Source organism: Tiliqua scincoides, chromosome 12 (genome assembly GCF_035046505.1).
Source record: "Tiliqua scincoides isolate rTilSci1 chromosome 12, rTilSci1.hap2, whole genome shotgun sequence".
In the NCBI taxonomy this organism is placed as follows: Eukaryota; Metazoa; Chordata; class Lepidosauria; order Squamata; family Scincidae; genus Tiliqua; species Tiliqua scincoides.
Genome location: NC_089832.1, coordinates 2,350,744 through 2,493,028, shown reverse-complemented (window position 1 = coordinate 2,493,028; position 142,285 = coordinate 2,350,744). Strand labels below are relative to the sequence as shown.

Sequence of the window (142,285 nt, the reverse complement as noted above, 5' to 3'; positions counted from 1 at the left end):
CGCACACTTCCCCGGCCCCTGAGGGAAGTTTACTTAATTTAAGGTAAACCTTTGGCAGCAAAGGAGAAATAAAATACACTTCTGTTCTTGGGCCTGGCCCCCCGTGGAAAGATCGGTACTTTCTTGCGTGCGCCTGAAAAACGTTCAGGAGAGATCTAAGCGCAGCCAGGTGGTGCAAAAAGCATCGCTGTGCGGCAATGAGGCAATGCTCACCCGACACATGCAACCACAGCCACTGCGCTGAATGGAACGTGGGACGTTGGCTGCTGGCTGCTGGCTGCAGGGCATTTCACCCTGGGCGCTGCCAACCTTCCAGAACGGGGTGGGGCAGCTACTCCTGCCCCACCACTCTTTGAAGTCCGTGTGTTTTAGGCACTAAGTGTGCCCAAGTGAAAGTTCCCTCTCCCCCCAACAGCAAATGTTGCTCCGCTGTCGCCTGTTTCTTGTCTCTGAGATGATTCCCTGTCACTCAAGGCAGAATCCAAGGACAGCTGATACCAGAGTCTAGAAAGAGTCCTATTACTTATTGTTTAAGAACACAAGAAGCAGTGGCGTAGTCAGAGAGGGGGCAAAGGGAGGGGCCCCTTGCACACCCCAGTGAGGCTCCCTGCAAAACTTGGCGCTTTGCACCCCCTTTAGCTACGCCACTGATAAGAAGAGCCCTCCTGGATGAGACACAGATTCATCTATCCCCTGCCTTCCCATGGTGGCCAACCAGATACCCCCAGGAAACTTGCAGTGTTGTCCAGAAGGCACCAAACCCCTCCCCCGCCATTGTTCCCCAGTGACTGGTATTCAGTGGCATAACTGTCTCTCTACATGGAAGCTCCGCTGATAGACGGTTCATCCTCCATGAACTTGTCTGATCCTGCATTAGACGTGTCTAAGCCAAGAGCCATTGCCGGAGCTTGCAGTAATCCGTTCCATTGATCAGGGGTTGCTTCTCAAACTTATTCGCACCAGGACCCACTTTTTAAAATGACACTCTTTTGGGACCCACCTAGATTGACAAGACTTTTTAAAAAGGTGATTTAGAAAGAAATAAAATTTCTATTTATTACAAGTAATATTTAGTTGTTTGCAAAAAAAAAAAACCATCTTTGCGTCGCCCACACAGTAATCATATTTTTTTTTACGCTAAAAAACGCTAAGACATCACTAAGACAACCATAATGCAGGGGCAGATCATAGAAGCATGCCTCCCCCACCTGAAGCCAGAGGGGAAGGATGCCTACTGGGGGCCAACTTCTATCCAAATTTTCAGTCCTGGTGTCGCTGTGCCAATGGGGTGTGTCATGCAACCTGTGGTGGGAGGGTAATTATGGAGACCTCCACAAGGCTAGGGAACATTTGTTCCCTTGCTTCGGGGCTGCATTGCAGCTGAAAAGTTGGATAGGATTGGGTCCTGGGATGGGAAACAGCCCAAGCACGGCCACCCACCTGAAAGAGTTGGAATGGTAGCCCAGGTCTACCAGGTGGGTAGATCTGGGCTCCTAGTCCAGGCGGGAGCCCAGGTCTACCTACACAGCGAGCCTTGGCCACGGAGGCCAAAAGTTCAACCAGGAGCCCAAGTCTAGCCTGCTGATAGATCCAAGTTCCCAAAGTTCAAGCAGGAGCCCAGGTCTACCCATCCAGTAAACCTCAACCAAAGAGGACCTTAAGTTCAACCCAGAGCCCAAGTCTACCTGCCTGGTTGACCTGTGCTGAGGAGTTGGTAGTGCTCATGGCCCCCCCGCCAACACAATGCTGCATCGGCCCCTCCGGCAACGCACGTGCCTGTCCTCGCAAGGAAGAGAAAGGACTTCACAATTTGCGATTTGGGCAACCGCAAGACACAGCAAAGTTTCACTCTGCACATGTTCTGCACACAGATCTTGGCGGATCAAAAACAACAGAGACGATGATTGTTTTGAGGTGCAGTAAACCGGCAGTGGGAAGCAAGCTGTCCTAGCCAGCAAGAGGATGGCAGCCAGTCCCAAAAACAAAATTTCCATCCTGCAGGAAATTCCATGATTTTGCCATTTGTTTATAACCTGAATTGCAACAAGAAGCCAAGCAACAAGAAGACAAAAGGGTCGGAAAATGTTTCCAGTTTGGACACAAAGCAAAACCTCTTAGCCGAGATCAAGCAACAGATCTCTGGAGTTCACAGTTGGCCCAGGAGGGGCTCAATGCAGAGCCACTCAAGGCCACTAGAGAGTCCTGTGAGCTCAGTCCGTCTTCAGTGCTGGAACATGGAATTAATAGCACATCTAAACGCACACAGAGCGCACTTCATTCTCCACAGGGAGGTGGCTTTGCCTGTTCCAAAGGACAACTCAAAACAGATGCACTTCCAGTTAACATGTGAAGGGGAACCTGTGCAACTCAGGGAAGACAACAGAAGCATGTACTAGAGGAGAGAGGATTCTGGCACATGGAGGCTCAGCCAAGGTTTGGAAATAGCGACCTGCCTGGTTTAACTTATACGGGAGTTTTCCAAACTGCTTTTTAACAAAAAACGTTCACACGGCAAGAAAAATAAAGCTATTCAAGTATAGAACAAAGCAATTTTTTAAAAATTAAAGCTATATCAAAGTTGTGTTTAAAAAAACCTCCAACTAATTCCTAAATATCTGGTGGAACTTCATGCATTCATTTGCTGCCAGAAAAACCCAGGAAAGAACCCTAACCACTCACAGATTTTGTAGGAAGGGTATTCCAAAACTCCGGTGCCACCACAAAACAAGACTCTGCTCCTTGTGGCGAACAAGTGTGCTTCCCCTAGAGCAGGGGTGCCCAAAACCCGGCCCTGGGGCCACATGCGGCCCTCCAGGCCTCTCAATGCGGCCCTCAGGGAGCCCCCAGTCTCCAATGAGCCTCTGGCCCTCCAGAGATTTGTTGCAGCCCGCACTGGCCCGACACAACTGCTCTCAGCATGAAGGCAACTGTGTGACCTTTTTGTGAGAGCTGTGGGACGAGGGCTTCCTCCACTGCTTGCTGTTTCATGTCTGTGATGCAGTAGCGGCAGCAAAGGAAAGGCCAGCCTTGCTTTGTGCAAGGCCTTTTATAGGCCTTGAGCTATTGCAAGACCTTCATTCATTCGTATAAGTTCATCTTTAATATATTCATTTATGTAAACTTATGTAAATTTATTCAAATTTTAAATGTAAATTAATTCTTTCTTTCCCCGGCCCCCGACGCAGTGTCAGAGAGATGATGTGGCCCTCCAGCCAAAAAACTTTGGACACCCCTGCCCTAGAGGACGGATGCTGGAGCAGGACCTCATGATTACGTGAGAAGGTGAGATTCTGGAGGAACAGTGGTCCATTTAAAGATTTAAAAATCAGCCCTCTGCATCTGACTCTGAAATACAGGAAGCCCATGGAGCTCACACGATATGCTCTGAGCTACCAATGCCAGCCTGTCAGCCAGCCATTTGGAGTCAGCATTGTGCACCACCTGAAACTCTTGAACAAGACAAGGGCGGCCCCATAATGTGTGCATGACCCTGTTCAAGGGTGGCCCCACAGGGAGTACATGACAGCAGTCAATTCCAGAGATTTGTATGGTATGAATGACTGTCTTAAGGGCTGGAGCCATCTTTACTGCCTGCCCAGAGCAACAAGAACACCAGCTGAGCCAGGAATATGACTCTGAAGGACATCTGCCCCCAGTTACCCCCCACCACCACCATCTCCACTTTTCAGGGGCACAAGCAAGAGTGACAAGATGGCACTTCAGGGCCAATCGACAGAACAAGGGATCTGTCCTTCTGAGAGTAAATATCAGGTTTGCGGGTGGATTGTTTTAGCAATTGTGAACCGAACGCCATTTTTGTTGAACAGCAGGATACACAAATCATAAAAGAAAATGGAATATTTTTTCCCTTCTTCAAGGCCATCCCTGTTCCAGCATTGGACAGAGACCAGAGAGGCTGCCTAATCTGGAGCAAGACCACAGGTCCATCAAACTCCCTGTTGTGGACAGTGAGTTCCCAGGGCTTCAAAGAGGAATTTTTCCCCTACCCTACCTGGAGCTGCTACACAGTGGTAGAGACCCTACCACTAAATTGCACAGGAATCTGGGGGCAGACAAACCAGCGCACATTTCTTTTTTCCTGTGAACTACTAGCTTTAGCCAACTCATTTGCATTGCTGAGCTATTGGAAAACACAAGGCTGCCCTTACAATATGCAAAAATAACATTGCACAGCATTTCACAGATAAGATTGCGCTTGTTTGCTTTCTTATTCTCCTCTGGATGTTCTTGCACCCCGATGGTGCATCCTGAGAGCTTGGCGCTGACCAAGCTTGAGCAAAATAAGTCTCAAGACAGTCACAGGGCCCAATCCTATCCAGCGCCGGTGCTGCTGTGCCAATGGGATATGCACTGCTTTCTGTGTTGGAGAGGCAGACATAGATGTCTCCTCAAGGTATGGGAACATTTGTTCCCTAACCTCTGGGTTGCATTGTGGCTGCACCAGTGCTGGAAAGTTGAATAGGATTGGGGCCTCAGTCTCCAGTTCAATATTTGCTTTAATTGCACGCATTAGAGTTTGCTATAGGACATCCAAGTATTGTTGAAAAATTTGGGGGTGGCAAGCCAGCTTCCAAAGCAATAATATACTGACCTATTTTTCAAATTTGCATTCTTGAAGATTCAGAGTTGCACCTTCCTGCTTAATTACTTTTTATTTATTTATATATGTTGGCAACCTTCAGTCTCGAAAGACTGTGGTATCGTGCTCTGAAAGGTGGTTCTGGAACAGCGTCTAGTGTGGCTGAAAAGGCCGATTCGGGAGTGACAATCCCTTCCACACATTGTGCTTAATTCTTACCAGGACAAGTCTTGCAAGGCCTTCCTGTATGAAAGGAATCTTTCAGATAAACAAAAGGACCCCAATGCTGGCCCTAACCACTCAAAGTCCCAAGAAAATGAAAAATAAAGGTCAGGAACGGAGCTCTGTTGGAGTCAGGGCTGAGAAATGGCAACCTGCAAGGTAGGACATGCATGCATTTCCATAGGTGTCACTAAATTTTAAAAAAATCTATGCACAAACCCTGCTGTCACGTCCTTTCTTTAGAGACCACTGTAAGTCTGCACGGATGAGCCACTACGCCACAGTGGCCATCATATCTTGTGGCAGCGAATAGACCCCTGCTAACTGGGTAAGAGGCACCTTTTCAAGTTACCCCTTGCTAATTACCCCTACTAATTACCCCTAATATTTTTAGATTGTGAGCCCTTTTGGGACAGGGAGCCATTTAGTTATTTGATTTTTCTCTGTAAACCGCTTTGTGAACTTTTAGTTGAAAAGCGGTATATAAATACTGTTAATAATAATAAGTGGGTGCTCCTCTTTTTAGCAAGGGGAGAGTAACTGGGCCTCCTCACCCCAGCAGTGTCTTTTCTAGTGGTTGTCTGCTGTTCTTTGGCATCTTTTTAGATTGTGAGCCCTTTTGGGACAGGGAGTCATTAGTTGATTTTTCTCTGTAAACCGCTTTGTGAACGTTTTTGTTGAAAAGTGGTATATGTTAATAATAATATTTATTATTATTATTGGCTCGGTCATGATGTGAGAATGGATGATGGCCGGATCCCAAAGGATGTCCTCTATGGAGAACTCGTGCAAGGAAAGCGCCCTACAGGTAGACCACAGCTGCCATACAAGGACATCTGCAAGAGGGATCTGAAGGCCTTAGGAGTAGACCTCAACAGGTGGGAAACCCTGGCCTCTGAGCGGCCCGCTTGGAGGCAGGCTGTGCAGCATGGCCTTTCCCAGTTTGAAGAGACACTTTGCCAACAGTCTGAGGCTAAGAGGCAAAGAAGGAAGGCCCATAGCCAGGGAGACAGACCAGGGACAGACTGCACTTGCTCCCAGTGTGGAAGGGATTGTCACTCCCGAATCAGCCTTTTCAGCCACACTAGACGCTGTTCCAGAACCACCATTCAGAGCGCAATACCAGAGTCTTTCAAGACTGAAGGTTGCCAACAAGCATATTATTAACAACACAAGTTTGCTCATCACTGCATTGAGTATTTAGTTGTCATTGGACGTCACTGGACCCCCCTGTACCAGTCATAATTTCACAAAATGTTCCTCTCTTAGCTTTTTCTCCAAATGAAAAAGCACCGAACGCTTTCCTTAATAAGGGCCCAATCCTATCCAATTTTCCAGTGCTGGTGCAGCCGTGCCAATGGGGCGTGCGCTGACTCCCACGGTGGGGAGGCTGTCAGAGAGGCTTCCATATAGGAACATCTGTTCCCTTATCTCGGGGCTGCACTGCAGCTGCAGTGGTGCTGGGGAGTTGGATAGGATTGGGTCCTAAAACAGGTATTTCCCCCTCGACCATTTTGGCTGGCCTTTCCTGCACAGTGTTTGCTGAAAATGTACGCGCTCCTGGGCCCTTGATTTTGTATTTTTCCCCTAAGGCAGCTGCGTGTGTTTGTGTGCGAGACAAGACTTTTTTTCTACTTTTGTTGGTGAAATGTAAGGGAAGCTCTTCAGCCACAGCCTTGACAAACTACATCTCTTTCACTCTGGGTGAAAACCAAAAGTTGCATTTCTTGCGAAATTGCATTATTACAGGATATGAGCGGCTTTGGGGATGAGAGAGCCTCGTAAAAATAAGGGAACTGAGACAAGGCTCTGGAAAAAGGGCCAGGCCGTGTTGCGAGAAGAGGGGAGGACAAATCCTCTTTTGACCCCCTCGTATTTTTCTTTCGGCTCACTCCATTATCTCTTCCTCCCTGAAATGCAGGCTTCTCCTTATCAGATGAAAACTAAATGCTTGTTTTGCACTGGACTCTTTTGGAGAGGATGCTTATGACATTACTGGGACAAGCAAAAATAATAGGAAAAAGCTTCTCTCTGGAAACGCCCTCGGTGGAAGAGAGCTTGGAAAACAGATCTTGAATCGGACTTCTGGCTACAGTGGAGGAGGCCGCGCTGCTCAAGGGCCCTTCATTAAAAGGACATTCCTCGTTAAAGGGTCATCCCAAACCCTGGGACAGGGGACTGCAAACCTTCAGGCCTCTGGGAAGCCATTTCACCCTGCCAGGTGGGCCATAGATCCCAGGACTTTCAAGGGGTTAGCAGCATCTTTCTGGGTAGAAGTGGGCAGATCAGATTCTGCAGCTAGATCTCTGGGCAATTTGTAGAAGATCAAATGGCATTCAGGAGTGCCACAAGAACAGCAGCAAAAAAAGCTATTTTTTTTTCCTTTTCCCCTCTCCTCTGAACAGAGCTGTTGCAATGGAAAGGCCTCCCAGACTGGACCTGTGTCTGAAAGGACTGGATCGGGGTGAGCAAGGCTGGGCAGCTTCCAGGAGTCAGGAGCCCTCCAAAGGGCCCACTGCTGATCCACAAGACCAGCAGTCTCCAAACTGCAGGATCATTGTGCACCAAAAGCTCATTCAAGCTGTGAGCTGCGATTACAGTTGCACTGCGCTGTATCCTATCTCTCCCTCCAATCTCTACAGAACTTTGTGCCAGACAGCCACGTCGAGGAGCCCACTGGGCAGAGGAGCCCACAGGCAGAGGAGCCCACAGGCAGAGAAATAGGTGGCCCAGTGCACGGTTCTGTAGACATCAGAGGGAGAGATATGGGATGGGTTTTTCATTGCACTGTTACATTCTCTGTGCCTGGAGTCTTCTTGCTGTGCTGCTAGCTTTGGCCCTGCACGATAGGGGCAGGGTGTTCCCGCACCCCCGGTGATGCACTGGGCCCCCCCCCGTCCGCACCCCCGGTGATGCACTGGGCCAGTAGTCCTGAGGAGTAAGCCCAGCCAGGTGGGCCCTTCTGATAGACACCCGGACCTAGCCTGGCTGACCTCCAGCACACACACACACACACCCTCCCCCCGGTGGATAAAGGGGCCCATGAAGGCCAGCTTAGCAAGGACCCTATGAAACCTGGAGCATGCCCTCAACTGCAGGCTCAGTTCTGGTCCTGAAAAACCAATTCATGCGCTGAAAGTGCGCTCAGAGGCACCCTATCCTCTCCAGTCAGAAACAAAGTAGATCCCTGAAGCCTGATGTCTGCCCAGCCCTGCTCTAAGGCACATACTCAGTTCATCTGGGACCACTGGCCAGGTCTTTTTTTTTTTTTTTTAATAATGTTCTATTATTATTTATATTCCACTTTTGAAAAAAAAACAAAAACCTATAATGCAGCTTGCAAAATGGAAGGACACACAAGATCAGGAAAACAAAATCAGTCAGTAAAATTGTATTGTATTGGCAACCTTCAGTCTCGAAAGACTCTGGTATCGCGCTCTGAAAGGTGGTTCTGGCACAGCGTCTAGTGTGGCTGAAAAGGCCAATCCGGGAGTGACAATCCCTTCCACACCGGGAGCAAGTGCAGTCTGTCCCTGGTCTGTCTCCCTGGCTATGGGCCTTCCTTCTTTGCCTCTTTGCCTCAGTCTGTTGGCCGAGTGTCTCTTCAAACTGGGAAAGGCCATGCTGCACAGCCTGCCTCCAAGCGAGCCGCTCAGAGGCCAGGGTTTCCCACCTGTTGAGGTCCACTCCTAAGGCCTTCAGATCCCTCTTGCAGATGTCCTTGCATCGCAGCTGTGGTCTACCTGTAGGGCGCTTTCCTTGCACGAGTTCTCCATAGAGGAGATCCTTTGGGATCCGCCCATCATCCATTCTCACGACATGACTGAGCCAACGCAGGCGACTCTGTTTCAGCAGTGCATACATGCTAGGGATTCCAGCACGTTCCAGGACTGTGTTGTTAGGAACTTTGTCCTGCCAGTCCAAAGTCCAGCTGAAATGTCTGCATGACTTCCTCTTTGCCGACGATGCAGCTGTCACTACCCACTCTGCCAAAGATCTCCAGCAGCTCATGGATCGTTTTAGCAAGTCAGTAAAAAGCAGCCATATAAACCTACAACATGCAACACTTTGGGGTAAAGGGCCTCCCTGAGTCAGAGGACGACAACTGAGCTGCTCGGACCCAGAACAGCCCAATCACTCTCTGACCACTGCACACTGCAGGGGAAGACCAGAAGCTCTGGGCAAAGCTCCCTGGTGTCCTCCAACAGAAGCCCAGCAAACACTTCAGGCAGCCACAAGCAAGCAGGCCACCGCTGTTTCCTCTGCAGCAATGGATACTGACTGCCATGGAACATGGAAGCTCCACTTTGCCATCAGGGCTGATAATCACCACCATCCCCCCAAAAATGTATCCCATCCCTTTTTGAAGCCATCTTTGCTGGGGGGCAGGGGGGCATGCATCACTACCAGGACAGCAGCAAGATCCATAATAAGCTCTGGTTTTGTTTGTCCTGAAACTACTGTCCATGGATTTCATTGGATGAACCCCCCCCCCACCGGAATTATGAGAGAGAAAAGACACCTTCTGTTTCTCCTGCATCATTTGATATGCCGTCGTTGCCCCCCTTCAGTGCCTGTTTGCTAAACTCAAGACATTCACCTTTCCTTGCAAGGAAGATGCTGCAACTCCATCATGAATAAAGTCTAAGGAGAAATCTGAGGACCAAGAAAGGCGGTATAGAAATACCTGTATTATTATTACCCTTTTGTCTGTCATTCCCAGATCTTCTCCCCGACTGGCTCCCAAGGAACCCCACCAGCTCTGGAATGCCATTTCAAAACCACCGTTCTCCGCCAGTGTGATCCTAGCAGCCATTAACAGGAGGAATCTGTTATTTCCACACCATGCAGGACAGAACAGATGTCCCTCATTTCCGCTGCCAGGACTCAGAAAGCTCCTGGTTTTTCAAAATTCTGAGCTTGCAAATCCAAGGACAGAGAGACACTTGGCCATCAAAGAGCAAAGGGCCTTTGTTCCTACCATGGTGCACATAGTCTGTACATCAGCTACAGACTGCAAAAGAAGAGATGGGGTGAGAGGGTAAGACCTGGGTACCACAGAGAAACAGGCTGGTTCCGGGAAACTTCTCTGGTATACTAACACAATTCATTCTTATGCAACAGCCTTGTGCAGCTGCCAGGCCCAAATCTTGGTTTATCCAATGCTGAAGTGGAGACTGCACACGCCTGACCTTGTGAATAAGGTTATATTCCCTTTTTTCTTTCAAACGCTGGCCCGACACAATGTTTGACCTCTCGCGTGAGCTATGGGACAAGGGCCCCCTCCACTGCTTGCTGTTTCACATCTGTGATGCAGCAGTGGCAGCAAATGAAAGGTCAGCCTTGCTTTGTGGAAGGCCTTTCATAGTTCTTGAGTTATTGCAAGACCTTCATTCATTCATATAAGTTTCCATCTCTAATACATTCATTTATATAAATTTATTCAAATTTGAAATGCAAATTAATTCTTTTTTCCCCCCGGGCCCCCAACACAATGTCAGAGAGATGATGTGGCCCTCCTGCCAAAAACTTTGGACACACCTGCTCAAATCCATAGGTTTCCTTGGCAAGGATACTGGATGGGTTGCCATTTCCTTCTCCAGTGGATCACGTTTAGTCAGAGCTCTCCGCTATCCTGGGTGTCCCTACACAGCCTAGCTCACAGAGTTACTCAAGCCCCTTCAAGCCCACACAACAAGGCAGTGATAGAACTGTATAAAGAAATCACAATATGCTTATATACAGTACAGTATACTGTACAAAATGTGCTTTCTCTGGGTCTTCACTTGTAAAACTGGTCCTCTTTGAAACAGCTGTTGGTGTCGCTACGAAGCAGGGCTTGCTGCTTCTGAATTTTGCTATTTTGGTTAGCTGTCTGCTTTGTTTAGCGAGCGTGTTGCATTTTTAACCTGATTACAAAAAAAAATTAATCTGATTTCATCTGCCTAAAATTCTCAGTTGATCTGTAGCCTCCTTTGAGAGGCTGTTGCTGGGCTAATCAAAACACCGAAGCGCGCAGTGTTCAATTGTTTCCAAATAAAGCAAAATAATAACGGTACAGTAATAATTATTTGGCTGGGAGAAGAACCAAGTTAGTTATTGCCATTTGAGCTGGGAGCTGATTTACGGCTCCCTACAGCAATAGAGCCATCAACAGTTAATACGGTATCAACTAGGCCACTGTCCAGAACAAAGTCACTGACCCACAAGCGACTACATAAGCATATAAAATGCAATGCAATGCTCCCTGTTCGGTTACTGTCCCATGTAAAGATAAATGACAGTATCATATAACAGGATATTCCAAAGCAGCTAGCAGCCAAAGGTGTAGCGTTGCCAAAGCTGCTACTACTGCATCGTGCAGCACTGTGGCAGCCACTGGAAGTGATCTTGGGGGAAGGGGACTTTCTCCCCTTTCCTCAGAGAAAGCCCCAAGCCCCACAATGGGGTTTCTCCACTCTGCACTGGCTATTTTGCCTTCTAGCCCAACACTGAAATAGCAGAGCAATGAAAGTTAAGCGGGTGAAAGTCAAGGGATTGCTGTATAAACCAAGAACTTCCTGCTTCTTGTAACTCAATTTATTTTCAACCAGTGTGCCATAGCACACTGATGTGCCGCAAATAGTCCACTGGTGTACCATGGGAGTTTGGGGGAAGGTCATTTACTAGTAGGACCGTTGGGGGATGTGAACCCCCTACAGTGTGGTGTACCTTGTTGATTATTTAAAAAGATGGTGATCCTCTGCAATTTTAGCACCTTGTCTGCTGTGTTAAGAAAAAGGTTGAAAATTGCTGGTTTACGGCCCAATCCTATGCCTGCCTACTGAGAAGTAAGTCCCATTAGAGTCAATGAGGCTTACTCCCAGGTAAGCAGGGATAGGATTAGGCTGTCAGACACCATACAACACTAATTCTCATGTAATAGTTCCATCAAAGCAACAATTATGACTGGGAAGGGGAAAAGATACAGAAACAGACAGCTGATAGCTAGTTGGCATCCTTCAGTCTCGGAAGACTCTGGTATCGCGCTCTGAATGGCGGTTCTGGAACAGAGTGTCCTCTCCAGTGCGCGAAGCCTGGGTAAGGTAGATACGGATAGACTGTTTCCCATGCAGCAAATCTCTCCTCTCCACGTCGCTGAAATGGTCCAATGGAAAGGCAGAAGCCAATACTGTTGGTTCCAGCGGCGTCGCAGGAGTTGCCAGAACGTGACTGTGTTCAGCCATGAACTGCCTCAGGGACTCCGGCTCCGGATTTTGCCTCGAGGTTGACTCCTGAAGCCTTTTCTGTAACTGGATGTAGCCACAAGGCAGTGGAGGTTTGGGATCAGTTTTCTCTGACCTTCCCCCAAACTCCCATGGTACACCAGTGGACTATTTGCGGCACATCAGTGCGCTATGGCACACTGGTTGAAAATAAATTGAGTTACAAGAAGCAGGAAGTTCTTGGTTTATACAGCAATCCCTTGACTTTCACCCGCTTAACTTTCATTGCTCTGCTATTTCAGTGTTGGGCTAGAAGGCAAAATAGCCAGTGCAGAGTGGAGAAACCCCATTGTGGGGCTTGGGGCTTTCTCTGAGGAAAGAGGAGAAAGTCCCCTTCCCCCAAGATCACTTCCAGTGGCTGCCACAGTGCTGCACGATGCAGTAGTAGTGCATGAGCCCCACGATGAGCTGCCTTCCCAGGCTAACGAGTCCCATCCACCTGGTATCAGACAGCTGATACTGGCATGCAAATTGTCCCCCAAATTGTCTCTTTCTCTCTACACACTGCAGGTCGGAGGAAGCAAGTGGATCACAGAAGATGCATGAGAAGAGTCAAGAACGCGTGGCACACATCTTCCAGTACACCGAAGGTTTATCTGTTCTGCCCTCTTCTTTTCCACAGTGACCTCCCAGATGCCTCTGAGAAATCCCATGTTTTGTCTAACCTGAGCCTCCTGCCAAATGTACGAGTATCCTACTGGAAGAGTCCACTCTGAATATTATAAGCAAGGGACAGAAATGGTCTTCATCCATTTCTCCCCAGCCATGCACAAATGTGGCAGCAGAAAAAAAGATGCAGCTCTCTCCCTGGTTTGGAAGCCTCTCATGCTTCCCATTTAGCACAAAACTGTCAAAAGGAAAGTGTGGGAAAAACTATGGCCTGGCTGTCCTTTAAGCATGAAATGGGTGGGAAGCCACTCTGTCCGTGGGGAGGTGGGGAATGGACACTTAGGAAAATGATGGGGCAAGTGGAGACTCACTGACGCAAACTGCAGGCACACAAGGATGCTTAGGATGGGGTACATGAAGATGACTCACAGAGGTCACCAATTTCCAGAGAATATTCTCTCTTTCTCTCTCTCATGCATGCACACCCACTTCTCTTTTAAAATTTCTTTTCTTTGCACAGCAAGCTCTCCCGCCATATGAGTTTTGTTCCCTTTTTAATCAGACCCGACATACAGATGTCAGCTGCCTCTCAGTTAAGTCAACAGGACTGCCACGTCTCTCATACCCTTTGGCTGGATTCCACAGACTGCTGCTTGATCTTTTCCGGAGAACATAATCCTCTACCTTAAGGGCCAGGGAACACACACACTCCCTCCCCGAGAAGGCTTCTCCAGGGCCCGGCCTCTTCTCCTCCCATGGCTGAAGTGCCCGGCAGGCTTTGATGGCCCAGCGCACAAAGACTGCTTGTCGGGAGTGATAGCCTGAAAATCCAGTTCTGGAGACCCTTTAAATATGCACGCAAACTCAGCTAGGAAGCAACAATGCAGGCTTGCCAGATACCAGCCCATACTGCAGACCAAGGAATTTTCTTATAAGCAAGCACCCACAAGCAATGTTCCCTGCAAGGAAGCCATGCAGGCATATCTCTGAGTGTCTCCTTGCTCCCCTTTCCATACAGGAAACAGCAGCTCTCTTTGCAGAGTCTTAGCAGCCTAGAATTGGAGGGGACCTCAGAATCATAGAATTCCAAGGTTCAACCTCCAGTAAGTGAAGATGCTGCGACCAGCCCATGCAGGCAAGCACTTTACCAGATCACACCATGGCCCACCTGGCCCACTGTTCCTGCCAAGAATCCCAGCAGCCGATACTCCACCAGAAACCGGCCAGCAGCCCCACCTGAGCACCTCAGCCTACCTTCTGCACAACCCTGGTGGAGGAATTACAGAGGGTCCTTGAAATGCAAGAAGAGCCATTCTGGATCAGAGCAAAGGCACCACCAGTCCATTCCCCATGCCCCGCACCACCACAGTACCCAACCAGATGGTTCTGGGAGCCCACAAACAAGGGCTGAAGGCAAATTGCCCTCATCATCTGGTATCCAAAGACAGGATGTTCTTGGACACAAAGGAGCTGTTTAGCTGGTCCAAGAACCACCCTGGTTGCATCACACCAAAATTCTACCTACTCTAGCATTCTACTTCCTGCTAGTTGCCCATCAAGTACCTCCAGAAAGGCCACAAGCAAGGCTTCAGGGCCTGTTGCTCTCTGATACACTGCCTCGGAATTTGGAGGATCCACCTCCGACCCCAGCACCTTGTGTTAACACAGTGAAGGTGGAGGAGGGGGCCATGAGCACTGCTCTCCCAGCACAAACACATATAGAATAAGTGAAAGGAACGCTTTTTGGGAAACATTCTCCGAGAAAGAACAGTCCAGCTTCTTCAAGCAGCAATTTTAGTGAGATTTCTCGAGCACGCTCAATTCAAGAGAGGGAGGACAAGGAGAGCCCTTCTGCTTTTTAAGACCTTTGCATAAAATCTTGGAGAGTAGAAAAAGAAATTATTAATTCTGTCCTTTCTGTGTCTTTGTTGGGCACCATGTGCCGTGTCTGGGCTTCGGCAATTTGAAACGCCGGAGGCCGTGCTGGGAATCTGAAGCTGCCCCTAATTTGCTCTGACCAAAGAAACGGTTTCGGTTTCTCACAAGGCATTTTGGTCTGCCTTATCATCTAAAGGTGAGAAGCCAGGAACTCGTTAATTACAAGCCTCTGTTCTGCAGAGATACATTTACAGGGGGGGAAAAATAAAACTCTCCTTTGGGTGCTTTGGGGTTTTTGCAGCTTTGCCTGTGCTAAAGCTATTCCAGGTCCCAAATTCCACACTGCTACAGTACTTGAGTCAACTGACTATCAGGAATCCTAAGTTCAATTCTTTGCATTTTAGGATGCTACGGAGGTAGTAAATACTGTGGGGGGGTTTTGCCAACAGTCTAGGGGGCAGACACCAAAATAAGAGTGCCTGTTCTCCATGCTTGCACACTGACATCAAACTGCCCCTGTTCAGCAGTTACATTTTGCAGACATATTGCACCTACTTTTCTTTTAGTGGGCTGTGAGGTCACATGGCTAGGAGGAGAGTGCGGCCATGACGTTCTCTCCAGGTTCACAGAAATGGTGAGTTGGGGCTGCCGGAAAGAAGATTCCCATCCTCGTGATACTCAAACGGTGGACTGATCTGAGGCAGCAGTGGCGGATACAAGGCCAGACATGTGCTCTGAATAAAGTGCAAAATGGGAAATGACAGGAAGCTGCCATCCTGTGTCAGACCGTCACTCGCATCATATTGTCCATCCACCCTGAGACTTTCCAGGGATTTGGCTTTCACCAGGAAAAGCCATGAACAGAACCAGGGGGAGCATCAGCAATGAAAGCAGGTGCTTCACTTTGCAATGAGAGTTATAGTCGTGCGCACAGAGAAGCAAAAAGGCACCATGAGCACTGCATGACAATGCTCTTATTGGCCAAGTCACAGCCAAAATCAACAGGTGATTCTGTTTCTCCCACGTGGAGACACAGGAATGGTGGCAGCTTTCATTGCTGCTTCCAGCTGCACAACAGGCAAAGACACAGAAGCCCCAACAAAAAAAACACACAACAAAACAGCCACACTCCCACTCTACAGTGGGTGCATGTAGGACCACTCCCCAGGGACAACCCTGCATGTGGATGTGCTTAAAACCCTTGCATCAATTCCAGCATCCTAGTATGGCCTAATGGCATTTTTGCTAAACCGCATCCATTTATTGATTTTATCGAGAACAAATCTTGGGCTCTCCAACTGCCTAAGAAGTGTACTTTGCTCTGAACTGTCTGCATGCTATTTTTAAAGCTGACTTTTACACTTTTGGGCAACAATGCGCAGTTTCACCAAACTGTGGCACCAAATTCTACATGCAAAAAAACTGTTACCAAAAAAAAAAAAAAAACCCCACCATCGTTTTGAAAATGGAAGTGTCTAGCGCTGGGCCCAACCCATGTGACACAAACAGGCTCCTGAACACAAACGGTTCTATTCCCTGCTTCGCACAATTCCGGCTGTTTGCAAGGAAGGGCGTAGAAAGAGGAAGTTTAAAAAAAAAATCTGGCTGCAAAGAGGGGCCTCCCTTTCCCAAATGGAAGTCAGAGGCTATCTGCAAAAAGTCAGGAACAGATTGCGCAGAGGGTCAGATTTATGCACCCCCTGGATGGAGCAACAGAAGCTCTTGCATGGAAAAACACAGCTACTTGTGACCCAAACAGCCTGGAAACAGGAAGTGAGGAGAAATTACCCAGCATCGGCCTCTCGCGTGAGGAACTAGGGTAGAGAAACCAGCATTTCCTGTCATTATTTGCCTTTGTTCTGCGTCCTCCAGGACCACGGAGCAGAGGCCTTTGCAGCTCGGAGTTTTATTTTTAAGTGTGCAAATTCCAGAGTCTGACTCCAGGACTCCCCAGGACTTGAGCAAATAATTCCAGGGAAGCGAAGGGGGGAGGCCACTTCTGGAAAGATGCATGCCACATTCCTAACTCCTGAACTGCATGACGCTTTTAGCGTCTCCTCTCACCAATGTGCGGCGTGCTGCACAAGAGCACCAGAAGCTGCCGTTTCACGAGTGATGCATTTAATCGGTCCACGCCTCTTACACACACACACACAAACACACACACACACACACACACACAAAACAGGTCAGGCAGCCACCCCTTTTGGAGAAACTTTGCATTACAACCCGTGCATTTTGCAAAAGGGCGGTTTCCATGCGCTGCATAACCTTTTCCGCCTGCGTCCACATGCTCACCACACGTTGAGAAAATAAAGATGTCTGCCTCCTACCTCATCTTTCTAAACTCTGCCACCCTCTGACTCCGCCAAGGAGCTGCTGACGTTCAGAGGTTTTGCCTCTCCAAGTAAGACACCCTCCTCTGAGATCCTGTTGCTGCCATTACCGAAAAGGCTCCCAACTGTCACCAAATATCCCCAGGGCTGCGGGCTGGGGTTTTTTGGGGGGGCAGGGGGGGTTCAGTCAGTTGTTGTTCCACGCCAAGGACAGAACAATAAACAGCAGTCTGCAAAAGGCAGCCGAGGCAGTCAGATGTGCCGCCAAAACCTCCCAATTCTCTCTCTCTCTCTCTCTCCTACAAAAAAAGAGAGAGACCGCCCTCCTTCAGGAAGGCTGCCAACAAGCCCTCGATCATGAGGCTGTTTTCAGAGCTGAACAGAGATCTTATTGAGGCAGCTTACGGCCTCCTGCAAGACATTTGACAACAGATCGGATTACACGCACACTCACATTCGGCCTCGTTTTAGGAGCCGAGGAACCTCTGGACACGGCAGCGGTGGTACGGCCTCCGCAAGCGGCAGCGATGCACAGTCAACGAGGGAGGACCGTTACGCTAAAAACTTTGTGGGCAGTTCCCTCTCCGAATGACTCACCAACACAGGCAGCCAAAAGGGTGTTTGCTACAACAGCACACCACCACCGACGGGCTCTGCTACAGAACAAGACACTAGTCAACATGAGGAGCGCACCTCTCAAAACGACATCCAGGCCAGGCGCAGACTGCCGGCCTTCTCGCTGCTGCTGCAGAAAACTGTGCCCGTCATCCAGGCTGATCTGGCTGGCTCAAAACAGGCCACATGATGAGGAAACTGGACCTCAACCTGTTCTGCCAAGTTGGCATTCAGAAAATTGAGAGGTGGGGTGTTTTAGCATTCGGTAAGCGTGACATGGTGGGCCAACAAGGCGCAAAGACACACCAATGTGCTTTTAAGGCAGAAATGGGCAACATGTCTGACACTGAGATAGACCAGTCACAAGCTGGAGGACCATGGCAAATTTAAGACCATAGGAACATAGGAAAAGCCCAGCTGGATCAGGCCAAAAGCCCATCTAACCCAGCCTCCTGTATATCACAGTGGCCAACCAGATGCCCCAGGGAGCACACAAGACCACGAGAGACCTGAATCCTGGTGCCCTCTCTTGCATCTGGCATTCTGACATAGCCCATTTCTAAAATCAGGAGATTGCACAAATACATCATGGCTTGTAACCTGTGATGGACATTTTCTCCAGAAATTTGTCCAATCCTTTTTAAAGGCATCCAGGCCAGATGCCATCAGCACATCATGTGGCAAGCAGTTCCACAGACTAATTGCACAGTGGGTAAATAAATATTTTGAGCACTGGGACACTCAGTTTTAGTGGCTGTCCCCTGGTTCTGGTATTGTGTGAGAGAGAAAAAAACATTCACCTATCCGATTTATCCATCCCAAATTTGTGTGTGTACACTATAATTCGCACATATATACATGAGGGCGGAACTCATATGCCTCTTGCTTTAATGCCACCAAATAAATTTAAGGTAGAGGGTGCCACACAAGGCATCTGGAGAAACACAACTGTGGTACGCTGTGGTTTTTGAACTGTAAGCGCCATCTCAGAGAGAAATCTGGACTGAGCCTTGTTGCTCCACAGCGCTCCCCCCAATGATGGCAGGAAGGGGTAGTGCAGCCAGGCAACCCAAGAAAACGTCAAGTGACCTGGGGGGCTGACAAGGTCCTGGCTGGGCCTACATAAGAACTCTCCCAGGCTTCACTCTTCAACAGGAGTCTCTCATCTGCAAGAGAAGGGGAGCCCCTTCCCTTACCTAGGACGCAACGACCACGCCACCTCAGACCAAGTCACCTGCCTCCAGCCCTTAGGATCCAGATCTGACTGTTCCAAGACCTCACTACTGGGCAGTGCGACCACTTTTCGCCTCCAGCCTTGCTCGGTCCTGACAACAGCATGCATTCACCACTCTTCCGGTTCTGAAATTGCTTTTCAATGTTATGAAAAATGCCGGTCAGTCCCAAAGCACAGGCCAATAGATTTAGAAAGTCAGGAAAGCTGAAACACCACAAATGCTGGGATCTGAGCTGCCTGCACCGGTGTGGAGATGACAGCTTGTCAGACAGATGTGTACAACAGCACAGCTCCACGGAACCGAAAAGGACACAAATAGAGGATTCTACACCTTTTTCACAGAGCGATCAATCACATTTGCATCCACTTGGATTTGTACCTCCAGGGTGCTCATGGAAGAATCTGTGGGAGCCCTGTCCTATTTCACCTTCACAACCTTGCAAGGTAGGCAAGAGACAGTGATGGCCCAAGGTCACCCAGTGAGCCTCAACACTCTACATACACCCACTCATGTGTGTCTGGCTGAGCACATCATATGCAAAAGAAACCCCATTTCATTTCCATCTCCTTGGAACACACCCAACTTTTGCTGTACAGCATCGCATAACATCAGGGTGTGTGTGTGTGTGGGTGTCACAGGTCCTGGCAACCTCTGCACACCCTGCCAAAGTTCAACACTGAGCATCACAGTCATTCCTCAAAGAAAGAGGGGCAAGCTGGGAGGGATTCCACATCAGAGGCCTTCCTCTCACAAAGCCTACAAAAGGGCGAAGCTCATGTAAATGCATGTATTAATGGCACACAACATTCCCTGCTTAAAGGAACTTAGCATGTCAGCATAGAACCAGGCCTTACATGATAGTTTTCTAAGTGGAGGACACTGTGCTATACAATGACCAACTGTGCAATATTGGGAGCCCTCACCTGCCATCTGAAGTGCCCCCAAACACTGACCATCCACTCAGGGGACATCCCGAGTTGGGCTGTGCTGCTAGCATCAGACAAGAGTCTACTGTGGTTCTCGGTGCTGTTCCAGCAGTCACCAAGGATGCTTTCAGAATAGCATGAGTAGGGTGTCCAAATACGACCTGGAAAACTCCTCTCCTTTCAAAGTTACTGTGCAGAAGAGGAAAGTTCCACAGGGGCTGTTCGTAAGGTGGCAGAGCTTTAGGGTGAGAAACCTTCATGGGGAACGGCGCTGTCAAGGAATCGGAGCCGGGACGGCTAAATAGAACCTCCAGGTACCAAGGAATGTACCTCTGAGTGCCAGATGGCTCAACATGGCATCTTTTCCAGTGGCTTGCTGGTGTCTCTTGTGTAATTTTTTATATTGTGAGACATTTGGGGACAGGAACCGTTGACTGATTTTATTATGGAAACCACTTTGTGAGCTACTCCTGTTGAAAAGCAGTATATAGATATTCTTAATAATAATAACATAGTCATCATTTTCTAGGCAGGCCTCTCCCTCCCCTCCCCTCCCCTCTGCTGTCTTTTTCTGGAGGTTCAGAGCCCTGTCATTTTCCAGGTGTTTACAAAACCCTGCCTGCACCACGTACACTGGAGAAGCTGGTGCAATAAGGATCCCACTGATCTTCCATGCCCTGCTTGTGGAGATCTCCCAGAAGCAACTGACCATCCACTAATGGAAGCAGGACACTGGGCAGCCGGGAGCTCTGCCCTGACCCAGCAGGATGCTTTCCAGGAGTAAAAAACTGGCACCTGCCAACACCCCACCTCCTGGTGACTCAAAGACCAGCTCCCACTGGGACAAAAGGATGCCAACACCCCCCCCCCTCCCTTGCAGTTCCTCCCTATTTTGGCCATAATACGCACTGCTGCTGCAGCGGCTGCAGGTTGCCTGCTGGCATGCTGTCCGCTGCCAGAGCCCTTCCTGAAACCACGGCGCAATGACAGCTCAAGGAGAAGGAGTTTTGTCTGCCTCAGCCCTCTTTGCTCCTGCCCTCAGGAAGCTGCAGGGCTGGCCCTCCAGGCTACTGTCAGGAGAAAATAAAACCTGGTGCACTTTCAAGAGCCATTTGAGTTTTTACAGGTCTTATTGATCAGAACAAGAGCTCGCTTGGCTCCCAGTTAATGGAGTGCGGACTCGGCTTCTACAAAGAAGGGGTGCCAAATTTTATTTACTTCCAGGATGGCCTCCGGATAGGGCCACATGGCCAACCAGTTAGGTTTGGCTGTCAGGACATCACAAGGGAAAGCACAGCTTTCAGGCCTCACTCCGCGGGGTGCAGGTTTCTGCAGGTGCCTCCTCTAGTGATCTCCAAGACCATGGGGAGTGCATTGCAAGGGGAGCCAACACTCTTTTTACTAAGTGTGCTTCCCTGTTTCAACGGAGCCCAATGCCTTCCCTCCACCAAAATGTATTCTTGCCCATTTATTTCAAAGTATTTCATCATTTTACAAGCCATTTTACAAGTCCAGGCATTTCGGCTGAGCAAGTGATTACCCAATTCTGCACAAGCCCACACACATGTGCCTAAAATCTGGGAAGGATGCCTTAACAACATGGATGCCTTAGCACAGGATGATTTCTGCTAACTGACCCACAGTGACTGCTAGCCATGAGTGGGTCGTATCCGGGGTTTTATTTTTCGATGCATCTGGACCCTGGCAAGACATGCCACACAGAGAACCCCCTTGCAGGGCCGTATCTGTTTGGCTCTGAGCCACTCAGAAGACATTCTCCCCCACTGGTCTGTACCTGCAGACCTGTGTGTAAGTGCATGCCCATGTGTGTATCTCTGTGTGTTGAGTGCCCTGTGCACATGTATGATTTGCACTTGTACTCACCAGAGCCTACCCCTGGGGTGTTTTCCAACCAGAGGGCTCCACCTTGCAACCCGTGACTTGAGGCTCGGCAAGCATGCCCCTGAGCGGCTGCAGAGCGCATTTCGCTCGTTACCAAAAGCCCTGGTGCCAGCAGGGACAGGGTTTCCAGCCCCAGGAGTGTGGCTTGCAAACAGGAGGGCATCGCTGCAGGTTCGCCGTCCAGGTGCCCCAGGACTCTGTGGGGCTTTTTCCCACACAGAGTGGGAAAGGGATCCCTTTTCTGGGCCAGAGGACCACCCCCCCCCGCTCTCCTGCCTTCTGGGGGCGGGTTCCTCCTCCTCCTCCTCCTCCATGAGTCAGCAGCCAGGAGGTGCCACCGCAGGGGCCTGGCAGAGCTGTCACCAGGTAGGTGGCCTCTCCTCTCCAAGGACTGCAGCGCAGGGCGCGGGATCTCCCCTTCGGGGGCCAGCTGGGGAGGGGAGGCGTGGCCTGGCTAGCTGGCAGCTCCAGGCTCCCGGCGCACGTGGGGAAGGACGGGGTCGGGCGGCGGCGGCGCGCAGGCGAGCCCCGCCGCCAACCCTGCGCGCTCCTGTCCCTTTGTTTCCAGGCAGACTCGAGTGCGGCGGCGGCGGCAGGAGCGGGCACGAACGCGCATGTGTTCCCCGGCGCCCGGGCGGGCTGGCCAGCCTTCCCCCGGGACCTCTCCCCGATCCTCGCCCCCTCCCTTCCCTGGCAGCCCCAACCCCACCCTTCCCGCCCCGCGGAGACCCGGCAGCCGCCAGGCCAGCCCCCTCCCGTCTCCAAAGCCCGGGGCTTGCGCAGCCAACTTCCAGGCAACCCACGCAGGAGTTGGCCGACACACCCAGGCTGCGGTCCGAGGCACACTTCCCTGGGAGTAAGGCCCGTCGAGCGCTGCGGAGCTGACTTCCCAGTAGGCATGCAGAGGCTGGACCAGGGAACTGGTCCGAAGAGTTTCCCTCCTCCTCCCCCCCTCCAGGATCGTGCCCAGCAGGGGCTCCCAGTGGCGTAGCTAGAGGGGGGCAAAGCACTAACAGCCCCACTCTAGGCGTGTCTACTCGTAAATAAGCCCCATTTGAGTCAAGGGGGCTTACTCCTGGAAAGTGTGGATAGGATGGGCAGACGCCTGGGCGCACCGTGCAAGGATCGTGCCCAGCAGGGGCTCCCAAAGGACCAGTGGCGTAGCTAGAGGGGGGCAAAGCCCTAAGGCGCCTGGACGCCCCGTGCAAGCGGTGCTCCCCCCCGCCCGGAACGGCTCCGAAGGGGAGGCGCCGCTTGCACAGCGAGTCCAGCCAGGCGCCTGCCAAACTAAGTGCCTTGCCCCCTCCTCTAGCTACGCCACTGCAGCTTTGGGAGCCCTGCTGGGCACGATCCTGGGACGGGGCGTCCCGGCGCCTGCCAACTTGATGCTTTGCCCCCCCAGCTATGCCACTGCGAACTCCTCCACCCACCCCCGGCAGTCTCGGGAAGAGCCCGGGCTCCCCGCCAACATCGGGGTGCCACGCCGCCTGCCAGGCCGGGTGACACCGAAACGCCGCCTTCGCCAAGGTGACATCGCGCCCCGGCGCCGGCCCAGCCGGAGAAGGCGCCCCCCACCCCGATCCCCCGCTGTCGAGCCACCGCTCCGAGAAAGGTCGTTCCTTCCTGCCCTGGCGGCGGCGGCAGCAGACGTGGCCCCCTCTCTCCGCCAGTCCCTGGCCCGGCCGGGGCTCCGCTGGCCCCCCTTTCCCACCGCCTCCCGTGGGCTCTACTTCCGAGGAGACGCGGCCGGGCCGGGCTCCCCGCCCTTGGCAGGAGCGGCGCACTCACCTTGGGCTTCGGTCCGCGCTAGCAGGGGCGGGGCCGGGCCGGGCGGCGGCGGCCCATGGAGGCGCCGGGGCAGAAGCGCAGAGGCCGCGGCGCGGCGCGGCGGGGCTCGGGCGGCTGCGGCGGGCTCGCCTCCTGCCTAGCGGGGGTGGCTCCGGCGGGCCGCCATGTTCACGTGCGCCACGGAGGCGGAGCTGCGGCGGCGGCGGGGCACTCGCGGGCTCCGCCAGGCGGGCGAGGCCGGCCAGCAGGGGAGCGGAGGCGCGGCATGGCCTCGCGCGTAATTGCGCACCGCCCGCGCTTGCCAGGCACTCGCCGGCCGCCTCCTCCAGGCCGGGCTGCCCAGCAGAGGGGCACCTGGCCGGGACGCGGCGGCCCCCAGCCCCAGCCCAGGCGGGTCTACTCAGAAGCAGGCTCCGCCGGGCGCAGTGGAGTCCAGGCTGCAGTCCTAGGCTCACTTTCCTGGGAGGAAGCCCCATCGGTGGCGTAGCTGGAGGGGGCACGCGCGGCCTGGCTGGGAGGTGGGCGAGCCAGGCTCCGAAGGGAGGGGCCGCTCCCCCACTCCAGCTACGCCACCAAGCCCCATTGACTAGAATGAACCTACTTCTGAGGCAGAGGACTGGGCTCCCCGCTGGTGCCGTGGCTGGAATAGGTGGCCTCCTGGCGGCCAGATCCCCCCCCCCCACACACACACACCCCACCATGTCTGAATTGACTCATGGTCAGGCCACTGGGCTTGGAGGTGCTCTGGGTACTCATAGAGATCGGGACAGAAATGGAACCAGTAAGCAGTGTGGCATTAAAGTAATATGTGGTGTATGGGGGGGGCAGGTGAGGCAGAGCCTCCCCAGGTGCGCAAGTGGCTTGAGAGTGCATTGGACCAGGGTGGCCTTCCGTATGAGGAAAGACTACGGCGTTTGGGCCTCTTCAGTCTCGAAAAGAGGTGCCTGAGGGGGGACATGACTGAGACATACAAAATTATGCAGGGGATGGACAGAGTGGATAGGGAGATGCTCTTTACACTCTCACATAACACCAGAACCAGGGGACATCCACTCAAATTGAGCGTTGGGAGAGTTAGAACAGACAAAAGAAAATATTTCTTTACTCATGGTTGGCCTGTGGAACTCCTTGCCACAGGATGTGGTGATGGCGTCTGGCCTGGACGCCTTTAAAAGGGGATTGGACAAGTTTCTGGAGGAAAACTCCATTACATTACAAGCCATGATGTGTATGCGCAACCTCCTGATTTTAGAAATGGGCTATGTCAGAATGCCAGATGCAAGGGAGGGCACCAGGATGAGGTCTCTTGTTATCTGGTGTGCTCCCAGGGGCATTTGGTGGGCCGCTGTGAGATACAGGAAGCTGGACTAGATGGGCCTATGGCCTGATCCAGTGGGGCTGTTCTTATGACCAAAAGCCCTGTGGCATCTTGAAGGCAAACATGTCTTGTCGCATGGTTTCCATCCGCTGCAAGAATCAGAGGCGTAACTAGAAGTCCTGGCATGGGCAGGGGGCAGGCAGTGACGTCACATGACATTGTGATGCCACCTCTGGGTTCTCCCTAGAGGAGGAGATGCTGGCGGCTTTGTACCCCCATTCCTTCTCCAGTGGAGGCTCCCCAAGGGCTCCCAAGGGGAGCCTCCACAGGAGAAGGAATGAAGAGTGCAAAGCTGCCAGCACCTTCATCTCCAGGGAGAACCCAGAAGTGTCTGCTTGCATGTTGTGCCCGACTGGCATAGCACCCGGGGCAGGTGCCCCTCAGGCTCTACCCTAGTTACACCTCTAGCAGGAACTATCGTCTTTGGAGGACAAATCCATCCAGAATCACATGCTCCACAATAGGTGGTGAGTCAAGGAGGAAAAACCACAGCTTGTAAACAGTGAGGATTGTAGACCATACCACGCAAAGCATAAATGCAAAGCTCCAAACATGCTATACCTAGGTTCTCAAATGTCTTAGCATCAGGACGCGCTTCGTAGAATAAGAATCTGTTGGGATCCACCAGAAGTGATGTCATTAACCTGGAAGTGATGTCATAGCCGGAAGGGACACCATCAGTTCAGGCTCCGAATCCAAGCTGCAGTCGGCCAAAGGTCCCATTACACAGCACACTCCTGCTGCTATTTTGCATAGCTCAGAATTCAAACATTCCTGCTCAGGAGTGAAAGCAGTATGCAAACTTGGATCCTTCTCCAGCCATGCAGCCCTTCCCCCTGTCCAGCATCCCATCTTTCCACCTCTTCAAGGCAAAGCACTATGTCTCTCTCCCACCAGGAGCTTTCTAAGCCCAACAACTCAGTACCCTGTATTTTCATAAGAGCATAAGAACAGCTCTGCTGGATCAGGCCAAAGGCCCATCTAGTCCAGCTTCCTGTATCCCACAGCGGCCCACCAAATACCTGAGGGAGAAATGCCATTTTGACCAAGTCCATCTGGAGCCCCAAGCAGCAGCGAAACAGTCTGCCAAGAAAGAAAGAGAGAGAGAGAGAGAGAGAGACACGGTGACCACGAAGCCCAGCAAGGTGACTTCCTGGCTGGCACAGTCAAGTGCACTGATTTGCTTGCTGTGTTTGGAATTCTGGACCAAAGCAGCCGGAGGAGGTCAGGCGGGGACAAGCAGGCCAGAGACAGCTGTTGCCTCTTCACACGCCTGACAAATTTGTGGATTCTTGATTCCCTGCTTCATGGCCCTTTGCTGCATTCAGGCAGCCTCAGGTTTCATTACTTTCAATTAATAGGACTGTCAGTGCTCAGCTAGATCTGCCACGTACAGCGTAGTGACCTCCTGACACACACATGCACCCCAAGTTCCAGCTACATGTGGCGAGGCCCCCTGGGCCTTACATAGTGTCAGGGGGAGCCTGTTGGATGACTGTGAGCTAGAGGTATTTGTCACCAGTGAGTAAGATAGGTTTACACCCTAGGTCAGTGTTTCTCAAACTGTGAGTTGGGGAGCCCTAGCCAATTTCAGGTGGATCCACATTCATTTCAATATTTTATTTTCAGTATATTAGACCTGATACTATCGTGGTATGTGGCTGCATTTGGGGAATTGTTACAGACCTGTACTTTGAACAGGCTACTACTCTGTGTATGCTTTAAACAATGACAGCAAATGGGACGTACTCCTGGGTTGAGTGTGGGTAGAATTGCAACCTAGGATTGTTAAACATTGCCCTGCTTGATGATGTCACTTCCGGTCATGACATCACTTCCAGTGGGTCCCAACAGATTCTTATTCTAAAAAGTGGCTCCCGGTGCTAAAAGTGTGAGAACCACTGCCCTAAATCTTATTAAACACAATGGACTTACATCTGAGCAAGGTAAACAACACAGTTTTCAAACACCTCCACTGTGAGCCCACTCCTATGCAGGTCTGCTCAGAAGTAAGTCCTGTTACGGTCAATGGGGCTTACTCCCAGGTCAGAGTGGATAGGATTGCAGCTAGGCAGCCCAATTCTAAGCTGTGTTGGCGTAGCCTGCATTGCATCCAATTCAGCTCAGGAGGTGGCTGGAGGTCTCTTCAGGGTAAGGGAGTAGAGCAGGGGTGTCCAAAGTTTTTGGCAGGAGGGCCACATCGTCTCTCTGACACTGTGTAGGGGGCCGGGGGGGAAGAATTAAAATTTGAATAAATTTACATAAGTTTACATAAATTAATATATTAAAGATGAACTTATATGAAGGTCTTGCAATAGCTCAAGGCCTATAAAAGGCCTTGCACAAAGCGAGGCTGGCCTTTCCTTTGCTGCTGCTACTGCATCACAGACGTGAAACAGCAAGCAGTGGAGGGAGCCCTCATTCTACAGCTCACGTGAGAGGTCAAACAGTCGCCCTCATGCTGAGACCAGTTGCGTCGGGCCAGTGCGGGCTCCAACAAATCTCCAGAGGGCCAGAGGCTCGTTGGAGACTGGGGGCTCCCTGAGGGCCGCATTGAGAGGCCTCGAGGGCCGCAAGTGGCCCCAGGGCCAGGGTTTGGGCACCCCTGGAGTAGAGCACCAGTCATCCCTGTTTAGCTAGTACACATCTGGGAAGGTCTGTGCAGGGCTCCCTGGCCCAGGAAGGGGGTTAGGATACAGCAAAGGAGGCCTCTGCTGATTTTGCCCTTCTCCTAGGTCCAATCCTCTACCAGTTCCACCCTCCTCCTCCCCTGAAATGCTGCTTCCCCACCAACCTCTCTACATACCTGCAGCACCAAGTGCATCCTGTGCTGGCTGGCACTGTTCTTGGTTATATGTAGGGTTGACGCCGCCAGCTCAAGAGTAGCCACAAATGTGCTTTACAGTGCAGGAACAGCTGCATCAGCTTTGGCAAAGTGAGTCTGGCAAACTACAAAATTTTGCCAGAAATTGCACACAGGAGCTACAGGGGAGGATTCAGACAACCAGCAAGTTTGTTAAATGTTGGAAAGGCTGGTTGGAAGCAGCTGGACTTATGCTCAGAGCATCAGTGCATCACACACCTGTCCTTGTTTTGGCAACATTTTGAGACGTGGTATTAGGGACAAAGAATAGTAGTCAGTCCGCAATCCAAAGGACCTGGCTTTAGGGATGAAAATTACATTATTCAATCTGACCCTGACTAGGAATTTGCCAACAACACAAAGGCGCCCCTGATCCTAAGCTTCTCAGAGGCACAGCTTGGTGTTCAAACTGAACTTGGGCCACGAACTCAGTAGCAACCACGAGATCCAGGATTCCTCTGGGCATTTTGTTTACTTCTGACTCAAAAAACCATTGCATATAATTACAAGAGTTCAGCTCCCTCCGGGGAGATCCAGCTGGGAGCACAACCCGTGTTGCAAGGCCCGGCCAAGGTGTAATCAGCAGAACCACTAGAAACAAACGCTGCGTGTTTGCACACCCCTGGTCTCCGCTTCCTCCTGCAAGTGGCGATGGTTTGCCGCGCTCCCACATGACAGAGACGAGCCCTCATGTGATGTGAGCTGTGGGCCTGTCATCCTGGAACAATGGCTTCTGAAGACACTGGTGATGAGATCTTCCTGACTGCAATGTGGCTTGGCCATTGATGGAGGAGGTCACACCCGTGCCGCCATTCCACTTGGTATGAAAATGTCAGCCTTCACTGACTCACTTTCTGCTGTCAGTCTGGATGACATCCTTGCCAGTTTGATGCAGTCCAGTGTTTCCTGTGTTGCCTTTTTTCACACATGATTGACGGTCGTTTCCCCCCCCCCTTAAAATATGATTGCAGCACCAAATTCTTTAGTGTGGATGGGCAAAGGAGACTTCTGATGTCTTTCCTAACAGTCACTGCTTATTTTTTTAAGAAATATTTTAAAAATATCAGTCCTGCCTCTCTCAGAATGACTCCAGGCAACTCACAACCCCCTTAACCAAAAGCAATAGGAACAGGTATATAAAGGGCCCAATCCCATGGGCCTCTGCACTGGTGGTACGCTTGTACCACTGGCACTGGGTTTGTGGCACCCTTTGAGTAAGCATTGCCAGTGGGGAGGCCTGCGCTGCCCTACCAGTGCCGTGGAGGAATACCCGGCCACCAGCAACCAGTTAAGCGCAGTACAGCATGGGGGTGTGAGGAAGGTGGCGGGATGGTGTGAAGGCAGCATTCCTGGGCAGAGGGAGGGTGGAACAGCAGAATTGGCCTGGGAGGGGGTGAGACCGGTGGAGGCCCTCTGCCAGATCCTGTGCCCCGTATTGGGCTTGGAACCCCAACACGAAGGGGAAACCTTTTAAGGACTTCCATCTCAGGCCACCGAAAGGTCATCACAGCACCTCGCATGGCACCTGGGAAGAAACTGACCATGCGGAAGCAACAAATCTGTGTCATGGTGAAAAATCCTGGCACCAGTGAACACTCCTGCAGCTGCAGGGTGGACCAAAGAGTCTCCACATGTATGTTATATGCCACATTAATAAGTATATGATAGAACAGTAACACACATGCACATACAGTATATTTCTCTTTTTAAGCTGTGTGTGCACAGGACGATACAGCCACCCGTACCCCCAAATCTGTGGAAAGAGCAGCAGGCTCCCAAGCCCATTAAACAGATAAAGTAGGTCATAGCAGGGGAGAGAGAAATCAATACAGCCACATGCTGATGCAACATCGATCCAAAAAGACCCACTTAAATCATCAAATCCCATGAGATATGAAAGGAGCTCTACTTTCCAAAGGGGCTATGGGAAGAAAACACTGTCTCTCATCATACCAGAAGTTGGGGTCAACCAAGAAATTGGTTAGCAGCAGGTCCGGGACAGTTGAGAGGAAGCAGTTTCACACGCTGCATAGTTAACCTACGGAACTCACAGCCACAAGGTGTGGTTTGGGCTGCTAACTTAATGGGCTTTTAAAAAGGAGGAATTAACAATGGAGGGGGCTATTGATAGTAGCTAAAGGAAACTAAGGGCGCAATCCTAACCCTTATGTCAGTGCTTTCCAGCACTGACATAAGGGCAATGCAGCTCCGAGGTAAGGGAACAAACATTCCGTTCCTTTCAGGAGGCTTCCGTGAGTGACACCCAACTGCAGGATGAAGCACACATCCCATTGGCACCACTATGCCAGTGCTGGAAAGCACTGACATAAGGGGTTAGGATTGCGCCCGTAGTCTGATTACCAGATTCTGGGGAACAATTATAGAGAGAAGCTGCAACACCTTTGTACTTGGCTGCCTGAAGGCAAATGGCTCACAAGCAGACCACAAGGGCAATAACCCTATCCTGCTGTTGCAACTAGTGTTTCAAGAGAGACTGCCTCTGAACCTGGAGGTTCTGTATCCATTGTGAGCAGCAGAGATCCTTTTGAGAATGCTGAGAATTACGTAATACAGGGAGAGCCTATTTATCCACCTTAGTTCCGTTCCGTGACTCTGCGCGATTAACAAAAAACGCGTTGTGTTGAGTCCATAGAGTCAGAGTCCATAGAGCAAATAGGCTGCAGCCTGACACTTCCGGATGGAAGGAAACTAAGGCAGATGTTCTCAATCCCCTCCACTCCATTCTCAGCCCTCCCGTTGCCAGCTGCCCGGCTTCTTTCACAGGTGGGATGCTGAGCTTTTAAGACTCCAGCCCTATGCGTTTCTACTCGGAAGTAAGCCCCATTCCAGTCAATGGGGCTTACTCCTAGGAAAGTGTGGAAAGGATTGGGCTGCTCATCGAATACTTTGCTTGGTGGGAAGGCTTTGTGATAGCCTGCACCATTTTTTTTTTGGGGGGGGGGGATTCAGCAAACACTCCCCGGGTTCTTTAAAGCAATCTCCTCTTCTCTTTTAAAGCAATCCCCTCTGTTGCTACGGCACCTGCCCCAGGGTGTGTGTGTGTGAGTGAGTGAGTGAGTGAGGCAGACCTCCACCTCCCACCATGTGTTCTGGCTACAGAGGTTCTTCCCCTCCCCCCCTTCCCCGCTTCAGCCTAGGCTGGCTCAGGGGCTCCAGGAATGTTACTGTTCCTTCGAAAGGGGAACCCCTTCCAGGGCTATTCCCTGCCTGGTCAAAGCGCAGCCTTGTTGCAGTGTTTTGGGCTGCCTGGAAACAGATTGAGACGCCAGCGCAGGGCAAAGGAGGCAAAGGTGTGTGTGACATTCAGTAACCCCACCCCATTCCGCAGACAAATCCGCAGATAAAAAAATCCGTGGATAAATAGGCTGCACCTGTACCAAACAGCTTCACCTCATTTTATGAAGGGTTAACAAGACAATAGCATGATCCACACAGGAGACGCATCTGCATGCAGCACATGGATATTTCCCCCCCACCAGTTTTCAGATTTCAACATTTATGCACTCCAATGAAGAATGGTCAGAAAGACTGCACTGTACAAGCCTCTTCCTTGGCCTCTTCCTCCCCTCCCCCTCCCCCCAATCTTGGCTTCATTTTATTCACGGATCCTCCACAGGGACTTAAATGCCTATTAGGATAATTTAGGTTATTTTCGGAATCTAATCTAAGAAAACAAATTAAAACATCCAAACCCTTCATTAGTTTCCAGAGAAGTCATTTCTCAAGTCAAGTAGGAGGGCAGAGACATGACATGATACCGGCCCAGCGAACAGGATTTATTAATTATCCCCCTCCAAGCAGAGAAGAAGATGGCAGGCTGCCGGCCCAGTGGAGCAGAAGCACATGCAGTTAGCAACCAGGTTCGCTTCTCTGGACCTGTCTAGTCCTCCATGTTACCTTTAAAACACAACCACCTTGCAGGAATTCATCAGGTGTTTCTTTCACCATCAGGTAATGCAGACAAAATCACAGGAAACTGCTGGTGGGGGGGGGGGGAATCAAAAGCCACCATAGGGCAATTCCTTTCATAGGGCCAACTAAAAGTGAGCAAGCTTTGGGGTTCCACACAGTGGTGTAGCTAAGGGGGTGTGGGGGTAGCAACTGCACTGGGCAACAAGCTTTAGGGGGACAACAAGCTGAGCTGGAAGAGAGGCACAAGAATGCCTGCTCCCCCATTTGGGGGGATGTCATGAATATGTACAGTTTAGGCCTAGTTAGTTGGCAACCTTCAGTCTCGAAAGACTCTGGTATCGTGCTCTGAAAGGTGGTTCTGGAACAGCGTCTAGTGTGGCTGAAAAGGCCGATTTGGGAGTGACAATCCCTTCCACACTGGGGGCAAGTGCAGTCTGTCCCTGGTCTGTCTCCCTGGCTATGGGCCTTCCTTCTTTGCCTCTTAGCCTCAGACTGTTGGACAAGTGCCTCTTCAAACTGGGAAAGGCCATGTTGCACAGCCTGCCTCCAAGCGGGCCGCTCAGAGGCCAGGGTTTCCCACTTGTTGAGGTCCACTCCTAAGGCCTTCAGATCCCTCTTGCAGATGTCCTTGTATCGCAGTTGTGGTCTACCTGTAGGGCGCTTTCCTTGCACGAGTTCTCCATAGAGGAGATCCTTTGGGATCCGGCCATCATCCATTCTCATGACATGACCGAGCCAACGCAGGCATCTCTGTTTCAGTAGTGCATACATGCTAGGGATTCCAGCACATTCCAGGACTGTGTTGTTTGGAAATTTGTCCTGCCAGGTGATGGCGAGAATACATCGGAGGCAGCGCATGTGGAAAGCATTCAGTTTTCTCTCCTGTTGTGAGTGAAGAGTCCATGACTCGCTGCAGTACAGAAGTGTACTCAGCTAGTTTAGGCCTAGTAACATGTAAAGCCTGAACCAAGCTAAAACAGTAACACAGAAGTGGCTTGTAGTCCTAGCTGCTAGGAATTTACAACTCAATGGAAGGTGATAATGTAGCACCTAGGCAGCCAGAAAGACGAATGCAGCTGTAAATCTCCAGGGGGGAGGGAAGTGCTGAGAGGGCGAGCATCCAGCCCCACTTCCGGAGGACAGGATCTTTGGTCTTTGTCCCTTGGTGAGATAGGTGGTGGGTGCACATCCTGCCCTGCCAGAACCATGTGGCCTCTTAGGTAACTGACCTGAGGATCTACAAAAGAAGCTGACCCAGGTGAGGGTTAGAGAATAATAGTTAGCCAGTTAGCTTTATTATTTTATGCTGATATGTTTCCTGGAAGTTTTTATGCCTCTAGCATTTGCTGCCTTTTGTAACTTTTTGTAACCCTATGTACTTAATAAAGTAAAAATCTTTTTACCATGTTGGTTCATTGTCTGTTGGGGACAAAGGTTCAGAATCCTGCCTAGCCGTTCAGCAAGCTACCAAAAATCCTCATTGTGGACTAGTAACTTGAGGACTGAGACTTTAAGTAAAGAAAGTGCTCAGTGCCTACAAGCGATATAGTTAAGCCTAGAGGGTCTCAGTATCCCTGGACTGAGACACTGGCTCTTACAGGGTGGTGGCAGTACTACCAAACAGGGGTCCTTGAGGACTCTAGGGTTCAGAACCAACAACTCTGAGCACCCCAAAACCCTGGGAGTGAGACCAAGTATACAACAGGGGAAGATGCACATCCGCATGTGCGAGTTCCCCTTCTCTTGTGCCTCAAGGTGCATCACATGTACCAGTTTGTTATTTTTTAGTTCTGTTGATGGCAATTGTGAGATGAAATGATGCTTGTTGTGAAGGAAACTCTGCAAGGAGAGACCTCAACCACCTGCAGCAGCACATAAGACCTCAGCCCAGATTTTGCCAGAGAGCTCAAGGCTGGGAAGAACATAAGAACAGCCCCACTGGATCAGGCCATAGGCCCATCTAGGTCCAGCTTCCTGTATCTCACAGCGGCCCACCAAATGCCCCAGGGAGCACACCAGATAACAAGAGTTATAACAAGATAACAAGAAAAAGTGGCCTGAGCCAGTGGCATAGCTAGAGGGGGTGCAAGGCACTAAGTTTTGCAGGGAGACTTACTGTGGCATGTAAGTGGCCCCTCCCCCTCCGCTTTGGAGCCAAACCTGCACCTCCATTTTGCTCCCACTGCCTGAAATGGCTTCAAAGAGAGGGGGAGGACTGCTTGAATGCTGCGGTGAGGCTCCCTGCTAAACTTAGTGCAACAGCCTCTTGCCACATGGTTCTGTCTTCCGATGTTCTCAAGCTGTGATTTACAGTATTTATTAGAAGCAAGGGCAAAATACAAGGATGTACAGTCTTTAGAAAACTCTGCAAGAGGATAGTCCTTCCTCTGCTGAGCCCCTGTGTTCAATGTTAGCTGTACCTTTCCCTTGTACATCAGAGACTGGGTTTTGGCCATTGCACATGTTGCCCACTGCTTGAGGCTGCAAGCCTATCCGCATTCTCCTGGGAGTAAGCTCCATTGACTCTAATGGCACTTACTTCTGAATAGACAGGCATAGGATTGGGTTCTCAGTGCCTAGAAAGAAAGACCAACAAATCAAATGTCTTAATGTGCATCCAACGTAGTCGTATAAAACCGTGCAAGGAAGATGTAAGCCAGTTGGTTATTCCTTCTGTTGGCTCTCCTAAATCTCTTACCAAGCTCCGTGTTCCAGATGGCAGTGCCAGCTTTGGGGTGTCTGTTCACACCTTGAGTTGTGTGTGTGTGGTGTGTTTTTTTTTCAGTTATGAAATTAAATGTTATAGCCCCACAGACACATCCAAGGTGACAACACAAAAATATAAATATGCAGAGAAAAAAGAGATGAGAAAAGAAACATTACAGGCTGTTGGTTTGTGTTGCAGGTGCTTGAATGCGCTGTGCAAGCTGCCCCTCCCTTCAGAGCCATTCTAGGTGGTAGGAGCCAAATGGAGGCATTTGCAGGAGGCGTTCATTTCTATGCTTCCACCATCCAGAATGGCTTTGAAGGGGAGGGACAGGGACCACTTTCACGTCACATACAGGCACCTGCCAAACCAAGTGCTTTGCATCTCCTCTATCTATGCCCCTGTTGCTTGCTGTAATGGAAGATCAGAAGATCATCAGGTGGATGCTGTGGTGTTGACAGCGATTCCATGTTTTGACAGCTGGTTGACAGCTCTGGGAAGGGCAGGGCTGGCTCCATAGCTGTAATCAATCAAGGCCAATGGGACTCTGATGGACACCTGAGCTTCATTTGACCTTGATGGGACTTTGAATGGACATGGACTGAAGAGATGGCTCAGCTGAGCCTAATTTGGACTTAACAGGGTAGCTCACAGCTGAGCTGCATTTTGGATTATGAGACATCCAAGGATAAAAGGCAACTTCAGAAGGCCCAAAGGCTACCCTGACCCAGAGGAGACCCTACCTGGCTTACCTGGACTTTGACCTTGGACTGTGAGTTGGCAATCTGCATTTATTGGACTGGGACCTGACTCTGACTTTTGCTTGCTGAGTTTAACAAGGGAAACTAATCAGCCTTAAGCGAGCACAAGGCCCAGTGGGGAGGAGCTGTGGCACAACACTTGCTGTCTTGGATCATTCCTAAGAAACGCATCCCAGCAGTGGCGTAGCTAAGGGGGTGCAGGGGGTAGCAGTTGCACCGGGCATCAAGCTTTAGGGGGGCAACAAACTGAGCTTGATGCTAGTGACCAAAATTGTGAAAATCTTGGTATGTATGAATAACACCATCATGTTATACATCATTGGAAAGGTAATTTAATGCAGAGTACAGTGCAACAAACAGCACTGGAATATCTGTATTCTATCAAAAGTTATGTCAATTAACCAGAAAATGAAAACACAACTGCCTTGTGGACCAGAAAGTAGATTTCCTTAACTCCAAACTGACCTGTGAGACTGACTGTTCTGAGTGCCAATGAGATGTTGCTATGATACAGCATGGAACCAATAACTTTTTATTTATTTACTGCATTAAATTTGATTTTGTCATGCCGGGGGGGGGGCTACAAAATCTTCTTTGACCCCAGGTAGCAGATATATGCCTTAGCTATGCTACTAACTGGGGGGGGAGGCAGCAGAGCAAGTGGGTGGTGAGCTGCTTGGGGGAGGAGGTGGGTTCCTCCCAACTTCCACTTTTTAAAAAGCCCGGGCGTGATGTCACTTCTGGTTGTGACATCACTTCCGGGGGAACATTTTGAACTTGGCTACATGATCATTAGCTATGCCACTGCATCCCAGTAAATTCAGTTCTGAACTGAACTGAACCCAGTAAATAAATCAAAAGTGCAGAGGGTTCCAGATGGAGGGTAGGAGAGGACATCAGAGCCAAGGGGACCATTCTGGCCTCATGTTTCCATTGGGTTCAAAATATTTAGAACAGGCACCTGAGATTGTTTCATGTCTCAGCTACCAACATCTTGGCTGCAGTTAATATATCACCAGCTCATTTTTCCCAATGTCTGATGCAATGACACTGACGCAATCGCCTTGTGGAACCAGACGTACAGCTGACCCCAGCGTGGAAAGGGGAGCTTTAAAATTAGGAAAGACAAGCCAAGGGTGGGTGAGTACAGAAGTCTGCCCTTTCGCTCTGCCCCTCTCCCTGCAACAGGTCCAGCTGCTTGAGAGAGCAGCCACGAGGAAAGGGGCAGTGGCTGAGGACGCTGTTGTCTGAGACACCCCCTGGGGCAGATCGGAGCGAGACTTCTGCCAGCATTCCTGGTGTCAGAGGGAACCCTCCGGGAGTGACGCCCTGTGGAATTTGAGAGTCAGGTGCCTCAGAGTCCTGGTTAGGCTCTAATTCTCTTCAAGGGGAAAATATGTGGCCTTCTTTGAACATGGAGTCTGTGGTCAGAAGTGCACGTACGCCACGGGCAACAATCACAACCAGGTGGCACATTATATCATGAATCAAAGTGGCTTTGCCCGTCCAGTACCGAACGCCAGGATGCCCTGACTGTGCATCATTTGTTCTGCTGAGGCAGCTCAGTTGTGGGGAAAGAGGGGAGGCGCCAGCCTCACCTGACAACCCCTGGAAATCCTCCCTCAGGCTTCCAAGGGCAGGACCGCATTACACACCTGTAGTGTGCCCTGTGTCAAGGCTTCCTTCAAAGCATGCTGGAACTCGTAGTCTAGTAAGTGTGCTGAGCAGTCTCTATCACAGCTCCGTGCCCCATGTCACTCACAGATGTTCCATTTCCAGGGGAGAGGGAAGGAACCTTGGTATCTGCAAGAGGGTCGTCTTAGTAGTGGCATGCAGCCTCTGGAACTCCTTGACACTGGAGCTTAGGTTAGGCTCCCTCCTTACCAGTATGTTGCCAATTCTTTTTTCCTGTTCCAGCAAACTTGTTAGTTTCAATTTGTTGAGCTCTCCTCATATATTCAGGGAATTATCCAATTTTTTTTTTTGCTGATGTAGTTTTTCCCCGTTTTAAATAATTCTCGTTGCTTTTGGTTATTTTCATTTCTACGGTTTGTTAGTTTTTCTTGCTTTGATGTTTGCTTTCAGCTTTGTTTGCACTGTGAGCACTTTGGGTGCCTTCATTGTTGGGGGGGGGAACAGGGTAGAAATTGCAATATAAACAGCAAATGAAAAAAGAATTGACCCACTTTTTAGTCCGTACAGGGTATTCAAAACAGGCCCTCAATGCATCTTGGGCATTGCTCACTCTTTGCAGTCTCTCTCACGAGATCTAGTAGCATGTGCTTTTAAAAATTAACCTGAAACCTCCAGAAAAAAGTTGAAGTTCCCCCACCCTCGTTTTTGCACTGGTACAGAAGTCTCTTCCCAGAACCATCAGTGTCACCTCTCCATCAGACTCCCCTTCCTCTGACCGGTGCTACAACAAGTGATGTCAGGGACCCAGGGTAATTTTGGAAAACCATCAGAAGCCAAACACCAGCAAACTCCAGGTCAGGACTGCAGAAGAGAATGTTACACCTCTGCTGAACTTGCAAAACAAAGAGGGATGCTGAGAGCTGACCTTGAGCCCAGGGCAAGATGTCTGATTGCCCCCCACCCCTTCCTAAATACACTGACTCACAAAGAGAGTCTGGTCCAACAAGAAGCTGACGGAACATACCAAGATCCAGGTCTACAGAGCTTGCGTCCTGAGTACGCTCCTGTACTGCAGCGAGTCATGGACTCTTCGCTCACAACAGGAGAGGAAACTGAACGCTTTCCACATGCGCTGCCTCCGACGCATCCTCGGCATCACCTGGCAGGACAAAGTTCCTAACAACACAGCCCTGAAACGTGCTGGAATCCCTAGCATGTATGCACTGCTGAAACAGAGACGCCTGCGTTGGCTCGGTCATGTCGTGAGAATGGATGATGGCCGGATCCCAAAGGATCTCCTCTATGGAGAACTTGTGCAAGGAAAGTGCCCTACAGGTAGACCACAGCTGTGATACAAGGACATCTGCAAGAGGGATCTGAAGGCCGTAGGAGTGGACCTCAACAAGTGGGAAACCCTGGCCTCTGAGCGGCCTGCTTGGAGGCAGGCTGTGCAGCATGGCCTTTCCCAGTTTGAAGAGACACTTGGCCAACTGTCTGAGGCAAAGAGGCAAAGAAGGAAGGCCCATAACCAGGGAGACAGACCAGGGACAGACTGCACTTGCTCCCAGTGTGGAAGGGATTGTCACTCCCGAATCGGCCTTTTCAGCCACACTAGACGCTGTTCCAAAACCACCTTTCAGAGCGCGATACCAGAGTCTCTCAAGACTGAAGGTTGCCAACAACAATAGAAGTGCACTGGAAGTGGATTAACAACCCAATCCTAATGGCAGCAGCGCCGCTGGGTGCAGTGGTGCCAAAGTGGCTACTGCTGCATCCTATGGCCCCGCTGCAGCCACTGGAGGTCTCCTCAGTGGAAGAGGACTTTCATCCCCTTCCTCCAGGGAAAGCCCCAAGCCCTGCAATGGGGCTTCTCAAGTCGGTGTCGGCTCTTTTGCCGGTACAGACTTGAGGGACTCTGTGTTGAGCCATCCGGCCCAACGTGGTGTTCAGGATCCGGCGGAGCAAGCTCCATCAGCCCCACTCACCTCCTGCCTCAGTTCCTTCCCCCACCCTGCCCTCCCTCTGCCCCATTCCGCGCACTCCCTGCCTCCCCCTGCCTTGATACTACTTACCACTGGCCAGCCCTCCAAGCAGTGCTGGTGCTCACTGCCGACTGCCACTGCCTCAGTGCTGGCAGCCCCTCCTCTCCAGGTGCCACAGATGTGCCTAACGGCATGTTTGCAACACCCAGCGCCAGCGTTACCCTCGCACTGCCAATGCTAAAGGTTTGGGCTCTAAAGCTGCAGGGGAAACATAGCCTTGGATAGGCTGTGATGGAGGCACCCACATCTATTCTGTAATAAATTCGTTTTGTACTATATCTTTGTTTTGTCATGGCCCTGGCACTCTGAAAATCAGGGGTCTGGAGATTTTGGCCCCCCTGCCCCTCATCTCCTCTGGCCTGCAAACAAACAGGCCCCGAAACATCGAGACTAGGCTATTTCAAGCATCAGAATCGGCTGAGGTCACCAGTAATAAAAGCAAACCATAGCAAGATATGTGCCCCTTCTATGCCTTATATGCCTCTTTCACCCCCGCCCCCATATACGTTCAGTCTGTTTGCATGCAAGTGAGATGGTAGGGGTGTGTGTGCTGAAAATCACATTTATGAGTGCCCCCCCCCTATACAGACAACTCTCTGCAGGGAGAAAAACTAACACAATAGAGATAACACCCTCCCCCCCAGTGCACAGGGGTTTTCACTCACAGTTGGGGGGGGTTCAAAAGTTGCTCCCCTCATTGCACTTCTGTTTCCTGGGGAGACTGGGCTTCAGAAAAGCACGGGCTTTGCACACGGTTTAACTCCACGGAGGGCAGGGATGCTCTCGTCCAAAGCCCTGGATTGCTGCTGCCAGTCAGTGTTGAGCAAGGTAAATCAAGCCCCTGACTCAGCAGGAGAGAGTTATTTGTTTCCGAATAACAAATGAAGTGGGCACCTTGTGCCTAGACTGTACTGCTTTGGAGCATACCAGTGCTCTGGGTATAGACTGCTCCCGGCACATGTGAAATGGTTCTAGGCCTAGGTGGCTACTCTCCGGTGGTGTTGCTAGGGTGGTTCAGGGGGTATGGACCACACTGGGAGACACCTTCGTGGGGGGGGGGTGAACACCACTACTGGCCAAAATGGTGAAATTTATCTTCAAATAATACCATCTTGTTCTATATCGTTTGATGTGTGATTTCATGGAGAATGCAATGAAACAAACCGTGTTGAAATAGCTGCCTTCTATCAAAGATTATGGCCAAATAACCTGAAAAGGAAAACACAACTGCCTTATGGAACAAAAAGTGGATTTCTTTAACTCAAAACTGACCTATGAGACTGTTGTTGCGAGAGCCAATGAGGTGTTGTGACACAGCAGGGAACCAATATAGCGTTGGAACGAGTCAACTCTCATTTCCATGTATTGAAGAACTAGAACTCGTCTTCGGATGTGTGAGTGCCATCAAGTTGACCACTAGTTAGTTAGTTAATGGTTACTGATGCCTTGGGTGAGCTGTACTGTTCTATATTTAAATGAATAAATAAACAAATTAGTTTCATGGGGGTGACACCAACCGTAGTCACACCATTTATGCCACAGCATTTAGGCTGTGCATATGGCGTTGTAATTTATTCTGTATGGTCTGTTACAGGAGATCCATTATGGGGGTGATGCAATGAGAGCTTGCACTGGGTAAAGCAAACCCTAGTGACTCTTCTGCTGCTCTCTGCTCAGCCATTTTTTCTAGATGCTAGTTTGGGGTGGGGTGGGGGCGGAGCAAAGCATTTGAACAGGTAGGCCCCCCCCCATGCCTGCCACCTGGTGTAGTATAGTCCAGCCCCAGCTGCAAATTGAGTATCTCGTCTCCTGCTTGCAAAAACTGCTGGCTCTTCTTAAAGGGAAGGCAGGCTGAGCAAGCCAAGGCAGCGGCAGGGACTGGGGCAAGAGCACAGGACACATCTTGGGAACAGCCAGGAAGGCAGCACAGGCTCATTGCGTGGCTGATGTAATGCCCAGGAGGCAGCGTCGTCGCCTCTCCCTGGAAGCTGTCCATCCCCCAGCCCCGCCTTCTGCACAGAGGCTCTGCCTTTGATGTAGGAAGCCAGCCAAGCAGGACAGGCAGAGATGCTGATCTTGCCCATGCTCTGCCGAGCGGGTGCACCCAAGGGTGGCATGTAGGAAGTCTGCAAACAGGAGATGCCGCAGCCTTCCGAAGGGAGTCAAGGGAACCGCAGCCCCCCCCCCAGCCCAGCGGTTTGGGAAGGCATAAGGGGCTCCCCACATGTGCACGGAGCTCTGTGCAAGGAGAGGCTACCTCACTCTCTCCAGGGACAGTGACAGCTGTGGGCACTCAACCTGTGCCAGTGGGGTGCAGTCTGAGAATTGCCCTGTGCATCCAGAGCTTTCCTTGACTTGAATTACAATGAATGGTAAGGGGTAACGTCTTACTGCCCTGGGGCAAAGTTTGGACTCAGAGAAGGCCTCTGGGGAGAAGGTTGGGCAAATGCAGTGTTTTGTGGCTCGACTCTCTTGTCCCCGCGAGCACCAAACTGTCAGCACTGCCAGGGGTTTTCCATGGTCTCCAGCTGTGCTCGTTTCCCCAGTTCTGCTACCTTTAACTGGACACACATACAGTAGGACCAGGGCCCTCTCCTCTGAGTAACAACTTCTAGGGACAAACAGCGTGGAAAGCCATCTCTTTCTCCACAACACCTTTAGCCAATCATGGTGGTAAGCAGAATCCTGGACGCAGTGGACCCGTTTTGGTCTTGTCCCATAGGACTCTTCTTGGAGTCTAGCTCTAAATATCCTATCCTATGTTTGCAACCTTCAGTCTCGAAAGACTATGGTATCGCGCTCTGAAAGGTGGTTCTGGAACAGTGTCTGGTGTGGCTGAAAAGGCCGATTCGGGAGTGACAATCCCTTCCACACTGGGAGCAAGTGCAGTCTGTCCCTGGTCTGTCTCCCTGGCTATGGGCCTTCCTTCTTTGCCTCTTAGCCTCAGACTGTTGGCCAAGTGTCTCTTCAAAATGGGAAAGGCCATGCTGCACAGCCTGCCTCCAAGCGGGCCGCTCAGAGGCCAGGGTTTCCCACTTGTTGAGGTCCACTCCTAAGGCCTTCAGATCCCTCTTGCAGATGTCCTTGTATCACAGCTGTGGTCTACCTGTAGGGCGCTTTCCTTTCACAAGTTCTCCATAGAGGAGATCCTTTGGGATTCGGCCATCATCCATTCTCACAACATGACCGAGCCAACGCAGGCGTCTCTGTTTCAGCAGTGCATACACGCTAAGGATTCCAGCTCGTTCCAGGACTGTGTTGTTAGGAACTTTGTCCTGCCAGGTGATGCCGAGGATGCGTCAGAGGCAGCGCATGTGGAATGCGTTCAGTTTCCTCTCCTGTTGTGAGCGAAGAGTCCATGACTCGCTGCAGTACAGAAGTGTACTCAGGACGCAAACATTGATCTATTAATTATTTTCAAGTATCTAGGCTGCATTTCACCTTGCGGCCCCACGCGACTAATGGCATTGCACGAGCAGAATTCAAAGCCACTAGAAAAAGGTTGAGAGCAACCCAACAGAAGTCTCAAAAGCTTCAAAGATGGCAGAAAGGCACAGCCAAGGAGGGAGTGCTCCGTCTCAAAGGTGCAGCGGAACAGCAAGGGCTTGACTGCTGAAAGGGTTAAGGCAGCACCAACCTCCGGGGAGAGGAAATTCTGAGGGCCTTCATAGGAAAGGCTCTGACCTTCATATTCACCAACCAAGCTTTCCCTGCCCAGCGCTGCCAACCCTCCAGGACTGATTGGCAGTCTCGAGGAATCAGCATCCATGAGATTGCTGAAACTTTAATAGAGCCTCCAAGGGTTCCAACATTACTTCTATTTGGAAAATAAACCTCCAAGAACAGCTTAACCCATTTTTAGCCCGCCCAGATGTATATACATTTGATCACTGTTGCGTATATGCAATGTTAGGCAGAAATGGCTTAACCCTATCCCTGCACCAGATAGAGACTGGCACATAGAGCAAAGCCATCCCTGAAGTTCTTAACAGGTGAGCAGAATTTCACAGAAGGTGTCTCTCAAGCCCAAGACATTTGGGCCGCTCAAGGTAAATACCAGCAACATCCTTGAGGAAAAAGAGTAGCAGAGGCAGATGTTTCTGACATGCCAGGAAAGTGCTGTAAGGCTTGGACGGGGCGGGGGGGGGGCTTGTTTTCATTGCCACCAACGCCAGCCCAAGCACAAGGCAACTGGAGGTAGCATTAGAGCTGCAGTTTTTTTTTATGCCAATAAAGGTGGAATGAATGAAAATAAAGAGCTGCAGTTTTAAGGGTGGTCATTTGAGGGCACGAGAATGCCTTTTCTCTGGTAGATCAGTAGATGACAAGTGAGTCAGTGCCTCTGTGGTGTGTGGGGGGGGTGGCTTTGTGACTTCTGAGTCACGCCGCCACTCCCATCTTGCACTGGTGAAATCCATTCATACAGACCCTGCTATTATCCGTCAGGCGTTTCCGTTTATACAAGCTGATTGATGCCGGATCAAGTGAAAGGGTCAGGCAATGAGAAGCAGTTTGTATGCTTTTCCTGACATGACACATTTTTGTGGCTTTGGCAAGGTCCTCCGTCAAGGTGTGGCCATTGAGTCAGGAGATCACTGAGTCAGGAGGTCAGTTCTCACAAGCACAGAGAGCTTGCGAGAGCCTGTAAATGGCACACGTGTTAGATCAGGTTCTTATCTTAGTCATATACACGGAAACTTCTGTTTGCCTCCTCCCTGCTCTCCCTCTCCAATTTCCAAATTGTGAGAATGTTGTGAGAATGGATGATGGCCGGATCCCAAAGGATCTCCTCTATGGAGATCTCTATGGAGATCCTCTATGGAGAACTCGTGCAAGGAAAGCGCCCTACAGGTAGACCACAGCTGGGATACAAGGACATCTGCAAGAGGGATCTGAAGGCTTTAGGAGTGGACCTCAACAGGTGGGAAACCCTGGCCTCTGAGCGGCCCGCTTGGAGGCAGGCTGTGCAGCATGGCCTTTCCCAGTTTGAAGAGACACTTGGCCAACAGTCTGAGGCAAAGAAGGAAGGCCCATAGCCAGGGAGACAGACCAGGGACAGACTGCACTTGCTCCCAGTGTGGAAGGGATTTTCACTCCTGAATTGGCCTTTTCAGCCACACTAGACGCTGTTCCAGAACCACCATTCAGAGCGCGATACCAGAGTCTTTCGAGACTGAAGGTTGCCAACAGACATACACAGAAACCATTTATCTGCTTATTTGCAAATGCCCAAGCAAAAGAACCCAACCAAACATTTGCTAAAGCGCATTTTAGTGCCTGCTCCATGGCAGTGATTGCTTCAGCGATTGCACCATTGCATTAGCAAAGAGTTGTCCATGGGATGAGGGGACTACTAGGTCCCTGGGATAGTGACAAGGAGATATTGATGGTCCCTGAGACCAGTTTGCTAGATACCTTGCATGTTCCAACTTGGATTCTTCTTTGGTTATGGGAGGAAATGTGCCTGCTTGCCCAATTATAATTTTTATTATTATTTAAAAAATTTCAACCCTCTCTCTCCCCTTGTGAACAAGGAGTCAAACTAAGGATGTGGAACTCCTTGCCACAGGATGTGGTGACGGCATCTGGCCTGAATGCCTTTAAAAGGGGATTGGACAAGTTTCTGGAAGAAAAATCCATTATGGGGTACAAGCCATGATGTGTATGCGCAACCTCCTGATTTTAGAAATGGGCTATGTCAGAATGCCAGATGCAAGGGAAGGCACCAGGATGCAGGTCTCTTGTTATCTGGTGTGCTCCCTGGGGCATTTGGTGGGCCGCTGTGAGATACAGGAAGCTGGACTAGATGGGCCTATGGCCTGATCCAGTGGGGCTGTTCTTATGCTAGGATGTGGACAAGTTACCTGAAGTTCTAACATGTCCATCCTTGTCTATCCCTATCAATTAGAACAGCCAGAAAGGAAAGGACTGGTTGGGTGTGGATTATCATGAGAATCTCCTGGATGAACAGAGAGGTTCCACCATTATTCAGACATGCAGTTGTTAGGCCTTTATTGAAGAAAACAAAAGCACCCTTGGAATCTACCACCTTAGAGGGCTACAGTATTGGCCAGTCTCCCACCTATCAATCTTTGGCACTGTGATTGAGCAGAAAATGTTCGGTGAACTCCAGGTTCTCTTGGATGACACTGATGATCTTGATTCTTTTCAGTCTGGCTTCAGCCCAGTTTCAGATAGAAGAAGCCTCAGATGCCCTAGTGCCAAAAATTCGACCCTAGTAAAAAATTGAAAAGATATAATTGGATTGCACTGTGCAGATAAGTCCCCAGTGTGTTGTGTTGGATGTGATGGCAAGACCATTGTTGGACAAGACTGAGAAAGAAGGGAAATGAATGGTGTAAACCAGTGGTCTGTTCATAATGTCAAATGGTTCCCAGACAAGAGTTTTGTGTGTGTGTGTTTTTTAGACCTTTGCTGTGACAGGCCTTATTTGCCTGCAAAATCAGCTCACGTCCACTTGTCCTTCCCCATCTAGGGCTTGGCCTGATTCCTCCTCCCACCCACCTCTTGCATAGCCCAGCAGCAGTCTCTTGGCTCATGCAGTGAATTTAAGTGAGGGTATAATCTTGTTATTGTGACCTTCCCTTTCTCCTCCCCCTCCCCCCATAGCTACTATCATTCACAATTGCGTCAGAGCTAAAATTAGATGCTAAGATCCTCTAGGTGGGACTCTATGTGTGATTTGCTCTGGCAACTCTCTCTCTTGCTGCTGAGCCCTAGTAAATACCATGCCCGGGAGGGGAGGGGGGCAACGTCCTATCAGCAGCTCAGCCCTCCTTGTGGCTACTCCTATGCACCTGAAACCCAAGAGAGAAGGGTGGTCACTTCCTTTCTGAAACTGTAAGGATTGCTTTTGCAATTGGATGTCTGTCCAAGATTTCAGTCTTCAGGACCTGATCAGGGTCTATTGGTAGATTGCTGATTGACTTGCGGTAGAGCAGTAGGGGTTCCTGATTTTCAGTTGTCTAACAATTGCAACAACAACAAAAAGGCAGCGTTGTCCTAAATTAGGCTGCTGAAATGAAGAACGACTTGGATTTGTGCACAAAAAGACAGTGAGCTCAGTTCAGATACCAGAAAAAATTCCTGGGCTGAACATATGTTAAGAGCACACCTAGGCTAATTATCTCCTGGGGGCTGGGGATAAGAACAGGCCCTCAGTTTGGCTGTACTTGTCGTAAGAGGCGACTAAACAGCCACCGGGTAGATGGGACTCGTCAGCCTGAGAAGGCAGCTCATCTGAGAGAAGGAAAACTCTGATCCCAAACCTCCACTGCCTTGTGGCTACATCCAGTTATGGAAAAGGCGTCAGGAGTCAACCTCGAGGCAAAATCTGGAGCCGGAGTCCCTGAGGCAGTTCATGGCTGAACACAGTCGTGTTCTGGCAACTCCTGCGAGGCCGCTGGAACCAACCGTATTGGCCTCTGCCTTTCCATTGGACCATTCCAGTGACGTGGAGAGGGGGGATTTGCTGCATGGGAAACAGTCTATCCTCCATATCTACCTTACCCAGGCTTCGTGCACTGGAGAGGACACTGTTCCAGAACCACCATTCAGAGTGCAATACCATAGTCTTCCGAGACTGAAGGATGCCAACAAAGTCCTTTATTGTAAGTGAATGCCTCCTCCATTGGCTAATGTTTTGCAGCAACTCCAGTGGGGGGGTCGAAGACGGGGACACAGAACTCAGGATTCTAGTCAAAAACAAAGTAGATCCTCGAAGCCTGCACTTCACCCATCGCTGTCGACAAGATATTCCACAGTTATAAGCATTGGTCTTCCCTACAGAACTGCTTTAGGGCCCAAACCTACCCAACTTTCCAGTGCTGATGTAGCTGTGCCAGTGGGGCACACAGTGCATCTTGCAGTGAGGGGGCACTCAGGGAGGCTTCCTCAAGGTAAGAGAACATTTGTTCCCTTACCTTGGGGCTGCATTATGGCTGCATCAGTGCTGAAAAGTTGGATAGGGTGCAGTCCTTAGGGTGCAACTCTTAGGGTGCACTCCTAATCAACTTTCCAACTAATCAACTTGCATAGCTGTGCCAGCGGGGCATGTGCTGCATCTTGCCGTTGGGGGGCAGTCATGGAGGGCTCCTCAAGGTAAGGTAATGTTTGTTCCCTTACCTCGGAGTTGCATTGCCCTTATGTCAGTGCTGGAAAGTTGGTTAGGATTGCACCCTTGGTAGTAAAAGAGCAGCACTTCTCATGTAACTTCATGGCTGTTCCAAGTCTGAGTGTGAGAAAGCAGGGCTGGAGGCTGAGCTCCATGGCTCAAAATAAGTCCTATGAGGTCACTATTTTCCTCTGCTCTTAGAGCACAGTGTCTTTAAAAACTGCATAACAGGCAAAATTCAACAGGTGGGGCTTTCATTTTTCTGGGGAAAAGATTCAGCTGCTGAATTTTCATCTGGCATGGTGCTCTTAAAGGGGAAAAAAAGCAGTTGGCAAGCCATAAAGTTCCCCATTTGACCACTGCAGCCCTCTCTTGCAGCATACTGAGCTGAGCATAGTAATTTAATCCTGATCAGAATGACCTCATGCGCTTTACTGAGAGCCATCTTGCAAAATAAATGTTTGAAATTGTTTCTAAAAAGGCAGAGAGATCATTTTGAAGTCACAGAGAAGTCTTTTGCCATCCTTTAGTCTTAGTTATGGTTCACAAAGTATCATTTACTTAAAAAAAAAATTAAAAAGAGGCACATATCTTAGGAAATCCCCCTTCTTTTCAAAACAACATCTGAGACATCCTTTGGCAGATTCCGCCAAGGTCATGGTGGCTGCCGACCTGCAATCCTGGGCTGATCCGCTGAAAACTCTGTGCTGACATCTGGTGGCCTTTGCTGAGCTGCCGTTGCACAGGCTCTGGATGCAAACATGCAAAAAAAGACCACCGGCTGTCGAGGCTGGAGGAAGAACCAAGGCACAGACAGCCCAATCCTTGGCATGTCTACTCAGAAGTAAGTCCCATTAGTGTCAATGGGGCTTACTCCGAGGAAAGTATGGATAGGATTGAGCAGAACAAATGTGCATTTTTTTTTTAAACTGTAAGTTCTGTGCAACAGAGATGTTCCTTGAGGACCAGAAACATAATGCAGGTGTGCCCAGGTATCTGCTGGGGTTCCATTCTGGACTCCCCATGGATACCTGAAACCATGGATGCTGGAGACTCCTTTAAAAAGATAGGGGAATGCTTTAAAAATCTTGATAAATCAATCAATTTTCCCCTATCTTTTTAAGAGGTGTCTCTGGTATCCATGGATAACCGAAACCATGGATACTGAATCTGTGCATACCGGGACATACCTTGACCAGGTTGGGCATCCCTAATCCTAAGTGCTTGGGACCAGAAGTGTTTTGGATATTGTATTTTTCCGTATTTTGGAATATTTGCGTATACATAATGCAGCAGCATAGCTGGAGGGGGTGCAAAGCACCAAAATTTTACTTGGTGCCTAATCATGGTGTGCAAGCAGTTCCCCCTCCCCTTCAGAGCCATTCTAGGCTGCTAGACCAGTGTTTCTCAAACGGTGGGTTGGGACCCACTAGGTGGATCATGAGTCAATTTCCGGTGGGTCCCCATTCATTTCTAGGTGTATTTTATTATATTATATTAGACCAGTGTTTCTCAAACTGTGGGTCAGGACCCACTAGGTGGGTCGCGAGCCAATTTCAGGTGGGTCCACGTTCATTTTAATATTTTATTTTTAATATATTAGACTTGACGCTACCATGGGATGTGACTGCATCTGGGGAACTGTGACAGACCTGTACTTTGAAAAGACTACTCTGTATATTCTTTTAACAATGACAGTTAATGGGACTTACTCTTGGGTGAGTGTGGGCAGGATTGCAGCCTAGAATTGCAGCCTAAACATTGTCTGGCTTGATGATGTCACTTCCGGTCATGACATCACTTCTGGTGGGTCCTGATGGATTCTCATTCTATAAAGTGGGTCCCGGTGCTAAATGTTTACTCTGCCAGGAAAGGAGTGGGAGGGGCTGCCCTGCCAAAGTGTCATAGCTGGAGGGGGGGCAAAGCACTAAGGTTTGCAGGGGGGTGCAAGGGGCCCCTCCCCCCTTTGGAGCCCTTCCAGGCAGGGGGAGCAAAACATAGGGGAGGGGCCCCTTGCACCCCCTGCAAAACTTAGTGCTTTGCCCCCCTCCAGCTATGCCACTGACATAATGAGGGATGCTGTGGGAGTCACACATGTATGAAACATACATGACTTTGTGTGTTTGGACTGGGCCACTCAAGGGCCTTTCCTGTGTCACGTGTGCATTCAAGGGGCAATTCTCCAGCAAGGGGCAATTCAAGGGGGGTCAGAGTGGTGCCTCTCTAGCCTTTGTCAATTCTATGGTGAAGCGCCTCTCTAGGAAGGCGAATGGGGGAACTCGCATCTTCCGTTCTGGACCGGAAGCCAGAAGAAAGAATGTCACCTTCCGGTTTAAACCGGAAGTGTCTGTCAGAGCCGGGGCGTAGAGAGAGAGAGACGCCTTTTCCCCGCGGCTCTAACACCCTCTGCGGCCTTCAAGGGCCAAGATCGCCCCCCCGGAGGCCTGCCTTTCCACCACAGAGAGGAAAGACTAGAGCGGCAGCGACCGGAAGAGTCGCTCTAGCCTTTTCCTCCTCGATGGTTCCCGCCTTTCCTTTCGCGCAAGCTGTGCGCATGCGCACTGGCGGGCGGGTGTGCGTGTCTTTAAAACGTCCCTTCCGGCCCACCCCGGAAGTCGTGCGGGCGGTGTCGCCGCGAAAGTCTTCCGGGTAGGCGGGCGGTTCCCCAACCCTGAGCAGAGCGCTGCGGCCGGCCATGGAGTGAGGAGGCGGCGGCCGGGACCGACCGGGGCGGGTGAGCGGCAGGGCCGGTGTGTGTGGGGGCGGGGGCCAGTGAGGGGATTGTCGCCCCCCCTTCACGGCCTCTTCTCTTCTCTCCCCTCCCGCAGGCAGGACGGAGCCGCCGGACCAGACGCCGCCGAGAGCAGCGGGCGACCCCGCAGCCCCCCCGCAGGAGCCGCCTGAGCCCCCCCGCTGCCTCCCCTCCCCCACCAGCGTCCCCCTCGCCAGGCCTGAGCCTCCCCCCACACGCCCCCTTCCCCCGCCCAGGCCCCCCTGCACAGCCCAGGCAGCAGCCCCAGAAGCCCCCAGGCCTGAGCCCCCCACTGCTTCTTTCTCCCCTCACCCAGGCCCCCCCTGTACTGCCCAGGCGGAAGTCCCAGAAGCCTCCCTGCCAAGCCTGAGTCCCCACCCAGGCCCCCTGCACAGCTGGGGAAGGAGCCCCAGAGCCCTCTTGTGCTCCCCCACCCACCCTCTGCTTCTGCAAGCCTCACTGGCCCCCCTGAGTTCTGCCCCCCAGGAAAAGGCCTTGAGCCCCCTTCAGCCCCCCTCCCAGCTCTGGGCCATCAGCATAGCAAGGGGAAGCTTCCTTCTTGCTTTGCACAGCTGCTGCTTCTTCGTTCTCCTCCTTGCAAGAAGTAAAAGCCTCCTTGCCCTCCTCCTCCTCTCCTTCCCCCCCTGCCACTTGCTTGCCAGGAGGGTGCTCAGCCTCTCCTCTTTCAGTTGCTCTCTTTTCCAAGTTTCAAAGGGCCACCCTGAGCCTCCCTTCCAGGCCAGCAGCAAACTAGGGTGTGTGTGTGGGTGTTTTCCTCTTACTTTGCAGGGGGAGCACAGCTGCAAAAAAGACAAGGGCCAGCAGTTTCCTCCTTGTAAGCAGTAAATGGATTTGCCTTTCCTCTCCCCACCTTGCCAGTTGTGAAGCTTGCTCACCAAGAAGGGAGTGCTACTGCTTGCCTTCCCCGTGCGTGCGTGTGCGCGCGCGCGCCCCCCAAGCCTGCCAGCTGCCCCCTCCCCAGCTTGCAGCATTCCTGTTTTATGCTGTGCAGAGGGGAAGACTGCGCCCATGAGGGAGTACAAAGTCGTGGTTTTAGGGAGTGGGGGGGTGGGTAAGTCAGCCTTGACCGTGCAGTTTGTCACTGGGACGTTCATTGAGAAGTACGACCCCACCATCGAAGACTTCTACCGCAAGGAGATTGAAGTGGACTGTTCCCCATCAGTACTTGAAATCTTGGACACCGCAGGGACAGAACAGTTTGCTTCCATGCGGGATCTCTACATTAAGAATGGCCAGGGGTTCATCCTAGTTTACAGCCTGGTAAACCAACAGTCTTTCCAGGTAATAAATACAGTTGTATTTTTTAAAAAAAAACCTGTTGCAGCAATTGCTGCAGGGAACTTGAGGTTATTTGCAATAAAAACTGGTATTCATGAGCACTATTGCTGCAGCAGTGAGTTTGGCCATAACACTCAGAAACCCACTTTTCCTTTCATTTTATTACGTTCAGCAGCCTCTCACTTTGAATTCCAGAGATAACTTTGGACAGAATGAATTGTTGCTGATTCTCAGTAACTAAGAGCTGTAGCTGACTTGTGTTCTGGTTTTGGTCAGGATATGTGGGTGTGGTGTTGGGTAACCTGTTTTAAGTCTCTTGCTGTGATTTTTAACTAAACAGCTTGCTCTGGAAATCCAGTTTCAAATATATTCAGTCATAAGCCTGGATCTGCTTAGGCAGCTATCTTGGGTATGTGTGCGCTAGCTGCCCCAGTTCCCTAGGGATGATTTGCCTTATGGGAGAGTGAAGAGTGTCTGTTCTACTTGTGTGACACTCAAGCATGCAGCTACAAGCTGGTATCTAAACAAAAATCACTTTTTAGAAGGGGTGTGAATCTAGGCATACCACCATCCATATGTACAAAATTCAAGACTGTTCTCTGCTGCAAGAAACATGCGATGTATATTATTGCATTGGACGAGGAGAAACAAAATGGGGACATGTATGTGTATATTCTTAGACTTGGCTGAAGTAGCATATGGGGCTTGGGATTGTCTTCCACCCAAAAAGGTGGGTTTGGTGGAGGGACTTGAAGGAAGTAAGATGTAGGAAACAGTTCCAGGCATAAGGGGCAATGGGGGGCAGATTTGTTTGAGAGACTGAGAGACCTTTGGACTACTGAGGGTGTTGCTGGGTAAATGGAAGTTGCAGGCAGAAATGAGTTGGGCTGCAAGACTGAAGAGAGAGGCATCGCAAAGCAAAAGGAGCTGTGTCTTTTGGTTAGAGGTGAAGGACTTGGACAGCAGAAGTCTTGCCATCTCCTTGAGGGCCAGGATGGGTGAGAGAAGAAGCCGGCTCCCTGGAGAGCTGTGCAAGGCTTCTTCCTGGCTCCAGCAAACTTGCTGAGTTGGATAGACTCCCGCTTCTTGGCAGAGCCTCCCACACCCACGCAAAGAGGCTGGAGCAGAGCGCAGGAGAGGATGCACAGTCAGATAAATGTTATCTAGATTTCCAGCCCCTTTTTCCTTGGCATTCCTTTCCTGTTGCATCTGGTGGAGTCTCTTTGCTGCCCGCAATATCTTGTGCCTTCCAGCAGAGAGGCAGCTTAATAACCCCTCCAGGCCCCAGGGTCTGCACTGGAAGATCTATCTCTCTCAAGTGGGCCAGTGATATGTTCTTGCACTTCAGTTGCTCAGGGGCTTTTTCAGCCTGGCTAATCAAAAGGAAGTGGGCGTAAGCCTTCCAGTGTGACCGCATTGATAATTGTTGCTTTCAGGGCTTAATTACTTCTGTGTCTGAAGGTTGTGCAAGTAGCTGTAGATCTTGTGCGACTTATTTATAGCCAGGCTGCAAGTTGTAGCAGTTGTAGGAAATGTCTATTGCATGTGTCTTTGGGAAGGCAACTGAAGGCCTGCACACAGCCTTGACACCCCTCCCCAAAGCAAAACCTGAGGCTCAGCCCACCAGTGATTGATTGTGCCCTGCCAGCCCTCCTGTTTTATCAAACAGGTGGACCAACATAAGCCCTGCTGGATCAGGCCAAGGGCCCATCAGGTCCAGCTTCCTGTGTCTCACAGTGGCCCACCAGATGCCTCAGGGAGTACTAGAGGCAAGACAAATAGAGACCCATATCCACTTCCGCCGCTCCCTTGTGTCTGGCATTCAGGCATAGGCTTCCTCTGAAAAGCAGAGGTTGAATGTAGTCATCATGGCTTGTAACCTGTGATGCACTTTTCCTCCATAAATCTATCCAGTCCCCTTTAAAAGGCAACCAGGCCTTCAGATGCTATCACCGCATCCTGTGGCAAGGAGTTCCACAGATTAACTACTGAGAACATCATGCTTCTGTGTTGTTTGTATCTACACATTTGTATCTCTACACATTTGTATCTCATCGCTTAATGATTGTAGAAGCTAGGCAGGCTTAGTTTTGGAAATCACTATAAAGACAAGAGCCTCCTTACTCACTTGATTTTCTTCCTCAGGACATCAAGCCAATGAGGGATCAGATTGTCCGTGTGAAAAGATATGAAAAGGTCCCTCTCATCCTAGTGGGAAACAAGGTGGATTTGGAGTCGGAGAGGGAGGTCTTGTCGGCAGAAGGCCGGGCGCTGGCCCAGGAGTGGGGCTGCCCCTTCATGGAGACCTCTGCCAAGAGCAAAACCATGGTGGATGAACTGTTTGCGGAGATCGTCCGGCAAATGAACTATGCCTCACTGCCTGAGAAGCAGGATCAGTGCTGTACAACCTGCATCGTCCAGTGAGGGGGAGGAAGCAAAACCTCAATCATGGCCATACAGAGCAGGTGGGTGGCATGTTCATGGCAACTCCCTCTCCCCTCCCAGGGGTGGGTGTGTGTGAGAGGGGGGCGGGGCTTGGAGTGGATCAGATCATGACATGTTTGTTGAACATATTGATGTGTTGAAGTTGTGGGGGGGGGGACAGGGCAGTGTGCCCAGGGACAGTACCTTGCCTTAGTTTCCCCCATTGAGTTAGTCACTGCACTCGTTTTTGCTGTGCACTGCTTGTGCGCAAGTACAGAAAACCACTTTCCCAGCTCTCCTGCATGCTGGTCTTCGCAATGGAAGCGGCAAGTGTCTTGGGGAGCAAGCTGCCTTGTATGGAGTCTGGCTGCCGATCCATCTGGTCTTTTTTCAGCAATGCGACCCCTCTCTCCCGGGCTGTGCCAGGCTTGCATTGTCATTTCAGCAAAGGGGCTGCAAAGCATATACAGTTGTCCCGCCATATCTGCAGGTGCAGCACCTGTGGCTTTGATTCAACGTGGGTGCTGAGCCTGCATCTGGAGAGCCTCACAGGACCTGCCAGATGTGACTGGAAGCACTTTCCAGTTGCATCTAGCAGGCCCTTCCTTGGAAATCGGTATCAGTGCAGAGGGTGTGTGTGTCCTGATACGGATCCCCTGCAGATACTGAGGGCACAGTGTGTGATGGAGAATAAGAACTCTGCACTACAGTTCTCAGGGACTGGATCAGAAGCACTTAGGGTTTGAACTGAGGCACTGCTCCTTTCCCCAGGGCAAGTGAGCAGAATGCAAGGGTGCCCAACTCTCTTCTCCAGTAGAAAGCAGTGGGTGGCAGGAAGTTGAGCTGTGTCTGGCGTTTGGGCTTCCAGGTTCAGCCATGGTTATCAGTGGGGAGGCCCATTGTGTTTCTTCCAGGACGCTTGTTCCAAGGGTGACCCATCTGTGCTGAACCTCCTTCTCCTGTTGGCTGCAATCCTGGGCATTCTTCTTGGTCAGGAAGCCCCATGGAATAGCTCGGTCCACTGCACTCCACAAACATGTGCTAAATTGCACTGCTCCTCTCCAAGCGCGAGGTGGCTGTCCAGGGCACCTGAGTGCACCTCCTTCTAAGGAGCAGGCATTGCTCAGCTCATTATTATTATTTTATTAATTTATACCCCGCCTTTTTGCCCAACGGGCACACAAGGCGGCTTACAAACACTTTAAAAAATACACCGTTAAAAACAATCATTAAGAACAATTTACAGTAATTAGAAAATCTAAAAACAAACAAACCCCGTGGATTTTCATATAAAAAGCAAGAATGGCAAAGGCCTCATGCAAGCAGTTTCCTAAACACACATCAGCAGCTGTGCAAATCCTTAGAAGCGTGAAGGAAAGAGTAGTTGCTGAGGGCAGCTGTTCCCATGTTAAAGGTAGCCTGTTGACTCGAGAGGGCTGATGGGGTGCATTTGGGTGCGTCAGCTGCCAGTCCCCTAAATGTTCTAGGACAGGGGTGTCAAATTCATTTCATACGGAGGGCCACATAGCATTCTTGATGGCTGCTGAGGGCCGGAAGTGATGTCATTAGGCAAGAAGTGATGTCATTAAACAGGTCATAACCAACAATAAACACTTTTTTCTCACTTAGGAACCCATTAGCTGCAAATGACAAAAGAGAAAATATACAAAACTTGATCGTATTTCAAGATATGGGAGAGCCGAATTTTCATGAGGGCTGCCCTTTTAGCAGTAACACCTCAGCACTACTCAGCAGCTGAAAGCCTGAGGGCCATATAAAAAGCTTCCGCGGGCCACATCCTGCCCCTTGGCCTTATGTTTGACACCCCTGTTCTAGGACAACTGTGCTGAGGGGCTGCCTCTGAGTTTGTGTCTGGGTTGCATCCCCCATCAGTGGCTTGAAATGAAATCAAGTGCCTTGCATACTGACCTTGTGTAAGACCCCCATGCTGGGCTTGGCTGGCTGGCTTCCATTGCACCTCCCTCCAATTAAGCTTTGTAAGTAAGGCCTTATTTCCTCATGACTTTTGACGGGACTGGAGGAGAGTTGTGCTCTTTGGGGTGACTTCACAAGTGGGAGAGTGTTGTCCTCAGGTAAAGCTGCCTTGCGCAGTGTCGGTAATCCATCTAGCCAAGTGTGGACTCTGATTGGCAGGTTCTCTTCAGGGCTTCAGGCATGGAGGTTGCCCAGAAACTGTTGAAAACCACCCCCTTAAGTTTTTTCTTCTGTGGTAGACAGTACAGGAAAAATGGTGTGTGTGTGTGGGTGGTGGCTTTTTCCTCTTTGGTTACTTGGAGACACCCTTGAACCAGGTATCTGCGGTTGGTGGTTTCTTTGAATCTTGCAGCGCCCACCTCCTCCTCTCTGTTCACCCAAGCCAGCCCTCCCCCCCCCCCCGAAGGTGGAAGAACCAGAAAGAGGGTCTCAATTGTCTTGATGGCAACACTAGCTGTGCAGCTTGTTAGTTGCGCGCTCTCAAACACACCATGAGAAGAGACACCCAAGATCCTTGAGTGCCAGAAGGAGCTGGAGGGACTGGGTTGGGGGTACCCAGAGGTTGGTGGCCTGGGCCTAGAGAGGCATTGCTGTTGAAGCTGGGGCAGCTGGTGAGAGGGGAGCCTAGTCCCTGCCCACTGCTTGAATGCTTGTTTGTGTCTCGCAATAGCATGAGTCTGCTCCTGACCCGCTGTTTGTCTCGACTGCAGATAGAACTCAGAGGACGTCTGCACAGATGCTGCTGCTTTGGAGACCTCTTTCAGCCCAGGCTGCCGAACTGAGCCTTGTTAATCCCGTGTCTCTCTCAAGAGCACACTTCCAGGCATCGGAGTGCGGACGGTCGCTGGTGTTGGCCACGGGGAACCCTCGGCCTGCACCGGAAGTGCTTAGCATGTGTACCATATGTTTTTGAAATATGTTCTTTTATCTCTCAGTCCTCTTGGTTTTTTTATAGCTAAGTTCCTATTAATGGCTAATATGCAAAGGGTTCCTTTTTAATATTTTGATTTCTTTAATTGATTTCCAAAACGTGTATTTATTAAACTTTAAGAAGAAACTCAGTATTACCCATTCAATGCCTTTTTAAAGAAAGTTTTAACGGAGAATAAAAGTGAGCCTTAAACAAATGGTTAACTTCTGTATATTACCTCACATCCATGCTTGAGTTGCAAAAAGGTGTGCGTTCCTCCAAACCGTTCTAGGTTGAGCCTTTGAAACGTTCTGTTGCGCGTGGTGGTGTCCTAGGAAGGGTCACTTGGCCTTGTGAGGGTTTCTCATCCTGTCTTCACAGCCTGTTCTAGTGACTGGTCAGATGCGAAGAGAGCTCCGTAGCAGGGACTGGAGGCATCCAACAAGCTGTCCGTGTGGGTTTGCTCTGTTATCACATGGTATTCAGATTCTGTGTGTGTTCTGTTTTGTTTTACTTGATGCAGCCATAGTGTTGGAAATCACCATTGCGTCCTTTTGTTTGTTCAGCTTCCTAATTCCTGATTTCAGGTGTGATTTTTTCCAGTATGCCTTCTTGGAAAGAGATCTGCTGTCTCCCAGGGTTTATGTTCTGAGGCAAATGCTAATTCTAGTTTCCCCAGTAGGATCAAAACATCGTCTGGTGGACTTTCTTTCACGCGTATAAATCAAACACAAATACAAATGACTTCATTTTCTAGTTCTTAAATATAGTTTCCCTCCTAATATTTTGCAGCAATAGCTGTTCCTTGTTTGGTGCGCTGTTGCACTGTTTTCTTTGGTGGGGGGGGGTGTAAGTTCGGTTTCTGGTGGACCACTTAGCATTAGTTGGTACAATGGGGGGAAGCGTGAGCAGTAACTCCATGTGAAGCTACATTACTCGGCCATTGCCTTCTTTACAGCTTAACTGATTCAGCCTATTTTGTCTGGATACTTGAAGTCTTTGGACAGCGCCACAGGTATTGAGCAGAATAAAGATGATGGATCATCAGTAGTTGGTTCTTTAAGTTCCTATTAACACAGCTGTTTGCTTATGTTGGAGACTTTTCTCCTTAGCAGTGATTTGAGAAGTTGTTTGTTCTTCCCCCCCAGTTGAAATAATTGCCGCTCTCTTAATTGTGTCAGTTGTAGGTTGAAGAGCCCACCTTAATACATCATTTGGACCTACTTCTACAGGGTTATGCGATACTGTGGTAAAGGCCATGGACTCTCTTAGCAGGGCAGCTCAGTATCTCTAATGAAAGAGAGGCCGCAGCTCTTTAGATCTTGAGAGTTGTTTGAATCCTACAGAAGAGAAGGAAAACAGTTCTAGCCTTGGCTCTCCAGATTCCTAAATTTCTGCAGGAGAGGGGGGTTCCATTGGGTCTACTCTTTAATAGACCTAAAACATACAAATGTTTCTTCAAGTATCTGGTATGTAGCAGGTGTGCCAAGGGAACACAGTTGAAAGAGATGGTTTGCTTTCCTTAGAGAAGACTGCGAGAGAGATCTTGCAATGCCGCAAAACCTGTGGTTCTTTCCTCTGTGTTCTGACTGACCTTTAATTAAAGTTTTAATAAAAACTTCCTCTGCATCTTAATTAAACTTGGCATCTTAACAGGGAGGCAAAACCTGTATCAGCAAGCATGTCCTTTTTGGTGGTGTTCCTTTTGGTGCAACGTGGAACAAAGGACTGAGCGTTTACCTGAGGTTTCCTCATAGATTGAAACGAGAGTCATAGATTGAGAGTCGCTTGGTAGACTAAGGGTTGAAGCAACCTGCGTATGTTCACAGTATGCTGAGGTCTGTTTCCTGGGAACTGTGCCTTGAAGATAGGCTGCCATGTGTAGCCTTCCTCTTTGGTTTCAGCAGGGCTTGTTGATGGGCTGTGTTCTTGTCCTTTTTCACATGTGTGTGCGGTGATGAGCGGGGCTCTTCAACAGATGTTTCTCTCCCAAACCATCTCTAGTTAACTATTCCCTTACTGAATTTGAGAGGGCGCCGTCTCCCAGACTAGCAGTCCCCCTAGGATGAAGCCTCTGTCTTCTTGTTGCACATGGGGAGGGGCAGGCAAGACCCACTGCTCTGGAATGCGCGGATGCAGTTATTCTGATACTCAGTGGCATAGCTGGGGAGGTGCAAAGCACATAGTTTTGCAGGGAGCCTCACTGCCCTGTGAAAGCGGCCATGCCCCCTCCCCTTCAGAACCATTCTGGGCAGGGGATCAAAATGGAGGTATACTCCTCTGTTTTGCTCCTCCTGCCCAGAATGGCTCCGAAAGGGAGGGACAGGGACTGCTTGCACACACTGGTGAGGCTCCCTGCAAAACTTAGTGCTTTGTACTCCCCCCAGCTATGCCACTGCTGATACAGATTGAGAAATAACCACTTTCTAAGAATATGGTAGCGAATATTTTGCAGGGATGCAGCTAACAGGCACAATGCTTGAAAAGTACCTGAAACAAATCCTAAATATATCCAATGTACTGTATCCTTACTGGTGAAAAATGAAATCTCAATTTTAGCAAATGCGTCAACATCCAACAGTGCTCATAAAGCTTGTAAACTTTAAAAAAAGGTCTCCTTTTTTCCCTTTCTGATTTCATGCATTCTTATTTTGTAAGACAACCCTACAGTCCCACCTGTTTGTAACTTTTTTAATAAAATAGATACCTGTATTACCAAAGCTGGGTCTCTGCAGTCTTTCCTGATATAGCTGTGGTCATGGGGTGCTCTCTTTACTTGCATATTCATCTGTGTTTAAATATATGTGCTGCTTTCCTGCCCTCTCCCCTGTGAAGTGGTTGGGAGAGAGGTGGGGGAGGGGGTCAGATTAGAGCCAGCAATCACAAATCAGTCTAGAAGGGGGGTTGTCATCTTTTTGAACGGTCTCCATTTCTTAGCTCATAGTATCTAGATCCTGTCCAAATTCTCAGATGTGGGGAGGGGGGCTGTGTGCCCATCTCTAGTGACTGGATCAATAATATAAAACTGGGGCCAATTTCTTCTGTAGGGAGAACTCTTTTAATATATGGACGTTAGTTTTAAATGAGAATGTCTAGAATCCTAGGTCTTTGCTGAAAATCTAATCACTTTGGGACCTGCTTTGTACTGAAAAGGCAATAGTTAGGAAACATAACTGATGATGGAGTGTGACGGTCTCCTCTAGTTGGCTTCCAATAGTATAACTGGGTTCAGTTTTTCAACATAAAATAGAAAATGAACTGGAGAGTTCAAAAACAATGAAAGGGAGGAGTTTAAACAATATCTGTACCGGATAAAATCACAAAGGTAGAACCAAACAAGATGGGTCTTCATAAGGGTTTTGGAAGCCCATAGGTGATGTAGCCAAGTCAGACCTCCCCAACAGTCCTTATTCAGTGGCCATCTCCTGCAGCTCAGCCATGTTGCATATGCTGAATGTGCCTGGTTCAGTTCTTGACCCTCTGGTGGCATGTCCACTCTGCTTCCTATTGGAGTGGACAATATCAGGCCAAATGGATTGTTGATCTGGCTCCTTGGGTGTCAACTTTATGGGACTATACTTGCTCAGTGGTCTTCGTAGTTCTTGCCCCGATAACTTGGTGGTACAACTCTTGAACAGGCACATTAACCCACTTCCTCCTTTCTGAGAAGGAGAAAACCCTGGATCTGACGGTCAAAGCAAGATGGTTCACCCTGTTAAAATGTTTCATTCTGGGCTAGGTTCAGGGATAATCAATGCTGTTAAAAGGTTTATTTTAATTCTACTTTGCTGGGGGGGGGGGAAAACAAGTGGTGCCCACAATACAGTACTGATTGTCATCTGATTGATACAACCAAGATTGTATCTTAATCCCAATTCTAGATGATTAAACAGACTTTCTTGGAGAAGGGAGATAGTGTGTTGATTGTATGATTGCTGTTGGATGCCAGGAGGGTCTGGTGGTTCAGGAGTTAGACCTGGAAGATTCTGGGTTGAATACCCACTCAGCCATAAAGCTTATTGGGTGACTTTGGGCCAGCCACCATTTCTCAACCTTGCCTATCTCACAGGGATGTCGTGAGGACAAAAGGAAGGGGGGAATTATGTACACCCCCCAGAGCTCCTTGGGGAAGGGGTAATCTGAAAATGAAAAATACTGAAAGATGTAGTGTAGAGAAACTTGTAGCCTAGCCTTTCTTCTCTTCTGATGGCAGAATTTAAGAAAAAGTGGAATCTGCTTTTTTCATTGTTGCATTGTATACATTCCAGTACACTTTTAAAAAAAGGTTCTAGTCCTCTTGTGCGTATACTAAAAAGCATAGCAGCACCGTGCTACCTTTCATACCTCAGGCCTTCTGCGATGCTTTTCCTGTGCAGTAGGTGGAACAGTTTCCTCTGATGTTATACAGGGAAATTTAAAAGCTTCTCTGAACATCTTAAGGCTGCTTTCAGCCTTGCAGGCCTGGCCTTGGTGGTAGCGTTTGCAGGGTGTTCAGCACCCAAGGGCGTGGCTTTCCGTGAAGAACTGTGATCAGCACTTCCTCTTTGACAGATTAAGCCCTAGGCGGGGTCCGTGCCTGAGCCAAGACCAGAGAGGGTGGGGCCCTTGTCAGATATAAGACCAAAAGCCAAAAGTTAGAGGGGAAAGAACTAATCGGATCCAGCAAAGAGGAAATGGAATTAAATAATCATTTTATTGCATCTTAACCTGTTAAGATGCAATAACAGGCTGGCAAGAAAAATTTGGCTGGGTGTGCAAGTAAATGCAAGACCCAGCAAGGAGTTGGTGCAAAAACTCTTTTGGTCTGCCTCTGTTCACCACATTGCACCAGCTTTCGATATTACTCACTAGGAAGGTCAACACCCGCGAACCGGAAATGGGCCAGAGAGATCAGGCAGTTAAGCTTTTAGTGAAGCCACTATCAGCCTTGCTGGTTCAGTGGGCTTACCGTAATTATTTTGCAACCGTTCAAGGTATAAATGTCTTGGGTGTGCTGTTAAAAAAAATATCCACAATCTGTACTGTAGTTAAGTATGCGTAAATGAAATGAAAGTGTTTTCCCTTTCTGTGTTTACCCTGCCTCCATCTCTCTTGCCCTGGTGGTTTTTAGATGGTAAGCACATTGGGGCAGAGACCTCTTCTTCCACTCTGTTTAAAGCAGTGGTTCCCAACTTTTAGGAGCCTGCGGACCATTGAGGCAAAAATTGGAATTGTTGTGGACCATATGCAATCTCCCCCCCCCCCACCCCACACCCCTGCAACCAAAAAATGCAACTAAATTTATAACGGAACAGGTTTATTAGATTTATTTTTGGAGACAACTGTGGGTTGCTGCTTTTGTTGCCAGCTGTGGGCAGTCCATTCTCTGCCCTCTCTGGTGGCCTGTGGGTGAGTGCTCGCTCAGCATGATGCTAGAAGTGATCAAAGACAATCTTTTTTTTTTTGTGAGACATCATGGACCACTTCTCAGGGACCACTTGTAGTCCGTGGACCATGGGTTGAGAACCAGTGGTTTAAACTGTGTCATATGCACCCATAGCATATGGGTGATTAGTAACTGTTTTTGAAAGGGTTAAAATGCGTTCATAGCATCATACAATTCACTTACAATATGATAGTTAACAAGAGTAATTTGACTGGATACAAGGGCAATGAGTCCCAGTCAGGCATGCGGCAAACCTCACTGCCAGAGTCTGAAATTTAAACTTGTGGCTTGATTTGTGCAAACAGCCAGGAGAGGGCAGCCTTCTAAAGCAAATAAGCCTCATGCTGAATGAACTAGGCTGTGCATAAATGTTTTCTTCCAGGAAAGAGAGGGGCTAACCCTGGTTGCTCTGGGAGGGTATAAATCAGCGGTGCCCAAACCCCGGCCCTGGGGCCACTTGTGGCCCTCAAGGACTCCCAATGCGGCCCTCAGGGAGCACCCAGTCTCTAATGAGCCTCTGGAGATTTGTTGGAGCCCACACTGGCCAGACGCAACTGCTCTCAGCATGAGGGCGACTGTTTGACGTCTCGGTGAGCTGTGGGATGAGGGCTCCCTCCACTGCTTGCTCTTTGACATCTGTGATGCAGTAGCGCCAGCAAAGGAAAGGCCAGCCTTGCTTTGTATAAGGCTTTTTATAGGCCTTGAGCTATTGCAAGACCATTCATTCATTCATTCATTCATTCATTCATATAAGTTCATCTTTAATATATTAATTTATGTAAACTTACGTAAATTTATTCAGATTTTAAATGTAAATTGATTCTTTTTTCCCCCTGGCCCCCGACACAGAGAGACAATGTGGCCCTCCTGCCAAAAACTTTGGACACACCTGGTATAAATTATTACAAAAAGCAACAGGGCCAAGCAATGACTGCTGAAACAATGACACGTGCGCTCCTCGTAGTTTCAGAGATATGGCATAGCCTTGTTAGTGAATGGTTCCAACAGCCGGCTTCCTACACCATGGCTTCCTTGTGAGGAAGCTTCTGGAACCATTCATTGTGCCATATCTTCAAAACTACATAGAATATCTCTAAAAGTGTAGCAAGAGCGAAGCCAAAAAAATTCCTACTGCATTTATATTATTATAATTATTATTTATTAACAGTATTTATATACCGCTTTTCAACTAAAAGTTCACAAAGCGGTTTACAGAGAAAAATCAAATAACTAAATGGCTCCCTGTCCCAAAAGGGCTCACAATCTAAAAAGATGCAAATGAATACCAGCAGACAGCCACTAGAGCAGACAGTGATGGGGTGAGGTGGGCCAGTTACTCTCCCCCTGCTAAAAAAAAGGAGCACCCACTTGAAAAAGTGCCTCTTACCCAATTAGCATTGGGTGGAATATTAACTTCCACCCTTACAAAAGCTATATCTCCACCAGTCCCTCTTATGACTAATCTTTAAATCCAGAAATTATTACTCTCTCCTCTTACGAAAAGTCAATTATTGGTTTCCAGTTATTCATAAAGTTCTTGGTTGTATAATTTTTTTTGCCAAAAGTTTTCTCAGTTTCACAGGTCTGTGTAATGTACTCGTACCAAAAGATTAGGGCCTGCTGACAGCTGGTATCAAAACATTTTAGGGGACTTCCACAACAGGTGGAAAGCCTGAATCTGGAGTGCATTTGGTCCAAGGTGACTTACAGATGTCTAGTCATGTGCAATCACATCACGGTGTGGCAGTTGGAAGGATTTCTACAGGAATGACCAGATAACGAAGTGCACCTTCTTTAAACAAAGTGATGTATCCATATTGGGAGGTAAAGGGGACCAGAGATTTTGCAGGGGGAAGGAAAAGAGAATGTGAAGCTTGCAGCACCTGAAAAGTAGCAGGAAGCATCAGCACTCAAATGGGCAAGTGGGATTTATAACTGGAATTCAAGTGGGATGAGCAAAACATTTCTCTCTGCAAAACATTTGGTCCATTAACATTGATATGGTACAAATGCCTGGGATCCCTGAACCTCCCTCTCTCCAGCTATTCCCAAGGCCATCTGCAGATGAACTAAAAGCAAATCCCAAACTTTCTTGTGCCCCCAGTGGTGAGGGGCTTAAAGTTGCCATAACTTAAGGGCAGAAAGTGATGGAAGGACATGGTTCAAATTTCAGATGGGGAAGTGACTTTTCTGTGCAGTTGATTAAAAGTGTCTTAATTTAGAACAGTGGTTCTCAAGTTTTTTTAGCATTGAGACCTACTTTTTAGAATGACAATCTGGGACCCACCAGAAGTGATGTCATTAATCTGGAAGTGAAGTCATGGCCAGAACAACCTCATCAAACAGGAAATTTTTTTTGACAATACAAGGCTGCAGTCCTATCCAAACTTACCCAGGTGTATGCTTCATTGACTATTGTTGTTAAACGCATATACAAAGCTATTTAACTGTACAGATCTGTAACATGTCCCCAGATGCAGTCACATACCATCAAGCCTAATATATTAAAAATAAAATATTGAAATGATTGGTGACCCACCAGAGATTGGCTTGTGATCCACTTAGTGGGTCCTGACCCACAGTTTGAGAAACACTGACTTGGAATATTCAAAGTGTATTGGCGTAAATGGGAATAGAGCTGAACAACGTGGTGTGTTTCAAAGCAACGGGTGGATGTCTTGGCCAGGTGTCTTGCTCTGTGGAAAAAGTGAAGCGGCAGACCCCAGGTGCCCCTCTCGGAAATAAACGGACCCCTTCCCCATCATAAGTAACCAATGTACATAGATATGAGTAGTTCTTGATGACCCCTGCAATTGTATGTTTTGGCTTAACCACAGATTGGTCCAGGTGTCAGGTCCTGATGGTTTTTAAAAAAAAAAAATTTCTGTTAGTTGCTGGTGTTAATGTTAGTCATTTGTTTAAAAACAGAAAAGCTGCACCTGCTAGAATATGAGCAACGATCAAGTTGGGCGAACTCCAGGCTTGTATAGCAGAGAGGGGGTTGCTCTTGGGGTTTGGCTCGACGGACAGTGTCATTTCCATCTTCAGGGGGTTTACTAGCAATGATGACCAGCTTTGGATAGAATCCAGTTCTTGGTTTAAATCCAGTGATACATACAACCTTTAAGGTTTGGGTTTTAGCACAATATCTACCTCTCAGTTTTGCAGAAACTCAGAAGAACTGCAGGCAAATAAAGCTTTTCTGCTGTCATTTGCCGGGGGGGGGGGTACAGATTTCTCTCCCCAGCAGCTGTCCTTTTCCACTCGCTCTCCCCTACAGAAGTTGCCTGCCTTCCTCATCTAGTGCAGTCTGAAAATTCTGCGAGGACCAGGAGGCAGGCGCCCCTTTCTCTTGCAGCTCTCGCATCCCAGAGTGTCAGGACCTTGCCAGCAGCTAAGCTGCGCGCTTGAAGGATGCTGCACTTGAAAGTCCAATTTTTGGATGACTCCCAGAAGATCTTCGTTGTTGATGTAAGTGCATCTTGTTTTTAGTTTGTTATTGGCCTTCTGAGGTCTACCTGACCCCCTTTTGTGCTGTACCCCCTTCCAAAACTGGGCTTCAAAAATGGAAACTAATGTTGCTATCTCCCTAATTTTTTCCCCCCAGGACTGTCCAGAACACTTAGATCTTTGCTATCTCAGTGTTTATTGAACAAGGAAAGGTATATAAATCTTATTTATCTTTTATATCTTATATATAGATATAGATATATCCAGTAGATTCTTAATAATAATTGGAGTGTCAAGAAAATAAAAAAAATTATTTTAGGGGAAAAAGCTTCTGCATCTACTGGCTTATACTAAAACATCTAGGAAATAATTACAGGACAGATAATGACAGGGAATAAAAATGGTTGGTGCTCTTAAAGCCATAAAATCAACATCAAAATATTAAGCCTGGTCGTCAAACGCCATATTGCAGCTCCTGTAAATCATCTTACTGATAATTTAATCATCTTACTGCCTGTGTTTATAGAGAATAATTATATTTGCCATCCATTTTAGTGCACAAAGTGTTTTATAATATTTTTTCCTTTGTCAAAACTTTAAAGTCTTGTCATGCTCTCAGATCCATTGTCAGATATCCCTAAAAATGGGTACCTGTGTTTCAGAAATTGCTTTCTTAGGTATGACTGTATGTCAGCAGATAAACAAACATGTTTAAATGGGGTTCGGCACCTGATTACTGCCATAATTTGCTGGGTTCAAACACAACATCCTGGGCCATTTTTCCCCCCTCTAGTGTGTGGGAAAGACAGCTCTAGCATTTGGGATTAGTGTACAGTATATTTTGTTTTGTTTAAATAGAGTACGATAAGGCACATTAGTGTAAAAAGGTTTCATGTGACCTTATTATGGAAAGTCAAATATGGGATAATTTCTGGTTTCTAGGTGGCACTGAGGATCCTCTCGATTGGGGTGTTACTGTGGCAGAATGTTTCCATACAGCTGCAATTTTATACATGCTTTCCTGGGAGTAAGCCCCATTGAACACAATAGGGCTTAGTTCTGAGTAGACTTGCCTAGGATTGTGCTGTAAATGGGTGATGGGTATATGGGTTCTACATTGCCGAGATGCAAACTGCAGAGAAATAGAGATGATTTCAGAAATGCTGAAAATGAGGAGCTCCCCACCTCATTGCTATCCTTTGAAACTGCCCCAGATTTTGTCCGATGACGCTTTGCCTGCAGCTTGTTCGCCTTCCTATTAGCCACAGACATCTCCACTTAAGCGCTGTGTGGCAACAAATAGGTTCCATTAAGGCCCTGGGCTGCTCTTCCCTTTGAAAACAGCAGAAGCCCCTTGTGGGCATCCAATGTGCATTGTGATAATTTAGCCTCAGATGCAAGGACCTGAATTAGCAGGACTCTTGGCAGAAAGACCTCTCTCTCTCTCTCTCCCCCCCCCCCCCCCCAGTAAGAGGTCTTTCAAGCAGTGTAGTTGCAACTCTTGTCAGAAAAACCTGGCTGGGTCAGTCCAAAAGCCCATCTAGTCCAGCCTCCCATATCTCACAGTGGCCCACCAGATGCCCCAAGGAGCACACAAGGCAACAAGAGACCTGCATCCTGGTGCCCTGGTCAGGTTGTGTGGCTTCCTAAAGAACCGCTTCCCATGGATTGGAGCGCTCAGGTATAGTGTGCAACTTAATCTGTGCCTATTGCAAGACTGCCAGAAGCTTTTCTTGCAAAAACCAGGTAGAACAGAAGCAGGGAACAGTGTGCAGGATTGCATTTGCTCTCCTTGCCTGGCCCTTCATACCTTGTTGCAAAGATTAGAACAGAACTGGTATGTGTACAACTTTGTTTACAAAATTATGCCTGGTGTGGGCAGAGAGAGAATAATCTTTCCCTCTCTCATCCTACTGCTAGAACAGGGGTGGCCAACCTTTCAGCTTCAGAGCTCCTGGACCTTTAACCATTGTGTAGAAGAGGGAACCTCAGCAGGTGCAGTTTGTAATCTCTGACAAGCTGCACCTGCTGGAATTCTACAATTGTTAAAGGTCCAGGAGCCCTAAAGTCGAAAGGTTGGCCACTCCTGTGCTAGAACATGACGTCATCTGATGAAATTGTTGAGGAGTGTCTTGCAGATATGCTCGAGGGAGTGCTTCTCTATACTGTGCAGAATTAGTTGGTGGAACTCCTTGCCACAAGACATGGTGATGGCCACTAGCTTAGAGGTGCCAGAGTTGGAGCAAGTGGCACATGTGATGCTACTCAGAGGCGTAACATGCTGCCCTGGAACTCAGGGCAATGACATCACAATTGGGTCCCTTCAGGGAGAAGGGCGGGATAGAAATAAAGTTTTATTATTATTATTATCATCACAATACCTGTGACATTCAGTCACGTGAGGTCACTTCTAGCTTCTCCCTGGAGGAGGGGTGCTTGCTGCAGTGGCTTCTTGCCTCAAGTTCCTTCTGCTGTCCTTTGGCTCCCCTTCAAGGGGAGCCTCAACAGGAGAAAGAAAGGAGGGCATGAAACTGCCAGAGCCTCCTCCATAACTATGGTGGAACCTGAGGGGCAGTCATGCGTCCCCTCCTTGATGTAGTACCTGGGGCAGTTGCCTGTCAGGCTCCACCCTAGTTACATCTCTGATGACACCACTCTTACCCCTGAATTGTTGTTGGCAACCTTCAGTCTCGAAAGACTCTGGTATCGCGCTCTGAAAGGTGGTTCTGGAACAGCATCTAGTGTGGCTGAAAAGGCCGATTCGGGAGCGACAATCCCTTCCACACCGGGAGCAAGTGCAGTCTGTCCCTGGTCTGTCTGCCTGGCTATGGGCCTTCCTTCTTTGCCTCTTAGCCTCAGACTGTTGGCCAAGTGTCTCTTCAAACTGGGAAAGGCCATGCTGCACAGCCTGCCTCCAAGCGGGCCGCTCAGAGGCCAGGGTTTCCCACCTGTTGAGGTCCACTCCTAAGGCCTTCAGATCCCTCTTGCAGATGTCCTTGTATCGCAGCTGTGGTCTACCTGTAGGGCGCTTTCCTTGCACGAGTTCTCCATAGAGGAGATCCTTTGGGATCCGGCCATCATCCATTCTCACGATATGACCGAGCCAACGCAGGCGTCTCTGTTTCAGCAGTGCATACATGCTAGGGATTCCAGCACGTTCCAGGACTGTGTTGTTTGGAACTTTGTCCTGCCAGGTGATGCCGAGAATGCGTTGGAGGCAGTGCATGTGGAAAGCGTTCAGTTTCCTCTCCTGTTGTGAGCGAAGAGTCCATGACTCGCTGCAGTACAGAAGTGTACTCAGGACGCAAGCTCTGTAGACCTGGATCTTGGTATGTTCCGTCAGCTTCTTGTCGGACCAGACTCTCTTTGTGAGTCTGGAAAACGTGGTAGCTGCTTTACCGATTCTACCCCTGAATGGCTTTTTAAGAAACCCCACAATGCATGTTCTTCAGCAAATTCAGGGGAGGAGGAAGAAGAGAAGTCTATCAATGACGATTCACCACAATGGGGAAATGGAGCCTTGATCTCCAGGGACAGTCACTGAACAGCACTTGCCGGGGAGTAGCGCCAGGACAGGAGCAGTGCCCTCACTCTTGGCTGTGGGTTTCTTGGGGGATTAAGTTGCCTGCCTGCCATGGTGCAGCAGGAGGGGAGAGTCTGTAGCTGAGGTTTGCACAGAGAAGGTCCCAAGTTTGGTCTCTGGCATCTTCTGGTAAGGCTGGGTAAAGACCCTTCTCTGCCGGGGACCCCGGAGAACTGTGTCAGAGCTGACAGTGCTGAGCTAGAAGGGCAAAGAGTCCAACTCTGCAGAAGCCAGCTTTGTATTTTATAAAGGCAGAAAGTGAAATAAAAATTGGTTCCAAGTCCATCCTTTTTGCCCCTGAAAAGATGGGCAAAGCTTCAGATGGCATGTTGGATCCTATGTGAGATGCTTGGAAACTGGCCAAAATTAAGGAGTGCAAGAATGGGCTCCCTTATCTGGGACAAGCTTTCGTCTGGGCTGCGCATGAGCACAGATTTCCCCTTCCCTTCTATGAGGAGTGAGGCTTGCACACCACACACACACACACACACACACACACACACCAGGTGGCCTGATGCGTCCCTTGAGAGCACAGCCAGGCCCTCTCTGGTGAGGAAATAGCAAGCGCTGCTCTCCGACTCTTCTCCTCTGGGAGTCGTGCTCAAATATTCTCGGGCAGGGAGGAATAAACAATGATAATTGTTTTAATTACCGCTGTGATCCAGCCATTTGGAGGAGAATTGGGCCAGCCCTTGAGAGAAGACGGTTATTACGCTGTCACATTCCAGCTGCCTTCCTGCACCCGGGTAGTAATTTTAGGCTCGTTGAATGCAGTGAGGGATCGTCTGTGAAATGTTAGCGTGTAACACTCCGTGCTGAACAAGATGTGCCGGGTTATAGCAACCCCACAATTTCCTGGGTTGCAGGAGTCAAAATGACAGGTGCGTCCGGACGCCTGCCAGGCACACTCTTCCGAGCGCCTTTTCTGCTTCCTCAGGCTAGCCTGAGTCTTGAGAGGACTTCAGGAAGGTGCTCTGCCTCTCCTCCACCTTGCAACAGTCTTGCTGTGCAGTGTGGGCCAGGGTTTGTGTTACTGCTTGACCATGTCTGGAAAATTGCAATGGGCGCGATGCGTAGAGTGGATTTAGGGATGTTCTTTTCCACCTCCTGCAGCACCAGAACCAGGGGACACCCATTGAAACAGCGTGTCGGGAGAGTTAGAACAAACAAAAGAAAAAATGTCTTTACCCAGGGTGTCATTAGTCTGTGGAACTCCTTGTCACAAGATGTGGTGATGGCATCTGGCCTGGATGCCTTGAAAAGGGGATCAGGCAATTTTATGGAGGAAAAAATCCATCCCAGGTTATAAGCCATGATGGGTATGTGAAACCGCCTGGTTCTAGAAGCAGGTTAAGAACATAAGAACAGCTCCACTGGATCAGGCCATAGGCCCATCTAGTCCTGCTTCTTGTATCTCACAGTGGCCCACCAAATGCCCCAGGGAGCACACCAGATAACAAGAGACCTGCAAGGCTTCCTGGGAATTGTAGTTAAGAACATAAGAACAGCCCCACTGGATCAGGCCATAGGCCCATCTAGTCCAGCTTCCTGTATCTCACAGCGGCCCACCAAATGCCCCAGGGAGCACACCAGGTAACAAGAGACCTGCAAGGCTTCCTGGGAATTGTAGTTAAGAACATAAGAACAGCCCCACTGGATCAGGCCACAGGCCCATCTAGTCCAGCTTCCTGTATCTCACAGCGGCCCACCAAATGCCCCAGGGAGCACACCAGATAACAAGAGACCTGCAAGGTCTCCTGGGAATTGTAGTTAAGAACATAAGAACAGCCCCGCTGGCTCAGGCCATAGGCCCATCTAGTCCAGCTTCCTGTATCTCACAGCGGCCCACCAAATGAGAGCCCACTCTGAGAGAGGTTATCTCGGCATGCCAGGTGCAAGGAAGTTGTAAAAGACGGCAGGTCTCTTGTGTTGTGTGTTCCCTGGTGGACCGCTGTGAGATGCAGGAAGCTGGACTAGAGAGACTTTTGGCCTGACCCAGCCGGTTTCTTCTGATGTTCAAGAAAGTGGAAGTCTCCCTTTTAATAAAGCTGAAATAACAGTTGCATTTTATGGGCTTTGCTTGTTGCATTTGTCCTGCTGTTGGTGTGCCTGAGATTTTTTTGCTTACAGTCTGGAAACACCCAGGGCTTGCTGAACACACAGAGACCTGTCTGTTTATACATATTTTTACATATAAACATACACATATGTTTATGTGTATCCTGTAGCCATACTTTCCAGGGGTAAGCCCCATTGACTATAAGGGGACTGACTTCTGAGTAGACAGACATAGGAGTGGGCTCTCAGGCTGCCCTCCTAGCCATGCTTTCCTGGGAGTAAGCCCCATTGACCACAAGGGGACTGACTTCTGAGTAGACAGACATAGGAGTGGGCTCTCAGGCTGCCCTCCTAGCCACACTTTCCTGGGAGTAAGCCTCATTGACCACAAGGGGACTGACTTCTGAGTAGACAGACATAGGAGTGGGCTCTCAGGCTGCCCTCCTCGCCACACTTTCCTGGGAGTAAGCCCCATTGACCACAAGGGGACTGACTTCTGAGTAGACAGACATAGGAGTGGGCTCTCAGGCTGCCCTCCTAGCCACACTTTCCTGAGAGTAAGCCCCATTGACTACAAGGGGGCTGCTGAGTAGACAGACATAGACAGGCATAAACATATACAGGATGCTGGCGCTTGTGTGGTTCCCCTTGCTGCATTTATCATTGCAGGAAGCCCTGCATAATCGACATCTTCGTTTCACCGCTCTTCGAGCTCAGCGATGCTGATCCACCCTTGTGCACCAAGGACCTTAGTTGTGCTGCTTAATGAGTATGACCAAAATTGCACTGGCGCATGCCTGAGCTGTGCCTCTGGGCTCAATCAGCTCAATGGGTTGTGGGTGACTGTGTGTGACCAGCTCAGTGCATGACTACACCTTTAATGGCATCACACAGAATAAATAAATACAATCACAAATAAAACCCACAGATTAAATCCACAAGGTTACACACACTAAAACCCCAATCAGGACTGCCTTAACTATTAGAAATAAACACATTTGCAAGAAACTTAGCAACTAGAAGCGTAATTTCTTGCGAAAAGTCGTATAAAAGAAACGCTGCAAGAAGGTTGGGGGGGCCGAGTCTTATCAAATACATGCAACAGCACATTGCAATGGACACCTAATGCTGCAATTTTATTTTAAAATGTGCTTACATCCATGTGGTCATTAATTCACATGCAGTTTTAAAGCACATATTTTGATGGGTTTTTTTCCGTTCTACCATAGAAATATAAAGTGGATAATGAATGCTATTTGTGAGAGTCTCCAGGCCTTGGCTGTGAACCTGGGGACCCACAAAATGATGTTTCTAATTGGGTCCTAAGGCCGGCCTGGACAACACGGATCTGAGGAGGCCAGAATATGGGGAATAAGTTGAAATAAATAAGGTGGCACAATGAACTAAAAACCCAGGCTTCAAATGGTTGGGTGAACCAACTTCTGGAGGCCAACCCGTCTTTAAACAAAAACAATCACCAGTATTATGCATTGGGAAAACTTTTTAAAATCTTGGTGGGCAGGGGTCAAACTCTGCAATGCCCTTGGGAAGACTTGGGGGTCTTCCAGTTATTTAGCTGCTGCTTTCATTTTGGGTGCTTGCCTACCTGCCAGTGGTGTAGCTAGAGGGGGTGCACGGCACTAAGCTTTGCAGACACCGGAACGCACCATACAAGCATCCCCTCTCCTTTGGAGTCATTCTGGGTGCTGGGAGCAAAATGGAGGTGGACCGCCAGACTCTGAAGGGGAGGGGCTGCTTGCACAGGCACCTGCAAAACTTAGTGCTTTGCACCCCCTCTAGCTACACCACTACTGCCTGCCCGCTGTTCTTCTCACCCAGTTTTTGCTTGTTTCTCTCCAATAGCAAAAGTCCTCTGGGAAAACGCTGTTCAACCTGACCTGCAGCCACTTGAATCTTGCGGAAAAGGAGTATTTTGGACTGGAGTTCTGGAGCCCTGCAGGACACCCTGTAAGTGAGGTCAGGGTCAATGCAAAGAACACTCTCTCAAGGGCTGGAGGCACCACTTGCTGAGATGGCTTAGAAAAGGGGACAAAGTCACCTGGTGAGAAGAATTAGGTGCTGGGAGGGGATCTAGACTGGGTCTGTGGTGGAGGTTAAGTTTAACCTCCCCATCTCCTGCCATCATCTCTATCCACAGGGGGCACATCCCAGCAACTATTTATTAAAAAGTTAAACCCATTTGTTAATGATGGGCTGAACATAATGCGGAGCTGGGACTTGGGCTCAAGGGTTAGAGCTCCTGTTTCATGCAGAAGGTCCCAGGTTCGTTGTCTAGCAGTATCCCCAAATAAGTCCAAGAAAGCTTCATGCCTGAAACCCTGGCAGGATGCTGCCGGCCTGTGTAGACGACGTTGAGCTAGGTGGGCCAAAACCAGACTCAGTCACGCAGCATCCTGTGTTGCTCATGTCATCTATGCCGCAGGCAGGCAGGCAGGCAGCCTTTTGGTCTGACTTTTCACAAGCATCCTGAAACCTGCCAACTCAAGCCAGGTGCAAAAGGGCAGCTCACAAGCCAGGGCAGATATGCTCGAGAAAAAATCATGTGCCTTGAGCACACGGAGTTGCTGTCTATCGAATCAGATCACCGGTCCCACTGCTTGAGTATTGCCAATTTTGTATTGGAGTAATTGGAGTATTACTGATTTTGGAGAGGGGCCTTTCCCAACCCCAGTTACAGAGGCTGAACTTGAGAACCTCCATGCGCAGCCCAGGATTTGGGTTCTGTTACAGTACCAGAACTGATCTTGTGGTCTGGGGGATCCTTGTGGCTCTTGGTAAGCAACTGGGAGTCAGAAACCCTTTGCTGATCTACAGCAAATCGCCTGGGATCCAGTTAGATCTCAATCCACCTTCTGTGGCAGCAGCAGCAGCGCTACAAGATTTCAGGGTTGGGGGTCTTTCCTGGAGATTCAGTGAGCAGATCTGGGACTTCCTGAATGCAAATGCTCTACTGCTGAAAACTTCTCAGGGTTGTCCATTAGTTGGCCTCTGACATAGATATGGAACTATATTTGTATTTTCTTCTCAAAGGGTTCCCCCCCCAGGTCCTCTCAAGTCTGCCCATTGTTCCACTGGTGACAATTCCATCTCAGGGGACTTCCAGAAGGGAGAAAATCCAGGTGGAAAAGTGGTGCTCTTAAGTGGTGCTGAGCATCAATGACCCAATTCTCCATCAGAAAGGCAACAAAGGGGCCTATTGACTTGTCTCTGCTTCATTAACTCCCCGGAGTGCAGTGGGGTAATGGAACAGGCCGCTGTATTTATAAAGAACCAACCGGGGAATCTTTGCCTGTCTGCTGAAAGGCTGTTTCAGAAACCAGAAACCATTCAAGGCAAGCACATCACTTCATAGTATGCCTCAGTACACAGATGAACTTCTCCACATTGTTTGGCTGCCAGAAGCTGGGTCTATGCATTTAGCAAAATGGGATGGTAGAGCCCAACATAGATAGAGCAGGCTGTACCACTCCAAGCTGCAAATGAGGGAATTTCCCCCCCCCCCAAAGATGGCCTCTCTACAAGGGGAAATCTAGCACAGAAACTTTTCCTCCTGATGTACTAGTTTTCTGCTTGCAGGGAATTGTGTATAGTTCCTAGTGTTTCGTTGTTGTTTGTTTGTTTGTTTTTAACACAGGGAACTATTAACCTCAGGCCTGTTAATCCTGTGGTGGTTTAGTTAACCCTTGGAAGGCCTGACAACAATTGGTCTATAATGTACCAAGGAAGTTGGGTTCTGTGGATTGCTAGAAAGAAGTAAGCGTCAGGCTTTTCTGCCTATTGCTGAGCAACCAAAGAAGTCCCAACATCTGGGCATCGCGCCAAGGTGCTGCCACTGGCCTTGGACTTAGGGGGAAAGTGAGCCAAAGGGAAGAGTGTGACGTATTCCCTAAGAGAATGTGTGGAGGCACGCTGAAAGTGAAGGAGTGGGACATGCTATTTTTCTCATTTTTATGCTGGCCCTTCCTCCAAGGAGCTCAGGGCAGTGTACAGAGTTCCTCCCCTCCTTTTGTCCTCACGACAACCTTGACGAGACTGAGAGAGTGTGACTGGCCCAAGGTCACCCACAAAGCTTCACGGCCGAGCAGGGAGTTGAACGTGGATCTTCTAGGTCAGGGGTGCTCAATAGGTGGATCGCGATCTACCGGTAGATGGCGAGGCAAAATGAGTAGATCGTGGAGTGCCGACCCCCCCCCTTCAGGTGCCTCTGGGAGGAGACGCCGGGAGTAAGGCCCATTGTACTCAATGGGGCTTACTCCTAGGTAAGTGTGGCTAGGATTGCACCCTCACAGCCTAATCCCAGGCATGTCTACTCAGGAGTAAGTCCTGTTATACTCAGTGGGGCTCAAGGTACACCAACATACATTGTACACATAAATGTTATATGTTATGATGGCGCAAACATTGTAAAAAAAGCTCTGGTAGATCTCCGGGCCTTACTGGGTTTCAAAGTAGCTCTCGAGCCAAAAAAGTGGGAGCACCCCTGTAGAATCTAGGTCTAAGACCCACTCCCAAACCACTACACCACCCTGGTTCAATGTCATATCATGAACCTATCCTAGCCTTCTCCTTGATTTGCTTGATTTGCGGAGATGCAGGCATGAGCATTTGGACAGTGCATGCTTCTGCAATAGACATGCGTGTTCTGAGCATAGCTGGGCTGCCAGATCTTCCCCTGACACTCCCTCTTCTCCCAGAATCTGCCAACACTTTTGTTTTGTCTTTCTCAAGGGAGAAGTGACACTCACCCTCTTGGATAAATGTACAGGGTCCTGAGGGCCCCAGTGGAGGCCCCCATTCAGGGCCACCAGGGGAGCTGGGAAGAACCATCCACTTGCCTCCGGGCTTCTCAGTGTCACAGAAGCACCGGCAGGTGGCATTCCTGACTGCTCAGGGTTTCACTCTGTTTGTGTTCTTACAGGCTTGGCTGGAACTTCTCAAACCCATCACAAAGCAGATTAAAAGTGAGTATATTCAAACATACACACAGGCACATGTGTGTTCAGAACAAACAAAATAAGATCTAACCAGGGATAAGGAAGTGCCAAGAAAAGGAGGGGGGACCTGGAGCACGGCTTAAATAGTCCATTCACCTCCCCCTTTGCTCTCCTGATTACGGCTGTGATTTAAATGGTTAAAATTGTTTTATGATTATGGTATTTGCATAACGCTGTCAGCGCGCATAGTGTTTTGCAAAATAGAATGCAGATCTCTGCCCCAAAGAGCATACAGCAAGGAGAACAGACCAATGAGTCAAAAAGCCCCATCAAGTAGTATGGTTGTTGGCCATCGCAGCTGCCCTCAAGCTCTGAACAGGTGGGCAGCTGTTCTTCCAGCAGAGCAAAGGAGGACTTGGGCCTCCATCTAACATTAGGAAAGAGGTCTCTGTTTTGTGAAGAGTGCTTGTCAAACAGATTCTGACCCTGTGATACTGGTAGAGTCAGTGTAGTGTAGCAGCCTCTGCAAGGACTTTGCTAGGTAACCTTAAAGCAGCTATTTTTCAACCACTCTGCTGCGGCACATTGGTGAGCTGTGAATGGTCCACAGGTGTGCTGTGGGAGCTGGAGGGAGAGTCATTTCTTAGTAGGGCTGTTGGGGGATGTGAGCCTCCCACCGGCAGTGTGGTGCACCTTGTCCCAAAGCTGACGGTGCGCTGTGACAATTTTAGTGCCTTGTCAGTGAGCTGTGAGATGGGAAAAGGTTGAAAGTTGCTGCTCTAAGGTACTCCCTCTCAGCAATATGGGGATAAGACCTACCTTACAAGATTGTTGGAAAGGCCCACATCAAGGTGATGCATATGAAGCACTAAACAAATGTTAATTATTATGATAACAGGTGTGTTTTGTCCTATGGAGAAAACAGCAACTTTGGGGGAGGGGGGTTGATTATAACTGGGGAAATTGAAAAAAGTAATCCCCCAACTTTTTGCTCCTGATCTGATTTGGGAAGGACCCCCAACGACTGCAAATAGACTTGTTGACAACCATGAGGCATTGCAGTTCTCTTGCCCCCCAAGAAGAGAACTTTTTGCCTTCACAGTGTAAGAAAAGCTGGTGCTCCAAAGCCATCCTCTTTCTGTGAGTCCTTGCTGGCTGTCCTAAATAAAGGATAGATGGCAAGTAACACAGGCCTACAAAATTTTCCCAAACTTTATGGAAGCCATGGTGTAGGCTTGCCCATGAGGAAGCTGCTTGAACCATTCACTGATGAGGCTATACTATATCTCCAAAACTAGACGTGATGGGGCAAAACGGATGCCATTTTTGGAATTAGCACCCCAAATATACCCAGGAATTGGCGTAATGTTTAAGGGAGCAAAATGTGTGTTGGCCTGTGTAATTGCAAACAAGTAAAGGTTTTCATGACTCTAGGGTAGAAACAGCCACCTAGAGCAGGGGTGTCCAAAGTCTTTGGCAGGAGGGCCACATCATCTCTCGGATGCTGTGTTGGGGGCTGGGGAAAAAAAGAATTAATTTACATTTAAAATCTGAATAAATTTACATAGATTTACATAAATGAATATACTAAAGATGAACTTATATGATTGAATGAAGGTCTTGCAGTAGCTCAAGGCCTATAAAAGGCCTTGCACAAAGCAAGGCCGGCCTTTCCTTTGCTGCCGCTGCTGCATCACAGACATGAAACAACAAGCAGTGGAGGGAGCCCTCAACCCACAGCTCACACGAGAGGTCAAACAGTCGCCCTCACGCTGAGAGCAGTTGCGTCGGGCCAGTGTGGGCTCCAACAAATCTCCGGAGGGCCAGAGGCTCATTGGAGACTGGGGGCTCCCTGAGGGCCGCATTGAGAGGCCTCAAGGGCCGCAAGTGGCCCCAGGGCTGGGGTTTGGGCACCCCTGACCTAGAGCCATGGAGGGGGTTGGAACAGGAAGGGCACCCTGTGGTTGCAGTAGTCAGAGAGGCCGATTCCACAGGCTTTGTAAATGCAGAGATTTGTAAATGTTCCCGACAGAAATTTGAAACCAAACTGATGAAGATGTTGTGTTTTAAGATCCTAAGGAGATTCTTTTCAAATTTATGGTGAAATTTTTCCCAGTGGATCCGGGCCACCTGAGAGAAGAACTGACGAGGTATGAATCTTTCTACCTGCTGCTGCGTTTGGTTGGGCCCTGGAGAAATAATTGCTCCCCACTCCGCTCGCTCTCTCTGTCTATGACTTTTGTTAATGAAATATATTACATTTTTGTTAGCAAAACTGACAAAATATAATGAAATGTCAAATAAATTTTTGACGCGGTGCTATACAAATATTAAAATATATAAATATTTGACTTCTATTCATAAATGATAAATATAAATAATAAATGCTCTTATTAATATTATCAACAATATTTATATTATTTCTAATACTGTAATAATGTAATACTGTATTAATATATTTTATTAATGCATTAATATAATAATATTATAAGAATATAATACTTTATGAATAAGTGTGTGTGTGTGTGTGTGTGTGTGTGTGTGTGTGTGAGAGAGAGAGAGAGAGAGAGAGCGAGCGAGAGAGAGAGAGAAAAAATAATTTAGACCCTGCCTTTCTTGACAGTGACAAACTCCAGTGGCAAACTCAGAGTGGTTTATGGTTAAAAATACAAAAACATTATTATTATTATTATTATTATTATTATTATTATTTATTAACAGTATTTATATACCGCTTTTCAACTAAAAGTTCACAAAGTGGTTTACAGAGAAAAATCAAATAACTAAATGAAATAATTGAAAAATCAATTATAACTAAATAATAAATCACAGTTTTTCTCTTTTTTTAATTGGTAAAGAGTGATATTGAGAGGGGGTGTTGCATTATTGGCAAGTGATGTTTCTTATTGGGAGAACCTGTTTGGGAACTTTCATCTGCTTTGAAACGGGTTTCACCAGTTAGGTGGAACTGTGATGGTGGTGTTGTGGTTGCTGCCATTGTGAGACAGCTGCAGGTGTGTGCACTGTGCAAGTGTGTGAACTTGGTGATAATGCAATAGAAATAGAATCAGAAATTCCAATGTAGCGATGCAAACCCCTCTGCAGGAGTGGGGCTGTTTGCAAACTGTCAGCCATGTAAGGGAACCTACAATTGAACAGCAATGTCTTAAAATCATGTCATGGGTTATATAGCTCAGTTGTAAGCCCTTAAGAACATCAGAAGAGCCCCCGCTGAAAAGGGCAGGTGAGCAATTCAAGGGGCATTCTCTCAGAGTGAATAGGCGAAGGCACAATTTAAGAAACGAAAAACCTAGCTGCTCTACCATGCTAAAACTTGGGCACCTTACCACACCAGGATGCTGGCGCTTCTTGTCAAAGTGGCAGAGCTTCTACTGGCAGCTGCCCTGGTGAAGATGCCTCGAGCAAAGAACTTAAACCAAATTTATGGCTGTATCCCAAGGACCCCACAAGGGTTCTTAGACCAATGATATTACTCCAGATTTGCTGAATCATCATGACTCAGGCTTAAGGTCCAATCGCGATTCTAATTGTACTTACAGCAGATCATCTTATCGCAACTCCCTACACCTGGGAACAATTGCCAGGATTTCCTTATCTCTGCACCCCAAGGCCAAGAGCCTCCTTTCACTTCCATAAATAAACACAACAGACTCCAAGCGTTCTCATATTCCTAATTGAAAATATCTTTTAATTTCCCAATTTAACCCACTTCCGTCACCCCACCTTTCATTGCTTATACATTTGTTTTGAACTATTGCAACCCATACCATTGAGTTTGGAACAAAATGCACTCCATTTACCCTTCAGTCCAGTGCATTTTCTAGTCAGAGGTTAAGCTCAATTGTGTTCAGTGGGACTTACTCCCAGGTAAGTATGTATAGGATTGCGGCCTTAAAGATATTGCTCAATAAGCTTCAAAGTAGAAATAAGTGGCAGGAAAATAAAACACATAAATAAGGAATTTAAAATGCCTGTTCCTCATGGTGTAGTCTTGGTGGGGTATGGCTGCAGAAGGTGATACCCTGACACAGTGGCATAGCTAGAGGGGGTGCAAAGCATTAAGTTTTGCAGGGAGCCTCATTTCAGTGTGCAAGGGGCCCCTTCCCTTTGGAGCCCCTTCCCTTTGCCTCTGTTTCGCTCTTCCCCTCCCAGCTGAAATGACTCCGAAGGGTAGGTGCTGCTTGTGCCCTGCAGTGAGGCTCCTGCAAAACTTAGTGCTTTGCACCCCCTTTAGCTACGCCACTGCCCTGACAAGTTCTTTTTTGTGCTGCACTGCATACCAACATTCTGTAAAATGGGTCAACACAAAGGTGCATTAGAACCTGAACAGTGCAGTCCTGTACATGCTTCTTTGGAAGCAATTGAACTTGCTCTCCGGTAAGTATGTGTAAGATTGCAGCCTTAGATTACCTAGATCTCACAAGGCAGTGGTTCTCAAACTGTTTAGTACTGGGACCCACTTTCTAGAATGACAATCTGTTGGGACCCAGCAGAAGTGATGACAATAACCTGGAAATGATGTCATGGCCAGAAATTGGATGATCAGTTTAGGTTTCAAACCTAAGCCACAATCAGCCAAAAGTCCCATTACACAGTGCGCTTGTGCTGTCATTTTCCATAGCTCGGAATTCAAATATTCCAACTCGGAAGTCAGAGCAGACTTGGATCCTTCTCCAACCACGCACCCTCCCCCTGTCCAGAGTCTCATCTTTCCACCTATTCAGGGCAAAGCACCAGGCCCCCGTCCAGTAGCTCTGTACCCTGTATTTTCAGCTCTGTACAGGTGGAGCCTATTTATCCGCGTTAGTTCCGTTCCGTGACTCGGCGCAATTAACAAAAAATGTGTTGTGCTAAATTCCATAGAGTTACGCAAACACACTGCAGCCTGACACTTCCAGATGGAAGGAAACTAAGGCAGCTGTTCTCAATCCCCTCCCCTCCATACTCAGCCCTCCCGTTGCCAGCTGCCTGGCTTCTTTCATGGTTGGGATGCTGATCTTTTAAGAGTCCAGCCCTATGCGTTTCTACTCAGAAGTAAGCCCCATTGTAGTTGATGGGGTTTACTCCCAGGAAAGTGTGGAGAGGATTGAAGGCTAAATCTCATGCTTTGCTTGGTGGGAAGGCTTGCTTGTGTTGGTGATTGCCTGCACCATGGGGGGGGGGTAATTCAGCAAACACTCCCTGGGTTTTTTAAAGCAATCCCCTATGTTGCCAGTGAGTGAGTGAGTGAGTGAGTGAGTGAGTGAGAGAGAGAGAGAGCGCGAGCGCGAGCGCGAGCGAGTGCGAGCGAGCTAGCGAGTGCGAGCTCCACCTTGCTGCACGTGTTCTGGCTACAGAGATTTTCAGCCCCCCCTTCCCCTCTTCAGCCTCTTTGCTGGCTCAGGGGCTCCAGGACTGTTCCTCTGCAAGGGGAACCTCTTCCAGGGCTCCAGGGCTATTTCCCTGCCTGGGTGAGGCAGAGCCTTTTTGCAGTGTTTTGGGCTGCCTGGAAATGGAGCGAGATGCCAGCGCAGGGCAAAGGTGTGTGTGACTTTTGGTTCCCCCACCCCATTCGCATAGAGACAAATCTGCAGATAAAAAATTCGTGGATAAATAGGCTGCGCCTGTATCTTCAATGGGAGCTGAGCTTGATGCTAAATGACCCACCTGATACTGGCTACTAGTAAGGATATACTAGTGGGTCCCCGCCCACAGTTTGAGAAATGCTGTCATGGGGGACTGGGGAACATTGGAAGTTATTTGTATCAGTAATGACTCTGAAATGCTTTTTTAGATACCTTTTCACTCTCCAAATCAAGAAGGATTTGACGTGCGGGAGACTTCCGTGCAGTGATAACAGTTCAGCCCTGATGGTATCGCACCTTTTGCAGTGTATGTAGAACATGGTCTGGGATTATTGATTAATGTTTGTTGCCCGGCTGGGCAGGGTCAGAAAAGCAAGCAGGTCTCTTCGGCCTGTGGAAGCTGAGTAGATGTGGAGTTGGCAGCTTTCTTCAGTCTTGCATGACAAACCATGCCTGCCACGGTTTGCTTTTTCAGCACAGCAATTGCAACACCCAGGGGTGCTGTGTTTGTTTCCATCTGGCTAGCCTCTTCTGCACACAAGAAATGCCCCCATCCTGGCATTTGAGGTCTTCTGATAAGGACTGGTTTTGAGTCTTGTGTTGGGTGACCCAGCCTCTGCTCAGAGTGGAGCCTTGCTGGGGGTAGACCCAGCACTCTGAAACTCTCTCTTGACAATGCTCCAGGCAGCCTCGTCCTTGCTATCTTTCTAAAAATTTTAGAACATTGCTTTTAGTTTCAGAAAGACCTTGGAAATTTCTGGTCAAGATCTTCCTTGTGACTATTTGGGGGGGTAGGGGGATTGTGTTGTTTCAAGGGTCAGTTGTTAGATTTTAAATATTTCTGGTGTTTTTTATCAATGGTTTTATTAGGTGTTCATACCGGTGTTTGGAATTTTGGGGTGATGAATAGTGAGTGGAGATGCTTTTAAAAAACACATTTTAAAAATAAGTTAATTCAGCAGTTCAAGCTTTTTACTGTCACACACAACCCACTTCGTTGACCGCAGCGGTTTCACTGCACCCCAGAAATGCCTTATGGCTTCTGGGCGGAGCCCCAGAATGCGCGGCCACTAGACTTTCTGGGCGCAATGCCACCAATGAATTGGGTTGTGCACCAGAGCCACCCAGAAACTACAAGGCGTTCAGGGGCGTGACATGGCAACCCACAGCTTGAGAACTGCTAATTTAATACATAAAACAGACACATGTGTCCCCAAGAAATATTCGTAGGCAGAGGTGTTGCTGGGGTGTGTGAACTGCACCAGGTATGTGTAGCAGCGCAAGATGCTGCTTTGGGGAGCACCCAAGGCTTTTGGGGGCCTTGGTGCTTGGTGGCAGACACACAAGACTGTATCTTGTTGCCTGAAGGAGAGTGTTAAAGCAGAAGCACTCTGAGGGTTTGAAAATTAGAACTTGAGGCAGCGAAGAGTTATATCAATGAATAAAACAGACATGTATAGAAGTGAGATGCAGAAGGAAGGCCTGATGCAGAAGGAAAGCTTCTGAGATTCAGCTTTCTCTGACTTTTATTCCCTCTCAAACAATACACAACAGGCTGGGGTCTTCCATTCTCTGATCTTGCTTACAATACTAAACTATGAGTCAATAGTCTGCGTAATAGGGAAATTTACTAGAGGATGCTGAGATTCACACTGGCTATAACTAGCCGGCTCTCTAGCTTAACCGCAATCCACATTCCTAGATATGATTCTCTATAACATCTTCTTGTTATAGCCAAAAAACCCAGCTGGGACGGTGCAATGGTACATCACCACGTCCAACTCTGGGGCTTTTGCTCGGGAGGAGGTCCATCATAGGGGTGATGTGCAGACCTCCCGCACCAGGTGATGCCAACCCTGGTGTCGCCACTATTCATAGGGCATGCCAAGACTTTCAGGAAAAGTCAGGAAGATGGGCTGAGTTTGGGGCAAACCCCTGCATGTCACGGCCAGTCGGGTTTGACAGGCTGTGCGCTTCCTTCCTAATCTATGCAACTTGCCCCTGTTCTGAATAGCTGACTTGAAAGACCTGGGAGGGCCTGCCCCAGCACACCCATGGCCTGTTGCGCTGCTCGGGGCCTGACCACTCTCACAAGTGTGTGTCCTCCTTTTCTTTGTCCAAGTCCTTTGCCTTAAAGGTCATTTGCTTCTTCTCATGGCAGCGGCACTGGGGGATTTTCATGAAGAAATGGATCGGAAGCACCTGGAAATGCACAGATATCTGCCGAACCAAGAGTGCTTGCAGAGCAAAATCTTGCATTACCACAAGAAGCACCTGTAAGTCCTTCTAGGCTGTCCTGGTGGTCCTTGGAGCCCAGTCACTGAGTAGCAAAGAGCTTTGTGTTTTTTCATGATGAACCTGTCATTGTTTATTTATGCAACGCACCACCAGCATGCACGGCTGTCAGAAGCAAAAATAGGTTCCCTGTCCTGAGGAGCTCACAGTTTCAGATAGATGGAAGAGAGCTTGTAAAGGGACCGGGTGGTGCCAGTGAAGATGCCGTTATTTCATGTAGGCTTACTTGGACTCGGCTGCAGTGAGCCCTAAGGCAGTGTTCTTCAGCCTATAGGTCGTGACCCTAATGGGGGTCCCCTTTGGGGGGAGGCAACCTTTCAAAGCCTGTGCAAGAGAAGGCTTGGGTCCAATTCAACCATGGTCCTGCCTTAGCAAAACCGAGTCCTTGATATGATCCTGCACAGCCTTTTCTCACTGTCTTGCCCCACAGCTCCTAAACCAGCCCTGCTCAGGCTTCACCTCACAGGGTTGTTGTGATGACACAAGAAGTAGGGTAAACAGGGTGTGGGCGGATTAGGTCCCCAGAGGGGGGGGCCAGTATCAGTGGGGAGTCCTCAGTCTCATATTTTATTTTTGCATTGGGATCGTGGCATGAAAAAGATGGAAGACCACTGACTGGCCTAGGGGACAGAAAAGGTGGGCTTTGAGGAGGGATCTGAGTGGGAGAGGGGCTCATCTCAAGGAGGGAGTTCCAGGTACAAGGGACAGCAAACGAGAGTAAGCAGGAGGTATTTAGGTGACTGTGGTGGAGATGAAGAGCAGGTGGACTAGGATGGCAGGTGGAGCAGAGAGATCAGGAGGGACAGGACCATGGACGTCTTAGCAGGTGAGGCCCAGCGGCATGTGCAGGGTCTAGGAGCAGACGGAGTCGGAGCAGGGATTTACAGAGTGGGCATGAGAGGATTGAGGTGATGGCTTGTGGAGTCCAGTTTTACCAGACTTCCTGATGTGTAGCCCTGGTCTACCTGCAGTGTGGCAATGGCAGCAGATACAGGAATATTTAAAAACAAACACATTCCTAAGTCTCTAAAATCTTTTAAATGCAGAAAATCATTGTAGAAAATTAGCATCATATTTAGGCTCATACTAGAATGGAGAATGTCCTCTGTGTACCAAAAGTGTCTGGGTGATATCAGAAAATGTTAGATTCCAGGAAATTCTTGGGACCCTCCTTTGGCTACTGGGCCCCCTTTTTGACCCTGGGCCTGGGTACAAATGACCCCCTGTTCCTCCCCTCTCATGAGCCCTGCTGTGATCCAGTATCAGTTCCTAGGCAAGGAAGACAATACACCCCCACATATTTTGACTCACAGAACTGGTGTGGAGAGAAGGGAAGATGAACCTAAACAGAATAGGGTGTCCAAAGCCTACAGATGAATCTCCTTTTGCTTTTTTCCTAGAGGAAAAACTCCTGGTGACTCCGACGTGCAGCTCTTGGACATTGCTCGGAAGCTGGAGATGTATGGGATCAGGCCCCACCCAGCCAGTGACGGGGAAGGGACTCAGATCAACTTGGCCGTCACTCACATGGGGGTGCTTGTTTTGCGGGTAAGGAGAGAAGCCTGTGTTTAGCACACAGGCACATTAGCACATGTACATGAACACCCAGTTGTCATGTAGGTGCAAAGCTGGGCCATTTCCAAGATTGCAGCTGCAAAGCTCTGTTTTGAACAGTTGTGAACAATGGATTGTTCTAGTCTATCTTTAAACAAAGCTGACCAAGACATCCCCTTGGTTTTTAATCAGTGATAGACAAGCAGTTTAAAGGAAGGCAAGGGAGTGCAAAGAGGTGCAATGGAGGTAGGGGTGTGGCTCTTGATCCCACACCAAATATACAATGAGCCTGCTGTTATTTTTAGCTGTGGGGTAGTTGGAGGGTATGCAGGACCCCCAAAGCTGGATGCCTCCCCCTGCTTCTGGTTTAGTCCTGCTGCTATTGCAGCCTGCAGAGGAGGAGCTGGCCAGGCTCCCAGCCTCCCTTTGATGTGGGCATCTCCACTGAAGTCACTTCTTCTTCTGGTAAAGCAAGACTCTGCCATGTCAGAGCCGGGCTTCGACACAGTACTGACTCTTGACCATATAATCTTCTGCCAAAAATAGACACCTAATTTTGGGGCAATTATGTGGTACAGCAACAACACCACACATTTGCAGAGCAAACACGTCTTTTTGGTTGGTGTTTGCTGTGTAATGTGGGCACTATGAGGCCGAGACGGCTTTTGTCTCCAGTTAGGCAAAGAAGCAAACAACAACAGAAAGCAAGACAATTTGCTCAGTGCTAAAATGTAAGCAGAGATCAGGAGCTTCTCAAGCTCTGTTATACAAAACATCCCAAGGTCTCTCCAGCCTGCCACCTCCTTTATTGGTTTATATCAGGGGTCTCCAAACTTTTTGGCCAAGGGCCACATCAAATATCTGGTGTGGTGTTGGGGGCCAGAAAAAAAAGTTTAAATATACAATTTATATAAATAAATTAGAGTTGGAACTTAGATGAGTGAATAAATGAATGAATGGGCTCATTCATTCAACCTCTCTGGCCCTTGAACACCCTCCAGACACAACCAGAGCATAGTTCCAGTCATGTTTGGCCAAGTGGGCCAGAGGCTTTCAGGGGACAAGAGGCTGGCCGCGGGCCGGACAGAAGCTCGTCGTGGGCCGCATCTGGCCCCTGGGCTGGGGTTTGGAAACCCCTGGTTTATATCAGTAAATACACTGTGGGGCATGTGTACATTTCTTTATTTATTTATTAGTTTTGTATTCCGCCTTTCTCCCCGAAGGGCACCCAAGGTGGCTAACAATCAGGTTAAAATGCAAGGAAACAAGGCAACAGATAAACATTAAAAATACAAAACACTTAAAAACAATTAAAACAAGATAAAATACATAGCAGCAGATTAAAAGCACGCAGTCAAAGACATAATTTATAAACTTATAAAAACAGCCCTTATAGTGCCTCGAAGGCTTTCCTAAATAAAAAAAGTCTTCAGGCCCCGCCAGAACGCTAGTAATGAGGAAGCTGCTCTCAATTCAAAGGGGAGGGAATTCCACAGTGCAGGTGCCACCACCAAAAAGGCCGTTTCTGGCCGCCATTCCCTTCATCACTCTCAATGACAGCACAACCAACGGGGCCCGTTCTGATGACCTTAAGAGAACAGACTGGATTATATGGAAGAAGGCGGTCTCTCAAATACGCTGGTCCCAAGCCGTTTAGGGCTTTAAAGGTCATAACCAGCACCTTGAATTCAGCCCAGAAATGAATGGGCAGCCAGTGCAGCTGCCAGAGTAGCGGTGTGACAAGAGTCAAACTGCCGAACCCCAGCAACTACCCAAGCCGCCGCATTCTGCACTAGTTGTAGCTTCCGGACCGTCTTCAGGGGCAGCCCCACGTAGAGCACATTACAATAATCTAATCTTGATGTCACTATGGCATGGACCACCGTGGCCAGATCCGCCCGAGACAGGTACGGCCGCAGCTGGTGCACCAGCCGAAGCTGGGCAAAGGCACCCCTGGCCACAATCGACACCTGGACATCCAGGAGAAGCTGCGAGTCCAGGAGAACCCCCAAACTGCGAACCTGCTCTTTCAGGGGGAGTGCAACCCCATTCAGAGCAGGGCAATAGTCCAGCACCCGCATTGTGGATTTTTGCACCAGGAGGACCTCTGTCTTGTCCGGATTTAATCTCAGCTTGTTCGCCCTCATCCAGATCCCAACTGCCTCCAGGCAACGCTCCAGGACAGAGACAGCCACCCTGGACTCAGGTGGAAAGAAGAGATAGAGCTGAGCCCAACTCTAAATCCCCGGATGACCTCTCCCAGCGGTTTCCTGTAGATGTTAAACAACATGGGGGACAATATAGAACCCTGTGGCACCCCATACCTCAAGGGCCAGGGTGTCGAACAGGAGTCCCCCAATACCACCATCTGGGACCTGTTGGCCAAGAAGGACCGGAACCACTGCAAAACAGTGCCCCCGATCCCCACCTCGGCCATCTGTCCCAGAAGGACACCATGGTCAATGGCATCGAAAGCCGCTGAGAGGTCCAAAAGGACTAGCAAGGATGCACTCCTTCCGTCCAGCCCTCGGCGTAGGTCATCCACCAAGGCGACCAAGGCCGTCTCTGTCCCAAAGCCAGGCCTGAAGCCAGATTGAAAGGAATCCAGATAATTAGCTTCATCCAGGATCCTCTGGAGCTGAGACGCCAACACCTGCTCGATTACTTTGCCCAGAAATGGGTGGTTCGAGACTGGCCAATAATTATCCAACATACAGGGGTCCAGAGAGGGCTTTTTCAGGAGGGCGCATACATGTGCATTTATATATGGGTGTGTGTGTGTGTGTGTTCGCTTGTATATATTTTAAAAAGGGTACCAACATTCAGTGAATTAATCCAATTATTCAACAAAGAAAATCTGATCTACTAAGACGCCATTCTGATTAACTGGGCATCAGATTTTTTTTTCTTGCTTATTAATGCAAGTCCCTCTCAAAACTGCAGGTGGCAGGCACACAGCTTCTGAAAACACATCTAGTTGTTTCATTCAGAAGTGTTTTTGCAATATGCAGGTTTGACCTACTGATTTCCGCCCCCCCCCGGTCAACTTAGGACCCAATCCTATCCAATTTCCAAGTGCCGGTGCAGCCATGCTGATGGGGCATGTGCTGCACCCTGTGGTAGGGAGGATGTCACAGAGGCCTCCTTGAGGTAAGGGAACATTTCCACCATTGAGGCTACATCACAGCACCAGCGGTGCTGGAAAGTTGGATAGGATTGGGCCCTTAGTTATGTACATTTGCAGCTGAATGCTTCACGTAATCTCTGGACAAGCAATAGGGAAGCATTAGCCATAGGAGAGGCTTGTTCATTTGGGACAATTGCTCCAGTGCTGTTGGTTCCCTTTTTGCTGCCTGTGCAATACAGATGTTCTTGTTCTCGTGAGAGGTTGGGCTACTCTCCACTTGTTGCAGCATCCAGGCTTCTCGCTCTTGCTGTGTAACAGTCACAGAATGACTATTTTGTTTGTTTTTTTTCCCAGGGGAATACAAAGATCAACACCTTTAACTGGGCCAAAATCCGCAAACTGAGCTTCAAACGGAAGCATTTCCTTATCAAACTCCATGCCAACATTTCGGTGAGTGCCTTGATGCAGGCCAAAACTCTTAGGCATAAAACTGCAACACCCCCACTTTCCCAGGCAGCCCTAAGGAGGGGGGCACATTGGCACTGCTTTGGGTATGCATCATCTTCTCTCATTGTGTGTAGATGAGCATATCCTTTAAGGAACATACATCCTTTGAGACATACAAAATTATGCAGGGAATGGACAGAGTGGATAGGGAGATGCTCTTTACACTCTCACATAATACCAGAACCAGGGGACATCCACTAAAATTGAGTGTTGGGCGGGTTAGGACAGACAAAAGAAAATATTTCTTTACTCAGCGTGTGGTCGGTCTGTGGAACTCCTTGCCACAGGATGTGGTGCTGGCGTCTAGCCTAGACGCCTTTAAAAGGGGATTGGACAAGTTTCTGGAAGAAAAATCCATTATGGGGTACAAGCCATGATGTGTATGCGCAACCTCCTGATTTTAGGAATGGGTTAAGTCAGAATGCCAGATGTAGGGGAGGGCACCAGGATGAGGTCTCTTGTGATCTGTTGTGCTCCCTGGGGCATTTGGTGGGCCGCTGTGAGATACAGGAAGCTGGACTAGATGGGCCTATGGCCTGATCCAGTGGGGCTGTTCTTATGTTCTTATGGAAATGGGTGTCCAAAGGACAAGCTGCTTGCTACCAAGTCAGACGTTTCAGCCTGCGCCAAGGGCAGCACTATCATCCCTGACTGGCAGCATTCCTCCAGGGTTTCAGGCAGGGATTTTTTCTCTGCCTGAGCTGGTGATAGTGTCAGGAATGAAACCTGGGACTTTCAGCGTGCAACACGGGTTCAGTGAACTGCAGTCCTTTCTCCAAACGAGTGTGAGAAGATCAAATACCCCCCCCCCCAGCCAGGGGAAATGCCCTCCAGGGGGTACAAGGAGAAAGAATATGCCCAGACCCTGAAATTGCTCTCGTTCACTGAACTAACTCCTAATGCCGCAGCGGGAATCTCCTCTTCCCTTAGGCCTTGTGCAAGGACACATTGGAGTTCACCATGGCCAGCCGCAACACATGCAAAGCCTTCTGGAAGATGTGTGTGGAATATCATGCCTTCTTCCGCCTCTCTGAAGAGCCGAAGTCCAAGCCAAAAGCCTTCCTGTGCAGCAAAGGTTCCAGCTTCCGATACAGGCAAGAATCAAACCTTGGGAATTGTCCCGCTAGTGCAGGGATTTCTTGGCCTTCCACGAGGGGTGTAGAGAGTGGGGAGGGGAATCTGTGAAAGTTTCCACTAGGATGCTGTGCAACAGCTTCTGGGCGTAGCCACCTTTTCCAGGAAGCTATTGGTGCCCCCCTTTACTCCCCCCACAACTACTTTACCCAGGTTTAAGCACATGTCGCTTCTCTTCTTTATCACCACCTTCATTCATTTCTCTCTCCTACCTGTTGTCTGCCCTGTGCGGAATTATGGGTTGCAAGACTAGTCCTTTTGAACTTCCCAAAGCACCATCCGCAGCAATGGTGCAATAGGAAGAATAACTTTCCAAACTGCTTAGGCTGCATGACCTCTGGGGGTGGGAAGAAGGGACTACAATTGTCTTCATTTGTTTCCTGTCCTCTTCATGGCAGTGGGAGGACCCAGAGGCAGCTGCTGGAACATGGAACAAGGGAGAAGCTGAAGAGCCTGCCGTTTGAGAGGTATGTGCTTTTGCCCCACTCATCACATCTCCTTTGATAGGGTAACCATGAAAAACTGTGGACTTTCCAGCTGTTTGCCTAGATTTCAGTAAAGCATTTTACCCACATGGGTAAAAAGGGAGACTAGGTAGGTGTGTTCAAAGCTGGAAGGTTAATCAATCCCTTGTGCATGTTATTTATTTTTTCATATTGCCCTACCTCCAAGAAGCTCAGGGTGGTGTCCGTGGTTCCTCCCCTCCTTTTGTCCTCACAACAGCCTTGTGAGGTAGGCGAGGCTGAGAGGGACTGATCCAAGATCACCCAAGAAGCTTCTTGGCTGAGCAAAGATCTGAACCTTGGAGGTTCCAGGTCTAATTCCAACTCCTGAACTACTGTACCACTCTGACTCATTGGTTTGATCAATGCAGCACAGAAAACTGCTCCACCTCTAATTCTGCTTATATGGCATTTTAAGTGTGGCCAATTGTGCTATAACTTGCACAAGGGAGACTAATTGTTCTGAGAGCCAATGAGGTATGGTTATTACACAGCAGGGACACAATCAGGTGTTAATCATTTCTCATTTTCATGCATCAGAACTAATACTACAATTCTTAGTTGTGTGAGTGTCAACAAGTTGGCCAGTGCTGTTTTTTTGGGGGGGGGGGCTTGGCTACTGCTTTATTGGGTGATCTGTACTGTTGTATAATAAATACATAAAGTTAATGGGGAGTTACATCAACCCTAGTGATGTACACTACGTTTAGGCTATGCATATATTGTCATTTATTCAGTATGGTCTGGTACAGGAGGAGGTCCAAACTGGCGGTGAGCTCTTTCACGGGGTGGAGCGTACCCTAGTGACGCCTCTGATGCAAGTTAACACTTGGGCCTGCGCTGCAGTTAAGATGTTTTTGTTTTTTTTTTAAGACTGACCACTGCATGCCTTTTAAACATTTCAGGAAACATTATCCCTCCTTGTACCACGAAAGACAGTGTCGCTCATCACCAGACCTCCTTACAGATGTTTCCAAACAAGTATGTAACTTGGGCTGGGTGGGGAGAGAGAAACAGAAATGGGGAATGTGCCAGTAGGGAAGCAGTGCAGCTTGACAGTTTGGGATGTGAGCTACTATCTGGGGAAAGATCCCAAGACTAGACCTTACAGTAGTACAACTCTGCTCACATCTATGGGGGGCCCGTTCAGTTGGGCATGTCACAATTTGTTGGTTAGATGGATGAAAAACATTTTAATTGGCTAACTCAGTAGTTCCTGAACTTTTTAGAGACCCCAGAAGTTGCTGCTGGTTTTATAAATGCCAAGCAGTGTGGCTATCGTGGTAATTGGGCAGTAGTGTGTGTGTGTGTGTGTGTCCCAAAATAGCAGCTTGTTTAATCCTTGAAGCACACAGCCTAATCTGCCCTGTCAGTTTCACCACCAAAAATTGGGTCACAAGCCACTGGTGGGTCCCGGACCCAACATTTGAGAACCACTAGGCTAAGTATTAGTGTTGATTTACTTGATCTAAATTAACTGGCCAGCAGATTTTTTTAAAATGCTAATACATAATGACTTGGAAGATACACACCCTCCTGTCTGAGAATGGTCCATTTGTTTTCCACCAGATGGAGAACCTGAGGCTTGCTTATGGCACCATTGGAAGCTACCACAATGCAAACGGCATCCATGCCTCTGAGCCCATGCTGGACTGCAGGCGCAGAAACTCTGCCGTGGAGGTGATTTTTGCCACTGAACTGGAGCGGTCCAAGCCTGAAGCGGACCCGACGCTGCTCCACCATTCCCAAAGCAGCTCTGCCTTCCCACTGTTCTATACAGAGCTTGAGCATGACTGGGAGCCAGCCGATATCTATGGTCAAAGACTCCCACTGACCTCCTTCCAACCTAGCTACAAGCTCACTGGGAACAGCCAACACACTTCTGCAGGCCACATGGGAGAGGCAAGCCCTAGGCCGTTGGCATACACAGAAGTGCCATATGTGGCCCCCATCAGCCCCCGACTGGAGGTGGCCTCTCCACAAGTCTTCTTCTACGTGGACAGGCCATCCCAATTCTCAAGGCACACAAGTCTGGATCCTGCTGAGGACACAGCCAGGGGTTTCCACATCCCAGGGGTGGCACCCATGAAGCCTTCCAGAAGTCCAGCTACGCCAAGGCTGCGGATCTTTGAGCCGGAGGCCTTGCCCAGAAGCAGCTACCTGAGCAGTGTCAGCATGGAGCAAGAAGATGACGGAAGCGGCGCCTTTGACTACGGCGTCCAGGAGCAGACACCCAAGAGGTCCTGGAGCCAATCGGACATGAAAACCATGCGCTTCCCCTATGGCTCTGAGTTCCACCCTCTCGGGCCCTGCCCAGTCTTGAGCAGCAGGAAGGCCGACATTCTACAGTATGTCTTAACCCAGCAACGGTTCCCGGCACCTCAGAGGGTCCAGCGACCCCCTGACCTCTATGTGGGCAGTGGGACAGAGTCCAGTGACTCCGATTCAGACCTCCTGCCCGATTACTACTCTCTCTATGGAAGAGTGGTCAAAGCACCCAGGACGAGGGTCCGCCTGTCTTCAGGGAGCCTCCAGCTAGAGGAGGAGGATGAAGAAGTTTGTCTTGCTACAGGCAGCACTGAGGACAGGACTTCACTGGGAGCAGCATCCAATTATTTCACTTAAACCCTGACAAGGTTTTCATAAGCTAAAATGTGGGCAGAAACAGTATGTGAGCCAGGGTGGTGTAATGGTTCTGGAGTCAGACTTAAGACCTGGAAGAGCCAAATTAAAATCCCCTCTTAGCCACAAAGCCTCCTGGGAGACCTTGGGCCAGTCATTCTCTCTCAGCCTCACCTACCTCACAGGGTTGTTGTGAGGACACAAGGAGGGAAGAAACCAAGTGCACCACCCTGAGCTCCCTGGAGGAAGGCACGGTCTAAAAATGTAAAAAATATATTGCTGTTTTTGTCACTTACCATTAAAAAATTCTGGAATGGGATTATAGGCATGTTTTCTGGAGCAAAGAACTTTGATCTGCAAGAGGAAGTAACCAGGGTTATTTATCAGGACTAAAGAAATACAGGAAGCTTACATGCCCTAGTGGGGTGGCGAGAACAAGGAGGCTACTGCTGCTGGAAGACTTTGCCAAAAGGATTCCGGTTGGGCATTGCCAGTTTCTGATCAAAATTCAATCGATTTGCCCATCTACATCCAATGCCATGGCTTGGCACTGGTTGCTCCTCACATTTAGGCCTGAAGACAGGTGCTGCACGTTCCGGTGCTTTCAAAGGCTGCATGACCTGAGCTGGGATCCCTTCCTTTACTACCGGTGCACTCAGAAGAGGCTGGCCGCTAGCAGGCAACATAGGAGAAGGCTGGAGGAAATGGACAGATGCAGATTCTTCCCTATAAATAAGCCACCCACCTGGAATCCTAGAAAGCTGAATGAGTTCCTCACACTCTCCTGTCCCCGTTTCCTCCCAACCCCTCCAGATTAAAAAGCTGGCTTCAGAGTACCTGTACTTTCTATCAGATGTGAGCAACCTTTCCTATATTAAAGAATGTCAAGGGCTAAGTGTTTCCCAGCTGGCCATCACTATTCTTGGAATCACCATCTTGTAGACAACCTGTCCCAGTGCTACATTTGGTACAATACTCTTCATCTGCTACTGAACACAAAAAACAAGCTGCTTGTTTGAAACCACGCTGCAGGACTATGTAGCACGGGTTAGCCAGCAAACGAAAGCAAGGCCTTTATATAATGCAGAACAGCCGGAAAGGCAGAACGTCCTTCCGCCACCCCCTTTGCATCACACAAATCAGGACCACGAAAGATTACAGAACTTAAATATTTATTTATTTTTTAAACCATTCAACCTTCTGCTGCCCCCTGCCTGCCCCCTCCCTCCCAGAAAAAACACTGAACGAAGCATCATCTATCAACAGATTTACAGGACTAACAGCTACAGAGAGTTTCCGTGATGCAGTTATTTTGTAAAGCTTCAGATCAACTGTATTTACAACTTTTGCTGCTTTTACATTTATAAAAATATTTTTATTTAATCCATAACATTATTGTTTTCAAAAACTATGTCCAGACTTTTTTTTTCCTCAGATATAAATTCTAATTGTGTTTCAGTTATATAGCAGATGAAAGAATTTTTTAACAAACGTTTCTTTAAAATTAAAACAAAAGGAGTTAAAAGTAATTTTTTTCCATTTTTATTTTTTACAGTGTAGGCACCATTGAAAAATAATTGCCCTTGGCATTTCTGACCACCTTCTCTCACCAGTGTCTATTTTTTCTTTTCTTTTCTTTTTTTTAAAAAGAATGTAATGGCAACTTTTAACTAAAAAATTCAATATTTGCTTGAACTCCATTAACTCTGTTCAATATTTGGCAGATATATTTCAAATCCTTTAAAATGACTTTGTGCAAAACAAAAAAAAAATAAATGTGCAGATCTGAACCATAAAATTAAACACATCCAGCCTTTTTATAAAAAATAAATTTACACCAACAGTTCCACAGCTAAGGACTGAAATATAACCCCACTTCAAACTTCAGCATAAATATACATACTAGGTTGAGAAAAAGGGGAAAAAAAGGTATTACCCCATCTAAACAGTACCATAAATATATAACTGAAAGCAAGTTTATAATTTTATCTACCTTTTTATGAAAAAAAAATCACTCTATACTGCACAGTACTCTTTTTGTGAAAGAATATCTATAACTCAGTTATTTGCATATTAACTGGTAAATACATATTTAAAATACACTTTGGGGAGGGGTAGAAATCAACGTGTCATGGTGACGCACTGTATGTCATGTACTTTAAGAACCTAAGTATATAAATACCCTACAGGAAAGGAACGTCACCCCACAAAACGCTGGTGTCACACACATATACCTGCTTGTGAGGTATTTATCACACGCTACAGTATTGTCCCAGGTCCCCCACCCCACAAACGCAGAATGAACTGCTTTTGTTTTCTTTCCAATTTCACTAAAAAAAAAAAGAGGAAGCAGTAATTAAATTAAGCCAGATTTCTATTTATGTCCATTATTGCCAAAAGCTGCCCCCTCTCCACCAGCCTTCAACTGTATTGCTTTAAAATTTTTCCTGCCATGATGAATGACTAGTCAAAAACCCTGCTCTAGAAAGGTGATACATAAAACTATACACTATGCTATACCAGTCGCTACATGTTAGACTTGCAAAGCTATTGACATATTGCTCTCAAAATGCAGGTGTGATCACAGAGCTGCCTAAAATACTGTACCAATTTTTCAGGTATTGTTGCAGGCTTATTACTTTTCTACAGGGGCCTAAATAAAGACTATCGTGGTTCAAGCAGGTGCTACAACAACATCCTAGCTCTCAAATATATTCTTGTGAAAGGCTACTGTTTGACGCCTAGTTTTAGTAACTGAGAAGAGCTATAACTTATGCATACAAAAGGAGGAAAAGACCTACAAAAAGGAGACCACTGACACACCTCCCCACAGTTGGAGAACAACAAAATGCTGTTGAAATACATGGCCCGCGTACTTCCTATGAACTCAAGAGAATGGGGTGTGGTCCACGGATCTCTGACACCCCAGATCCCATGCAGGAGATGCCCCTGGCTGCATCTAGAAGCAAAACTGCACCTCACTGTTTTTGAATTTTTTCTAAACTGGATTAAACAGGTGAAAACTACCATATTAAAAGTTGCTCTTTACAAAAAAGAATGTCCTGGAAATACAAAAAAGCATGTATACCCATCACAAAATAGTGGAGTCAAAGTCCTTTCAAATCCCCGATCAAATATGTTGCAATGATCTGAAAAGGCACAAGGAGCTCATGAGCAAAGCATGGCCAAGCTTAGAGAGAAGGTTTTGGTGGGCTATACTATGTTCGTGAGGAACAGCAATCGCTGATGGGAGAGTTTCTTAGGAGGAGTCATTCACAGAAAACCTGAAAGGAGAGAGAACGAAAAACGTGTTCACCTGCCAACGTGTCCCACCTGAACAGTCAAGTACATAAAAGCTTTGTAGAATCTGCCTAACCATCAACAACTCATCCATTTCCTCTGCCTTTGGCTAACCCAGTGATTTTCAACCTTTTTCTTCTCATGACACCCTGACAAGTCGCTGAAATTGTCAAGGTACACCACCAGTTTTTTGACACATCCATTAACAGCAGGGGCTCCCATCCCCTGGTGACTCAACTAACAAATGTCCCTTCCCCCAACTCTCGCGGCACACCTCCAGACCAGCGTGCCATGGCACAGTTGTTGAAAATAGTGGGCTAACCCCACAACCTCTGTTCATTCACGTAGCGATCCAGCTCCACACACATACACAACTTGTGTCCAAGCCATGCTATCCCGCCACCCTCTCCCCTATTACACAGTAAATAGGAAGAAAGGTCATGGATAGTGTAGGGATACAGCAAGTTAAGAAATGGAACCCACAACTTACTTCTGAAATTTCTCCATAAGTTTCTTCACCATCTTATCTGTGATACCTGGACAAGCAGCCTCTGCCATATTGATGCTTTTTTCAAGTTCTTCAATTGCCTTCTTCCTGCTTGCATTGTTGGTATCTTGCTGCTTGAGCTGAGAGGCATATCAAGAACACAAGAGTCATGATTTTATGGCTTTACTGCACATGTTTGGGACATGTAGGAGGACTGAGACTCACCTCAGCAAATACAGGCGTGATTATCATTGTTAAACAGCTCAGGGTTTTCAGGAGATCTTGGTCCTGGAAGTCAGAAACGTATCGTATTCAAAACAGGGACAAAGCCTCTGAAATACCCACAGTGAGCGCTACTGCCAGATCTCTGAGTGATTGGCTGTAGGGCAGCATGGGGTTTTCAATTCCCCACAGGTCAGCAGTGGCCAGTAAAGCTCCACACAAAAAAGGTCTCTTTTTGCTCCTCCACTTAGTTCACACTAGTTACTCCCAGGCCTAAATGTGAGTGAGAAAGAGCTACAGGTGCGCATATTAGAGGAACCATCTGTGTGAATGAATTTTAAAGTGAACTCTTTACATTGGGCCCTCCTTATCTTGGAGCTCTGCATCTGCAGATTTAAATATCCATGAAAGCCAAGCCTGCAGCTGGAGTGCCTCAGAGGACCTCCCAGATGCAACCGTTAGGCACTTCCAGTTCATACCAGTGACTCACGGTTGTGTCCGGAAGTGTTGAGGCACAAGGAGGCTGCATGTGGAAATGCCTTACAGTTGTGACTAAGAGAGTCTCTGAGGAGGCCGGGAGGCTGCACGTGACCCCTGGAGCACGGGCATGGCTCCCAGACAAGTAATTGCGGTGCTCCCCCCTCCTGTGGATTTGGGGGGTCCTGGAACAGATATCTCACAGATGCTGTGGGCCCACTGTACCAAAAAACAAGAAGTGCCACGTACCACACTTGCAGAAGGCAGCATCTACACTACCTTCAACAGACTCTGGACTGTGTAGAAATGTGTCCTAGGTACAAAGCAGCGGTCCACTGCAAGCAGGTTTTATCCTCTCCCCCCCCCCCCAATGCTTTCCCTTGGAATATTCCAGACACAGCTTTCAATGGCTTTTGCAGCTGGGAAAAGGGAGGACGACACCCCAGAGGCAGGGCTCCCACTGGCCTCTTGTAGGTCACCACTTTAGACACAGAAAGGAGAGCTTTAGAAAAGGGTACGTGAACATGGGCTGCATGAACCCCCGTGGGGGGTTAATAACTTCAGAGCAATAATCAGATAAAGGCCTGGAATTCACTGGTTTGTGGTCAGAGATCACGGACTGCAATAAAGACCTTCCTGTCCATCAACAGCAGTGGTTGCAGAGATAAGCGTGGACATGTGAGGACAAATGCAGCCGGGGGACAGACTGCCCATCCCAATCTAGACCAGCAAAATGTAACCAGGCTTTGCTCCATAAAAACCAAAGTTAGCACCCTGCCTGTGACAGCTAAGGATTCACGACAATAAAGAGAGATTCAGGTTGGACATACTGCTCCGTTCTGAAGTTTCTTGGCATCCGGCTTCTTCCGAACTGTAGTAAAACTCCACTCTGGGTGAGAGTTATTTTCCTTGTTGCTAGACTCCCTAAGACAAGAAAAAATGATCCCTGTTTCAGAAACTGGGCGACTTAACACCATGGGTCCGATACAAGGCAACATTCCCCAATATTGTACTGTCAAACAAAATGGACAATACTGTGAACTCTACATACAAATTGTGTGTGTTTGGCAGAAGCAAACGTTGTGATACAATGGAGAAGAAACAGGGACTCAATCCAAATGTTGCTGCCCCCCTATTTTAGATTGTTTACTTTAAAAGGGTTCATCAGATGCCACAAGAGCCACATCCAAGGTATGTGGATCCTTTCAAGGTATGTTTATAAAAGAATGAGAAGCATCAATCAGTTCAAAGCAGCTCTTTCAGCTGCTTCCTACTGGAGGGGTATCAAGCAGGGCTAAATGAGAGGCAGTGGGCAATCCGTATTCCAAGGAGTCCAAAAGAGGGAGGGATAATGGATATGAGGTGATTTCACAGGGTCTTTTCAAACCCCTTCCTCCCCTTGGTCCCCGACAATCCTGAACTTGGGACTTACGAATCGGAACCATCAGAATCGGTCTCGTCGCTACTGTGCCCTTCTGCTTTCCACCTCTTGAACCTATCAATGAGCTCTGTCAGATAAGAAGTCTTCTTGGCATTTTTCAAAATAAACTTGTGCTTTAGGAGTTCTTTTGCTGTTGGACGCTGAAACAGACACAAGAGTTTATGCTGGCCGTGGTTCTGCTTAACTGCAAGTTGGTTCATTAGATCAGGTTACAAACGTTTTGTGATCAGGTGGCAGTATAGTATTTGTCCTGATCGGTAACCCCATTCTCTTTATGGCTGAAAATCAGCCCTCTGCTGCTCTGCGTAATCCAAAACGCTTTCACATCCTTCCACTAACAAGGGTTGGCCTGATGAAAATTCTCATTTGCTGCCTGTGCTCAGGGCAGAGCAGGAAGTGGGATTAACATCAAGTCCAACACAACTCAATGTGCTGCCTTCATTACCTGTGAATAGATTCCTCTGAAGAAAACTGATGTATGGGATGCAGTGGTGTAAGCCCAGATCACCTACTGGTCCCTCCTAGCCTAGCAGTTCTTTAAGAAACAGAACATGCACAAATCCACACAGACGCCGTTCTGCTTAAAGCAATACCTTGCCTTTTCATCTGGTTCAGGACCAGAGCACTGTTGAAAGTCAAAAATGGATGAATGTCAAAATGAGCCTGTTTTAGCTTGCAAATTTCTTTTGGCCAGTGAAAAACATAAATAGCCAGCTATGTAACACATGCAAAACCTAAACAAAACAGAAATAAAAGAAAAATAAACATATGAACTGACAAGTGTTTGGAAGGTTGGATGAAACTGGATGAAAGCGGAAAGTAGGTGGACAAAATTTAAAATGTGCTTATAACTGAAAACAGCGGAAGGAGCAAAGCGATGACAGTCAAGGTATTGCTGTACACTCCTACCACTTCACCATGAAAGAGACTGCTGCACACCTCAACAGCCCATAACAGTCTGAAGTACCTTGAAGACACCTGTCCTTTTCTACAGGGAAGGACCGTAAGCTCAGCAGAAGATGCAGAAGGGCCCCTGAATCTCACACCTCCAGGTAGGGCTGGTTAAGACCCCAACCTGAGGCCCTGGAGAGCTGCTCAGTCAATAATACTGAGCACGACAACCCAAGATAATGCAACTTCCCCAGTTCCCCGGTCTCTTTATTTTAGAGTGAGTTGCCCACCACTACCAACACCCAGATTTCATGAGAGCAACACTCACAAACGTCGGGTCCTTGTTCAGGCAGGCATCAATAAACTCTTTAAAAGGCTTGCTGAAGTCTCCTATTAGGGTCGGAGGATTGTTCTTGGGGATGAGGAAGAGAACTCTCATCGGATGCATGTCTGAGTTGGGTGGCTCCCCTTTGGCTAGTTCAATAGCAGTAATTCCCAAGGACCAAATATCAGCCTACGGGGAAAAAAAAAGAAGACCGTACTCAAACGGTGCCTGTTATTTTGAACAAAATGGTCAGCAGGGACGCTGGTGCGCAACCACAGCCGACAAGATTTCAAACTCAACTGCAAACATACAAAGCCAGGTCGTCTGTGGGTACTGGAGCAACAGCACAGAAGCATTTGTCTATATGAAGGTGGGAGACGCAGTTTGATGTTGAGTCCAACTGCTGCCCCAGTCAGTTAACCAGGGCTTAGAACACACTGTGAAAGCACTCACACAGGAATGAAAACAAGCAGATGCGATTATGCTACGTGAAGTTCACTAGGAAGTCCAGAAAGGAGATGGATTTCAGCTCTGACGTGTGACAAAGGGGAACTCTGCAATCCAAGGACCGCGCACATAAGTCTACACATCATCCTTCCAGCTGTAGTTCTGTCGGGGCTTTAGGGAGGACAGCAGAGAACTCTTTGCTCAAATGGTTTTGGGCGCGAGCAGGAAAAAAGAGCTGAAGCGCACTGAACACAGGAAGAAAAAAGTGAGAGATGGATGGGCAGGCTCACCTGCCAGTGGTTCTCAACTGTGCACTGTGGTGCCCAGGGGTGCTGTGGGATGTCCCCACCAGCCTCTTTTTACTGGCTCTCCCGGGCATTGTCATCTTGAATGGCACAAGATCTCGAAAGAATCACACAAGATTCAAGATGGCAGCTCCTGGGAGAGCCAGCTGATGGCACCAATTGAACAGAGCACCTTGACTGTGGAAAGTTTGGGAACCACTGCCTTAGTGGTTACGCTCATGAAGGTTCCTGGTTTCGTGGTCTTGGCAGGAATTGTCCGTGCAATTCTGGGATCTTGCTCTGGTTGTTAAGTCGTGTCCGACTCTTCAGGGACCACAGCATGCCAGGCTCCCTTGTCCGGAGTTTGTCCAAAATCTTGCTCTTAGCAACACAAAAAGCTCACATTCTCAAGAGTTCATGTCAGGTGTCAAGAGTCTGTACTTCTGGGTCACAAATTTCACACTCGTGATCGTGGGAGATTTCTAAATACATCTGACACAAAATGAACGTACCACACCTAGGCACAAACTTCTAACTTTACAAGAGTCTTACTTTTGAGTCATAAGCCGACTGCTGAATGACTTCGGGGGCCATCCAAAACGGGGTGCCTACGAAAGTGTTCCTCTTGATCTGCGTATCGGTCAGTTGCCCGGCAACACCAAAATCTGCAAGCTTAACATCCCCTTGCTCCGACAACAACACATTGGCAGCTTGAAGGGAGAAGAAAATGCAAAACCTAGTATTAAAAAACAGAACTGCTCAGAGGGTGCCGTTCTCACACCTGTGCAAACGTAGACACACCTTTAATATCTCTATGAATCTTCTTCTCTGAATGGAGATAGTCAAGACCTTTCAAGATTTCCTTTAGCATTGTGGCAATCTGGAATTCGTCAAACGGGCCAGCACGGAGCTTCAGGGAAAAACCAAAACATATTTCACATGTTACTTTCAACTCTAGCTTTCACCATTTGTTAGGACACCACTGCAATGAATCAGAAACATTCTCTTCTCCAAAGATTTTCAAGGAAGGAAAAATGGCCATATATACACATTCCATAACAGTTGCCTGTTATAAGCAATATAAGTAACTTGGCAACCATGTCAAACAAGCTTTGGAAATATTTTACTTCCCTGAAGAGGCTTTGACTCGTGTAGCATTTCACAGGGTACTGAGGAGCAGAAGTTCTTTCAATATTAGTAAGTGTGGCCCACAAGACTGGAAGAAATCTTTGTGAGCAGGGTGGATGGGCAGGTGATGGTCAGGAGCTACTAGCCAAACTCTGGAGTACAGTTCAGCATGGGTGCTGGACTCCCAGCCGCTGAGCAAAATTCTAACGGAACAAAAACAATTCTCTGCCCTGACTGGCAAGTGATACTCTTTCTGCCTCAGCACTTCTCACTTGCAATGAATATTATTTAGCACCTGCATAGCCCATGCTGAGTGTGCAAGTGTATCGTCCTTGATGCTGTCCTTAAATCCACTCTGAGAGGTAAACTAGTGGCATTCCCATATTTATGGGTGGGAAAGACCAAGGCTGAAAGAGAGTGGCTGGCCTAAGGCTAACAAGTGAGTTCATGGCAGAACTGAGATCTGACCTGAAGATGTCCTGATTCACAACTCAGTCTTTTAGCCCCTACATTAGAGAGAGATTATAAGGCGTTAAGACCACGTCCTGTTTTGTTTCCTCTCCTCATTTTGTTACCAAGAAAGCATCCACTACTGCCAAACCAAGCAAGATCAGTATTAATGCCCACAAGTGTTGAGATAACTCAGACACAAGAGTCTCAATTGACACGAGCAGAGTGCGTTACCTTTTGCAGACAATCGGGCTACAAAGATCTAGACAGAGGTCCGCAAGAATGTGTCATGCACTGGTCACCTCTGCCTCCAAGAAAGACCAACCAACACATGCACTTCTATCTCTCAAAGACGCACAGCTGAACATGTGCACTGACAACACCATATATTAGTACAATAAACATGATGTGTAAATGCATCCTAACACACTGAGATCTAGCCCTTGGCCCCAACTGCAAGTTACTTAGAAGCCGTTGCTGTGTTCCCTTCTATTCCAGATTTTGGCTGAGAGAAGCAGCATTGGTGCTCTTAGGATTGAACTGGGGGCCAGGAGTGGGAAAGAGCCAGGCACAGAGACAGAACCAGGTGCTAAAATTCTAGTAGGATGCAGCCACAGTTTGCTATGAAAAGACAAAAAATGCCATAATGCTCAGCACTAAGAATATTTTAGGATCTCATAAGTGTCAACACTGAATGGTATTATCTTACAGGAAAAGGGTGGGTCTGCCATAGGGCTGTGGTGGAGCTGGACTGGGGGATAGGGGAAAACCACACACTGCCACACAGATCTATTTGCTTTTTCAGTCACTCCTAGGCTGGTTCCACCATGAACAGTGCACTTGTCACAAGCAATGGTCCCTTTCATGGTTTAAATTTAAACTGCTGAAAATGGAAAAGCCAGGTCAGTTTCAACGCTGAGTATTAACTGGGCTTTGGAACACACTCCTGGGACCTGCTTCCAAGGGAAATACTTCTGCATGCTTGAAGCTGAACAGAACGCCGCACCACACCTTTTGGGTATTCACTACTTTTTTGGTGCCGGGGGAGGGGGGGGGAGATGACAAGGTTTTCTCCTCTGTCTCAGCTACAGAATTTGTGGTGTGTCTTATTCTAAAATACCCGTTTTCGAGACATAAGGCAAACAAGTTGTGCTCAGGCTCATCTATGACCAGACACGAAGGAACACACTAGTCACTTCACCTACATCCGTGGCGCATGAGAGGGGGGCGCCAGCATGCACCAGCAGAGACGGCGTTTGACTTGGACCAAGGAGCTTCCATCCATGCCCAGGCACTGACTCACTCAGCAGCCTGAGTTATTCATCTGCAAATGCAAGGAAAAGCTGCCCAACTTGTTAGGTTATTGCAAAGGAGGAAGAGACACAACATATAGCACTTACGGTTTTTAGGTTTGTAAGTCGCTTTGGGTGCTCTTTGGGGAGAAAAGTGGGATCAGAAGCGTAGCAAGGGGGTGCAGTAAGTATTGCAGGCGGTGTAATGAGCTGTGTAAGCGGGCCCCTCCCATTTGCCGTCAGAGCCATTGGGGAAGCGATGGCAACATGCAGGCAAGAGCCTGCAGGCTGCTGCTGCTGCCCCAATGTCTCTGACGGCGAGCAGGAGCCGCTTACACGGCACATTACACTGCCTGCAATATCTACTATGCTGCCGACCCCTCTGGTTACACTGAGTGGTATATAAATGTAGTAAGTAATTTGCAACGTGCTGTCAAGAAGCTCAGCAGATCATGATGCAGCAACTAAAAAGCAGCCTGAAGAACATACCAAGAGCTAAAAACACAGGTGAGATTCTAGCATGAAAGCACCATCCTGGTCTCCAACCTGAATCCTTACAACGCTTGATGGCAGGAAGCCTGCTTACCTTCCCTGAGGAATTACAAGTGGTGGCTCCTGCACTGAGGAAAGAGGAACCACACTCCCAGCAACACGGATATGTCAGCAAACTCACAAGAACAAAAGAAACAAGCAACACATAATCAGAATACTCACCAGATCCAGTGCTGATCCCCCACCCAAGTATTCCATTATTATCCATAACTTTGTGCCCTAAAAGGGAACATAGCAGAGATGTTAAGCCTTGTCAAGAGAGAGCCTGTCTACTTTCCCTACCTCTCTGGGACACGATCAGGTCATTTCACTACACAGTCCACAAGCAAGCAAGACACCACCCCACACTCTGTAGCTATGGACATGAAGACAACCACTGCATTATCCCTTCCTTTGTGATGGTTATCCCACGCCTGTTCTGAAGCACCCTAAAGTAAGGTGGGAAATACTACGTGGAAAATAAGAGAACTGTGTTATGTTTAAAAAAACCTCTCAAGTCCGTTGAGATTATTTTTGTACTTGGCACAGGTCTCAAGAGACTGTTTTTTAAATCTAAGGCTATATTTTTTTAATTTGAGAGACTTTACTTGGTATATACTATAAACACTCACAGAACAAATTAATAAGATAATAAACATTCCCAATATAACCACTGAGGTGACCAAAAAAAGAGAGGTGGTACAACCAATATTGATATAAAAAACCTGTAGCAATACAATACTATTAAATGAACATTTGTCCTTCCCATTCACACACAGGCAGAGGTTCAAGAAATAAACAGAAAATCTAAAATGGAAGAGTTCTGCCTACTCAGGTAAACAGTGACCTAATTTAAAAAAACAACACAAAATGAATTCTCAAATTGATGGTTTTTATGAATTCAGACTGGATATATAAGGCCACCGTCCAATCTGGGAACTTCCTCTGCCTAGTTAAGGGCTTCTTAAAATGAGAGAAAATAATCTGGACCAATTAACTGAACAAGAATGGCAATTTCTGTTTTTGTAGTTTCTGTTTCCATCCAGGAATGCCAGAGGACATCTTTGCCAGCAATCTTCAGGATAAGGGCTTCCATCTAAGGCTGTGTTTTAACATAACTCCATTTCCTGAACACAAACTGAAACCTGAGCACAACTTCAAGAGTAAACACAGGGACAGGACATCCATGCCCTAGGTCTAGCCACAGTCGAATAGAGAATACTTTGTTAAGAACTCCGAGGACTGGAGATGGCACATAAACTAAGAGAGGCTTGTTCCAACGTTAAGAAAATCAGGAGGGGAGTTGCTTGCTACTTTTAGCACTTTTCACAAAGCCCAACTGTGTCAATTATGGGGGGGGGAACACACCCCCTGCCACAGGCACTCATTCTCAGGCAAACAGTGTGGTCACACAGATACCTCTGGATGGTCTGAATGCGATTTGGAAAGACCAACCCAGCAGAAAAGCTGGCTTATTGGAAAAAACACCGAAGTTGCTACTATAAACTGTAACCGGTAATGTAGAGTTTTTGTCCAAAGAACCCAAGAATGTTCTTTGCTGGCTATGCAAGCCAAGAAAATGTCCTGCACACAGGAATGAAGATATGTCATGTTCTTCAGGAGCTGGGTGGTGTCCAGCACGGTTTGAGAGCTGATGAAGAAAGCCTTTAACTTTAATTCCTGCTGATTACTTGGGAAGAAGGGAATCCGCAAGACTTTGACACTTTTGTGACAAGACTGTGTCAGGTGTTGGAAGTTTCCTTATTTTATAAAAAGGACACAGCAACTGGCATCAAAATTTTCTCAACAATTCTCCATTCTGACCCCACCCCCAAGACCTACTTATTTGCATTACGGGTCTCCTCCATGTTTATTCAGTAGGAGAATGGTATGCTGTTGTGAAAACATGGTGCGCACTGAAATACGCTTTGATCTGAGCTGAAATGCTTAGCTGAAAACACAGACCTCTTTCTACCAGAACCTTCCAGACCCCAGGAGTTCCCTGCCAATCTGGTGACTGGGAGGTTCTGGCTATAACTACCCTCCTTTTTACTCTGGCATCAGCCTGGAGAGGGCTTTTATTTTAGAAATCTGGATTTTAAACTTGAACCATCTGGGTTTTGGTGTTTTAGTGGAGTTTTAGCTGGGGCAAGTTTGAGTTTTAGGTCTTTACCAGTAAATTAATCTTTATTTCTAAGTGTAGTCGTTTATAACTTTGCTCCTTAGTATTAGTAGCATTTCAGGTGTGTTTTTAGTTCTTTGACAAAGCCCTACACTAGCATTCCTCAACGTCTGACCCCTGCTGTACCACTTCGAGTGGTCCACCTATTGAAAGTACCTCTGGAAGTAACTAATGATGTCATCACCAGTTACTTCAGGTTGGAAGGCCACATGCAATGCAACAAACACTAGTAAGAGGCTCAGGGTAGATGGGAGGGCTTTTTAGAGCACACAAAAAGCATGCATTGGAGCTCTGCCCACCAAGCCAAGGTTCCTACTGCTGTTCATTATGTCATGCCACTGGTCTCACTGCTGGGAAGCAGGTGTCCGGGAGTCCGATGAGTACCACCAGACACCACCTCAAGTACCACTGGTTGGTACCACTGGTTGAGAAACACGGCCCTACACAAATCTAAACTTGCTGAATGCGGTCAAAAATCCTGAAAGAACTTTTTACTTCAGAATCAAACACCTTGTTCGTTTCACATAAGTATAAGGCCAACAAATAAAAAGGAATCATTGATGATGCTCAGCCTATGGAACTTGCTTGAGCTGCATGAGGAAAGGTACAAGCGGATGCATAAAAAGCAGACAAGAGCAGTCACTGTGTCACCCAGACGGAGGAAATTCCCAGACTGAAAAATGCATGAAATCAGTACAGGGCGGGTGAAGGAAGGAGAGAACATCAGCACTGAAGATGCTAAAAGAAGAAGCCAGACCCAGGGGTGGGGTGGGGGCTTCAATCCCATCCCCATGCTTTCTCTCCTCTACTCCCCCAGATTCCCCCCCCCCCACTTACTGCTGCTCTATCCATTCTGCCTTCAGTCTGAAAGGTGTTTCACCTCTTTATAAAGTTACAGATTACAGACAGCATTGGGGGGGGCACAATTGGGCTTTAGTCCCATCTACAGTAAGTTCACTAGTTTAAAAATGAGAATGACTTGAATTACTACAAGTGCAAAATGACAAAGAAGGAACACCCAAAGAATGAGATGGCAAGGAAACGAGGTAATCTTTGGCAGGGGCCCACAAGAGCCCTAACTATCCAGCCATTGTCTGTGGTTGCCATCCCCCTTCCTTCAAATCTTTTGCCACATGAAAGAAGCTTGCCAGAGAGGAGGGGAATTTTTTCTCATTTCGGCTCCAATACGGTACAAAACCATCAAAAGCAGTTTCTCTCCTTGTTCAAAAAGGAATTCTGGTCGTTTTTTACCTTCTCACAGAAGAAGCAAGACTTTGGGGAAGGGGTTTGAGTGATTCTGGGTATCCTACTTGTCAGAAGACAGCATTTGCCTCTGGCCAGCGGACTTCTGACTACTCCTAGACCCAAAACCTCACAACCTGGCCGAAGCCAAAGTTGAATGATTTTAAGAAGTCTTTAAAAATCTGCCAGTGTTTCCATAAACTGCAGCACTTTTCATGACAACAACACAGCTGCTTCCAAAGCACTGAAGGACATACAGTTCTTCCGGTAGACACAGAGCAATTGTATAAGTTACCTTTAAATAGGAGCCGTAGTATTTTGTTACATAAGGGCTGTCACACTGGCTCAGGACCGTGATCTCTTGCTGAATATCCTCTATTTCGTCTTCTGCCTCCTCCAGATCTATGATTTTTATAGCCACCACTTGCTGTGTCCGATTATCAATCCCTTTAAAGACTTCTCCAAAAGAGCCTTTCCCAATGCGTTCTAGTTTTGTGAAGAGTTCCTCTGGATCGGCTCTATGGTTCTGTCAAAAAGGGGGGGGGGAGGAAGAGGGAATACATACAATAATCAATTCCTGACTTGCTTTTTTCTTGGTATGACTCAGGTCAGATTAAAGATTTCAATTTCACAACAGAAGTAAAATCTAGGAGTGAAGAATATATTTTTAACACACATACATGCCACCTTCACTGACTGAAGGTAGCCCAAGATGGCATACAATGAATGAGAACAAACAAGTAAAGAAATGAAATGAAGTAAAATTATGACCCAGATCCAGACCCAGATCCAACTTTCCAGCACTGATACAGCTGTGCCAATGGGGCATGTTCTGCATCCTGCAGTTGGGGGGCAGTCATGGAGGCCTCTGCAAGGTAAGGGAATGTTTGCTCCCTTACCTTGAAGCTGCACTGGCCCCTACCCTCATGCTGGGAAGTTGGTTAGGATTGTACCCTATGGCAAATATCAGGACAACAGAGCCTACACATAATAAAAAGTTAAAATGCCTGGGATTGTGCTTCAGGATGTAGAACAGGGGTGTCCAAAGTTTTTGGCAGGAGGGCCACATCATCTCCCTGACACTGTGTCGGGGGCCAGGGAAAAAAAGAATTAATTTACATTTAAAATTTGAATAAATTTACATAAATGAATATATTAAAGATGAACTTATATAAATGAATGAAGGTCTTCCAATAGCTCAAGGCCTATAAAAGGCCTTGCACAAAGCAAGACTGGCCTTTCCTTTGCTGCCGCTACTGCATCACAGAGTGAAACAGCAAGCAGTGGAGGGAGCTCTCATCCCACAGCTCATGCGAGAGGTCAAATAGTCGCTCTCATGCTGAGAGCAGTTGCGTTGGGCCAGTGAGGGCTCCAACAAATCTCCAGACACCAGAGGCTCATTGGAGACTAGGGGCTCCCTGAGGGCCGCAAGTGGCCCCAGGGCCGGGGTTCGGGCACCCCTGATGTAGAAGGTCATTGTGGCAATTCAAACCGCATTGTATAGGTGAATTAAGGGACTGCTGTGTGACTGCAGACCAGCCTTGTTCTAGTGTGCATATACAGAATTCAGCACTCTAAAGATCTGTGCCCATTCCCTGGAGATGCCAAACTGGAACCAGAAGCTTCAAATGCTATAGTTTGATCTTACACTACAGACTCCCTCTGCTGGGGAGGAAGTAAGGAGGATTTGGAGACAAGGCAGAGGTTCCCAAAGAGCGCACTGTGAAGCCCTGAGTCATCGCAGGATACGCACCGCTCAGCAGCAAGACCATGATGCAACCCTGCAAACTGGGGTAGGAGGCTCAGCTGCTGCGGGTGGTTTTAGTGAGCTTGGAAAGGCCCTCCCTCTTGCTCTGACCCTCTTACAGCTATTTGTAAGGCCACTTCTTGTTGCCAAACCTGGAAGTACATGGCGGTGACATCATCATGCAATACAGTTTTGCTTCATCAGTACTAGGTTCTGAATGCGGCCCATGCAGCACAAAGGGCATTGTAAGCCAGGGAGGTTTGGGAAGCACTGCACTCAAGGAAAAGGTCTGAAAGTGGCCATGAAGATTACACAACAAGGCCTTTACGCCCTAACAACCCCCAGGTTATCTTTCTCAGAAATTCTGCTAAACCCTCTAGAGAAAAAGATCAAGAGAGTCCTCCACAGGCCTGCATTCAAGGAATGATGCCCTACTGATAGCACATGGAGATTCAAATGTTCTGAGTGCAACTGTTGTGCAATATTCCTACTTACTTAATTGTTCCTCTTTAGGAACCAGCCGATAATTACACAAACTGTTTCCCTGCAATGCTAAGACAGCCCAAATCTTCATGGAATTTTCCAGTTCTAAATCTTGACCCCCAGCTCTTTCCACAAGGCTGGGTAACACTAGATAAAGGCCTGCTACAGAAGGAATATTAAGATATCCACAAAAGTCTATTTTAAAAGAAAGACAAGCAGTGTGCTTTGAGAGTTTTCTCCCTCTTTTACGTTTACACAAGTTAACGTGTCCCGGTTCCAGGCCTTTGGAAATGTTTTTTCCAGAACGGGATATTTTTAGAATCTCTCCCTTTAAAACCTGATTAAAAGCCTGGAGGCAGCTGTATGCAAACATCACCTCAGTCAAAAAGAAAAATGAAAACATAACCAAATTCAGTAATTCAGCACAGACTGGTCCATTCAACCACTGTGTTAACCAGCCAGGACACAAGACAGAGTGCTATTATAAAACCCATCCTTTGACTCTCTCCACATCCTGGGGGGATATAGATTCTGAGACGAGACACTGAATGATGTGCCATGTGCTCCAAGGCAACCAATAATTTAATCAACACCGTGGTGTAAACCAAGGCTCTCCAAACTACAGTGTGCAGGCCGGATCTGGAGTTACTGTTCCACTGCACTGTGCATATGCTCGTGTCTGCCCGGAAATCCTGCTGCAAAGACTGCTGGGCGACGGGCAACTGATGCAACTGCCCAGAGTATCACTTTGTCCAAATTATTAACAACAGTATTTATATACCGCTTTTCAACTAAAAGTTCACAAAGCGGTTTACAGAGAAAAATCGGATAACTAAATGGCTCCCTGTCCCAAAAGGGCTCACAATCTAAAAAGATGCAAAAGAATACCAGCAGACAGCCACCAGAACAGACACTGCTGGGGTGAGGTGGGCCAGTTACTCCCCCCCTGCTAAAAAAGGAGCACCCACGTGAAAAAGTGCTTCTTACCCAATTAGCAGATCAGGTGGAAAGTTATGCGGCAGGACAGTAAGTGCTGCTCCGGACAGGGAAGGCTTCCTTGGTGCAGTTTGGAGACCACTTGTTTAACCCTTTATGTAAAGCAATTAGAGGCGAGCAAGAGGTCACTGCAAAACGCAGTCACGGCAAGGATCCCTGAATGAAGTTCAGTGGGTCTCTTCTAGGATGAGGGCCTTTTCTGTGGTGGCACTGACCTTGTGGAATGCCCTCCCGGGGTGGGGTGGGGGATGAGACATACGACTCCCTTGTTTTCTACCTTCAGATGCTAGAAAACAACCTGACTTTCTAAGCAGTTTCAGGTCTGGCTGTTTTAGTAAACACTAGTGTTTATGCTGCTTCTCTGCGTGTTTGCTTCTTATTGTATTATGCACTACTGTTTTGTTGTTTCACTTACATCTGCTTTTATAAGCTGCTTCAAAGTTTCTTGTTCAGAGATGTAGGTTATACCCTTAAAAAAATAAAATACAGCTGCACTGGCTATTTGATGCTTGTGTTGAGGAGCTCCCAACAGACACTAGCACTTTGCAAATCCTCTGCTGGAACTTCAGTTCTGTAGGCAGTTTGCGTGCAGGAAGGAACAGGGTGAGCACTGGGCCTTCGTGCTCCACATCAGTTCCTGCTCTTTGTGTCCCTCCTTCTAGCAAAGCAAGATGAAAAAAAGCTCAGGGAAGCACCCATGCAGATGCCCCCCAGCTGACAAGATATTGCTGCTCAGGACCTCCAGCGTATATGAACTAAGGGAAAGTTAGAAGTTGCCCCAACTAGACTCAGAGCAGGCCTGGAGCAGAAGATCGATCACGATCAATTGGGAGAGTTCTGGGTGATTTCCAGAATTTCTGCAAAGGTTTCTTTCTGCTGTTCAGCTGCTTAACAACAGCAACAACTGCAACAAAATTAGCAACAACTCCCCAAAATTAGGCTGAAAGCTGGGGAGAGGGAACCTAGAGAAGATTTCTGTGCTAAGAGACAATCTGTGCAGTTCTGATACGGAAAACAAATTCCTAGGCCGAGCACATGCTCTGATTCCCTCAATCCTAAGCATGTTTCTGTCCCCTAAGACAGAAAATAATGCAAAATATATTATTTTACACCTGGCTCCAGCTGGTGGAGCTCAGGGATCCAGTAAAAAAAATTGGGATCCACATAAGGCTGAAATCTGCCCATCCTTATCCTACAGATATTTGCATAGTTAACAGTCAGGGGACTGTTTGTTATTTGCATGTAGACAAGAACCTGTGTGTTCTTAACTGACATGCAATGCTGAGACTTTATAAACAAACACAACAGTCAGGGAAAGTCAGTTCTAATCCCAATAAGAAATGGGCACCAAAACCTTCATGGAGTAGAACACCACCACCACGGGACATGAAAGCAACTGTTGCCCTGCATGTGCCTGATCTCTTTTGATCTCAGAAGCTAAGCAGGGTCAGGCCTGGTTAGTACTTGGATGGGAGACTGCCTGAGAATACAGGGTGCTGTAGGCTTATACCATAGTCTTTCGAGACTGAAGGTTGCCAACCATCATGAAATAACCACTGATGCAGTCATCCAATGGTGGCAGGCAGTGAGATGGGCTTTAATCTTGCACAAGATCAAGCCTCCTCCACTGTTTGTTGCATTGCACTCCTGGTCCCACTTCTGGGTGGGAGGGGTCCTGCAAGTACCCCTGGAGAACCACCTGTACTACTGGTGGAGAAACACCTTTCCAAACCGATCTTTTAGGGGAGGGCACCAGGATGAGGTCTCTTGTTATCTGGTGTGCTCCCTGGGGCATTTGGTGGGCCACTGTGAGATACATAAGCTGGACTAGATGGGCCTATAGCCTGATCCAGTGGGGCTGTTCTTATGTTCTTATGACATACTGGCACAGCCTGACCCACAATGCTTAGGGCAGTGTTTCTCAAACTGTGGGTCGGGATCCATGAGGTGGGTCACGAACCAATTTCAGTTGGGTCCCCATTCATTTCAATATTTTATTTTTAATATATTAGACTTGATGCTACCATGGCATGTGATTGCATTAGGTGAAATGTTACAGACCTGTACTTTTAACAAGCTACTCTGTATGTGTTTTTAACAACGATAGTCAATGGGGCTGGTGCGTCAGTAGGACTGCAGCCTAGGATTATTAAAAATTTTCTTGATGCCACTTCTAGTCGACATCACTTCCGGTGGGTTCTGACAGATTCTCAATCTAAAAAGTGGGTCCCAGTACTAAAAGTGTGAGAACCACTAGTTTAGGAGAATCCCATCACAAAGCTCTCATACTGCTGTTCTACTAATACCATCCATTTAAGAATGCCAGGATTCCATCTCTGGAGGGCTGAACAGGCACCTTCTCGAGAGGGGCTCCTTCCCTGGGATTCTGAGCATGGCCTGGCTGATCCGTGCCCTTTGGACAGTACCGGACCACTCTCTTCAGGATCTGTGCGGCTGGGTCTGTGCCTGTCCATTTTTATGACTTGAGATTTTTATTTGTGGTTTTGACACTGGGCATATTTCAGAAACGGAACCACAAAGAATTGTTCACTCTCAAAAGAAACCAAGTTAAAGAAGTTAAACCTCTGCCTTAGAAGGGGCAGGTCCTTCGAAAGGAAGCGTTTGTGCAACCAAAAGTCAAGACAATAGCACAAAAGAGAAAACATGCAGCCCCATTTCTTTCTTCAATCCACATTCTCATCTAAAATGCTACACTGACTTGAAATATCTGCTAATGCTCATAATCGCAGCACGATCTTCATTCTTTGTGCTTACAGAACAAGCTATTATATGCTACTTATTTTGGAGTCACGGAGCAGCTTGAAAGAAGGTTCTCTTTAGGAAATGAAAATCATGTTTATTCTAAGCAAGTGTCCAAAAAGAACAAAGGAAAGAAAATTAGCAACAGGGAAAAAAAACTGTCTATAAAACAGAAAGTCCTCAGTTCAGAACTTGCCTGTGCCATAAACTTACTAGATACCCTTAGACAAACAGCTCACTCTTAACCTCAACTCCCCATCAGCAAAATGGACATACTGTACTGTTCTTCCCTTACAAGGTTGCAGTAATGATTACAAGTTCACCTAGGTGAAGAACGTCCAACACTTTAAAGCACAAGGTAAGTTTCAAGTATTACTCACCTTCCACAAGACAAAATTCCTGGGGAACCATACTGAAGGCTCTCCAAAAAGCATGAGTACTGTGTAAGATACATTATTGTGCTAGATGTGTGCAGATCAAAGGACAAGTATAGAATAACTGCTGTTATAGGACTAGAAGAAAGTATCTTATGCAATCCAAACACCTGGTCCCAACCACGATTTTCCACATATTTCCTAGAGACTAACTAACATAAACCAGATTATTAGTTGCTTCAGGGAAAGAACACCTGAACAAGACTCAACTCTATGAAGATACCTAAAATATAGATTGCTGCAGATTATTCAAGTAAGGGAGACAAGCCATAAATCACAAGCAAAGGTTAAACCTCCTGCTGTTAGCTCATTTTGGAATTATACTTCTGATATATACTTCTGACAGAAAACAAAATAAAATGTAGGATGGCTGCATGCAGCTCTCTCGACCACAGCCAAAGACAGCACCTATGTCAAAACCAGCAAAAGCACCACATCCCCTGTGCTCAGTGTACTGTACCTCCACAGGAACATTCGTGACATGAGCCACTGCCCAATAACCAGGCAATTCTAGTTTGGGCTTCCATTCCCCTTTCACAAGTTGATAGTCTATTGTTTCATGCTGGCACTCCCACATTTGACACCTTAATGAGCTGTAAAAGCTTAACTTGCCAACCAAATAGTTTTTGTGGAGTGCCCCAAGAGAGCTCAGTACAAGCAGCCCTTTGTGCAACAGTTGCTGTTTTTCTTGCAGTAATACCTAATCCGAGACGTGAGCTCAGCCCTGCCAAACAGGAGCGCAAGCCACAGAAGGCAGCCCCCAGTTCAATCCATCTCACATAGACAAGGAAGGTGAACTGTGACCACAGAGATGGGGAAACAAAGCAGGGAGGCAGCGGAATGACTTGCAATCAGGAAATCTCTCGCCATCTTTGTCCGTCTTGCTGTTTTACTTCCTCCACTGGGTTTGGCCAGAAACAGCTTCAAGACCAACTGAATTAAATTCCATATTTTCCAAGTCTATCTCCATCTAATAACACTCAATGGCCTTCTCTGGAGGTCTTCAATGCAATGTTTTCATTTAGGCTGGCGTTTTGACGTCTGTGAACAAGCAAGTCCATTGACCTGGTAGTGGGGTGCTTTCAGTACTGGTATACACAGTGCAACCCTATGCACACTGATCTGTGCATAAACTCTACTGACTAAAATCAGGCCTGCTTCTGAGTAAACATGCATAGGATTGCATTGTAAATTTGTACACACTGTAAACTACTCCAAAGCTGTGGCACAGAAGCAGGAAAATGTAAAGTGACTATACAAGAATTAAGTATCCAACACTGGCAAAGCAGTGAGGGTGAGGCACAAGAGTCAAATTCCCAAAGTAAAGGCACAAAGCGTGGCACTTCTCCAATGCCAGACCCAGCACAGCAGCTCAGCTTGCAGTTGCACCATCTGTCAGTGAGGTTCAATCCATCCAAGAGCTTCTTGAGTTATCCTGCTTTAATCCCAGCACCCATTCACTCAGCACATCAACATAAATTAATGTTCAACTAACTGAGGTGCATACTCTTGCAGATGTTTCTTACCAACACTATGTGTTTCTGTGCTCATGAAGACTATGTGCATGCAAGACACTTCACCCCAGAAGTGTTAGAAATCGTACTGCTTGCTTTTAGCTGTTGGTCTAGGGCGGCCAGTGGCACTCAAAGTTGCGCCCGCTGTGACCTGGAATGTGGTCCCCATCCAGACCACACCTGGGAGTTCCACTTGGGCACCACACTAAGTCCACTTTGTACAGAGGACAGGGACGCTCTGGGCAGTTGTGCTGTCTGCCTGGCGTCCCTGAAGGCCACGTTACAGGACATCCAGGCAGACGTGACTGCCCAGAGCAGCCCTGTTCCCTGATTGAGGGGGACGTCGCATGACGCCCGTGGAACCAAAATTCCACTCACCAAGTGGAAGGATCCGTGCAACACCTGGTCCAGTCCTGGGCCACGATCTGTGTGGCTCTGCTCCAGGCAGAGCAACTGAGCTGCCATCTTGGATCTCCAACAATTTAAACGCCTGTATTTTTCTTTGGAAAGCAGGTAAGCATATATAGTAGAACTATCTTATCCGTGGGTCTGGCATCCACAAATTTCATTATCCACAGATGCCACAGATGCAGGGGCGGGGGTCTCCTTTTAAAAATGTTTTTAAAATTAAAGTTCAGTAAGAAAACAGCCTTCCTTACCTTCGTGCCACAAAAATCTTGCCATTTGCAAGGCAGTCTTCTGCACTCCGGTAAGCCACTTCCAGGTCACGTGATGCAATCTGGGGCAAGCCAGGGCCCATGGAGGGGTTGCATGACCCAGAAGTGGCTTATAGGAATGCAGAAGATTGCCCTAAAGATGGCACCATTTTGCAGCATGACGGTTGGGAAGGATATTTTTGTACTGATTTTTACTTTTTCAAAAATGTTTTTAAAAGTCACAGTATCCTGAGTATCCACAGATATTGGTACCCATGGGTGGGGGAGAGAGAGAGAATCCCATGGATACGGAAGAACAACTGTATATACAACCTTAACAACAACCTTTAAATAGAAGGGTTGTTACCCATCCTTAGCTGAACTCAGCCTATGCTAAGTCGTGCTCTCAAATCCAAAAAGTTTAAATGTCTGAACATCACAGAAACATCAATCAAAACGTGACATCTGACAGGCTGCTCCAAAGGTCATGTTGCAACATGGAGCCGCCTCCCAGAGACAGAGAATGAAGAACAATGCTTTATGTTCCCACTAGTCTATATCTTTTGAGAACACCCACTTTAGTCAACACTGTTTGATCCTCCCCACTAGTGTGCAAAACAAACTGAGACTCGAGAGGGGGAAAAGTGTTCTTTTCCTCTGACAAGGTAGAATTCAAAGCTTGATCAAAATGACAACACAGCAGGAATAAAGAGACACATTAACAACAAAAAGGAGTGTCTTTAGGTTGGTAACATTCACAAAGAATCATTACCCATCATTACTAAAGCAAAGTCTGCAAGTGAATATTGATTTAATCTGCAATTAAGCATTTTCAGGAGCTTCTTATTTACAGGTCAATATTCCAATCCTAAACAAGCTTACTTGGAAGTAGGTCTCAGTAATTTCAATGGACCTTCCTGTATTAATTCTATTAACTTAAAGCTATAATTAATCTCTCTACAGATTTCCAATAACTTTGGAGAAGGAATGGTCCTAGTTTAGAATGCTGTTGCATTCAAGAATTTTTGCTTTTCTGAAGAAAAATAGAATTTCCACAAGGCTCCACAAGCTTCCACAGCTATAAACAAACAAGTGAGAACTGCAAATTTTACTTTAACTTTAAGCAGTTTATTACCAGCACTTTGCCAAATCCACTAAACCACAGAAATGCTTGTACATGTGTACTTGTTAATTTAAATTTATGTTTTTGTTACTAAAGCAATATGCCTGCCTTACTCTTGTGACCAGACTGCTGAATGCTTCTTGACAACTAGAGCATGTTCTGAAAGGGGCTTTAAAAATAGAACTCCACTGACCTGTTCTTCAGGGTCAAGATCCACCTCTTAAATTCCTATCAGCAAAAACAGGTTTTTTTATGCACTAAAACTCCAGTTAAACCTGAAGAACCACAAGAGGATGACAGCAAGCTGCAAATTCTATCCCACCTCATACAACAAACAGAACTGCTGGGTGGCAAGGATCAGGCTGGGTGGCAAGGATCCAGGCAAGGGCTTTAGATGTGCATGCCAACAGAATGGCATGAATCTGACAGGTTCACTGAAACTAAAAAACTACCTTCCAAACTACAGTTTCATCCAGGAAAAATGGCAGCTTGCCAATGTGGCTACATTTCTCTAGGCCATGGGTCTCCAAACCCCGGCCTGGGGGCCAGATGCGGCCTGCAGCCAGCCTCAGTCTGGCCTGCGGCCAGCCTCTTGTTCCCTGAAAGCTTCTGGCCCACTTGGCCAAACATGACTGGAACTGTGCTCTGGATGCATCTAAGAGCCAGAGAGGTTGAATGAATGAGCCCATTCATTCATTCATTCATTCATTCATTCACTCATCTAAGTTCCATCTCTAATTTATTTATATAAATTTTATATTTAAATTTTTTCTCCTGCCCTCAACACCATGCCAGATATTTGATGCGGCCCTCTGGCGAAAGTGTGTGGAGACCCCTGCTCCAGGCATTCATATCACCCACAGAACCCTCCTTTAAAATGGAAAGGTCTTCTCACCCACAACCAAGCCCCTCTAGGAGGGCAACCATAAGGCTGGACTATTTCCATATCACCTCATCAAATCTTTTCAGTTATACGCAATACTAAACAGCGACAAACCGGAGAACGTTAACAGATGCAGCTGCACTTCCAAGGTAAATTTTTCTACTGAATAAGGGCTCCCCCCCCACCACAATTTCAGGAAAATTCTGCTACTGTACAGCAAATCATATCAAGGCAAGACCAATGACCCCTCACAGCTATTAGTAGAATATACAAGTTCCTTAAAAAAAAAGTACGTTTGCACTTCCACAATCCAGGATTAGAGTGCAAAGCAAGTCTTCTGAAGTCTCAATAGTTATTTAAATGCAATGTAGGAATTTTAGATTTTCTACCTGATACAAAGTTAGAAGACTTCCAGATGAGTCCTCTCATAAGATTCCACCCAGCCCCCAAGGGAGCTGCTGCTCTGTGCCCCATTCATGACAGAGGCGTGGCTGGCAGATATGTGGGGCAGGGGCCTTCTGGTGATGGTGCCCAGACTCTGCCCTACAGGGCTTGCCCGGTTCCCTCTCTGAAGATACTCAGGCACCACGCCAAAGTCAAAGGGCTCTAACGTGTCTTCAGTGTGAGCAACTTATTCTTGTTCCCCCTCTTTTTATGACTGACTCCAATTTATTACTTTATCTGCTGAGTTGCATCTTTTTAGGGAATTGCTGATGGCACGTTCTTGTTTTCCTTGCATTTGTCAGCCACCTTGGGAGTGTCACGGAACAGAAAAGTGGGGTAACAAAGCACATACCCAACCTTCAGCTTCTAAAAAAAGGAAAGCAGGCAGCATAAGGCAGAAAAACAAACTACTTCCAGAGCATCTGATTGCATGCCCTTCCAAAGACCTCTGAAACGTGACACCTAAAACTTTCATTTCCCTGCAGTCCAGGAAGAACATTTCTGCTTCAATGAGCACATCTTGATTATCAATATGTAACTCATTGCTGAAATACACAAGTAAATTGGTTCTCATCAGCACTGCAGCCAGATCCCTTTTTCCTCCATAAGGCAAACTACATTGTGCCCAACAGTCCAAGGGGCAGGTATACTCTGGTATTCAATACCAAATTTGTAACACACCAACACACTGTAACAAACCAGGCACTGTACCTTTCATCTGCAAGGAGGGAATGCGAGTTGTGCACACAAATGCTTTGTGGATCACCACAAAATGAAACACACACACACACACACAGACCCCTTTTCATACTTAAAGTGAATACATGTTGCCTGTCAACTACTGAGGCCTATCCCAAAGAACACTGGACACTGGAATACCACAAAAAGGGCGGCACCTCTCATCAAGCCTTCTCAACATGCTCATTTTGTTAGTACTTTCTTTCCTTGTTCCAAACATACCACTGGACTACAGCAGTAAGTGTGAATTTCTGGCAAAAACCGATTTCTTAAACACACACATACCCTGATGCTGAATTTGGTTATGTACTAAGCACACCTGCACACAGCGGAAACATAAGGATTTCTCATGTAACCTCAGGATCATTTCACATAGCAGGAGTTTCTGGGAACCAGCCCAAAAGAGATTTTCCTGTAAAGTGGTGGCCTCTGGCTTGCATCCATTAGACCAGGGATGTCAAACATACAAGACATACAAAATTATGAGACATACAAAATTATGCAGGGGATGGACAGAGTGGATAGGGAGATGCTCTTTACACTCTCACATAATACCAGAACCAGGGGACATCCACTAAAATTGAGTGTTGGGCGGGTTAGGACAGACAAAAGAAAATATTTCTTTACTCAGCGCGTGGTCGGTCTGTGGAACTCCTTGCCACAGGATGTGGTGCTGGCGTCTAGCCTAGACGCCTTTAAAAGGGGATTGGACGAGTTTCTGGAGGAAAAATCCATTATGGGGTACAAGCCATGATGTGTATGCGCAACCTCCTGATTTTAGGAATGGGTTAAGTCAGAATGCCAGATGTAGGGGAGAGCACCAGGATGACGTCTCTTGTTATCTGGTGTGCTCCCTGGGGCATTTGGTGGGCCGCTGTGAGATACAGGAAGCTGGACTAGATGGGCCTATGGCCTGATCCAGTGGGGCTGTTCTTATGTTCTTATGTTCTTAACATTAACATGGCACAAGATAATGGTACAAGTACACAGATATGCAAGGCTCCTTACCACAGTGCTAATTTTAATGCAGCTACTGGAGCACGTTCCATTCAAACTCCGATCTGCTTACACATCCTGAAATCAAGCCATGTGCACTTCAACCCCAACCAGAACAAAGTGATGCTTTTAGAATAATTAAGTGGCTTCAATAATGGTAATAATTAAAAATGGAAAAATCCATCCCTATATTTTAATCACATAAAGGCTCCTTGCTTTAAAAGGAGCTCAAAGAAAGACAATGGCATGTGGAATAATTTCCACTCTAACATTCTATCCTTGAAGGAATGTTTGCTTTGCGTTATCAGACTTTAAAAAAAAAAATCTAAGGAAAACTGTCTATTCTCTGCAGCTATATAAAGCTGCAACAACATAAAATGAAATAGAAAAAGATATTCTCTCTCTGCATGCTTGAATTAATGGATCTAGGTTACTCTAACAATAGGGAAGCAAATGTGATTTTATATAAAGTTCATTATCTTATAGTTGAACACAGTGCTTTACAGAAACTCCAGAAAATTCTTCCTGCACAGCACAGCTCCAGATCATGTTAAAACATTTTTAAAGAAGCTTTGATTCGAAAATAGACAATTAGCTTCCAACATGGTTATCAACAGCCACTGACCTATGGTAGAAGCCTACAGCACCCAGTATTCGCAGGCGGTTTCCCATCCAAGTATTAACCAGACCTGACCTTGCTTAGCTTCTGAGATCGGACAAGATCAGGCATCTGCAGGACACAAGGATCTCAGTAGCCACTAACCTACTCACCAGAATTAAGGACTGCTTCCAGGCAAACAGGGAGGGAGGTTTTTGTAAACTGAAGACGGGGTGGCCATGTGAGACTTTTGCAGCAAAAACAATGAAGTGGCACCCTAAAGGCTAACATGTTTCTTGCAGCACATGCTGTCATGGATCACAGCCCACTGTGTCAGATGCTGTAGACCAGGGGTGTCAAACTTGTTTCATACCAAGGGTTGAATAGCATTCATGATGCCTGCTGAGGGCCAGAAGTGATGTCATTAGGCAGGAATTGATGTCATTAAACAGGTCGTAAAAAACATAAGCACTTTTTTCCTACTTAGGAACTCATTAGCTGCAAACAGAAGAGAAAATACACAAATCTTGATTACATTTCAAGATATGAGAGAGCCCAATTTTCACGTGGGCTGCCCTTTCAGCAGTAACACCACAGCACTGCTCAGCGGATGAGAGCCTGAGGGCCGAATATAAAGCTTCTGTGGGCCACATCCGGCCCCCGGGCCTTATGTTTGACACCCCTGCTCTAGTCCAGTGAACTGGTAAGTGTTTGCGGAGGAGGGGAGGGGGCAGTAACACAATCACCATGATTGATTGCACTGCTGCCGTGAAGGAAAATGGTTTTTTAACTTTCCTGGGGTTCTCCAGAGGGTTCGGGGAGCCTGCAACCTCCTCTGCAGCTCTCCCCATGCCCCTAAACTCCTGTAAATAGTGAAAAAGGCTACTTCCAGTTTTCATTGCGAAACCAGAAGATTCTTTTTGCTTTTTACAGTACTTTGGAGACATGGGGAGGGCTGCAGAAGGGGTTGCAGACTCCCCACACCCTCCAGGTAAGTTAAAAAAAAACCATTCCTACCCAGCAGCAGCATTATCATCTTGGCTGCCCTCCATGTGAGAGATGGAGCTGCTCGCCAGCCTGCATGGGAGAACTGGAGGCCAGAAGTGAGACCAAACCAGGAAGATCCATTCTGAAATGATGTTGGTTCTTGAAAGAGAGAACCTCTATGATTGTAAAAATCCCCTTGAGGGATTTAGAAACGCCCGCCTATGTAAACCGCCTTGAATAAAGTCAGAGGAGTAATCCGATGACCAGAAAGGCGGTATATAAATACCGAGTTCTTATTATTATCGTGGCAATCACATTGCTGCCAATTTCTTGGCCTCTCCCCTTTAGGACGAATGGCCTTCTTTTGGTTCCCTACACAGTTTCTGGTACTGTGTAAGCTAAGTGTAAGCTGGGCTAAGCTTTAAGATGCCACAAGACCCTTTATTGACTTACAGAACAGATGCTTTTTCTCCTCTCTTCACTCTCTCTAGCTTGCTCATGTTGCCACAAATGACTATGCATTTGAAGTGTGCTAAAAAATATTCACATGGGCTTATGTGCAAGGCTGTATTATATTTATTAAGATATACTTGCAAGAAAAATATTGCATAAGTGATGTACAAAGATAGTTTCTAGACTACAACATAAAAACCCATTTACTGGGGGCAAAAAGAGGGCTAGGGAAAAAAACAGCATGACAAAGTCCTGTTGCATATTCCCTGCCTAAGTATCATTCCCTGCTTCAAGTTCATACTCCTAGTAGCAGATAAACAATTTACAGCCAAATCCTATCTTTCCCTAGAGTCCAGGGTTACAGCAGTGCCAAAATGGTAACTGCTGTATCCTATGGGACCAGGGAAACAGCATAAGGCCTCCTCAGGGTAAGAGAACAAATGTTCCCATTTGTTCCCAATGGATCTGCGGCCACTATTGAGCAGAACCAAGAAGATCCATGTCAGGTTTCTCGGCCCAGAAGGGTGGTTAGGATACAGCAGCAGAACCTGCCACCATCGCTGCCCCCCCTCCCAGCTCCATTCCTTCTCTCCCCCTGCCCAGTTCTGCCCCCTCCTTGGAATGCTCTGCCGCCGGCCAGCGCATTCTTACCACTTACCACTGGGAGCCGTTACTATGTGGTGCTGTGGCCTGGTACCGGAGTTAACTCCAGCGCAAAGTTGAGTTACAACACTTTTTGCAACAGTTGGGCCAGCAGTGCTAGCGGAGTGCCGGCACTGGGCCGAATCTGAATCAACTGAATTCTAGGAAAAAACAAAAGCAAACCCCACAATGTGAACCCTACCTACTCCCAACACATTCCTTTCCAAGGGACCTATAGTGCTTGATTACCTTCTCTTGCCTATGTACTTTTAGCTCTATGCCTATCTTCCTTCCATTTTCCAAGATGCTGCGTTCAGGGAGACAAAAAAAAAAGTCCTTTTGCAACCTGAGAGAAAGAGCGTCAAAGGCCAAACATGAGCAAACCAGTCTGCAAGTTAAGGACATAAATATTATCATAGTATAACAACAGATAATTCAAGATGCTCCTGTGAAGTATCAATATGTCATTTTTTTTAACCGAATATGGTCATGTAACTCAGCAGGGGGCAGCAACCAAATTTGTTTCAACAGCTGTTGAAACAGTTCCTCCAGTTCCTTCTAGGAAAACAATTCTATTGCTGCGTGCACCAGCACCATCAAGTTCTTGTGTTACTTCAGTCAAGCTTTTCAAGTTCAGTTACTATGTGTGCACCATGAAGCCTTGACATTCCCTGCTAACTGGTTAAGAGGCACTTTTTCAAGTGGGTGCTCCTCTTTTATTTAGCAGGGGAAGAGTAACTGGCCCACCTCACCCCAGGAGTGTCTTTCTTGTGGCTGTCTGCTGGTGTTGCATCTTTTTAGATTGTGAGCCCTTTGGGGACAGCGGGCCATTAGATATTTGATTTTCTCTGTAAACCGCTTTGTGAACTTTTTGTTGAAAAGCGGTATATAAATAACTGTTGTTGTTGTTGTTGACATTCACAGAATTAAAGCAGACCTGTGCTTCAAACACAGTATTCTCCAAAAGGTCACTTTCTGTACCTTTGGCTTTTGTTGCACCCCGGCTCCAATAAAGAAAGGTGGGTTGTATTGCTCTATCCTTCATGGAAACGCGATTACAAATTTGGATGACGTGCAGCATAGAAAGACCCATGGATGAAATTCAATGAGTCTGCTTTCAGCATACAGAGCTTACATGATGCTCAATTAAGACTAGCTACCTCTGCACAGGTAAGACAAGAGCCTTATCAGATGTTTAAAAGTGTCTTTTCCTTGACATAAAAAAAAATAAGCCAACTATTACCGGGTAGCAAGATTTACAGTGCAATCCTAATCTTACCCAACACCACCAGCACAGCAGCCACTGCACCAGCTCAGGTGTCACAAATGTGCTGTAAAGCATGTTTATGGTATCCAATAAGTAGACTGCGCTGGTGGGAAGGCCCACGACACTTTGTCGGTGCTGAATCCAAATGCCACACCTGGCAGAGTAAGTTCGCTCCCATCGGGCAGCACAGGTTCAGGCCCAGAAAGGGGCAGGATTTGTTGCATTGGCCTACATCAGGGGTGCTCAATAGGTGGATCGCGATCTACCGGTAGATCGCGAGGCAAAATGAGTAGATCGCGGAGTGCCGACCCCCCCTTCAGGTGCCTCTGGGAGGAAACGCCGGGAGTAAGGCCCATTATACTCAATGGGGCTTACTCCCAGGTAAGTGTGGCTAGGATTGCAGCCTCACAGCCTAATCCTAGGCATGTCTAGTCAGGAGTAAGTCCTGTTATACTCAGTGGGGCTCAAGGTACACCAACATACATTGTACACATAAATGTTATATGTTATGATGGCGCGAACATTGTAAAAAAAACTCTGGTAGATCTCCGGGCCTTGCTGGGTTTCAAAGTAGCTCTCGAGCCAAAAAAGTGTGAGCACCCCTGGCCTACATCATATCCTATTCCCCCTCCCAGTGTTGAAATCCCAACATGGGGCTTCGTAGACTTCTTCCAGCTATTTTGCTGGTGCAGAGCTAAGTAACCCATTGCACAGGTTGGGGCTCAGCATGGGGTAAGGGAACAAGTGTTCCCTTACTCCAAGGAGATCTCCAGCCTACTCCTAGCCAGCAGTAGATACAGTGTGGGCTGTGTAGCCCTGCAGCTCCAGCGCTAGTTAGGATTGGGCTGCAAATAGATTACTGAATTTGGACAAGAGACCCATGTTCAGAATCCTGGTTCATACCAAGTGCTTAATTTTACTGTGTGGCCTTGGATAAATCACTGGCTCAACTTAACCTACCCACATGGCTGTCCCACGTGAGGATTAGAAGTTGAAAAGGGACACTGAGCCACCGCATATGCAATGGCTAACAATGTCTTGAAGTTGTTACCTAGAATCATAGCATTGGAAGGGACCTACGAAGTTAACATCCCCCTGCCTGTAGCAGGAAGTCCTCCTAGAGCATCTCCAGCAGGTGCCTGTCGGGCCTCTGCTTGAAGACCTCCAGTGAGGGAGAATCCACCATCTCCTTTGGCAATCTGTTGCACTGCTGAACCACCCTTCCAATCAGGAATTCTTTTCCTGATGTCCTATTGGAATCTCTTCTCTGGCAATTTTTACATGAGGGGCTGACCTTCTCTGCGCTCTTCTCCCTTTACATGTTCCAATTCACTCACTTCCTGAACTGGGGCAAACCATAGTTTCCCATTATACCAGAACCAGCAAACCATGGTTTCTGCTTGCCCTCAGAAACCAGCACTGGAAACCACTATTGTCTGTCATGAATCAGAGAGTGAGTGAGAAAACAGAAGGGTCCACTCAGATAACATTAAGGCTGCAATCCTATTCACACTAATCTAGGAGTAAGCACCATTGAGCAGAGTGGGACTTACTTCTGGGTACACATGCACAGGACTGTGCTATAAGTCATTATGTGTCTGGCATTATGTGTGAATTGACCCATGGTAATCCATTTCAATCCATGAGCTCAGTAGGAAATCAAGTATTCTCAATTAGGCCAGACCAGGATGAACATTTAACTCGAAGCTTCTAATCAACAATTTGTATGAACCCATCATCAAACTCAAAAAGGATTCAGGCAGCTCTTTCAAAAATGTTCTAGCTAGCAAATTTTTAAACATCCCTTACGCACCACAATTACTTGCTACTCATCTCTGGATCACAATATTCATGTCTAGCCCTGACTCACAACTGAGTTGCTGCCTACACTTTGCAGTACACCCTGTATAGATAAAAGTTTATTTCCTTGTAACTTGTTTTCCTATAGCTGCTGCTGTAACGGTGCATTTTATTACTGGTTAATGCATAAGATTTATGAAAAACAGAAACACTTCCTTCACTCTCATTACATATATGGTTTAAAATAGCATGCACAAAGAAAGTTTCTTCCAACTGATAAGAGTTAAAAGGAGATATTAAATGTTAAAAAAACCCAATACTGAAGTTCTGAAAAGTATGCTTTGTAGGAAAGTTGATTCAACATATCAAAGTACTGATCAAATTTAGGAGTGCAAGATCTGACACTCTAACAACTTTAACAAAGAGCTCAAGTAAACACTTTCATAGCCCAATCTACTTAGAAGTAAGTCCTATTATAGTCAAGGAGGCTTACTCTCAGATAAGTGTGCATAAGATTGCAGCCTTAGATTAATTTTAGGCAACTAGCTCTGGGAGAAAAACAAAAGAAACTGGAGAGTTTGTAAACCTTCTGTGATGTCAGATTCGGAAGATAAACAAACCCAAGGGAATCAGAAGTTTTGATCCTTAAGAAGGACAAGAGAGGACACTGACCAGCAAAAGGGGAGCAGATCCCACAACCAACAAGACCCCACTCAGCCTGTTAGAGGGCCTTTGCTTTCTTTTTTTTTAAAAAAGGCAAGAATCCCATCAAAAGACCAATATACGTAGATACATCAAACAGATCAGCAAATTATTTCTTTTCCAATGATCAGCCTTCCCCCCCCCCAACATCCAAAACAGCTGGGGAAGACTTGTTGTATTGGTCTGTAGTAGCAGAACAACAGATTTAAAAGCATTTCTTTTATTTACATCTATGCGAGTACCAAGGGCCAAGAAGGACTTCAGCCACGTCTCAATCCAAATGAAGTGTTTCCATGACAGCACGCAGTTCTAGAACTGCATGCTACCTCCCGCAAAGTTCCTGCCCCCCTACACTAGGATTTCATCTTGCACTGGAAACTGAAGCACACGCTTAGAGCTAAAACAACAGTGCCAATTATTTTAATAATAGAAATTTTTCCATGCTCTGAAGTTGCAGACTGCAGCAAAGGGATGACATAACACTCCTTTAATCTCAGGAAAACGGGCACTGTCTTGCAATCTATTCCATTGCTCACTACAAAGTATACCACTTCCTTAAACGCACATATACATAGACCAAAAAAAACACACCAATGAACAGCTTTTCTGCCTGCATTAGGGAGAGTTCAAGTCAGAGGACAAGATGGGGTCAGTGGCTGCAGGATAAACAACTGCATTAACACAGTCTGGGATTGTCCTTTGCTTGGCACAAATGAGCTTAAAGGTAATTTTGTCAGGAGAGACTTTGCTCTGCATGTTAATGCAAGCAGTTTAACCCCTCAAAGGGCTGTGCCCCAGAGGAAGTCACCAGGCCATTCACATGAACATAGTCAGCCTACAAAGGAGTGGCACAGCTTCATATTCACACCCAAGTCTCCTCTCCCTTCATCAAGGGCCTTTGTACACAACCTGCTGGACTAGTGTGATAAAAATGTGGAGTCAATTCTGAAGCGCTCCCAGACAGCCGAGCACACTCCGAACATGAAAACTTTTCCCAGCGCTGCCCTCCATAATATCCTGGACGCAACCCCAGTTCATGTCACAGGCTCTGGTCTTTGGAAGAGCTGCTTGCCATTAGACTGGCATCTCATTTTAAGGGCAGGCAAGAGCCTGGGTTTCAGGGATGTTGAAGCACAAAGGCACAGACCAGACATCAGTGACAGCCAACTGGCGACACAGCTGTGCTCACTCCCCCATGCCACTGGGTCTGCCTTCTCACCTGCATCCCAGGCACCTGCACCGCGACAGGCGAGTGGGCCATGGCGGCCTGGGGCTCTCCTGTCCTCTCCTCCCTTTGGCCTCCTGCTGTGGGGAAGTGGATGCTGATGCGGCTGCTGCTACTATGCTACTACGCGTTGGCTGCAACACAGGGCCTGCAAGGACGGGGAGGGGGGAGTGGAGGAGCAGAGGAACGGAAGGAAACACACTCTTTGAGCACTTTTGACTGCGCACATTTGACTCAAGTCTGGGTGTGGGGAGGGGGGACACCTCTTCTCTTCCCTGGGAGCTCCAGGGGGGGCGAGAAGTGCCCACTCCCCAGAGCCCTCCTCAAGGCCCTGCCATGCAGAGCTACTCCAACCCCCCCTCGTCCTCCCACCAGCCCTGGGCCTCCCCCCTGGGCCTTTCCCAGCCCCCCTAATCCTCTTCCCCTCCCGCAGGCCCTGTGCCCCAGAACACTGCAGGTCACCCCCTCAACTTGGTGTGGGGGGGGAATGCCCGCACCTCCTCAGCCAGCCTCCCCTGCCCACCCTCCACAGTGTATGTAGCACCCCTTCAGCCCCAACCCCAACCTCACTGAGTCTCCTGTCCTCCCACCAGCACTGGCCCTGTGGAGGGGGGAGGGGAGCACCCCCCGTCTCAGCCTCCCCTTGACTCCCCCCAAGGGCCTTTCCCAGCCCCCATTCCTATTCCCTTCCCCAGGGCCCTGCCCTTCTCCCTAGATGCCTAGAAACTTTCAACCTGCTGCAGGAGGGGTGGTAGAAGCCCCCCCAGCTCCTCAGCCAGCCTCTCCTGCCCAGCCCCACAGTGTCTGTAGCACCCCCCCAACTCCTCCCTCAACCTCCAGCTCCAACCCCCAACCCTCCTTTAGCCTCCTGTCCTTCCCGCAGCCACTGGTTTGTGGGGGGAAGCCCAGCCCCCCAACCTCAACCCCCTCAACTCACCCCAGGGCCATTCAAAGCCCCCCCCATTCCTCAGGGCCTTGCCTTTTGCCCTCGAACCTCTCAGGTCACCCCCCTCAACCTGCTATGGGGGGTGGTGGTGGCAAGAGAAGCCCTCCACTTTCTCAGCCAGCCTCCCCCCTGCCCACCCCGCAGTGTCTGCGTGCAGTCCCCTCAGCCTCCTGCCAGCAAAGGCCCTGTGGAGAGAGGGCAGCACAGCACCCCCACCTCAGCCCCCCTGACTCCCCCCAAGGGCCTTTCCCACTTCTCTCTCCAGGGCCCTGCCCCTCTCCCCACAACCTTTCAACCTGCTGCAGGGGGGGTGGTAGAAGAAGCCCCTCACCACCTCCCCCAGCGCACCCCACAGTGCTCCCCCCAGCCTCCAGCCCCCCAAGCCCCCTCGACTCCCCGCCCCACCTCCTCCCCCAGCCCACCCCACAGTGCACCCCCACCCCAGGCCTGGGGGGAGCCCAGCCCAGCCCAGCCCCCCCCCGGGCGCGGCCTCACCGCTCGCCTCTCCGCGGGCTCCGGGGGCCGCCCTCAGTCGGCCGCCGCAGCGCCCGCAGCCCACGAGCCGCCCGGGGACGCGGGGAGGCCCGGCCGGGCCGGGGACGCCGGGGAGGCTGCCGCGGCCATGGCAGTCGCGCTCCCTCGGGCCTGGCCTGGCCTGGCGCGGAAGGAGGAGGCGGCGGGGCCTGCGCGCGCCCCGCCTCGGCCCGCCCACTGGGGTGGGGCGCGGGCCTGCTTCTCGGGGCCTGCTGGGGGGAGCTGCGGAAGGAGGGGGGGGCCTGGGTGGGGGGGGAAGCTGGGGAAGGAAGGGGGGCTGGGGCGCCTGGGTGGTGGGGGGAAGAGCCTGGGGAAGGAAGGGGAGCTGGGGGGCCTGGGTGGTGGGGGGAGCTGGGGAAGGAAGGGGGGCTGGGGGGCCTGGGTGGTGGGGGGAGAGCCTGGGGTAGTGGGGGGGAGCTGGGGAAGGAAGGGGGGCTGGGGGGCCTGGGTGGTGGGGGGAGAGCCTGGGGTAGTGGGGGGCTGGGGGAGGACCTGAGGAAGGAAGGGGGGCTGGGGCTCCTGGGTGGTGGGGGAGAGCCTGGAGTAGTGGGGGGGAGCTGGGGAAGGAAGGGGGGCTGGGGGGCCTGGGTGGTGGGGGGCTTGGGGGGTGAGGGGCTGGGAAGGAAGGGGGCCGAGGGAGAGAAGAGGGAGCCAGGGGTGGTTGGGGGTCCTGGGGATGGTGTGGGAGCCTGGAGGAAGGAAGGGGGAGCTGGGAGTGGGGGGCCTGGGGGTTATTGGGGGCTGGAGTTGGAAGGGGGTCGAGGGAGAGAAGAGGGAGCGGGGGGGGTTTGCAGGTCCTGGGAATGGTGTGGGAACCTGGAGGGAGGACGGAAGGGGGAGCCTGGGAGTGGGGGGCCTGGGGGTTATTGGGGGCTGGAGATGGAAGGGGGACTGGGCTGGTTGGGGGGGGCCTTGGGTAAGGGAGGGGGAGCCTGGGGTGGTGGGGGGCATGACCTGGGGATGGAAAGGGAGACTTGGGTGCTGGTGGGAGACTGGGGGAGGGAAGGGGGAGCCTGGGAGTGGGGGTTATTGGGGGCTGGAGATGGAAAGGGGTCGAGGGAGAGAAGGGGGACTGGGCTGGTTGGGGGGCCTTGGGTAAGGGAGGGGGAACCTGGGGTGGTGGGGGGCATGACCTGGGGAAGGAAAGGGAGACTGGGGTGCTGGTGGGAGACTGGGGGAGGGAAGGGTGACCTGGGGTGGGGAAGGGGGCAGAGGGAGAGAGGGGGGCCTGGGGATGGTTGGGGTGGCTGGGGAAAGGAAGGGGGAGCCTGGGGATGGGAGGCCTGGGGGACTGGTGGTGAGGGGGGCTGGAGAAGGAAGGGGGGACCTGGGGATGGTGGGGGTCTGGAGACGGGAAAGGGGGGGTATAGGAGTGGTGAGGGAAAAGGGGGAGGCTGGCTGAGGAGGTGGGGGGCTTCTTCTGCCACTCCTCCCCACAGCAAGTTGAGAGGTTCTGGGGCAAAGGGCAAGGGTGGGGAGGAGGAGTGGGGGGCTGGGAAAGGCCCTTGGGGAGAGTCAAGGGAGGGGTGGGATGGGGTGCTGTGCTCCCCCCTCTGCACAGGTCCAGGGCTGGTGGGAGGACAGGAGGCTGCACACAGGCTGCTGCATCACACCTGAAGCTTGTCCAGTCCAGCATCCTGCTGTGCCATGATAGAGGCCTAACCTGGGAAGCCCAGAAGCAACAGGCTTCTCTGCCTCCCATTGCTCCCTGCTCGTGGTGCTCAGAGGCACAGAGCTGCTGGATCCTGAGGAGCACACGGCCATCAGAACTAGCGTCCACTGATAGACTCTGGTCCTGCAGGAATTTGCCCTCTTCTCTTTCAGAAACAACTACAATAGCGGCCATTGCCACACCTTGTGGGAGTGAATTCCACAGGCTAATTATTTGTTGTGTGATGAAGTATTGCCTTCTAAAGTTCCTGCCAGTCATTGGGTGACCCCTGGTTCTAGTACTGTGAGAAAAATGCCTCCACTCCATGCATTATTTGATATCATGCACCTCCTCCATTTTTCCCAAGCAAAAAAAGCCCCAAACATTGTCCCTTTTTCTCATAAGGAAGGTGCTCCAGACCTCCGATCATTTTTGTTCTCCTCTTTCACACCTTTTCCAGTCTTGTATCCTCCTTGTCATGCGGTGACCAGAACTGGACACAGTATTCCAAAGGTAGATGTGCCATAGACTTGCATCGGGGCCAGATGGTCTTGATTCCTTTCCCTAATAAAAACTGTTTACATTTCCTTTTGTCCTGACAAAGAAGTTCTGCATAGCTTGAAAGCTTGTATGTTTCTTTGCCAATAGAAATTAAGCAAAATAAAGGGCATTATTTAAGAATCTAAGAAGAACCCTGGTGGGTCCAAGCAAAGGCCTCTCTAATCCAGAATCCTCCAGTCCAGTGGAGGCCAGCCAGATGCCCCCAAGATGTTCACAAGCAGGGGCTAAAGGTGATAACCCTACTCAGTTTACCCCCTGCCCTTTCCAGCAACAGGTATTCAGAGGCAAGTGCCTCAGAAGATACCTGAATATCTGTGGGTGCGATCCTAACCAACTTTCCAACACTGACATAGCTGTGCCAATATGGCGTGCACTGCATCCTGCAGTGGGGGAGGCAATCAAAGGGCCATGTTTGTTACCTTACCTTGGGAATGCACTGCAGCTAGGTCAGTGTTGGAAAGTTGGTTAGGGTTGCACCATGTGCCTCTTAAAAAGAAAGCTAGGAGAGATAAATAAATATCAGAACAACCGCATTTCCTTGTAGTTTGAAAACATTTCTAAAATAACCCGCAACAGTGTCATTTCAGCGCACACATTAATAGCTACCTGTATTTTTCCAGCTTCTCAGCGGTGCTGAAACTTCTACTTGAGTCACTTTCACGCCTCTCAAAAGCAATGGCTGTAGTAAAACAGAAACCGTTATAGTATTCCTTAGTGATGGGGCAGCTTATCCATGCTCCACTCTCCCAGGTAGAAGATCTCACGCTAAACGCTTGCGAGGCCACGGGCCGGACGCCTGCGCTGACACGGTTGGGAGTGAAATAATGAACTCATTGAAAAGCTGGATATTTTAAAAATAGAACCTGACCTTAACTGCTGTTGACAACATTTCAGGAATTTCAGAGGTGCCCATTCATCGGATCTCTGAGTCTTCATTGAGTTGATGAACAGCCCTGTGTTTCTTCTGACTGAATCCCATATTTTGGTGGCAGGATTTTTCTGAAAAATTTCCCACATCTGGAAAAGCCGTGGAGAATTCTTCAGTTTGCTCATTCATTTTTCAGCAGTCCTGCTGTTGTCCTTTCTCATTTCAGCAATGGTGCTTCTCTGTGAGTTTTCTCTGCCAGGCTGTTGGGCCCATAAGCTAAAAACAACAGAAATAATATCTATTTTGGCTTAGCAGGAGCGTCTGCTCAGAAGTAAGGGCGCTGTCCTCACCAACTTTCCAGCACTGACCTAGCCGCAATGCAACCCTAAGGTAAGGTAACATACGTGCCCTTACCTTGAGGAGGCCCCCTTGACTGCCTCCCCACTGCAGCATGCAGTGCACGCCATATTGGCACAGCTATGTCCGTGCTGAAAAGTTGGTTAGGATTGTGCCCTAAGTCCTGTTATAGTCAATGGGGCTTACCCCTAGATAAGTGTGGATAGGATTGCAGCCTAAGGGCCCAATCCTATCCAATTTTCCAGTGCTGGTGCAGTGGTGCCAATAGGGTGAGTGCTGCAACTGTGGTGGAGGGGCAGTCAAGGAGGCCTTCTCATGGTACAGGAACATGTGTACCCTTACCATGAGTCTGCATTGTGGCTATACTGGAGCTGGAAAGGTAGATAGGATTTGGCCCTATGAAAAAGTGCAGGTAGTGATGGAAAAGTGCAGGTAGTGGGGTTTCATTACACCAGTGTGGATGCACTTAGCAGGTTTCACTGGAACTTAAACCATTTCTGCCTGGTTTTGCATATATGCAACAGAGATCAAATGTGTACACCTGTGGGCTAGGCAGAAATGGGTTACGGGAAGCCGCAAGAGAGACTTTAGACCAGTGGTTCTCAAACCTCAAAGCACCAGGACCCACTTTTTAAAATGACATTCTGTCCAGACCCACCTAGCTTTACGAGACTTTAAAAAAGGATGGTAAGATAGAAACAATACAGCAGTTATGGAATCCGTTTTACAGATGGATAGACAATTGACTATGAGTCATTTAAGTAAAATCAAAATAGATGAAAGTAAATATATTAATGTACATGATAGTTATAGACTAGATTAGACTGAAATTTTTGTTAAATTGGTATTGACATTATAGAAAGGAGGAAAGTAGTAATGGTTTCTTTGATGGTGATTTAAAATGCTAATAACTACAGTCGACAAATCCCCAATGTTTTTCCCTTTGTATTACCTTCAACCCATGTACATCTCGTTCCTGTACCCATGTCTTTATTCAATTAAAAAAAAAGTGATCTAGGAAGAAATAGTATATTTATTAATTTGCAAGTAATGTTGCGAATAAACATTTATTTATGTTTAATAAATAAAGCAAATTTATTTATTTGCTTGCTTGCAAATAAACTCAATCCATTTCTCATATGGGGCAACCCTAATCAATAACCTCAAGGCTTCAGGGGCTTAGTGATGTGACCCTGCCTTCGTCTGCCTCCACTGCCTGTAACTGATGGCCTTGGGGGGGGGGGAAACACCAGAAAAAAGGCACTCCAACATTTATCTCCCTATATTTACACAAGCTTGCAAACTGCAGGAGCTCAGCTCTTTGTAGGGCACTTAGCAGCTACCTGATTTTTGAATAGCCTCAGGGCTTGAGGCAATTCGTTATCTGATCATTCCATCACTCCTGTTTCTGCTGGAGGCTCTGTGGGACCCACCAAAAATTGGGTCACGATCCACCAAGTGGGTCCCAACCCACAGTTAGAGAAACGCTGCTTTAGACAAATTCAGGGAAGGTAAGTCTAGCAACAGCAGCTATTAGCCATGACACCCAAATGTTCTGAAGCAGGATACCTTAAGATATAAATTGCAGGAGAGGGAGAACCACAAAGGCTGCCTATTGCATTCTTGCTCTGCTCATGGGCTTTTGGGAAGCATCGAGCTGGCCAGCTACTGTGAGATACCCAGTACTCAATTAGGTGTCCCCATCTTGGTCTGATTCAGTAGGGCTCATACAGGCAACTGTTACCCTGCAGATACCTGATCTCGTCTGATCTTGGAAGCTAAGCAGGGTCAGGCCTGGTTAGTACTCGGATGGGAGACCGCCTGGAAATACCGGGTGCTGTAGGCTTATACCATGATCTCGGAAGCTAAGCAGGGTCAGGCCTGGTTAGTACTTGGATGGGAGACCACCTGGGAATACCGGGTGCTGTAGGCTTATACCATGATCTGGGAAGCTAAGTAGGGTCAGGCCTGGTTAGTACTCGGATGGGAGACTGCCTGGAAATACCGGGTGCCGTAGGCTTATACCATGATCTCGGAAGCTAAGCAGGGTCAGGCTTGGTTAGTACTTGGATGGGAGACCACCTGGGAATACCGGGTGCTGTAGGCTTATACCATGATCTGGGAAGCTAAGCAGGGTCAGGCCTGGTTAGTACTTGGATGGGAGACCGCCTGGGAATACCGGGGGCTGTAGGCTTATACCATGATCTGGGAAACTAAGTAGGGTCAGGCCTGGTTAGTACTTGGATGGGAGACCGCCTGGGAATACTGGGCGCTGTAGGCTTATACCATGATCTGGGAAGCTAAGCAGGGTCAGGCCTGGTTAGTACTTGGATGGGAGACCGCCTGGGAATACCGGGGGCTGTAGGCTTATACCATGATCTGGGAAGCTAAGCAGGGTCAGGCCTGGTTAGTACTTGGATGGGAGACCACCTGGGAATACCAGGTGCTATAGGCTTATACCATAGTCTTTCGAGACTGAAGGTTGCCAACCATACAGGCAAGATTATTTCCCCAAACATGGCAGTATACAATTGACCTATTGTATACAGCATATACCGTATGAGCCTAACAGCACAATCCTATGTGTGTCTACTCAGAAGTAAGTCCCAGTGTGTTCAGTGGGGCTTACTCCCAGAAAAGTGTGTATAGGATTGCAGCCAAAAGCTGAGATAACCTGCATAGACATGTACATCTCTGAGGTCACTTGGAGGTTGATGATGGACTCTCAGTAGTTTCATACTGGGCTGTGTGTGGTGTTCTGGGCTCACCATGCAGGAAGAAGGGAGGAGCCAGGCACACTATCTGTGTCCCTCACCTTCCTGTACGCCCCTGGGTCACTTCTGGGGTCTTACAGATGTGATGCCCTGACATGGAGAGACCTATTTTCTGCCACCGCAAAAGGACAGGGCCCTTCCATACCTTTTGTCCTATCTGCAGTGAGCCCAGTTCCCAGTAGCTCCTCCAGTGTGCAGGCCAGTTTGTAAAGAAGTGTCCATGGAACTAGAGGCTGGCGTGTCATTGGGTCAGTTGGGGAGTAGCATTTGGCATGCCGTTCCAGCGGTCAGGAGGTCTTGGATCTCCTGTTGCAATTGTTAAACAACAGGAAGCCAGAAATTCTTGCTGAACAAACCCCGGCCCTGGGGCCACTTGCGGACCTCGAGGACTCCCAGTGCGGCCCTCACTGAGCCCCCAGTCTCCAATGAGTCTCTGGCCTTCCGGAGACTTGCTGGAGCCCGCACTGGCCCAACGCAACTGCTTTCAGTGCAAGGGCAACTGTTTGACCTTTCGCTTGAGCTGTGGGATGAGGGCTCCCTCCACTGCTTGCTGTTTCACATCTGTGATGCAGTAAGGTCGCACCTGGAGTATTGTGTCCAGTTCTGGTCGCCGCATCTCAAAAAAGACATAGTGGAAATGGAAAAGGTGCAAAAGAGAGCGACCAAGATGATTGCTGGGCTGGGGCACCTTCCTTATGAAGAAAGGCTACGGCGTTTGGGCCTCCAGCCTAGAAAAGAGGCGCCTCAGGGGGGACATGGCCTGATCCAGTGGGGCTGTTCTTATCTTCTTATGTTCAAAGGAAAGGCTGGCCTTGCTTTGTGCAAGGCCTTTTATAGGCCTTGAGCTATTGCAAGACCTTCATTCATTCATATAAGTTCATCTTTAGTATATTCATTTATGTAAACTTATTCAAATTTGAAATGTGAATTAATTCTTCTTTTTCCCCACCCACCCCCCAACACAGTGTCAGAGAGATGTGGCCCTCCTGCCAAAAACTTTGGACACCCCTGATCTAGAGACTGAGCTTCCTCCATCCTCCAGTGTATACATTGCCCAGAAGTTTGAATCTGTTGAAGATAATTTGTCACTGCACAGGCATTTGGGCTAGATTGCCCTTGAGGTGCCTTGAGCTGAAACTACCTACTTAATGACTCTGTATTTAATACTAACTGCATCTGAATATTGGTGATAAAGAGGGTGGATATAGCTACATCATGGTGATTCAGCACAGTGACTAAGAAGCCGGAATACCTGGCCAGGAAATAAAAAGTAATAATTTTCCCCCTCCTTTCAAAAGTATTTGTACAGTAATACATGCCATGGATTTATTAGTGACCCAGCCTTCTGACTGAACTCATTACGAAAGGGTCAGAATGTAAATAACCTGGTGGTATGAAAGCAAGGCAATAATAGAACATAAGAACAGCCCCACTGGATCAGGCCATAGGCCCATCTAGTCCAGCTTCCTGTATCTCACAGCGGCCCACCAAATGCCCAAGGGAGCACACTAGATAGGAGACCTGCATCCTGGTGCCCTCCCTTACATCTGGCATTCTGACATAGCCCATTTCTAAAATCAGGAGGCAGCACATACACTTCATGGTTTGTAAGCCATAATGGATTTTTCCTCCAGAAACTTGTCCGATCCCCTTTTAAAGGCGTCCAGGCCAGATGCCATCACCACATCCTGTGGCAAGGAGTTCCACAGACCAACCACACGCTGAGTAAAGAAATATTTTCTTTTGTCTGTCCTGACTCTCCCAACACTCAATTTTAGTGGCTGTCCCCTGGTTCTGGTATTATGTGAGAGTGTAAAGAGCATCTCTCTATCCACTCTGTCCATCCCCTGCATAATTTTGCTTGTCTCAAGGAAGACAATAGGAATTGGAACAGACCTGTTCAGAGTCTCAGTTCAACCAGACTTTATGCTACTCTGTTCTAGACCAGCAATTTTCGACCACTGTGCTGTGGTATATTGGTGTGCGACGGGTGGTCCGCGGGCGTGCCGCCAGAGTTTGGGGGAGGGTCATTTAACCGTATTCGTAGGGCCATTGGAGGCGGTGAGCCCCCCTCCAACAGCACAGTGTGCCGTGTCAGTTGTCCAAAAACTGTACATCCACTGTGAGTAAAAAGACCTTTACTCAGGTGTGGTGGTGGTGCTGGGGGTTTTGAACTTGAACTGTAGGATTGTATCATGGACATGTGCACCAAATTTCATTCCATGTGACAGCTGGCAGAGAAGGCAGAAGTCGAAGAATGCCCTTGCTAACTGGGCAAAAGGGCACCTTTCAAAGTGGTATCCCCTTAGCAGGGGGAGAACAACTGTCCCTCCTCAGTCCATGATGGTGTCTTTTCCAGTGGGTGTTACTGGTGTCTCCTTGCTGTGCCATGGTGGGATCCCGCCGCCTGCCCAGGGGGTCTACAGGTGGTCTGGGTCAATTCGCGGCACGCTCCACTTACCCTGCTTCAGCTTCCCCAGGGACCGATGGTTGTCTTGGCACAGCCTGTTTATTCGGGTCAAACGCTTAACATGCATTAGATCCCAGTTCCTTCACAGGGACCTGTGCCTTGCTCACTGGCAAGGTACAAACCCCACAGGTGGGGCATACAAAAGTCCACTGCCTGTAGGTAAGTCCACAGTCTCCAGGTAAGGAGTTGGGGCTTTAGCAGGACCTTCGACATCACTGCCCGGGGATTACGCGGTGCCTCTGGGGTGCTTGGGGGCTAGCTCCCCAGATGGCTGCCACGCAGTGTGGAGAGAATCCCAGCCCAGGTTGCCCGTTTGCTGTGCTGGTCTGCCCAGTTGTTCCCACTGCCCAGGTGCTGCGAGGCCCCTCAGGGCTCCCAGGTGGTTTCACTGTCCCTCAGTCTTCTGGGCAGCCTTTTCCTTGAGGATCCTTCTCTGGCTGTTGGCAAGGCTCTGGGTCGACCTTCAAAAGGAAGGGGCAACTCCTGCCCTTTCTGGTCCAGTAAAGGTAAAGTAATGGGTTGGCCTGGGCATTCCCTGGCTACTCTTGTGGAGTCCGCACCCCAGTAAGAGCAACCTCTCCCTCTGGCTGCTGGACTCCTTATGAACCTAGCAGCCACTCCAGCTGGGTCCACTCCTTCCAGCCATGTGATCTTGGGGTCTACTCCCAAGGAGGTCCCCTGCCTGGAGGCTGTATCCAGGTAGTACATGGCTTCCCTACTCCCAAGGAGCTCCTTGCTCTCAAGTAGGCCTGCCTGCGTCGTCAGGGCCCAGCCCTGGTGACACTTTTTTTTTTTAAGAACTATTTCATTCATTCATTCTTCACATTTTTATACCACTCTTCCTCCAAAGAGCTCTGAGCAGTGTACACAGCTGCTCCCCTCCTTTTGTCCTCACAACAGCCCTGTAAGGTAGGTGAGGCTGAGAGAAAGCAACTGGTCCAAGGTCACCCAGGACGCTTCATGGCCTCCGGGTCTAAGTCCACCTCCCATAAGAATGGCCCCACTGGATCAGACCATAGGCCCATCTAGTCCAGCTTCCTGTATCTCACAGCGGCCCACCAAATGCCCCAGGGAGCACACCAGATAACAACAGACCTGCAAGGCTTCCTGGGAATTGTAGTTAAGAACATAAGAACGGCCCCACTGGATCAGGCCATAGGCCCATCTACTCCAGCTTCCTGTATCTCACAGCGGCCCACCAAATGCCCCAGGGAGCACACCAGATAACAAGAGACCTGCAAGGCCTCCTGGGAATTGTAGTTAAGAACATAAGAACAGCCCCACTGGATCAGGCCACAGGCCCATCTAGTCCAGCTTCCTGTATCTCATAGCGGCCCACCAAATGCCCCAGGGAGCACACCAGATAACAACAGACCTTCAAGGCTTCCTGGGTATTGTAGTTAAGAACCTAAGAACGGCCCCACTGGATCAGGCCATAGGCCCATCTAGTCCAGCTTCCTGTATCTCACAGCGGCCCACCAAATGCCCCACAGACCACAAATAACAACAGACCTGCATCCTGGTGCCCTCCCTTGCATCTGGCATTCTGACATAACCCATTTCTAACCACTACACCAACCTGGCTCTCTTACATTTTACTATGTAAACATGAACTGCCCCTGTTGAAAAGTGGCAAATAAATATAATCAAGAATAATAATAATTCTGAATTTTCTACTGACTCTGCTTGCGACTGGCCTGTCAGAAACCCGAAACTCGGTGCCCATTCCAACCACCCTCACTTTGTGGTAGCTGCCAGTGGTCATTCTTGCCCCTCGAGCCACAATTCACACACGGCTGCAGCCCGAGAAAAGTGCAGAGGAGGGAGAAAAGCCTGTAGCCTTTGGAATAAACATTTGCCGTATCTTCTGTATCCCAGCAACAGGGCTGGCAAAAGAGGGCAGGCAGAGCTCCAAGGAACTGCTTGGCAAACCGCAGGCATCGGTACCTGGTGCAAACAGGGCGACAAAGCTGCTTTTCTGCTCTGGGCCAGTTTGCAACAGGGCCGCCAGGAAGGGAGAAGAAAACACTCCAGCCAAGCGACAGAAGTAACATGGCTGTTTGCAAGGCTGTGAAGGAATCTACACATTACCGTGTAGGGCCGGAGCACAGAAAGCGCTCTTGCACTATCGAAGGATGTTGCACGGGATCGTGAGCACCAAGGTGGCGACTGCGCCCCGCAAGGAGTCTACAGAAAAGTGCAAATAGGTTGGCTAGAGCCACTGTTCCCCCACAGGGGGAGGGGGCAGCGCCCTCAGGCAGGCTGGGAGAATCCTGGGGCCAACACCAGGTTTGTGCAAAAAAGAATCGCTCAAAAATAACTTGCTGGTTAGAGCACAGCGTGAGCAAGTCCCGAATCCCCTTGAAATAAAGGAAGAACGATTTTGCTCGTGTGAATGTGTCACTTGCCTGAAGGGGGAAGAGGGCATGCCCCCCTCTTAGCACACTCTTCCTCTCCATTCTTGTGACTAGACATCGTTCGGAGACATCGCTGCTCTTTCCCCAGACGACCTTCATAAATATTACTGTGCAGCCAGGTGGCCTTTCTTTTGCACTGGATTGCAGGGGCTGCACTTGTCGCATACATTGCAACAGGCAACTCTGCAGAGGGTTATTCGAAGAAACAGGACCTAAGGGGGGGAGCAACCTTGGCACACCGCTCCCCAAGACAGTCTTGCCAGCCAGGTCCTCGTGCCTCTTAACAAGCCAACCTTCCCCAAATGAAGCAATGACCAACATGCCACCTTCAGGGAACAGGGAAAGCCACCTTGGACGGGGAAAGCAGCACGCACAGGAGCTCTGCTGGGAAAAGTGTGTGCGGCACACCTACTTTGAGAAGAAAGCATGGAGGGAGCCCCCTCATTTAATTGTTCTCCTCCATACATGGTCATTTAGATCCCCGCAGACGACTATTGAGTCACACAGAACTTCCTGTCTGAGCAACAAGCTTTCCCCACTTCCCTTTCACTCTTTTCCGGAACCATTTCTGACTCACTCTGGTCTTGCACCGTGGATGCCTCCCAGAACGAAGCAGGAGTAGGAGCTGTGGCTGACCTACACCCCTGACACAGCACCTGGGCCGTCCTAGGTCAAGCAGGTGTTGTTGTTCATGCTCTGAGAAAGACCAGCAGCTTTGCTTAGTCCACAGGCCTCAGGAGCTGGGACCACTGGGAAGTGGGGGGTCCAACTGCAGCCTCTGGGGGGCCAGGGCAAAGCCCCTGCTTAGGCACTCCAACAACACATTCCCCCTTGCTCTGAAAAGTGTGTGTGGAGGCCAATTGCGGACACCCACCCCCCATGGTTCCTGGGAACCAGGCAGCCTTTTCATCCTGCTGCTGCAGTTGAGAACATGTGTCCGTGGCTTCTTTATATGCCTGTTTGCTGGACCCCATATTCCCTGGCTGGCCTTCTGGGTGCTGGTGGGGAACGGCGGCCACAGGATTTATGAAATGGACATGCACAAAAGAGACGGTCGATTGCCTTCCAATAAGCTTGCCGAGAACGCGGTAGATTTGGCTGGCACTTTTCCGTGTGATACGCATGCTTCAGCCCTGGTCATGTCATGGACTGCAGAAACAAGGCAGGGTGAGCTGGAAATGGGTGGTGAGCTGCATCCCTGCTCTAGAGCAGGGGTGCCCAAACCCCGGCCCTGGGGCCACATGCAGCCCTTGAGGCCTCTCAACGCGGCCCTCAGGGAGCCCCCAGTCACCAATGAGCCTCTGGCCCTCCAGAGATTTGTTGGAGCCCACACTGGCCCAACGCAAGTGCTATCAGCATGAGAGCGACTGTTTGACCTTTTGCTTGTGCACATGCCCAGTCTCGTCTAATCTCGGAAGCTAAGCAGGGTCAGGCCTGGTTAGTACTTGGATGGGAGACAGCCTGGGAATAGCAGGTGCTGCAGGCTTCTACCATAGTCTTTCGAGACTGAAGGTTGCCAACCATTTGAGCTGTGGGATGAGGGCTCCCTCCAC

General features: G+C 48.4%; 4 protein-coding genes and 1 pseudogene across 8 annotated transcripts in view; 3 read left to right on the top strand and 2 right to left on the bottom strand.

Annotated features, from left to right (window-relative positions):
• MBNL3 (muscleblind like splicing regulator 3) overlaps positions 1 to 23,529 on the bottom strand; it is a 106,209-nt gene extending 82,680 nt beyond the window's left edge. For all 3 annotated transcript variants that reach the window (XR_010794999.1, XM_066639860.1, XM_066639862.1), the window contains exon 1: positions 23,377 to 23,529. The gene's annotated coding sequence lies outside the window, so the exon portion shown is untranslated. The remainder of the gene's footprint in view (positions 1 to 23,376) is intronic.
• A 25,954-nt stretch (positions 23,530 to 49,483) lies between these two features.
• RAP2C (RAP2C, member of RAS oncogene family) lies at positions 49,484 to 58,916 on the top strand. The gene is made up of 4 exons (XM_066640023.1): positions 49,484 to 49,563; positions 49,658 to 50,883; positions 53,026 to 53,345; positions 56,010 to 58,916. The coding sequence occupies exons 2-3, from the start codon at positions 50,611 to 50,613 to the stop codon at positions 53,302 to 53,304; spliced, it is 552 nt and encodes a 183-aa protein (XP_066496120.1). The 5' UTR covers positions 49,484 to 49,563; positions 49,658 to 50,610; the 3' UTR covers positions 53,305 to 53,345; positions 56,010 to 58,916.
• Positions 58,917 to 65,048: 6,132 nt separating this feature from the next.
• Positions 65,049 to 93,010, top strand: FRMD7 (FERM domain containing 7). Its single transcript, XM_066639919.1, has 12 exons — positions 65,049 to 65,105; positions 72,589 to 72,693; positions 75,665 to 75,707; positions 77,752 to 77,830; positions 81,475 to 81,572; positions 83,427 to 83,541; positions 84,961 to 85,108; positions 88,596 to 88,691; positions 89,679 to 89,842; positions 90,281 to 90,349; positions 91,291 to 91,366; positions 91,955 to 93,010. The coding sequence occupies exons 1-12, from the start codon at positions 65,049 to 65,051 to the stop codon at positions 93,008 to 93,010; spliced, it is 2,106 nt and encodes a 701-aa protein (XP_066496016.1).
• STK26 (serine/threonine kinase 26) lies at positions 88,232 to 129,707 on the bottom strand. Of its 3 annotated transcripts, none has more exons than XM_066639920.1 (13): positions 129,596 to 129,707; positions 128,149 to 128,302; positions 108,002 to 108,232; positions 104,466 to 104,522; positions 101,683 to 101,791; positions 101,434 to 101,591; positions 100,154 to 100,339; positions 98,926 to 99,074; positions 98,324 to 98,417; positions 97,020 to 97,082; positions 96,798 to 96,934; positions 93,304 to 93,361; positions 88,232 to 90,302 (listed from the first exon to the last, which is right to left on the bottom strand). In XM_066639920.1, the coding sequence occupies exons 2-13, from the start codon at positions 128,188 to 128,190 to the stop codon at positions 90,252 to 90,254; spliced, it is 1,335 nt and encodes a 444-aa protein (XP_066496017.1). In that variant the 5' UTR covers positions 128,191 to 128,302; positions 129,596 to 129,707; the 3' UTR covers positions 88,232 to 90,251. The 3 variants fall into 3 exon arrangements, with proteins under 3 accessions (XP_066496017.1, XP_066496018.1, XP_066496019.1); XM_066639921.1 differs by having other exon boundaries at positions 88,232 to 90,299; XM_066639922.1 differs by lacking the exons at positions 88,232 to 90,302; positions 93,304 to 93,361 and adding an exon at positions 94,233 to 96,291 and having other exon boundaries at positions 129,596 to 129,705.
• A 5,089-nt stretch (positions 129,708 to 134,796) lies between these two features.
• On the top strand, positions 134,797 to 134,917 carry LOC136663443 (5S ribosomal RNA; annotated as a pseudogene).
• Positions 134,918 to 142,285: the final 7,368 nt, after the last annotated feature.

Bases quoted from the DNA above. Each gene is read 5' to 3' on its own strand.
- RAP2C (XM_066640023.1), top strand. From the start codon at position 50,611: ATGAGGGAGTACAAAGTCGTGGTTTTAGGGAGTGGGGGGGTGGGTAAG. The intron at 50,884-53,025 runs GTAATAAATACA...TTTCTTCCTCAG, and splicing joins TAAACCAACAGTCTTTCCAG to GACATCAAGCCAATGAGGGA.
- FRMD7 (XM_066639919.1), top strand. From the start codon at position 65,049: ATGCTGCACTTGAAAGTCCAATTTTTGGATGACTCCCAGAAGATCTTC. The intron at 75,708-77,751 runs GTGAGTATATTC...TTGTGTTTTAAG, and splicing joins CATCACAAAGCAGATTAAAA to ATCCTAAGGAGATTCTTTTC. The intron at 90,350-91,290 runs GTATGTGCTTTT...TAAACATTTCAG, and splicing joins AAGAGCCTGCCGTTTGAGAG to GAAACATTATCCCTCCTTGT.
- STK26 (XM_066639920.1), bottom strand. From the start codon at position 128,190: ATGGCCCACTCGCCTGTCGCGGTGCAGGTGCCTGGGATGCAG. The intron at 101,592-101,682 runs GTGTGTCTACGT...TCTCCCTTCAAG, and splicing joins GATTCATAGAGATATTAAAG to CTGCCAATGTGTTGTTGTCG. The intron at 93,362-96,797 runs GTAAGTTGTGGG...TTCCTCTTGCAG, and splicing joins CTTATGGAGAAATTTCAGAA to ATCAAAGTTCTTTGCTCCAG.